The 125,141-nt window shown below is 43.5% G+C and overlaps 1 protein-coding gene and 1 long non-coding RNA gene across 2 annotated transcripts; one reads left to right on the plus strand and one right to left on the minus strand.

The window, feature by feature from the left end:
- Window positions 1-2,701: 2,701 nt before the first annotated feature.
- Window positions 2,702-5,975, minus strand: LOC115252648 (uncharacterized). The gene is made up of 3 exons (XR_003890975.1): window positions 5,822-5,975; window positions 5,444-5,634; window positions 2,702-4,591 (listed from the first exon to the last, which is right to left on the minus strand). It is a non-coding gene; the product is annotated as an uncharacterized lncRNA (long non-coding RNA).
- A 26,986-nt stretch (window positions 5,976-32,961) lies between these two features.
- pcdh1a (protocadherin 1a) lies at window positions 32,962-102,792 on the plus strand. The gene is made up of 5 exons (XM_029848653.1): window positions 32,962-33,819; window positions 39,333-40,153; window positions 40,823-43,006; window positions 84,089-84,308; window positions 98,992-102,792. Exons 2-5 carry the CDS (start codon window positions 39,353-39,355, stop codon window positions 99,360-99,362), a joined length of 3,576 nt encoding a protein of 1,191 aa, XP_029704513.1. The 5' UTR covers window positions 32,962-33,819; window positions 39,333-39,352; the 3' UTR covers window positions 99,363-102,792.
- The last annotated feature ends 22,349 nt before the right edge of the window (window positions 102,793-125,141 follow it).

The raw sequence follows: 125,141 nt of genomic DNA on the forward strand, positions 1-125,141 counted from the left end.
TTGAGCTAATTTAGATGAATGAGCAGTCCAGGAGCATCAAGAGTGTGCATACATTTGCAAACTTTTAACACATTTAGCCTTGGCACACTCGAATTAGCACAGGAAAAAACAACACAACGGCGTGAAGGCGAGATACATTCTAGATACATGCTGATGTTGATTCTCACTTTTTAATTGTTGAGAAGGATAACCGGGTTGTAGCACCAGGCATTGCTGATAAGTTATTCTTTTTGTAGAAAGCTGCGCTTCTATTTTGGCTGGCTAGACAACGCGCGAGATTAGACCAAATGTTATCATTTAATATTTCATGCATTCATACATCCTCTGACAGAGCTGGGGCCGGAGTTTTGGCTGACTATTACAAACATTATTAAAACATAATGAAAGAACGTGTTTATATATTCAAGATGTTTAAAACTAAAACCTGAGTCAGGAAAGTGACTTTTTGTTTCACTCAGGAGACATTTACGACAGACAGATCGCTCTTTAAAAATGATTATATCTTAGCCGTCCATTTATAGTTCATTAATTATGAATACAAACTCCTGATTGAAGCAGAAGCCGTCATAAACACTGAAACTCCTGATCTGGCTCCTGACTGATTGATTAATTGACCCAGGCAATTGATAATTTGAAGCAGTTCCACACGCTGCTGCACGCACTGACAGGTAGATTACCAAATCAAGCTTACCGAATTGTTAATCATCTCTATAATTAGAATGTGAAGATATTTGTTGTTTGTTCACCTTGCTCAGTAGGCTGCCGGATAAGTATGTTTCTATTAAATCTATGGCAACCATCCTCGCCACATACAGGAAGGGCTGAAAGTTCTGTTCATCTCAGCGCTTTGTGACCAGCTTCTGCTGCATGAGTCCGCTGAGCTCTACACAGGTGGGACTACCAAGATGTGCGAACAGAACATGTTTGCCTCATTAAACTGTAAATGTTTCTGTCCCAAGCACCATGGGAGTCGATCTCTCTGACTGGAATCACCTGACGGACAATAAAGGGGAAGAAATCCATCAGGTCATTCATGTGTAAATGATGTCATCAGGATGCATCACATGCTGTGGGACCACTGCATTGTCTAAGACGGGGTTTTGAAACTTTCTTGCCCAGACTAAACAGCTTTGGCTGAGGCGTGCTCTCCTTTACGTGTTGCTAGTTTCTGCTAATTCGCACATCTGTAGTGTTTCAGATAATGATGAAGTCTCCCATCACAAACTTAAGGCATAATTGACATTTGCAACCTTTACCATGCTCCGCCAGGCTTTATGTGAATGAGTCAGCACCTGGATTGTGTCCTTTGGCATTTAGACCAATTTCAGTGGCCATTAAAGCATCTGTACCAGCTATAAAACCTTCCTATTTTTTTCTTATTTAAAGCAAACGTTCATTTATCAGGTAAAGCCCTCATAGTGATGGTAAACTGTAGATATAACATAATTTCTGGTTTAGAAAACGCCAGGTAAATTTGTTCCACTCTTGTTTAATAAAACCCACAGCTTTAGAAAACTGATTCTGATCGTCAAGCGTGACCCGTCGGGACAATTTGCCAAATAGCTGCTCGTTGGTGTAATGATCTGATGAGTGGTTTGGCTGCCTGCTGCATAGACCGCTCACTCTAAAATCAATTGCAGAAAACACACCAAATGTAACAGGCACCACATTATGTAGCTCCCATGCTCAGTTATGCCTCTACAAAGTTTTACCAAAACAAAAACACACACTTCTCTCGCAGACCTTTATTTATTAGGGGGGACGATATTTCAGTGTGTGCTGACATGCATTTGATGGGACTATATAATCAATTTCACCAGTGCATGCCATAGAAATAATAACATCATCAAGTGCATGGTAATTATAGCTGCAAGCTCTTTATTGATCTGCGGGCAAATAGGGTGATCCCCTTTCGGCTGGAGAATAATAGCTAAACCTTTAACATGCTCTGGGATCGATAGCCTACACCTGCAGGATTTCCTCCCTCATTGTGAATGAGCACCTCCATCAGGACCCCCATTAGGCATAATGCTCACGGAATTCGGTTTTTGTTTGTTTTCCCTTCCTGAAAGCAGATTAGACTGTTTGATTTGTGACGGTTTGACATTTAATACATTCATAGAAAAATGAATGAATTAATAATTCAAGTCTGTTTTTGAATCAGCCTCGCGAAGTCGGCGTTCGTTAAATAATGTATGACTGCGTGTCTTTGATAATATAGGCTTTGCATTAGAAGGGACATGTTTCCCTTATTCCGCGAGGCCAGGGAGGCTTATCATGCAAGAATCGATTATCCTAAAAAGTGCTCGCCAAAAGGTGTTTGTCAGCGCCGTCACGGTGTCGAGGTTGTGCGGAGAGGCCCTCGTGTGTGGTTTACAACCGAATCACATGGGCAGCCTTGGTGAATCCGATTATTCCCATAATCAGGAGAAATTGCTGAGCACACGGATCGATAGCCTTTTAAATATACTGGTGTACGCAACGGGGGGAAATCTGTATTCTGAAATGATATCAGGACCTCATTCTCTGAGGTCCTGAGCATCCAGATGAGATTTTATCTCTTTTAAAAAAAAAATAATTTAAGCATAAAACATTTTTTTCTACAATTAATATTTAAGATATCACCCTCTGCTTGTTGGGGTGTAACAGCAAAGCAGAAATGAATATTTGCTGTAATAACTATTCAAACAATGCTGCGGATTCATTTAATATGCCTGCTTCAGATTCTCAGAGGGAATCTCACCTGGTTGCTGTGAATATAGAAACAAGCCCACTAATCACCGTGGAAACGACATGATTTGCAGATTTTAAAAGATCGATTTCAGAATTTTCCTCACGCGAGCGCGTTCTGTCCCTCATTTCCAAAGTCGCTCATATCGTGGAGTCTGAAACTCCGGGAGAATAGTTTGGTTTCAACCTGACATTTGTCGGCTTGGCGGTATTTTTAGCTCCACTGATGCAAACAACAACATGTCAAAGCATTGATCATTGTATTTGTCAGCCACACAGAGGAGTTGGGAGGAGAAAGTGACAGAAACAGATCCCTGTCAAAACTCCGTTTCCTCATATGTCACGCTCAAATTCACAATTACAAATGCACCAACATAAAACCGCTTCGATTTGCCCATTTATTATTTCAAACCCAAGATTAATCACATCGGAGGCAAATAATGACTAACTCTAATCACAGACTTCAGCTTCTTTCTCTGTAATAATTAGAGTCAGACTGACTGACTGGCTCCACTGTGTGATTAAGAACAGAACATGATGGATATTAATGGATTTTGTAATTGTTGGATGTGTTTATGAAGATTGCTGACTCATGGGAAGATGTCAGGTGAAGTTAGAGAAACTGGCTCGCCAGCAACTGCACAAAGAGTATTTCAGTCCTGCTTATGGAGCTAAATACCCATTATTAAAGCACAATTTGATATTTTACTATGGTCTGTGTCGGGGGGAATCAAGAAATGTTCTAAAATATACCAAAAACCATCATTTGTACTGATTTGTCTTGACTGTGTTGTGGTCACTATGCTTTTGTAATAGCAGGAGGTCTGTTGTGAGACTCAGGGAGGCAAGATAATGCTCAGCATCTAGACACAGATGGCCGCAAACATTGACTAAATAGAAACGGCTCTTGCATTGGCAACCGCTCTGTGTACGTGGTGATTGCAGCTCCAAAGATAGCTGCAATCTTTGACACACCTGTGTTCTGACTACCTACAGAGACAAAATAAAGCCAGAAAGGTTGCCAGGTGCTGTAGCGGTGACATACTGATTGTTTCCTGTCATTAGATCTGTTCAGTTACATCATGGGCGTCCTGACCCAGTCTTCGAGGGCCACAAACCATCCGGGTTTTCTGTCCCACCAGGTTGAAAAACACTTCCAATAAGGAAAATGGGATCCTGGTGGGACAGAAATCCCAGTTTTCAACCCAAAGAGACAGAAATGATTGAAGTCCAGCGACAGACCAGCTAATGTACAACAAAAAAATTCAAAACCCTTCAGTGGGCATGCTCCGCTGTAAAAAGTGGTCTGTTACATTATGTCTGTTTTTAAATCATTATCTCTAAAGTAGGATCTGCTGACTGCGGCGCTCCGCTTTGCTGTACTTTTAAACACACAAACACAGCCATGGCTCCAACATCATTGGGAGAGAGTGAGAGAGTGACAGATAGCTAATGAGTCGGAGTGGGCAAGTGGATTTCTGTGAGAGAGGTTTTTTATGTGTGTGACAGGCAGTCAAGATAGACTGAGATAGAAGTCGAGACAAACTGACCAGAAACAGATACAAGAGCAAAGTTGGCGGGCTGAAAAGCAGTCAGACTCTTCCTACGGGCAAAACAGATCTGGCAGAAGTGTCAGAGGTCCAGAGTTTAAAGCCCATGAACCACCACTCGGAGATAGAACACCTGTATGATGATAGCTGCACTTCTGAGTGGAGACCTGGACTTCCCTGAAGCCGCTATAGTAGAAACTGGGTCCAGCAGCAGATGATTACATCTGGTGAAATTTGCAATGACAAGTGGCTGTAGCATCGTGAGCCTTAAAATTCTTTAGAGGACTGGTGTGTTGGTTCATGGTTCCAACCTGTCAGGCAAAAAAGAAAAAAAAGGATTTTTAACATATAAAACCTCTTCTATACAACCAGTGCAATTTTGTTCACATCCTGAGCACAAGATGTTAATAATTTATAAGTGCAATTTGACATATAATTAAAATCGATCAATTATGTGGTATTCCACATCATGGGAGTCCACACACTCCTTTAATCAACTTTTTTTTGTTGAAATATAGCTGTGAAAAATGTAGATCAACAATTACACGGCCCTGAACCATCAAACAAGCCCAACGTCTGTTAATAACATTACAATAACACGTCTGAATGCATTCAGCCTAAATAATAGTGAATTTTCAGAAAGCGTTGTCCAATTCGAAGGAAAACACATGAAAATGAGCTTTTTTTCCTTCTTAAAATAAATACTTAATGCTTGTTTTACTTTGCGCTGGCCTGGAAAGCATCTTAAAATTTAATGTCAAATTTTTTTTAGTAGAAGTAACTGAGGGTGATTAAAATTACAAGAGCAAATGTTTGCTGCTTTGATTCATTTAACCTCCCCCTGACAGTTAAACGTTCAAACCCGAAGGAAGTCGAATGCAGATAGTTTAGGAGACACGGCTTATTAATATTTGTGAGACAGAACATTGCAGTTGTATTTTTAATTTACTTGCAGGATCAACTTGCCATGCAGGAATAGAGCAGCGATACATACTGCAAGGTATAACTGCTCCAACCCAAAGGCAATTATGTAGCGTTCAAGAAGTGACTGAATGGATAATAATGGAAACCTAATTATTGTTTCAAGTTGGAGAGGGGGAAAAGGAGCGTGATTAGTAGCTGTCATGTTTCTGTCAGTGCCAGGTGGAGCTAAATCTGTATACCTGCGACAACTTTCCTGTCACTTGAGCCTGGATTGAACGTCTGTTGAACCTTTTCTCGACGACAAGAGAGGCTAACTTTTAGCACCTGCTGTGTGACTGTGAAAGGCTTTGTGCCTCCCTCTGATTGATTAATGTTAGCACAACCGCTGTACAGTATATGTACTGATTAGGGTTCAGTCCTACATTGAGATCTGCAATATAAAAACACAAAGATGTGAACCAAAGAAAAAAAAGGTAGACAGATTGTGCATTTTCTCCTAAGTGCATGTTAATTTCCATTAAAACCAGAAACATTATAACTCAAGTGTCACATGAACCTACATATTAGCTATAGCAACACTAGCACACTTTCAAATTCCATTGAAACAAATAACATACAAAATACGGGCAACAACCCTCATTGGCTCCATTAGGGACACACGAATGGTACTGGCTTCCATTGCATCATTCACTGACTTTAAAAAAGAGTTTTACAATTTAATTATTTGACTAACGATCGCTTTTTTAACAGCTATGTCCGTGAATATAATGGGTCCCCCTGGAAACCCTAATAATATACAGTAAACATGTAGTTCCGCCTCAGTTCTTATATTTTTAGCGGGTAGGAACCAAAAAACAAAGGTGTTTACACAAAAAACATGCACTGCCCACGTAGGCAGTTACAGGTTTTATAGATTTTCTAGACATAGATACGTTGACAAGCATTTTCAGGAGTTGTTGGCTTTAAGACAGTTTACCCGTTTTTGTGGTTATCGTCTCCTCCAGCAGCAGCGAACATGGGCGGTGATATTTGCATTGTCAGGACAACAACTTGTCTATAGGTGGAGGTGGCGTGATCCTTATCACAATGACATGTTTGGTCACATGTGTGTAAATGTGAAAACACCGGATTATGTAGTGCGTTTGTTCCACCCACATCTGGCAGAATCCACAACACATGATGCACATCTGGTTCCACATTTTCATCGTGTCATGTGTGTTAGTCAATTCAAAGCAATTTTACACATCAACAATCAGTGCCGTGCCCAACAGCCTGTCACCTAGTGATCGGCCCAAACTCAATCATGTTAAATGATTCCCTCAGTAACCATGGGGACAGCTTCCAAATGGTAGGAGCACAATGATTAATCAAATTTGGCCCAAAATTGAGTGTAACAAAGTGTGAAAAACACATATTTTCTACAACCCAAAAGTTATTTTGGATGTTCTTACCTTGTTTGTCTTTCTCTTTCTACAATAGTTCGTGGTTCTTTGAGTATTTGCTCAGAAACCTCTCAGCGGTGGAGCTTACAAAATCCAATATATTAGTAGTTTAATGATTTATGATTTTCAGCATCATTATAAGCACCGTCATGCATAATATGTTTGTCATTGTTTTTGAATGATGTCCTCTTATGGCTACGCTGCGGGTCACGAGGTGGAATTCCAATGTTCCCAACTGTTCGTGAAGTATCAGTGACTTTTTAAAAAGGACGGGAGAAGAAGCAAGGAATGGCTTTTGCATTTCAAGTTGGAATTTCTTCCTTTTGTTTGCAGCCGACAAGCAGATTTTCAAAGCTATTATGTTATGTTTGTATGCTGCAAACTTGTCTGGAGTGGAGTAATAGGTTATATAAAATAATGGAGCAGCAGCCAACCCCAACATTACTATGAGAGTTTGTTTGTTTGTTTGTTTGTTTGTTTGTTTGTTTGTTTGTTTGTTTGACTTCAGTCTGGATCTGCTTTGAGTGGAAAAATAAAGGCAGCCTCAACAATATTCGTAGGTCACTGACCAGACTCCACGTTGTCTGGATTTCTCTGCTATATTTGTATTTTCGGTGCTTTTTTCATTCTCCCTGGGTCGTCATTAGGCTGCTTTCCACCGAAGGAGCTGCTCCACATTAGCTAAACTATGCACACCATTTCTGCGAGGCGTTTATAACTCAGTTGTAGTGTTTAACAAACTTGGAAATGGAGAGTAATATCACACTTTTAGGAGTTATGTCAACAAGTTAAATATGCGTATGTTTTCACAGAGGTGAGCAGTTTATTTCCTGTTTACTAATTGGTACTAATTATATCACTATTCTCTATTATGATAGAGTACTATATGCAAAATACCAAACTAAAAATTGGTGAGATATTCTCAATAAAATCTTTGCTGTAGAAAAAAAATGAATAGATAGAGTTTTGATATTCCCCTGACCTACTTCCAAAAGTAGCCAACAGGACTGAGTTCTGATCTCCGGGTGCGCTCTGGCAGTGTTCCCGAGCAAAACACAAATTCGTTCTGAGTCCTTCGACGTTTGCTAAAAACTTCAAGCAGGTTGAGTCGAGCCGGATCGCTAATATCCAGCATCGTCTTTAAACATTCATTTCTAAAAATGCAGCTCGTTCTCTGCAGCGTAGCAACTGTACAATAGAACATTTGAAGAAAAACACAGAATTCATAGAACACACACTCCCCCCCGGCAATAAGGAAGTGCACAGAACCATGATAGGACCTGTGTGATGCTGCAGACTCATATTTCTCTGTTACGTCAGACATCAGGGAGTTATTGCTGCCCCCCAAAACTGACCTTCCCAATCTGCAGCTAAACACAGTTAATTGAAGTATTATTGATTGGATGCAGTATTGCACTCTCATTTCCCCTCCACGCTCCCTTCTTATTGTGTTGTTTCCTCCAGTGATGGGAAGGGGAGGCCCAGCCAGTCATGCCAGACCAGGGCTGTTTCCGTGGTAATGAGCTGTCAAGGATATAAAGAAGGCTGTTCGTTTTTCTTTTTTTTTTGCCTTTGAATATCTCTTCCTTCCAAATAGGAAGTGCAGACGAGAGCGCTCTGGCAGCAGCATCTGTGGCGAGGGCGCCATGGGGATTCTGGTGTCACAGATGCAGTTGGAGAAGCATGTGAATGGAGTGGCTCTCCCCGACTGTAGGCCCGGGGACTGGCCCGATTAGACCTTTAGATGTTCTCTGGTAAATGAGAGCAGGGTTCTGAGGAATTCAGAAGGACCGGTCTTGAGCAGTGATTTAATTTCACCAGCTTCTAATGAGAATAAATACATTCTCCAATCAGTCTCTGCTGTTTTGGGCTCGCTGATGTGTTTCCCCTTGATTATGTCAGCGCTAATTGTCTCTTTTATCATGCATTACAGCTTGCCTCAAAGCAGCACTCTTGTTCACCAGTAATGTGCAGAGCAAAATGGCGAAGATGGAATTTAATTATTGTGGCCATCATTCTTGCTGTCAGTCTTTACTGGTGTCACACAGACGCACTAATTACTATGATTTCATCAGGGCCATTTTTAAGACGCAAACTCAATGTCTAATTTTTTTGGTGAACAAAGATGGGTGAAAAAAAACAAAAATAAAATGCCTTTTTCACACATGCTTTAAAACTGGCAACAGATGCCCCTGCAGGTCCTCAGATAAAACACAGCATTGGGTGAATTGTTATGTTTTTTCCACATTTAATTCATATTACCCCTGGTGTGTTTTGCAACTACAGCGTTAAGTATCACCTTTATTTTGGCGGATCTTTTGAGCCTTCTCATAATACCCTGAGTTCAAGGCCAATCAGTCTGAGGAAGGACAGAGTGCGGTTCAAGAAGCCGACCAGAGAGTAAAATCAAGGATCCCTGTTGTCTCCACAGGAACACGCAAGAGGCTCCTCCAAGACCGTCTGTCCTCCAGTGCACTCTCCTGGAGTCACGAGGGTCCGCCGTTTTGTGGCACTGCAGCCGTGGAGACCAAGACAAGCCGCAGGAAGAGGGAGGAAACAAATAAACCCGAATAAGATTTATTTGCAGCCGCAGGAGCGGTGTAGAGGTTATCGGCCTGGTTTGGGGCTGTGCGTTGTTGTTTTGCCTTAACAAATGTTGACTTCACAGCGAGCTTTGTGAGCACCTAACGCACACCCGTGCACGCAGAGAAGCTTTATTTTTCATTTTTCTCATCAGGTCTTTGCAGAAGCACAGAAGATGGTTTTTGTATGCCTGGTGCCTCCTACTGTATTTACAAAGACACACAAAATCTATGAGCATTGGCACTGTAATGATTAACATTAGCAGAAGATGCAGAAGCCCCCCTGCTGCTCATCTTACAGTGTCAGGCTGCAATGGGAATCTAATTAATTTTCCACCAGGGACTGCTGGATTGTTACATGGACGGGGATGATGTATTGCACTTGATATTCATTTTTCATCATCTTTGGCAATCTTTGCACTTTTTGGCGGGCTAATAGAGGTCCGTTAAGAGCAGGGACGTCATCCATTTCAAATTCAAGATAACCACTTGTGGTTCATAATGACTGTGTCACTGCCGGACCACTTCTTCTCCAGCATCGCAGCGGTTGCCAGGCGCATGATTTATAATGTGTATAAACACTAACGGTACTGTGCTTTATTAAGGAATTCAGCAGCAGAAAAATCTGCATGTATTTGGACTAGGGGAGGTAGCCGGAGCACCTGGAGAGCATCCATGCCGCGAGGCAGCCGAGCCAACCGCTGTAACCCCGTGCTGCCCTGCAGAAGAAGAAGGTTTTATTCCTATTCCTAGATGAGAAATTACTGTGTTTTAATAGACACTGTAGAACACGCAAAGACATGGAATCATTGAGGGAGGGCTGTCAGAGTGAACACGCTGCCCTGGACAGGCGCTCGGAGCATTTGGGGGCTCGGCACCTTGCTCAAGGGCACCTCGGCAGTGCTTTCAAAGTGTCAGCTCTCCTGCTGCCAGCTGCTTCCCAATTGTTTGGTGCACAACCAGGACATGAACCAGAAACTGTCCAGTCCCCTACAGACTGAGCCGCTGTGGTAGATACAGTCCAAGAAAACCACCTTGACCGTGTATTTCTGCACCCTCCTCACGTGTTGGATTCTGCCAGCCTGATTGTTGAGCTGATAGTTGAATAAGGAGATTATCAGTTATCTTTTGAGAGAACAATAAAGCAGGAACATGTTCCAAATGCCATATCCTACCTCCTCCCCCCCCTTTTTTTCTGATGATACGAGCCTTTGATGTGTTGCTAAGAGTCGATGTCTGGACAAAATGAACAGATGGTCTCCTCCGTGAAATAACCCAGAGAGACTCAGGCGACAGGCATATCTGCAGCAGTTGGAGCACACAGCCCTCCACTATGTAAATACACAGAACGGATGGCCTGATATGATATGATACTCCCACTGGGAGGACGTGTACAGCCATGGAACAAACCAGTGAGGCTCGACTGTCAAATCTACCTCAGTCATTACCACTCATTCCTACACTTTGTTCTGTAATCCAAGTGTTAGTGGTTAATTGTGTTCCTTTCAACATGAGTAGGGATGCTATTTCGATTTGAAATCTTTTGTGGTAAATTCGGTCGGGCAACCTGGCAGTTGAGCTGCACAAAAGCTTTGGTGAATGGAAGCCTACAAACCAGGATGAAACCATTGAATTCCATTATGCATTAATGTTGACTTGCAACTAATACTTGAGTGAAAGTTAAGAAGTCGTCACTCCCAAACTGGCTGGCCTCTGGGTCATTGTGGGATAGAATTTCATTTTCTTGCCTGCTAATATGAACCTGCATCCTTTTGTCTCCCTTTCCTTAAAGGAAGGTCCAGAAGTAAGCCAGAGAATTAAGTTGAACTTCGCTCTTGCCACCCTTGATCTGAGTCGTTTTTTATTCAGAGGGGCAGTGTCCTTAAAATAACTGGCAAATAAGTTCATCAGTTTGGTCTGCCCGTTTTTCCATGACCCAAGTCGGCATTGATTCCAAAGCCTTGGTTTTAAGCTGGTAAAGAGTCTGTAGAAATAAATGTATGAGACGACAGAAAATGATGTGCTCAAAGTTACAGTTTAGCAGGAAAAACATTTTGAAGGAATATATCTGATTCATCACATTCACAGCCAACTAAAAATGGAGTTAAAATGTGTCTGATTGCTGGGGAATCATGTTTTAATTAAATTAAAAAGCCCTATCTGAAGAAAAGTGACTATGGAGATGAACATTTTAGGTTAGTCAGACAGGACATTAAGCGGTATTTGGAGCTCCAATGTTGTATCTCCATGTTTAATTGACTTCTTCTTTTGACATTTAGATATTTTCATTTTCATTTCGCCACATTAAATAAATGTATGTTCTTTCTTGCTGAAAGTGAAACAGGAGAGCACCAGGTGACATACTGGCAATAATAAGATTTTAACTTAACTGATTAGTGACTGGAGTACCACGCAACACTGCTGCAGTTCTTCTAGGTCCGGTAGGGGGCAGCATAGATGGACGTAATTATACATGTCAGTATATGTCGGAAGAAGATTACGCGTGTTGGGTATTCATATCTGCTGTAATTGTACATTAAGGCTACCAAATTGTGCAGAACTTTTCTTTTCGCAGGCAGCAATTTTGTGTATATATATATATAAAACCCAAACAGAAAAAAACAAGCAGACAATCAAATATCAGAGCTGCCACCAGACCACTGCAATAACTGAAAACTGACCTTTATAGAAATGAGGAAGAAAAACTGCGGGGGTTTGATGGACCAAGCTGGCGGTGTGTCTGTGCCGAGTTTGCTTTGTGGCCTAAAAGCACGCAGACGACAAACAAATTCTGCTTATCTTATCTGATAGTTTGCCGCCGTGTGTATGGATTGGTCCACGGGGCTGCCATCAATTACTTACAGGCTTGTTAGCTGGTGCTGCAGCCGTAATGTTCACCTTCCCTCCAGACACACAAGGATCCTCAGGAACGTTGGCTATTATCTGCAGTTATGTTGTCAGACACCCGCCCGTGTGCTCGGGTGGCTGAACAGCCTGAAGTGATGCTTTTAGCCGAATTGTTGGGTTAATTTTGAAGTGGTAAGTAAAGAACCGCGTTGTTTTCCGTCTGGATGTGTTTTTCGTGTTTGGCTGCTGGTGTTTTCTGTCCGGGATTTTATTCCCTTGAGTGATTGCTATCAGTTCTAACCGCAAGTAAATCAAGATTGTCTAATCTTATATTTTTATTCAGTTGAATGAGTGTTTTTGATGCAAGGTTCTGATATTATAAAGCCTGTATGACATTATATTAAAACATTTTGTTTCCTGGTATAAATGCATTAGCCAAACACGTGACATATTGATTATAAGTGACACTCAGTGTGCCAACTTACCCAAAATAGTTTTTGCACTTGTTTATGTGCCAGGATAAAGCTCAATGGGCTCATCTTTAAGCTTTTGGCCACTTTCTAATCTATTGTTCAGCCCACGCACTGCCCGCCTCCACTCAACAGCTCTCTCTGAGTCGTCCTGTCTGTAGAACGCTCATCTTGGTTGAATCCAAATTTAATTTAATTGTGTCGACTCCAAACTATGTCGCGCGTCCATAAACAAAACTCTTCTGACCATATGAGAATTTCCCGGGCAGCTTCTTCCCTCATGGCTTCGTAGACTCTTTCATTGGCCTCACGAATCGGAACGTTTGGAAAAAGTCGGATTTTCACAAATAAGCCCACTTAAGTAAATGAAGAAAACGCCGCTTTTCCTCCTCCTCCCTGCATTTGGTGCTTTAGCTGTAAAGGAACATATGTTCTTGCCCTTGATCAGAGCAGAAGGGACACAGTTTATGTCAGCTGGTTTTATCACTTGTTGAGTCTCTTTTCCAGCTTGTCAAATCGCCGACATTTTACACGGGCGGCCCGACACACTGTGCTGTTTAATTAATATGCATCTGAGTCCTGCAATAAAGGCTGATCAATTGAGCGTTCCTTCTAAATCCACCTCTAGTTGACGCCACATACATTCATGTGCTCCAAAACTAATAAATTTAAAGGGATTAAACTCTAATTAGTTTAGCTGCCAGTCAAGAGCTTGCACGGAGATTGACTGTATGTTAGTGGCTTTAATAAATATGTGTGCATGTGGTGTTGCAAAACTTCCCTCTCAGGGATTCAGTTCCCTTGCAGAGTTTAGTATATTGGAGCTAAAATATGCAGTGGGTTGCTGACAGTACTATGACGTGCTAATCATGTAGCGTCGGAGCAGCTGGGCAGCAAAGACGTGGATGAAATAGGCCTGTGTTTCTTAGATCACTGAAAATCTTCACCACCGCCTGTAAACCGCCAGTGTGAGTCGACTGCTTCAAATGCTCCGCTCCTGTGTTTCCCCTGCACTGTTTTAAGGATAAAATGTTATAAAGTTGGAAACGGGGGAAAGGTGGGAGGAGATGGACTGAGAGGACGGCGAAGGAAAGGCCGGATTAGGGAACGTCGTAATGAACACAAAGAGAGCTGAGGGACAGGATGGAAAATGAGAGGAACAAGACTAAGAGGCACAAAAGGAGGGACAGCATGGAGAATTACAAGAGGAACCTCTAATGAGGAAAGATAGGAGGTGATGAACAAAAGAGGCAGAAACAAAAGAAAGGAGGGGGGTAAGTGTGTGGAAGGAGAGGAAGAGAACGTTACAATAATGGAAGAGGAGAGAGCCGGGGACGACATACGTGGGAATACGAAGAGGTGAAAATTAGAGGGGAAGGAGGCGATCCGGATTTAAGCAGTTAAGGGTTTCAGAGAATTTGTAAGGCAGGGATTCAACTAAAACTTTCCGAAACTTTCCATTTTGGTGTCAAAATCTCATCCGGTTGTGCCTTTACATCGATAAGTTAGCACAAAAAGCCCAAAATGAGTTTAAAGTCCGAATTCTCCCACTATTTTCATCGAATCTCTGATTTTTTCATTTTAATCGGCTCAATGCGTTAAAACGCGGTGGCATACGTGATCATGCCGTTCCACACCACGTGTAAATGGCTAGCCTCCATCCTCCTCTCTGTACGACTGCTTTTCTTTTTGTTGAGTCTCGGGAAGCAAACATCCTCTGAAAACATGTTTGTGCACCTCGCGTTGCACCAGGAAGTCTTTGGAGCGCGCTCAGATCATTCAGACCACGGACGGCCTCTCGCCTCTGCTCCTTTTTTGGCCGTCGCATCTGTGGATGTTTCATCCTCAGTGTGCATTCGTATATTCATTCATCAGACTTGGATGTTTCCTCCCATTAAAGCTTGCTTTGGCCCAAGTATTCCAGATTTTATCCGTGGGTGTAACTCGCAGTTAGCGCCGCCACTCTAATGCATCTGTCCTGGCTGGAAGTTCTTAATTACTGGCTTCAGAGATCACCGGCAGGCAAAAAAAAGGGACTCTCTCTCTTCTATCTTCTCTAAAGCTGGCGGCCACGTCTGCTGGTCAAATTAATGATTTGGCTCACGCATGAAAACGAATCAGGCTTACCCGAAGGGTTTACTGACCTGTCAGCTGGAATAATGAGGGGAGCATCGCACATCGCTAATGAGAACAGTAAACAGTCAATTGTTCTATGGAATTGCCAGGAGATAAAAGTGCTGCAGCCTGGATGGAGCGTAATACAGCCCTAACAAGATAGAGGAGGCCAGGTTAAGGCTGCTGCCCAAAAGCAAATTACATCGCGTGGGGGGGGGGTACATCCAGAACAGTCCGCCGAATCATTGATGCCATTAGTGGTGGTTTAAGGCTGATGGGGTTGAAGAACCTCACCAACCATCCAGCTAAGGTTTGATACAAACAGATGTCTCGGTTTTCTAAACTCGCAGGATATCAAACAGCTTTTTGGAAACAAATGTGAATGAAATATAGAATAAACAAGAAGTTAGCCACCGGGAAATGAAGCCCGTTCCTGGCATGGGTGGGTGGGTGGGTGGAGATTAACGGGACGTGACCGCTATAGCATCCAGGTCGTTTCAGAAAACTCCCTCAAATATCCGGCAGTTTAGCGCGATTAACTTCAGAAGTCACCGTGGAGTCCTGGTTGTTTGATCTTAGATGATTTAAACATGTCCCCCTGCCTCTTCGCTGGTGTCAGCCGCTGCTGCAGGAATTCTAATTTCTCTCCTCTCCCCATATGTGAGCACATTATGCCTTGAATGAGTGATTTCATATTTGGCAAAAGGGTTCTTGGTGATTTGTTGTTCTTATTTTGTGTTTTTTAAGCTAACTGGAAGATTTAAGATGAAGACAGAAGCCTAGCCGACACCCTTCCTTCATTTTCGACTCCAGCTGTGAACAAGAGCTCGGTTCCGTCTCAACAACATGATCCCTCACTGCCTGAATGGGCCTAAACTGAGACAGACTGCTCTAGTTGGGACTGACTGGAATCATTTGGATTTGACACATGACTCCACAGACTCCCAGTGCAATGATGAGTTCAGGGTTTTCGGTCAGGCCCACCACCTAGCTTGATAACATTTGCTAAATTCCAAATTGAATGAGCGAACGAGCCTTGAATACGATCAGACGATGTCACAATCGCTACCGTTAGCTTTCAAGTCGTGTCCGTGACCCAGATGGAGAAACCGTCATGACGCATATCTTAAAGTCATGTCACTAATTTTACAGCGCTGGATCCTCCGCAGGCTACAGCTACAGTACGATGTTTGCATGACTAATCAATGCGGAGAGATTCTACTAAAAATACTGCGTTAATGCAAAGTCGGGTTTAGACGTCAGGATAATTGGTCCAAGATTTGATGTTTGTCATCTCATGGCTGCTCAGGATGGTTTATCCACCCAGATTATCTTCGTCAGTGGTATCAAGATCTCAACATCCCCAGTCTGTTACATAAAACCACGCGTCCACTCTGATTTGTCTCAACGTTCCGACATGCTTGATTTCTAGGATCTCAAATCTTAATGATTACATCATCAACGCAGGAAATGGTATTCTTTTAATGCCTAATTCATTACCTTTTAGCTTGATGTAGCTTCCGAGAATATAAAATCTCATAAACAGATGCCAGCTTTACTTAGCCTTTGTCATAGGAGCCATTGTTGCTGACTGTGAGTATTATTCCAGTGTGCAACACTATTAAACCTTCACAGTCGACCAACTTGTGCTTCGCCGGGAGATGCAACATTTGTTAATTAGACGGTAATTAGCGCGGTATCCTCGGCCCGCCAATTTAAGTTTGTCTCAAGGTTTCCGTTTCGGATGAGCTGGGTTAGCTTGGTAGAGTTGTGTTGGAAAAACAGCGAAGCACACTGTAAAAAAAATAGCGCAATGTCATAAATGCTGTACTCTTTTTACAGTGAGATCCTTTCCAATTATTTTGTACGGTTGGATCTAAAAAAGGGAGTATCCTCCATGGTGCTGCCATATTTGTTGAACCTTCCTCATCTGTTTATAAATCGTCTTTACTGGTTCGGGAAAAAAAAAAAAAACAGAAAGATGCTGAAAGTGTTTTTTCAGCAGCGTGACAATGCAATTTTGCCGCGTCATGTTCGATATTTACCGCCGTTTCTGAGATAGCGCGGTAATAACCGCACAGATCAGGTGCACCTGTCATTTTCGCAGAGCAGCTACAACCAAAGCAAACAATCGGCATCAACACATCTGTAGATGTTTTCCGGCAAACGGGAGGCAGCTAATTAGCTTTCTGTGAAGTAGCACTGAATGCTGTGGAGGAAAATTGAGAGCAATCAAATAAAACGATCTGAGGGAAAAAAAAGGGAGGGGTTAAAGTACAAAGCCTTGTCAGATGGAGAAGCATCTTAATTGTGAATACTTAACGTGGTATATTTACAACGCAGGAGAAACACCTGGATTAAACATTTATGTTCCATTAGATGGAAACTGTTGCTAGTTCAAAGGTTTACAAGGAGGAATAAATAGCCTTTTAAACTATTGAACAGTCTAAATGTTGGGAATTCAGCCAGGAACAGGTATGCAGAGGGGAATTGTAGGTGACCACTACATGCAAACCGTGTTCCTTTTTTGGGAGGGGGGCTGTTTTTGTGTCATTTGCATTTGCAAAGCAGCCAAATTTGTTTCCCAATGACTTCCACAAGGCAGAGATGTGGTTGCTGTGATGCTATGTGGTGATTAAACGGCCCTGTTTCGGAGCTGCCTAATTCTGCCTGTGGTGGGTGTATTTCTTGGTGCAGAAATGATGAGAATGTTGGAGTTGAATTTCAACACCGTGACAACCAATACTGAAGCAGCATTTCTAAATATTCCTTCAATAATACTAATTCCAGCACCAGATCAAACCATTGAACCGTTAAGGGGCCTAAAACAAACAAACATCCCCCGTCAGGAACATCTTACGTCCCTTTCCTGCTGGATGGAGGATAAAGCTTTCCTGATTGCGTTGCAGTACTTGCACTTTCACGCCAGGAGTTGCTGGTTTGGCTGGAGAAATGATGACTGCATCCGTGCGGCCAGGATGCATTTCTGATTGCTTTTGGGCTGCGTGGATGCTGGCGCACTGCTGCCTTCTACGGCCATTTCTTTAAAATGCTGAGAGAGAGCGAGAGAAGAGATCGCATTACAATTCCTCGTGGCAGTATCATTACCCTCGGTGGGTTCATTCTCTCACTTAATGCCCCTCCACCCTCCCTGTTTGTATCAGATGCACCAGTGAAAATATATATTGTGAAACGCTTTTCTCGTTTTTGGTACATGACCTTATTTTGGAAACTTGACTTGAGAAGAAATGTCCAATTTTTGCTGACAATTATCACATATGTGCTGCAAATCCTTCATAAATATACTGATGAGTCAAAGGGCAGTAAAAATGTGCTCTGAGGGACTAAATTGTAATTGTTTGTGTTGTGATATAGCCAGGCGACAATATAGATTTTGATCCACGGAAAAACTTGCAAGCGTGGCTGCGTTGAGGAAGCATATGATGTGAGATGCTGTGAGATGCTGAAAGAAAGCTCCTCATTTTGTCTTTCCTTAAGAGACCCGTCCTGTTAGGCAAACCTTGCTGCTCTTTCATGCCTCGCTCATATCACCATGGCAACACACCAGCCCCTGCAAGCGTCTGCCAAATTGACAGTGTAAAACAGAGCGCACACATCCACCCATTCATCCAAGCCCGTCTCTTTCTTCAGCACAGAGACGCGGCTATGTAGTTAATTAGCTTATATGTACGGTTCATACTGATCATTCATCTGCCATAAATTGGTGTCTGTTCGGGTCCAATGCGCCACGATTTAACACGAGTAAATTGCAATAGGTGTGTTGGACTGAAAGCCTCCAAGGTTCTGAGTCAGGCGTAGGAGCAGGATCACATGTGTAGGAGGACTTAACAGACCCCAACCTGCGGGGCATACAGACGTTTTCAACGATGAGAGAAGGCTGTTAGGAAGCTGGAGATGACACATACTGTGGCAGCCAAGCAGCGCCTCTATCCGATATTGGTAAAAGCATCAGTACACATTTACAAGGAAAATAAGGGAAAAAACGCGGCAGCTTTTAAGGCAAAACGTCTACTTTTGGAAGTTTTCGCATCGACGGGAAGGTAATCAGAAGGTTAATTTGGATAATTGACATGTTAACAAGGAAAATGAAGGGGGGGGGGAGGCAGCAAACGTGCATGTCTGATGAGGCAGAATTAGATGGAATTCATCAAGGATCAAATAAGGAGCAAGATCTAAAAAAAAGAGGAAGTGACAGCCTGCAGCCCGTAAGGTCTTCTGAATATCGCGTCCCAAAGGACCGGAGAACGCCTGAGTGCTCTGAAGCTGCCCATGATGCATTTGTCAGCCTCAACGCGTTTATCGTCGCAGGAAATCTCATTGTCATCGCAGCAAAAATACATCACAGCACAGGCCCGAGTCAAGCGGAAAAGGGAAAATAATGACAGTTTGTCAGCTCGAGTATTAAACATCGCATACAATAAGAGCAGCAACACACAAAGGCATCAGGAAGGATAACCCGAACCCTCCACCCTGTTCGCTGCCTCGCTCTTTACCAGGTCGTTCGGATCCTCCCGACTTATTAGCATTTAACAGGTTCTGATGGGCATTACTGGATGCAAACATAAATGTTTAGTCAGCTACATGTTCACGTTTTGTTGGGAACGTAAAACATCACAGCAGCATTTGGAAACATCCCGTGTTGCAGGAGCAAACAGCTGCACGCGTGTGGACGTGGCCGTAAATGTTGGGTGGGGGCCCTGCTGTGCCAAAGATTGGAATGATCTTTGCTCATTAATGGTCCCTGGTGCATGCTAATTAGCATGTAATAGGACACCAAATCCTGCACAGGAGGCTTGTTATTTAAGGATAAAGCTCATCTCTCATTTGAATGCATTTTTCATAAGCAGCTCTAATTAACTTTCATTAGCATTATTAATTAAACATGAAAAGCTTCTCATTTCCTCTGTATCTTGGCATCTACTTCAAAACAGAGTGACAGTCCTGGTGATAATGGCGTCTCCATCATGATATCTGAGTTCTGTAGGAAACAGCAGCGTTCTGTCCTACTGACCTAAATGAGCTCGGACCTGCGTCCGCTGTGACCCTGGAGAGTGGACCGGAGCGTTAAAAGAACCCATTGGAATGTACCAAACCAGACGTTTAGGACTCCGCTGCTCGATTACCGTCTGCTGCTCTCGGAAATGTTAATCCCTGAAGCTCCCCTTGAATAGCCCTGAAATGGTCCATCTCTCACAGGCCACCCACAGAACCTTTTCAACGAGAGCCACTTGAAACCTGCCTTCTGTAATTCACTTTCTCTATCTTGGACTCATCTGTGCGGCGCGGTGAAAGCACAGGTCACTAAGGTTCATATTATATTGAAGCATTATCCAAATCCAACTTTGCCAGAGGCGGCGGGGGCGGGGGTGGGGTTGCTGTGCCGCCACGTCTCCACCCCCCCCCATGCTCCTGGCGTCGGCTGCGTCCCTTCACTAATTCATGGGCGGAGGGGGTTTTTTGGGATGAATATGCACGTGCAACATGCATCTTTGAGAAGAAGTGGAGCTGCGGTGCGAACACAAGTGGAGCGACGGCAGAATTTCCAGGGGTGAAATAGCAAACCTGCAACGGCAGATGTTCAGAAAGCCCGTTTAATGGTGGATCCACAGGGCTGAAATCTATACCAGGAAGGGTTCAGGAAAAATTCTGAACTTGATTTCAGCAAAAATCAAATAAAAGTACAAAGAGAGGCACCTTCAGATACTTCTGTGTTCTGTCTGTGTCGCCATGGCAAATGTACAGGTGACTCCTGGCATTTGTTACAGTATGGGGGCATCTTTTTCATCCTGTCGGGGTGTTTGAGGCACTAAATACATTCTCTCACTGGACCTGCACATTTCTGTGTGCACGTAGAACCTAATGTTCAGTTGGCTTACTTGGAAATGGTTTAAATACAGGTTTTCTGAATTCCATATAAGAAAAAAACAGCATTTGGTCCATCAGACAGAGACAAAAGTCTTATTCTGACAGCTGCCAACTATTATAATTCACTGATTTATGACTATAATCATCCATCCATCCCTTTTCTGAGATACTGGCGTTGAGCCCAGCGGTCACCTGTCACATGGGAGCAACACAGCCTGGACACACACACACACACACAAACACTGGTGACTTCCGTCTTTGATCCGGGTAATTTGCATGTTGAAACCAGTGTTCAGAAACAACAATACTCCCATGGAGGACAGGGAGACCATGCAAATGCAGCGAAGCCGGAATGCCAAACAGATCGGGATGATTGGATATCGGAGCCTGTTTATTTATGAAGTTTATTACCCACCATCTTTGTCACCAGTGTCGAACTAGACGTTAAGATCTAATTCAATGTGCTTATTGTAGCAAACACGTTAAGAGGATCGCTCGCATGCTGTTGCTTTTCTCGGTCGTGATCTATTAGAGCAAATCCAGTCCTCGAGGGCCGTATTCAAGCCAGACTTTCTGTCCTACAGGTAAACACTTTCACCCGGGGTTCCATTTACCTTGGTGAAGGCATTTCCTGCCTGGTAGGATGTAAATCCCGGCTTGAATTCAACCCCCGAGGACTGGATGTGACCTCCTCTGATGGGCAAGTCCAATCCATGAAGGCTGGATTCCAGCCAGGTTTTGCATCCTACCAGGGAGAAACCGCTTTCACCAAGGTAAATGGAACCCCAGGTGAACGTGTTTTACCTGTAGGAAAGTCTGGCTTGGATACGGCCCTCGAGGACTGGATTTGCCCACCCCTGTTAGAAGATCCAGCTGTGTTAAACAAAGATTTGCAGCAAATACAATATGATGTGTTTTTCTCTGTCCAGTGAAGTTGGTGTGGACAGTTTTTATTGTTTCAGTCATCAAAAGCCTCCTCTCTTTTTTTTCCCCCCTGATTTGAGGTTTGGGATGCCCGTACAAACAGAGGTTGGTCTGTGATATGCAAATTAATTTGTCAGCGATTTCGCTCGAGTGAGCCATCTGCTTCCTTGTTCTGCCTAATCATTTTCAAAATTGCTCGCAGTGATCGTGGCGCAGACACATCTCCAACACACGGTTGTAGGATTAACCAGTGATTCTGATCTGGATTGTTTCCATTTAAAACTTGAAACATGATATTCTCGGGCTCAGCTGACCCCCGTTGCGACCCTTGGTGGAACCTGGTTGTAAAAAAAACAAGCCCAAAGCAGACAGGGTCCGGAGGAACCGCCGATGGTCGTTGCTTCGTCTCTATTCATCAAGAAGACAAGAACGGGACCAAGTGTTAATCTTAAACCATCCATTATTCAGCACATTCTTACATTTATTACCTCCAGAATTACAAATGGAAACACACAACTCCGAGTCTCATCACGTGTCAGGAATCAATCATGAGAGGCGTTAATGATAAGAATCACATGTCCTATGGAGGATGCTTCAATCACAGCACAGGAGAGTTGGTGATGATCAATAATAAGGCAACCAATGATGATCACAATTGTCGAGCTGCTGCTTCCTCCCATCCAGTGGAGCCGACCACAGCGAACAAATGTCTGCAAAAAGCCTTTCACAAACCTCTGTGTACTCACATATGTTTGTTTGGAACGCCATCCTATATTATTTTAATGCCTATTTCCCCCCATTAATCTCTACTCATGTTTCATTGAACGAGTCAGTTGGTGGTCAGAGTTGTGTGTGTACACTTTCCTTTGAATGCTTCTCTGCTCTATTTCCACAGCTCTCTTCCAGTGGGCTGCTGATCCCTGCACCCCCCCACCCTTCCTTGGCCTTTTACTGCCCGTGTTTTGAGTCGGACGTGTGATAAACCACAGTGGTTTACGTTTGCATTCAATGCAAAGTGGAAATGAGCTGGACAGAGCGGCGACCTCATCCCTTTTAATGTGACGTGCTGCAGTTGTTCGGGCTGAAATTTTTGTTTTCATTTTCTAATTACCTTTTCTTTTTTTCCCCCAACATAATCCGATAATGACTTTCTTTTTAAATGAAATTGAAGGACATCCTGCTGTAATTCAGGTTTAGAAAGACTTTCTGCAATAAAGTTTAAAGGCTTAAATAACAGAAAAGAGAAATTCATTTCCCTTCTTTTATGTCTGACCTTAAGTATCCAAGCGAAAGCTTGTCATCCTTTAGCAGTGATCAGCAGCATTATAGCTCCATATTCAGGCTTAAACACTGCCTTTATACGTTAAATGCATGGCCTACTTGACCTCCTGCAAGGGTAAGGTTGGCTGGTTTCTGCAATACAATGATGATGGAGAAAATGCCCGAAGAAGGCTTGGAGAGAGATTAGTCCTTCAAACAAACCTGGTTAAAGCATGAGGCGGCAGTTTCCATCCTGCGTGATCTCAAGTGACTCCGTGCTATTTCTCATAGATAACAGAATGCCTCAGCCGACATTAGTGGAACTTGTAATTTGAATATAGAAACTGTCGAGTCAAAGAGGGAAATAAAAGTTATTTGTAGAGTGGCTTCCCAGTCCTTCGTATGAAGCCAGCTTACATCTTAAAATTCCCCCGAATCACTGAATAGAAGCTCATTCACTTGAAATGACTACTTTATGCATTTTTAATTTTTGTATTTCACACCATGCTGTCAAGTATTCCTGTTTTTAAAAAAAAAGAAAAAAAAAAAAGAAATACTCTAGCATATAAAATGCAAGAATTCCCAGCGGTGTGTCTAATTAAAATTTGGAGGCCAGCTGTTTTGCCTTCCCTTTCCCCACAGTGTGCTGTTGGCAGCCTCCAGCCTCTGTATTTTTCACGAAGCTATTTGGATGCAGAAAAAAAAGCGAAAACAGAAAGAAAGAGAGCGAGCGAGAGAGAAAGAGACAGAATTCTTTCATTCCCAGCCAGCGGATATTCTTGTATGCATGTGATCCCCCGAATGTTGTTGTTTTTGTTTTTTTAATTCTTTTAAAATGGCCTAAATTCTCTGGTTTTATTTCTTTCTGTGGTCAGCTGGTTTCATGCCCACGCCCATCCATCTCAGCTCCCGCGGGACACCCGATAATAATTGTGGTAAATATTATAGTCATAAGTGACAGGAGAGTACAACAAAGCTTCTGTTCACTGAGCTCTGTGATTAAGGAACTGACGGAGCTTTAACACAACATCTCTTGAGCTTTTGCGAAACGTACGGGAGTGCCACACTAATTGCAGTGGCGTTATCAGCCTCATAGTCCTTCATAATCTTCACAGAGCTGCTGAACTGCACATTTGTTTTTTTTTAATATAGGTTATTCAATTAAATTAGTGTGCTCAAGTAAAATCTGTCACATAAATGACATCCTTCTAAATAGTCTGCTTAATGTGTCTAAAATGATGTGTGCAGCAGCCCTGTAAGCGTTGAGTTGCTTCATGAAGCTAATTTGAGCTTAAACCCATGTTCGATGGAATCAAATGTTGGCTTGCTTTGTCTCCCACCATTTTATTTTATTGCATTTGATCTGGTGGTGCACGTGATTGGGATTTAAAGAGTCCGATCCTCCACCTCCTCATCATTAAGGAATAATGTAAGTAATCATTGTTAAAAAAAGGTTGCTGGAAATTAAACTACTTGCTCTGTGAAAGAAATTCAGCCCTGGCTGACTGAGCATGAATATATCGACCTTTGCTGGAGATGTGTTTTCAATTCATACCAAGCAAAGATTTAAAAAAAAAACTGCAGACATCAATGTCCTGGACTTTATCTTCAGAACAAAATGCAATAAGTTCTTAAGTTCTCTTTAAGTGAGCTCAGTCAAGACACGAATCAAAGCAAAAACTCCTGAGAGAAAAACATCCCAAAGTATCTTCACTTTTTGGTTTTTTAACAACATTCTAAAAAAATAATGTTGACAAAATCACCATCATACATGTTCTGATCAGCGCATCGCTACAGTAGCGTGGTGCTAATGCTAACCAAGTGTTTCTTCGGTTTGGGTCTCACCAAAAGCCGAGCTGGGTCCGAAATTTCACACTCGCTCACTATTCTGCTCTCACTATATAGGGAGCAGGTTGGAGCGCTGCCTGGTTCAAAACCTGCTTTCTTATTTAGGCCTTCACATTGAGCGCTCCAAGAAGGGTACGGTGATCCTCACATTCTGACACCTCTACAAACTAGTGTACGCCCTAGTTAGTGCACTATAAAGGGAATAGGGGGTTAGTTCATACACAGGTTCTTTTAAAACAAGAATTGATGGTGATGCTGATTTGTTGACCTGACCCCCTCTTATGTCGTATGTAGCTCCTGAAAAAGTTGTTCCTTTGACTGGAAATCTTAAAACCCAACATTAAAGCACGAGGAAAAGGCAAAGGGGGGAAATCTGATTCAAGGACTTAACACCACTAAGACCTGAAACACGTCTTCAATAAATGAGTTATGAACTTGCCTTTTCAACCAGGTCACAGCAAATTCTTCAAAACCTGACCAAGACCGGCCGGCGGAGGGAAGAGAGAATGTGGGATAAATAATCCCACTGAAGATGTGAGCAGGAAGGAGAGCAGCTGAGCCAGTTAGAGACAGGAGGGAGCAGACGGGTTAACGCCGGAGCATTAATCAAGACTGGCGCCTTGGAAAACATCGGCTACCAAAGCTAAGCGTGTTTCATGAGTGCAACTTAACACACAAAGCAATCCGATGCTGCAGAAGCGGTTCAAGGGCAGACGGGAGCTTTTAAAAACCGGTCTTTGCCTGTAAAGTCTTTGAATGAAGCTGCGTGGGCGGGCGGGCGGCCCTCATCAGGTCGCTTCTGTTCCCTCAGTGTCCACAATGAGAGAACGCTCAGATGTGACACTCTAACACACCTCTGAGGTTCTGCAGGGTGAGTGTGGCACAAAAAGACTCTTGTCTCATATTTATAAACACCCAGTCCCTCAACTGTAATCATTTGAAAATGATAAAAAGAAAAAGAAAAAGAGGGAAAAAGTGATTTCCGGCTGAAGGCTTTGCCTAAATTCTCTCTGGGGCAGAATCTGATCCTGAACATTAATAAACTCCTGGAAATGAGAAGCCGTTTTTTTGCTTCCAGCATTTGATAATGAAATTACATTCTGGTCATGTTATCCCTCTTCTATTCACTTTCACTTTGTGACCCCCGTCATTTTAATTATGAGTCTGGCTGCGTGGACCTTCTGCCCATCAAATATTTCTCCAATATTTCGGATTTATGGACTAATACGGCTGAAAATATGAGAGAATGCAACATTCGCTCACCTGCCTCCAACAAAAAGGAACGTTGGAGGCTTTTAAGGAAACAAAGGTCAGTCTCCATCAGTGGTGTCTCCTTGGTTTGAGGTAGCCAATCAGAATCAAGGCAGGTGGACGAAAGCGTGTCCAAAGCTGACGAGGACCCTGTCATTGATCACAATTACATTAACCAGATGGCAGAAATCGAATTTGAACCCTTCCCGCTGCTATTAAGGGGCCTCTGTAATCAGCAGAATGGTTTGGCTCAAAGCGCCACAATTGGAATAAATATATGAATAAAACTTTGGAAAATAAGACAACACAGCATCCACAATGTAATTAGGCAGCCAGCTCTCGGCTCTAACCGTAGAATTTAGATGAACGTCTGCCATTTGCTAATCCAATTAATTCTATAGGATTCATTGAGGACTTTGTTCATGATTTAATCTTTTTAAAATGGCAGAATGTTGGGTAGCTTCATTTATCTGTTCGGTTGGAGGCTGAAGGCTTGCACGCGCGGCTACGTGGCTGCCGTATACTTCCTGTATCGCTGCTCCCAGAGGCGGCAAACAGAAATAATTTGAAAAAAGCGAGAAACACAAACTAATTTAGCTTCCGGCGTGGCTGCCCCGCTACCCTCCCTAACCCCAAATGGTGGGGAACCTCCCAGTGCTGTGTATTATGAGCACAAACACACCGAGTATTAGCCGCTGAGACGTGTTTACATGACAGTAACAGGATTACTCACCCCGACAGTGGGAGACACTCATCGCACTGGCTAACGTGTTCCAACGATAATCCGGCGCGTTCACCGACGGCACAGGACTCCCTGATGATAAAACACCTTGTTTTCACAAATTCGGGTCGTCTCTGCAACTTGGAGGAGTCCTGCACATCCCGGCATCTCTGCGCTGCTCGCCGTGCCACGCGAGCCGGCTCTGTTAATTAACCAAACCACATGAGGCCAAACACAAGCCCGAATGCTTCCTCTTGTTTTGATTTAAAGCCGTTGTATAATTGCGCAACGAAGAACGTGGGCTGAAAGCAGATGTGATGAACCTGTAACTGGGAATAAAGGAAGAGACGTCACACCGGGCAGGAAGTGTGCTGCTCCGTTCCCCACCTTATTATCCGCCATTTCTCAGCATTCAGTTCCTGTTTTACCATAAACCTATGAAGCCGGAGCACGAGCGGAAGCCATAACCAGATTGGCAGCTGCTGGTTGAATTATTAATAGGTAAATCGTCCGGCCTTTGTAAGTGCCAGGCGGAAACACACGTGCGCGCGCCATGTCAGGGAGTGAGAGTGAGCTCTTCATACGCCGCTGACAGCTTTATAAATACACCGCTTTGAAAGCTGCTCAGTTCTTCCTGAAAGCGCAAGTGTCAGAGAATGAGCTTTTAATCTTTTTTGTGACCTAATGATACCATACAGTATAAATAAAACATCTGTCTATATGCATGCATTATGCACCAACAAGGGGGGGGAATAAAGGGACTAAAGAGGAATCTCTCCATGCAGGCGCTCCTCAGTCGCTCTCCTGATCAAACCCGCTACTATCAAGTCCAGGACCGGGTTGCGTTTTGACTTGTCACAGCAGGAAAACAGGGGGCGAGGGCTCAGTTCTATTAAGTGTTCCAGTAATGTGGAGCCAGTAAACAGCGCAGCCGCTCTTCCTCTAAATGGAATGCAGCAGCCATCAATACACCTGCAGCTTTCCCGCCACGATATGTCAGCGCGGCTGCTGCGCAAGCCGGCCTATTAACGCCAAGATGATGAAGAGACGTCCATCCTCCAGATTCAACTGGTGCTCCACTGCCAGGGCGTCACGATCTCCTAGATGGGCGCAGCAGCGTCGGACCGGGTCACGTTGGAGCGCATCTCAAAACACTGGATCAGCTGAATTATTCAACGCAAGAAAAGTCTTTTTTGTTTCCAATGAAATGCTAAATTAGCATCTGCAGTTTGGCAGAAGCCAGATGGACTTTAATCAACAGCACATAAATTTTAGCTAATTATTGTCAAGTGGCTGTTTTAATTATTTATACCTTTTTTTCTTCTTTCTTTAAGAAAACAAAAGATAATTATTATAAACTGCCGGCCCAGTTCTCTTTAATAAACATCCGACTCCAAAACTATTTAATGCCCTCTCTTGCACTAGTCTTACACATTTATTTGTTTTACCTGTACTGTGTTACAGAATAAGCCATTTTGTCTCAAATAATGTGACATATATAAGAAAATGCTGACTTCCTGTTATTAACTGTAATGTGTTCCATTACCCATCCCAGTAAAGGCTGTTTCTGGGTGAGTTACTGCTGCCGTCGTGACCACATTCTGAGCTCTGTAAACTCTTTTATACCCACTAATGAAGACGCGCGGCTAACGCTCATCACCGGCCCCCTTCATGTAAACATCAGTCGGCTGAGGAATCTAATAAATACTTTAAATGGTCATTTTAAACTGCATCAAGAGTTGGCTGTATTAGATGGAAAGATGCATCTGTTGAACAGATACTTTAGTTGAGTCTAGCCTAGTTTTGGATGTTTTTGACTACGTTCAAGGGAAAAAAACTCACTCATCTTCGTAACATTTAACATTGATTCCAGCAGCTAATTTGATCACGTTGCTACAGAACTGAAGGATTGAAACTGTTTTTGCTAGTGTTTTCTCCTCCCCCTCTCCTTCTGTTCCTTGTCTGTGTTTCCAGGCTGGGCGGGGCTGCTTCCTGGTTCACTCCCATTCCGGGGATCTACACACCTGGAACTCGTCTCCAGTTTATCATCCACACCTGCCTGCTGCTTTAAAAGGACTGCTCCCAATCCCATCTTTGCCAGTTCGTTGCTTGACCCTCTGTGGCTGTTTGTTCAGGTGTCTGTTTGTGCCGTCCAGCCTGCTCCGATGAAACGTTTTGCCAACTTTGGAATTCTACGGCCACGTCTCCGTAAGGTCAGGCCTGGTCAAATCTGCTCAGTCCTGTGTGTGTCTGCTTTTTGGGGTTCAGTTCGTGTCTGCTGCTCTTAACAGAAAGATTCTATATCCTTCTACCAATTTTCTTACCTCATCTAAGGCTGAATCTAGTAACTTGAACCATCCAAATGTTCTATTTTTATTTACATTAATATGCAAAACTGTGATGCCCTCTATATTTTTTCCACATGATGAAGCTCCAATTCATCTATTCAAGTGTTCATTATATATTTATCTTTTAAGAATTCCACTCTTGTAACCAAGCATGTATAGAAATTCTACAGCTGAGGCATGCCTGAGGCTTTTTCTGTACTGTTGTAGTAATATTAATGAAAGAATATGGAAGCAGCAAGGGGCACGGCCTAATCTCCCAATCCAGCTTGATGTAACTGGGTCCTCCATTCATCCATCCATCCATCGCTCCATCCATCCATCCAAAACTCCATCTAGCAATCCAACCATACATCCATCCATCCCACCAACCATCCATGCTTCCATCCATCTATCATCCAACACCCATCCATCCATCATTTGTCATCCATCCATCCATCATCCATCCATCCCACCAACCAACCATCCATCTATCATCCAACATCCATGCATCATTTGTCATCCAACCATCCATCCATCCTACCAACCATCCATCCATCCCACCAACCATTCATCCATCCATCCATCCCACAAACCATCCAACCACCCATCCAACCACCCATCCATCCATCCCACCGACCAACAATCTATCATCCAACATCCATCCATCCCACCAACCAACCATCCATCTATCATCCAACATCCATCCATCATTTGTCATCCATCCATCCCACCATCCATCCATCCCACCATCCTACCATCTATCCATCCATCCATCCATCCATCCCACCAACCATCCATCCATCCATCCCACCATCAATCCATCCATCCCATCATCCATCCATCACTTATTTCTAATCTTTGCTACAGCTGGAGCTGCATTTCCATGCATTCACTGGGTGAAAGGTCATCAGTTCATCAAAGGACACACACACACACACCTAGAACTCACAAACACAAGAGTCTCTTTTGTGGCAGGAAGCTGGAGAACATTGGCAGGAACACGGAGAACATGCGAAGGACACAGGATCAGACACGGAAGCGTCTTGCTTTGAGGAGGCGGCAGCGACGCTGTGCTGCTGCCGTTGTTTCCAGGCATGTAAAAAGAGCTTCCGTTAAGCGTGTAGCTGTATAATCTCCACGGTAACATTTTTCTTTCAACAATCATTCCGTCTTGATGTGGATCTTTGAACACCCGGGAATGCCATTCAAATAACTCCGACTCCACATGTAAGAGCAAACAGAAAGGAGAAATTGTCAAGCAGACACAAAGACACAAAAAGATAAAAAAGGGAAAAAAAAAACTGCAAATACACAAGGATCAATGTATACAACATAACAAGATGGCGCCAATGTGTTCTAAAATGACTCTTGTTTGATCGTGCATGAGTTCACATCATCTGCTGTCTAAATCTCCATCATTGATCTCTGCTGCCACTGTGGGACCCCCCCCACAATGCACCTGGTGGTCAATGTGTGACATGCAACCCCTCCTGACCAGTTCTTTCAGTTCCTCTCATGCGTCAGCCACACCTGTGCGCTGCTGTCTGTATGAAATACGAGCAGATATGAAAGGCTTCATAATAAATTGAGCCTTATCTGCGTTTCAGATGCTATTATGCCGGTTTTGTTTTTTTTTGGCTGCTACATCCTCTGCTTCTCTTTCATTAGCCACCTCTGAATCAGTATTCTAAAGGAAGGCAGCGCCGAGGCAACTCGGGATCCAAGGCACTGCCTCTTCGCATCAATGCTCCTTAAACAATTTCTGCTTCAAAAGTGCAACAAATTTCCACATAATGGCGTTCAGGCGAGCGTCCGCGCGGGGAGATTTAGCAAAAATATAAGGGACGTTAAGGGATGTTCTTCCTTTTGTTGTTGCCATGCCACTTAAAGCCTATGGGAAATTACACGTGACATGAAGACACTTCCTGAACTGACGCCTGTAAAGAATGGCAGTTGTACACATGAACCTTATGTTTTTACGAGCTCAACAAAAGCAAAATACCTACAGTGATGCTACAGACAGCATCCTTTCATCCCGGTGCCCCCCCGAGGGAACAGCATTGTTCCCGTGTTCTCTTTGTTTCCATTATGTTTTAATCCCTGTAGATGCATCTCAAGGCCTATATATGAATGCATACTATGGCTATACGGGTGCAAAAGTATGCTGCGTGGTAAGACTGATTGTAAACGAACTCAGTTTTGGCGTTGGCTTCGACTCAGAATGTTCTGTCTGTCTGTGGAGGATGCAGCCCGGCTTCAAGGTTTTCCACTTCAATAGACGTACTGTAAATAGCAATAACTTTTCTAAAAAAAACCTGTTTAGAAAGAGGGGGTAAAACAACTCTCCAAACTTGCATTTGATGTCTTTCGCATGTGTTTCTAGTGTAAGATTTGGGGGGACAGAAAGGAAAATCATTATCTGATGAGATTTAATATTGAGATACATAAGAAATGCTTTTGAAGGGAATTAGGGAGGGTTTTGGGGACATTTTCTGCCTTGTATTTATTATCACTCAACTGACTTATTAAAACTGTGATCCCAAGGAAAAAAGGTGAGTGGGAATTAAAACAGAGCTGTGCCTTCTTGGCTAATTAAAAGAAAGACATCAAATGGCGCCCACACTGAAATGTTTTTTACCGTTTGCCCTTGGTCACCCTCTGATGTAGACAATACACTGAGTCTGGCTAATGATCTTAAACTGCTAATATTAGAACTTTACTGGAGTCCTCCTTAAACAGAAATGTTTAAATAAACGGCAAAAGATCAAAAATAATGTGTGTGAACTGACAAGAGCCATTGATTTAAATGCGCCGCCATTCTAAATGAGCCTTTACTTACAGAAATTAAACGAAAATTGCTTTTCGTCGGCATGTTTTACCACTTCAGTTTGATAATTCAGCGGTTCGCTGGTTTGTCGTGTTTTTTTTTTCCTGGGTCTCTTGTGAGTTGAGACTACCATTAATTTCCTCCCTTGCTGCTTCTCTTTCCTCAAGACAACACAGGCCACCTGTGACTGTACTTAAACGTTATTAGCATGGCTGTGTGTGGGTGGGAGCTCTAATCTGATTGGCTTAGAGACACCACGAGTGGCAGCCTTTAATGGAAGCCCTGGAGAGCTAACCCAACAGATGTGCGTTTGTGGCGAACGTCTTTGCCTCGGAATGGATGGGCCAGACAGGAAGTCGGGGGTTTCCTTTGGAAGACGGCGCTCAAGGCTGTCCTCCATGGCAGCAACCATGTTTTGACTCGTGGTCTCTTATTTATTTATTCTGCTGAAGCAGATCTGATCACTAGCATCACATCAGACAGGGGTGAGGCTTGCTGTGACCGCTCGCTGAGACATGCTAATTCATAACCCGGAGCAAGGAAAAACATTTGCATTTGGGGAAAAAAAGAGAGCAAGAGTGTAATGTCAGACATTATAGACAATATATGATGTATAAAATGAATAAAACTCACTCTACATACATACATACATGTAGAGCGAGTATGTGTGTGTATGTACATATGGACATATAAATGCATAGGTGTATGTTTGTATGTATGTAGAAAGGTAAATAACTACTTGCACATATGTCAATCTTAAGGCTGCTTATGGTGTTGGACATCTATCTATCTATCTATCTATCTATCTATCTATCTATCTATCTATCTATCTATCTATCTATCTATCTATCTATCTATCTATCTATCTATCAAAGCTACAGAACCAGATTTTGCCTTTAAACATGTGACACTGCAGCTATTCTCTGTGAGGGTTGTTATGTATGATCTAAAGTAATTGAGCCCATTAAGTGGGCTACCTGCAGGACTTTTCCTCGTTTTTTAAACTGATATTTTCACGCTACCTCGCATTTAGGATCCTACATTTCCTCCTCTTTCGTGTGCGACTCTTCCTCAGTCCAGCCGCCTGAGGGTGGCGCCAAATGAATAAATTGTGGTCCGTGGGATTCTATTTAGGGCAGTTCATTTCGCTCCATGGGACGCATATCAACAAGTAAACGGCTCATGCAGACTACCTGTTACATGAAATTCAGAGCCCTTTCCCTCCTTTTGAAGAGTGACTTGATGTAACCCTGACAGATGCTGTCGGGAGTGAGGAAAGAGCGCAGAGCAGGCGCATTAAGACGCTTATAAAGAGTGACCCAGTTTGATGAGATCTCCTTAAACTGTAGGAATCACACAATTTCCTGGTCGGCAGCGCGAGCATAATTTGATGTGGAGTGTGAAGTTGCTGTGCGCTGCTGCGGTGGATGGGAGCCCCACCTCCTCCCACGCTCGGATGAGAGGAAGAGAGAAAGGGAGAGAGGGGAGCAACTAGCCTACCCACGGCATCTCACCACTTGCTCTCTGGAAAAGGCTTCAGATGGGCTTCTTGTTTATCATCCCTCCGACGCGCAGTTTGCTCAGCTTGTCCTGAAAAAGAAATGACATTTCGGTCGCTGCTGCTCAGCTATCCGGTGCGTCCTGGCCGTGCGCTCTAGGCTACGTTCGGGAAAGCGCTCGGGAAAACTTGGAGCGGAGGGATGCGCCGGAGAGTGCATATCACGACAGGGATCTGTTTTCAGAGGACTGGACATGGAACACTGTAGGCTCTCCTCCCGGAAGGAAACCCCACGTTTCGCCGCGCTATCCTAAGACACCGCAACGTTCAGCCAACTTAGGGCAATTTTCTGGGGCAGCGATCTGTCATCTGTTTGAAGGAAAAAAAAAAAAAAAAGAGTGACGGGCGGGCGATGGACGCCATGTCCTGAATTTTGATGCAGAAAGTTCTCGACTCGGAGGAAATTCTCGGCTGTTGAAGTTTAATTTTTTTATTTTGGTTTGACATCAAGGCTCCGGCGGAGGTTTGAGGGTGAGACACCTGCCTCTGGGATCAGCGGCGGACGCATCTGCGGGGCTTGATAACGCGCCACCCAAGCCAAACTCTCTCTGGCACAGGTACTGTGATGATTGCAGAATTCCACGGGGAAGTTGCTGTTGTGTGTCTGTGTGTGTGTTTGGGGTTGGGACTTTAAGCAGACTTTGCTTGAAGTGAGGCTCAATAACGCAGGCCACGGTCCGATTGTGCTGTCTGCACAAGTTATCCGGCGCAAATTAGGAACAGCGGCGGCTTCGGTGTTACAGGTTGATGGGACACAGCAGTCCAGATCTGCCCCCCCTTCCCCCACAAGTGCGCTTTAAAAGAAATAACGCAACTAACGATCACCCTAACGCGTCCGTCCAACGGCATTAACCCTCACCCTCAGCTTCATTGCACTTAACAATATGAGTTCATTGCGTTTCGTGGTCTAATTGCAGCTTTACGATTCTGCGAGGTAGCAAATGTGATCCGTTTATATCACAGCCCCCTCGCCTCCATTTGGCCCCGGCAGCGAGCATCGCACTAATTGTTGCCTCTGTTTGGGGCTGTTCAGCCACGAGAGACGTGTCCGTCCGGTCATTCGTCTGTTTGATTTATTTCCCCTCATAATTCCTGGCTGTCACGCAACCGACTGTCCGACAGTTTTTGAAGAAATCCGTGCGTAAAATAGGTGGGGGGTGGCATAAGTCTTTGATCAGTGCAGCTGAAAGGGTAATCTCCTCTGCACCCTCCACTGGGAGTCAGGGGTGCTGTTTCCTCTAAGTCGACCACAAGACGCATTTTAAGGCTGCTTATGGTCTATCTATCTATCTATCTATCTATCTATCTATCTATCTATCTATCTATCTATCTATCTATCTATCTATCTATCTATCTATCTATCTATCTATCTATCTATCTATCTATCTATCTATCTATCTATCTATCTATCTATCTATCTATCTATCTATCCTGAAGTCGTTCTGACCGATGAATATCAAGTAGTGGATACAGCCTCTTAATGTCTAAAGGTCTTTTCAGTAGGAGTGAACCTACTAAGTGTGTGTGTGTGTGTGTGTGTGTGTGTGTGTGCACGTGCGCATGTGTGCAAGGCCTCCCACACAAATAGTTAAATCAAACGTCCATGCCCCGAGCAAGTGTTTCTGAGCAAAGGCCGGCGCTTTCTCATTACCGACGGCAAAGTTTTACAGTGTCTAGCAGTGTGCAGGGAGACCTAAACTGTGATACCAGCCATCATAAATCACGTTGGTGGGAGGATAATGGATTTTACCTGTTATACTTGCTAAAGGCGCAGAGTCAGCCAATATATCAAATCACATCAGTTGAGAAAATCATTAAATCATCCTTTATCTTTCCAGACTGGAGCAAAGCGGGGATGCGCTTCTTACATTATAGGAATTAATGAGCTTGATCTGTACCCAAGTGAAAATTAAAGCTGCTGCATGGACTGCTGGGGTGGCCGAGTCATTATGAGCTCTGCGGGATTTTGCAAAAGTCTGTAAAAATAATGATTTCATCATATGACTCCAGTGACCACCCCCCCACCCCACTGACACACCCTGACCCTCTGATATACAATATCAATGACCAACAATCCCCCCTCTGTTGATATGCTGGAGCCCTTCCTGCCGAATCTGTCGAGTGGCCGACTTAAAGAGTAAATGTCACCCAGTCAGCCACTGAGTTGACTCAGCCACAAGATAGTCTGTCACTATGGTAACCAGGAGGGGCTTGCATGCTCCGCAACACAATTATATTGTTCGTTGTGGGTCCCCCCCCCCCCCATACCTGTCTGTTAAATGCAACGTGACAGCGCACATACTGCGCGGTCACATGTTTGAAATGTGAAATCTCGTAATTGGAAAGGAAGCGTAGGCTGAGGTCCTCGTAGTGGAAAGGTTCTTGAAGACATTTTAACGGCCGCTCGGAGGAGTAAAAGGTTTTTGCCAAAAAGCTTGTGGAGCCTTTTTAGACAGTTTCTTCTCTGAATAATTGGAAAGGATATCTCATGCATGTAAACCTGGCTGTGGGGAAGCACCAGCGGCGCCACAAAAGATATTGTTGTATCTGGAGTCAGCTGCGCCCGGGCTTCATTATGGCACAAAACTCTGTCCCTCTCGAGAACTGGACCCGACTGCGCGCCGTTTGTCATAGGTGGTGTCATTGATTGCAGGCATGTACGGTAGCTGCTGTTCTTTTGAGCAGTGTGTGCAGCGGGGGTGATAAACGGCGCAAGGGCTCTGTGTGGGTTTCAATATTGCTTTGCAGTTAGTCTGATGTTTAGCCGCTAGTGAGGTCTCTTTTCCCTCGCGCTCTGTGAGGAGTCGTACAGCGGCACCGGCACTCATCACCGAGCCTTTAAGAAGGGGGGGGGGGGGGGGGGGAGTGTGGGCGTTAGCTAGAAGGAATATGCCATCGTTCAAAATGGCTTTGGAATAGTGAAATGGAAGGCTAAAAGAGACTAGTACGCATGTGGCGGCGGGATTTCCACATAAGCGACAACATCAACACGCTCCCAGGTGGCAGACTGGGGCGGGGGAGCTCCTGCTCTAATCTTTACATCTGGGGAGGTTGCTGACAGGTGAAAGGGGACCTGTATGTCAGGACCACCTGCAGCACCAGAGTGTGGAGTGATAATTGTCTCGCCGTTTTATACCACCAGGCGCTCATCTTCTGGTCGGGTTTTGTATTCTGCTTGATGTTGTTAAAAAGCTGGATTTAGGCCAGGCAGGGGCGACCTCCGCCTGTGATGTTCCTGGTGGGGGTTTAAGCTCAGCTGATAAGCAGTTTTGCCCTGTCGTCCCCATCTCAAAAGTTAAACAGCTATGCAGGAGACAGAGTAAATAGCAAACCCATCAGGCAGTTTGAGGCAGCCTTTGAGGTCTTCCTCCATCCCGCACCACAGCCTGCCTTCACTACGCGGAACCATCTGGACCATTGCGTGATCACAGCATGAGGTGTTTTTGCAGAACGCGGCTTCAGTGGCGGAGTTAGGTTTCTTTCCTTCATCAGTGATTGTGTTTGGAAAGATTTTTTTTTTCCTCCTCTGAAGCACCTCCGTAAGACTTTGGTTCGCTTATTTGCAGAGAGAAGTGCTTTAGGGAATTAAAGCATAAGCCGTCTAGGTTTCGTGGAGCCATAACAGCTTTATGTGGAGGAAGTGCAGCGTACTCACACAACTAGTCGCACCACAAGGTTACCCGAGTCTGAGCCGTTTCTCGGTAAAGCAACCGCAAAGTACGTCTGGGATTTAGTACCGATAACAGACATATTATTGCGTGATTGGAGAAAAATCCCAACACAAACATCTCTGCTGGCACAGCTGTTCAAAGCTGACATTTCCAGGCAGAGGGAACATCACGTTTCCAGCCGTGCGCCTCTGACGCAGGGCCCTCTTCAAGCACCTGGAACTCAAACCTCCAATCACGCCTAAAAGGTGGTGCCGTTGCAGACGTTTTTCTAGCTCTTTGAACCAAAAGACGTATCTCGATTGTCCCTGTGATTAGATATGCTGACTTGCGTATCAGGATCTGCCTGAATCAGCCTGTGGTCTTCCAAGTCTAACACACCATCTGGGTTTGACAGACAACAACCAGGTTTTCTTTTCTCTTTTTTTGGAACAAAAGTGCTGAAAAATGTGAAAAGTCACCCCTGCAGTTATGTTTGGCAGTTCTAATTAATCCATTTAGCACCTCAGCATTGCTCTTTTGTGAGACTGCGGACCAGATCTGGGAAAGAAAGAATGAAAACAAATTCTCAACACCTTATTATAAGATGATGATAAAATATTTGCAAGATAGCTGAGATATGTAAGGCTAAAAAGGGGCGCAGCGGCATCTAACTGGTGAGCGATTTCTACCGAACGCTGTCAAAGCTCCTGTTCCACAAACAACATGAATTTTAATGTAAATACACAGAATGAAAAAAGCAACAGCGAATCGCTGTGGCCGCCAGGCATGGTGCCATCTGGAAAACAGGCACGAGGCCAACTGGAAGACATTAAGTCATGAGTGTCATCAACCATAACAATCATGTCACTATAAAAGTATGCCTGTTCATTCTATAAGTGGCTACAAAGCTGGAGCAGTTACACCGGAACAAAAGGCTATGTATTATTATTTACTCGTAAAAAAACAAACATTCAAAACCAGGAAAAAGTGCTGATGACCTACATTTACACTGTAGATGCACGTAAACAACACCATCATTGTTTAAAATGAGGGTTAATTAGAACCAGCTGCATGACAACTGATGCTTTGATGCTATTTTTGTGGTTATATTATGAATTGTTTTTACTTTGGCTTTTTTAAAATGTTATTTTATGACAAACAACACCCCATTCTGGCCACTTAGACAGGTTCGTAAAAAGGGACTAATCAATAACTGCGCTATTAGCATGTAATTTAGCAGCATTCTTGTTTTTAGCATATTCAAAAGAAATCTTTTTTTTGATACATGTTTTCAGATACAATTCTTCCCTGCACAGCTTTTAGGAAAACGAGATGCACCCAACAGATAGTTAAACTTAATTCTTCTGCATTTTTCACACTGAATAAAGTGACACAATGCCTCTGCTAAATGTCAGTTTTCTGTAAATGACCAGCAAACTGCAAACCGATCCAAAATATCCACTGATGAGCAAATTGCAATAACAATGGGCCCTTTATACCGTATCTGCTCCCATTTCAATTACTAATGGGACACACACACACCATTTTGCACACAAGAAACAATTAAAGTCTCAAATCGTGCCATGGAAAAGATGAAATTCTCTGGCTTGAGGGACCGCAGATCAAAGAGGACACTAAAATAATGGGTCGTAATTACAGAGTTGAAAGGTTCAAAATCAAACATGATGATTACGTTGTTTGAGCTTGCCCGTAGCAACGGAGAGAAGATAGAAAGTTCTCCATTGTGCATTGTTGCAAGCTGCATGCGGAGATAATAGCCATGTCCTTTAATCTGAATGGGACGATGTCACCATGTCCTCCAAGCATTGGTTATTAAAGGCCTGCCTGGCTAGACTGAAGAGTTTAACATAGTTTTTAGGGTATGTCTGACAGTGTTAGATTCAGGCTACACTGCTACACTACTCCTCAGTGTCTGTTAGCATAATACTGAAATAATGAGTCTCTTAGGCTGTGCAGAATTGGATTTTCTATTTCATTTTTATTTGATTATACAGATGAAACAATCTGTGCTGGCCCTCAAGATTATTTTGTGCATAAGATTACAATTTCTTCTTCCCAGACTCTTTTCTGTGTGGTATTTGTAAAGAGGAACTGTACGCCAAAGCACCGATACAGGAAAAGTAACCACGTGGGCATACGGTGATTAGGTTTTCAAAGAAAAGCATCTTTTCCTTTTGTTGTTCTGCTTGGAGGCATGGTCTTTATAGCTTCCATTCATTTCAAAGCTGCAGCGTTGTTCAGAAGTACAAACCTGCTAACTAAAATGTACTGTATTAATATAGGTTCTCAAATTTTCCTTTATAATTGGACATTATCACCGTTTGGTCCAGCTGGTAAACATTGAAGCTAAACCTTTATATTTGTGTCCATTAATTTTCTTTTTTATTCTTTGTTTGCAGGCAGATCTTCTGTTGAACTAATGGACCGGACTTCGAACGCAGTGCTGCTTTGGGTGCTGCTGCTGCTGCCGCTCGGTGGTTCTGTCGATGGCAGCATCCTGTACCGGGTCCAGGAGGAGCAGCCTCCGAACACTCTTATTGGTAGCCTAGCGGCAGATCAGGGCTTGCCTGACTCGGGTCACCTTTATAAGCTGGAAGTAGGTTCCCCTTATCTCCGAGTTGATGGAAAGACAGGAGACATTTTCACCACCGAGATTCCCATAGACAGAGAGACTCTCAGAGACTGTCGGTCACTTGTTAAAGGTAAACCCTGCTATCTGGAATTCGAGGTGTCAGTGACAGATTTGATCCAAAACCAGAGCCCGCGACTTATTGAAGGACGTATTGAGGTGCAAGACATCAACGACAACACGCCACAGTTCCCCTCTTCCGTCCTCACCATCTCTGTCCCCGAGAACACAATCATGGGGGCGCTATTCTCCATCCCTTTGGCTATGGACAGAGACTCCGACAGGAATGGCGTGGCAGACTACGCGCTGACTGCAGGGCCAGATGCAGCAACCCTTTTTGGCTTACAAGTGGCTGATGACAGAGGAGGGAAGCTGCCGCAGCTCATTGTCCTCGGCAACCTGGACCGTGAGTTGAAGGACTCCTATGACCTGACCATCAAAGCAGTGGACGGAGGGAACCCTCAGCGCTACAGCAGCGCCTTGCTAAGAGTTGTTGTGACCGACGCCAATGACAACGCTCCTAGATTTGAAAAGTCCATGTATGAAGCTGAAGTGTCAGAAAATAGTCCCATTGGACACTCCGTGTTGCAGGTAAGACCTCAGAACAAATCTCGTCCCTTTAAAGAACATGAGGTGGATATTCAAGAGCACACAGAGGATGTAAATTAAAAACAAAATGAACTTGTAAAGCTTTGTGCAATATTTTCACTTCATAGCCACAAAGAATAAGGCAGTTTTCATTTTGCTACGTTAATTTATCAAGACATATTTGACAAAATGGATGGATGCATTATAGTTGTACAACATAGCTGTTGGGTGTTATCGAAAAGACAATGGACACACACATAAAACTTACAGAAAAGGAGCAAGAGCTTCACATTATGAGAGTGTAGGAGTGTGTTTTGTTTTCTGTCTTTCCCTGTGAAATTGCAGCAGATGTCATGAAAGAAATGGCACTATTGATATTTTGACGTGTTTTCTCGGGATGTTCTCTTGCCAAAGCGCAGGGATAAAAGAAGGGGGTTCAAAGAGGGGGAAAAAAGCTTCTCACGTAATCATCACAAGCAAAAAGAAATGTTTAAAAAAAATGTTCAAATGATTTTACCTATGGTGCTTTGAAATGGTGGGTTACTCACTGAGCGCATTCCTTTTAACTTAAACAACAAATTCTTCTGTGGCTGCGTCTGTCTCTATGTATGTATCTCCATAAGAATATATATAGAGAGCATGACTTTAACCATGAAAATGTCTTCTTTCCAGGTCAAAGCAAATGACTCGGACATGGGCCCGAATGGAGAAATTGAGTACACCCTTCACCAAGCAGTGGACCCAGTCCCAAAACTATTAAGAATAGATCGTTCAACTGGCACTATCTATGTCAAAGGACCACTGGACAGGGAGGACATTAGTAGCTTGTCATTTTATGTGGTAGCCAGGGATAAGGGTCCTCAACCTAAAAGCTCCAAAACATTTGTAACCATTGAGGTGACAGACCAGAATGACAATGCTCCGGCCGTTGAGATCCGTGGGATTGGCCTCGTGACACACAGTGAAGGCGTGGCTAATATTTCTGAGGACATGCCGGTGGGAACGGCTGTTGCTTTGGTCCAAGTGTCTGATAAGGATGAGGGAGAGAATGCCGTTGTCACCTGTGTAGTTGCGGGGGACGTTCCCTTCCAGCTCCGCTCAGCCAGCGACTCATCCAGCGACAACAAGAGGAAGTATTTCCTCCAGACCACCACTCCCCTCGACTATGAAAGAGTTAGGGATTACAGAGTCGAGATTGTGGCAGTGGATTCTGGGAATCCAGCACTCTCTAGCACAAACTCCCTGAAGGTCCAAGTCACTGATGTCAACGATAACTCCCCAATATTTTCTCCAACCTTGTTCGAAGTAGATTTTGCTGAAGAAAACCAACCAGGGGAGAGGGTTCTGGACGTTACGGCTTCAGATGCTGACACCGGCACTAACGCGGAGCTGCTCTATAATATTTTGGGAGACTCGGCCATCAAGGGCCTGTTTGAAATTGACCCAAATACAGGCGAAGTGAGAGCAAGAAGCCCACTTGATCGAGAGCATAAAGAACATTATGAGTTTCGGGTCACTGCAGCAGACAAAGGATCACCTGTTCATAAAGGAACTGCAACTGTTGTGATAAAAGTGCTGGATCGCAATGATAATGATCCAAAGTTCATGCTCAGTGGGTACAGCTTTTCAGTTTTGGAAAACATGCCCCCCCTCAGTCCAGTTGGCATGGTGACAGTGTTAGATATGGACAAAGGTGAGAATGCTCGAGTTCACCTCGCTGTTGAGTCTGACGGAGGGAAGTTTGTTATTCAAAATGGAACCGGCACTATTCTATCAAGTATTTCCTTCGACAGAGAGAAGGAAAGCAGCTACACATTCCGTCTGAAAGCGGTGGATGGTGGGGAGCCACCCAGATCTTCATATGTGGGCGTTACCATCAATGTACTGGACGAAAATGACAATGACCCCGTCGTCACTAAGCCATCCAATTCTTCCTTCAGACATCTGTCACCTTCTGCTGCCCCAGACAGCCATGTTGAGGTAGTGGAAGCTGAAGACTTGGATAGCGGGCCTAATGCAGAGCTTGTCTTTAGTATTGCTGGTGGAAACCCTTACCAGTTATTCCATATATCCCCTTCCAGTGGACAGATTACACTGGCAAAAGAAATGACTCGTAAACATGGTGGACTGCATCGGCTTGTGGTGCGAGTGAGTGACAGAGGGAAGCCTGCACGCCACGCCACTGCCCTGGTCCACATCTATGTCAATGAAACCATTTCAAATGTCAGCTTAGTGGAGGCTCTCGTTGGACACAGTCTTTACACTCCACTGGACAGAGACATCGCCGGTGATCCTGACAACGGTTTCGCTGTGCACCGCAGCAATATATTGTTCGGAAGCCTAGCCGGTGTGGCAGGAGTCGTTCTATTGATCTTGGTGGTGGTATTTATTCGCCATCGCATCCAAAGAGAGACAAAGAGCGGCTACCAGGCTGGCAAAAAGGAAACAAAGGACTTATACGCACCAAAACAGACACCAAAGAATACCAAAGGCAAACGAGGAAGGAAAGGTAAACCCCAGAAACCCCCGAAAGCTCTAGGAGAAGATGAAGAGGTCAGTCTTCAAAAGAGCCTCAAGTTCAACCTCGATGGTGTCAGCGATAGTCCTCGAATACACCTGCCTCTAACCTATTCGCCCGGAAGCCCTGACATAGGCCGACACTACCGCTCCAATTCTCCCTTACCCTCCATCCAACTCCAGGCACAGTCCCCCTCAGCCTCCCAAAAGCATCAAGTGGTCCAGGACCTTCCTGCCACCAACACCTTTGTAGGAACAGGCGGGGATGACAACTCCACCGGCTCAGACCAGTACTCAGATTACAGCTACAAAACCAGCCAGCCGAAGTACAACAAACAGGTACGTTTCTGCTGTAAGATAAAACATCTTTGTATACAGGCCTGGAAAACCTATTATTTTTCTTCTTTGCAATTTTTGCTATTAGCACTTAAATACGGATTGCAGTCCATTATCGTCATTATCACATAGATTTCAGATGGAGTGATTACATTTTTAATTGATTTTGACGCCAGTTAGTTTATTTGTTTATTGCGGCTTTGTAGATGTTGCTTTGCAGTAAAAACCATCACCACCTGTCACATGATCCAGATTTCCACTACTGGAAAAACTTGGGTGTCAGTTTATGTTTTTGACTTTTCTTTTTCATTCACTGGCGTTGGGCAGGGCTGGTCCATTTTCCAGCGGCTCACTCCTCTCTGCTGCCTAACCCCTCATGCTCTGATCTTTGCAGGTCACTTGCTCTTATCTGGTGGCTCCTTATGCTCTTATCTCCTCTTATCTCTACAACATTTGGCAAAGCTTTAATCGCCATGGAAACAGAAATATTAATGGCCTCAGAGGGGATTACAAATGGAGAATTTGTGGGTCGTAGGGATAGAAAGCTGGTGTTTCTCGAGGATTTCGTGTCATCTGTGAGTTTGAGAATGCTTCTTGGAATAAACAAGTGCAGATGTGTGTTTCTGTTCATGTGTGTGTCTGCGTGTGTGTGTGTGTGAGAGAGAAACAGATGTTTAAATCATCCAGATTTCAGAATTTGTGGTTTAGGAAGAGAACTGCCTGGAAAAAATATGGATTATCTTGACAGGAACGTGTTTCGATAGACCTTTTTCACACTTTTTAGACATGAGATACACAGATGGAATTAAAGTGAAGTTACTTCCGCTCCCCATGTCAGTGAATGTTCCCAGTTGTCTTAGCGGCTTCGGGTGTTGAGAATGTTCTCTCTACTGTGCTAACTTGAATATGGTAAAAGTGAGCAATGAGACTTTTGCTACCGGAGTGTTCTTCAACACATCCTCATCTGTCTTTTAATTATTTTCCAGTTGACAGCGATGGTAGAAGAAAATAAATCCAGTGGCATCTGATGGGAAGAGAGGGTGCATTTGGTTATAAAGAAGGGCAGCACATACGTCTGCAGCAGGCATTTCATATCAGAGGATTATATTTTGGGCTGCAGTAAAAGCTGCTTGAACCCTGGGGGTTGTTCCCAGTCTCAGAAATGGAAGTCTGTTTACGAGCAATCGAACAAATGGCGATCTTTGCTGTCTTTGGTGAGCCAGCACTCCCTGATCAAACCCCTAGCTTCTGATGCTCCCAAATTCTTCATGGATTAGAAGCATCAAGCTCTCACAATCACCTGTCTATTACATTTTATGCTACCAAACGTAAGATCTGAAAAAATACCATGTAGGATAATCAGGTTATTATAGACAGTAAAGCAATGCTCTAACCAAGGAAAACTACTGAAAAACATCAAAATGTCAATTTCTCCCCCCAAGCCAGCCAATAAGCCTGACTTTGGCTTTATGTATACAAAAACTTTGACATTCTTCAAGTATTTGCAGATAACACTTGCCACATTAAATGGATGAAATATGCTGAGACAGATCATGCACAGGTGACACATTTCCTGCAAAGATATGGTTGGAGCTGCTATCACAGCGGGCTGGTTGGTACTTTTCACCAGATGCTTGCTGACAGTTTATGTGATCACAAGCCTTTGTGGGTGGAGTCTGATACGGAGAACAGTCGCCACTGTCTCAGTGATGGACACCAAAAGGGACCGGAATGACTGGAAGCCACAGGGCATGGCTGGTTATTTGTGTGCGCTGCCAGTCTGTCTTTGTGTGTTGATTTGTGGCTTCCGAGTATTAATTGTAGCGATGGCACAGATGTAAGCGCTCAGTGGTTGACAGCGTTGCTGCTTTCCCGATACGAGAACATAACCAGGGATGAGGCGCGACTCAAGTGATTGGCAGACTGTGCAAAAACATGGACAGATGCGGAAGCTCATATGACATACCCCCAGCAGATGTTGTCTCATGTACAGCCTCCCCTTTCACATCAGGAAGAACAGATTGACCAAAATATATAATTAAAGTAACTGCCAACTGATGTGACAGATGTAGAGTGATACCCTTGCTTTAATTAGCTGAGCGACAATTGCTTGTCACTGCAATCTCCTTCACATTATATCCGAGGTTACAAGGTCTCGTTTTAGGAACATGATCGCTTGAATGGTTTATTTATTTGTTGTGGCGAACAATTCATTAGGTAGTTTAAAGGTGTCTTTGCTTTAACTTCCTGTATCAACGTCCTTGTTTGAGAGGTTTGACTCAAAAATGCTCGACTTATAAAAGCAACATCAGTAGTTAACAGAAAATAATTAAGAGTTGTGTGTTTGCTTTCTTTTTCTTGGTGGAGTTTTAAGCTATTTCCTTTCTAGATTTCTAATCATTTCTAAATAAGAAATGAGAAAATAGCTTTTAATAATAAATCCAGTCAGATCCTTTTATGTCAGATCCTTTTATGTCAGATCCTTTTATGTTCCTGAAGGAATCAGTAAGTTATAATAGCCTCCGAGGCTACTGGTAGATCCCAAATATTCACATATTGCTAATAAATAAAACCTTGATATAGTCTAATCTGTTCTATGATCACAGGTAGGAATGTTTTGGTGAAAGAGCAAGGAAAACCTACCTTCAGAATTTAAAAATTCAGAAATTCAGGGCTTTTCAGACATTGGAGGCTAAACAAATGTGTGTAAAACATGGACAAGGATGTCCTCCATGACAAATATTTACACATTCATGAAAGCACTTCATTAAGGACCTACCTTTTTGATATTTTATTAAACTCCAGATGCGCAATGACACGTCGCTGATTATAATGTCTTCCTTAAACTACAATCAATTCATACAGCAGCATTTCTTTTTATTTTAGCTGAAACTAAAAACTGTTTCTGACACTGTTTCTGTGTTGGGTTGTATGTAATCATTTTCTATACCCCACTTATTTTCTTCCGACACCGATTTTACATCCTGCTATATTTATCCACACCATCCATTCACAGATGATTGCCAATGATGTATAGCAAAACAAATCTACAGAAACATTTTCTGGTGGTAAATTTCTACCATCTTAAGATTCTGAGTACCTCTGGTGGGTCTGAGGTCCTTCTGTGACACATTTTAGAATACACAATGAAACATGTAGCACTCCTGCCGTTTCCACATGGATTTCTGGTGGATTCCGCGGCGGGAGATGGCCAGATGTCCTGGTTTGACGAACGCATTTGCCGCGCTTATGCTAGCTCACAAAATTCTCAGAAGCATTGTGATGTTTTCCTCAATTCATTGTTGGCAGCTTATTTCACATCTAATTGCTTTAAATTAACCCACTTTGGAACAAAATTCGAGAAATACTGTTTGTAAGCCACAATGTATTACATCAGACATATTGCCTCTAAACACTTTTAAATGGAGTGAGGACCCTATTTTATTAATTCCTTTGTTAGCCCTCTTTTACATTATTTCTAAAAACTGTTTTATCCTGTAATAAACACTGATCGAATATTTCAAAAGCTAACAAAAAGAAAAAAAAAAGGCTTGCATGCCTTTTCGAATATTTGTCTGGCAAATTCATTTGGCAGGAAAGGAAAAAAAAAGCATTCACAAAAAGTTCAAATCCAATAACCGCGTTCCAACAGTGCTCTTAAACAAACAGGATCAGCTGTCTGTAGCATCCTAGCTGAAGTGCTCAGGGGCTCTTTTAACTGCTTCCATACTGCCTGCATCTGTTCGGTAATTAACGTGTAAACTGGGAAGTTTCCGAAGAATCTTGGCGGGTGCGATCCGTTTGGAATGGACTTTATGAGCCAAAAAATATGATGTAACTCAAAAATTTGAAAGGTCAGTTGTAGGAGAAATTCTTGAACATTAAAATCAGCCAGTATATAATATAATTGTTAAAAAAGTGGAATATGTTTCCAAGTTTAAGAAGTAGAAAAAGGAGACACCGAAAAATGCACCAGGCCATTTTAAGTCATTTGTTTACTCTTTGGTCAATCTTTGTTTGTCACTAACCTACATTTTGTCATGCTAGTCATAGTAGCATGACAATCCTAATCAACCCAGCTCAGAGTTTTTGGGATGTGCTGGCAAAATGAAACACACACCAAATTAGATATAAGGCATTAGTTATAGATCGTAATCAAAAATATCTCATATTGGATGTTAACATTGTGATGAGTATAGTTTTACTTGGCTGATGCTATTGCTAGCACTGAGGGGCTGTGTAAGATCTATCGATCCTTTTATTCACTATCATTCCCAAACGTGTTATGATTAAAAAATGGAGCCATATGATATATTTTTATGACATTCACATTTTATGAACAAAGTCCTAAAGATAATGGAACAGAACAGAATGGCTATTTTAGAAAAATTGTCTTTGACCCAGGTTGAGTCATTTATAGTACAAGTGCCACCTTAATTTTTCCACCTCAGAAGTTGCCACTCTTGAATGTGTGATATTGCGTGATGGTTTCTGCAGAAACCAGCGAGTCATAAGAAGCATTAGAACTGATAATTAGCCCTTTTGGGTCCAACTGCTAGCACCTTTTTTCACACTTCTGATAATGAGTGTGCCACCTTTGAATGAACCACAGTACGTGTGATATCAAACACAGGATATGTTGCACAGCAGTCCAAGCTCCTAGAGGGGCTGCAAATATATCCTGAACATACAGCCGTGCAGTTAAAAGTGAGTTATTTATCAAAAAAGCATTTTCCTCTGAGTTAGTCATTCATCTCTGATTCTTTCTGCGAAAATCTCTCCTGTGGATTGTAGTGCGGGAGGAGAAGCACGTTGACTCAGTGTGAGTCTTAATTAACCTGCTTTTTTGTTAAGCAGGGCCCACAGTTTGTGAACTTTAGGCATTCCTTTGAGCTGGGATTAGCCCAATTTAGACCGATACTGCCGTTTGAACTCAGCAGAGGTGTATTACTGACAAGGCCGGAGGGAAAATGTGCACTTGTTCCACGAGACTGTGACACACTCCGCTCTCTTCCCTGCGCCCATGACTGGTGAAACCTAGAAACCATCAAGAAAACACACCATCTGAATTTCAGCCACCTTATAACTGCTATCCTTTCCTATCTCGGTTTCCAATCTGCCTTCCAGTCTTTTCAAACAGGCACAGCCTCACACACATACACACAAAGACACACACACACACACACACACACACTTGGATCTATGTGCAGTGAATATTTGCCCTGGCTGATTACCCAGAAAAGTAAGGCTACGGGGAAAAGGAGCTATAAAGCAAGCTGGATGCAGAAATAATAAAGCCTCTGTGTTCTCCACATTATCCTTCCTGTTTTCTGCAGTATTTCACACTAAAGATACATCTGTTCAAATATTCGCTCCTGATTTCTCGTAAATTTGCATTATTTGGTTGGCAGCACCTAAATTGAGATGAGTGACCTCAGGTCGTAATTTGTTATGTGCAGCACTCGACAGACTTTTCTAATTGGAGCATAATAACCTCTGAGAATAGTCGTGAGTACAGTTACATAACTGAACTTACTAGCATACACCTACAACACTTCCCATTTTTTGCTATACACACACCCACACCACATCCGCTAGATTAACCGGTGACCCTCAATCTTACCATTTTATTTCCTTTACGATTGTGTATTACTGTCTGCTTTTCAAGAAACAGAAAATCTGTTGTTGCTCCCGAATCATTTAGAGACAAATTCAACTAAGACATCAAACTGCGTTTTTTGCAAACACTAAATCCCAATATTACACATTACTAATGGCAAAATGCACATACAATTCTGTAGTATAAGACATAATCCTCATCCTGGCCAATTATATTTAGGTTCGCCTCCATTAAGAAAGGAACTAAAATCTATTAAACTGTTTACAAGCGAGTTTACCGGACATTTAATGATTGTAATTTTTGGAGTGAAGAGAAAAACAACAAAAACCCTGAGTATTAGTTTGGGCTTTGATAAGGTGGTCTTCTTGGCACGAGAGCAGATGGGTTCGAACGGCAGAAGCCATTAACTTTGATCCACACTCGATGGAGCCGAGGCGCCGGATCAAACAGCCATGAAGATGACAAGAGCAGATCAGGAGGAAGATTTCTTAGGCTTCAGTACATCCTCCATGGAAATCTTGCACCATTAGAGACAGCCGAGAACACAGGGGTGCAGAACAATGTGCGGCGAAGCCGCTCGCTACAGCGCCTCCTTTGTAAATAATGGGTTTAGTCGCTGCTAAAGTTTTGCCACATCGGGCTGAGACGTAAACTCAAATGGGAGAGTAAAGGCTTCCTGCTCGATCCACGCCGCCATCGTCTGAAGAAACGCCTCATATGTTTTGTGAAGAAGAAGAATCGAATCAAATGAGTGCGTGAAGTCGAGGGAAACTCAGGAGCAACAAGTGCCACGTTGTAGTGTCGGTGGTTTGCACATGTATGTCTGCCGGCCCCCGCGTTTGCCCCGTCCAAAAGGAATTTTCAGTACCTTCACCTAATGAAGCTAAAATCTCCAGTGCCGTTTTTAGCATTTTCTGTTGAAGCCGTGCCTTTAAATACTGCGAGCTCCTAACTCGATTTTCTTTAGGATGGCTCGATAGGAAGCCTGAATCGGCGCCTCCCCCTGGGAATAATTGAGTAATAAAATATTCCTTGCACATTCTAGAACGATTTGAGCTATTCATCACATAGGAACATTATCAAAAAAAAATCCCTAATTCACATTTCTTCGGGGGAAGTTAACATTTTGGAGACAATTACCTTGATCCCAGAGAGTTTGTTTTATTCCTAAATTGACACCCACATAAACAAAACTCAACTTTTAATGGGTGCAACTGGCCAAGTGAGGTTACTGTTGCCCGAACACCCGTTCAAAGAGCTTCTCTTGAACCCTTCAGGTATGTCAATAAGTCCCTCAGGTGGTTTAAGCAACAGGTTTCTGTCTTTTCCTGAATGAACACAGTAATATATATGCATCCAAACTCGCATCACTCCTGACGTTTTCATGCGTTTGAAGATCTTAAAACCTTAATTAACACTAGCATCAGGTCCTTACAGCTTGTCAGTATGTTGGGTGATATAAATAATTAATGGAATGGCTTCGCTGTGCATTATCTGACTGTCTCTCTTAACATATTCTCGCCTTTATACCAAAACAGACTACAAATCTATTTTTACCTGGTTGTCATGTCTGCACCATTCTTCTCGCTGCGGAGCGTAAAATGTGCTCTCATTTGGTTCTGCTTGTCGACACCAGACAAGCAGGTCTGAAGAAAGCGGAACTCAATATTATTTCCGACAATCAGCTCAGACTTCTTTCCCGAGTCATTTTGCTGTGAGGTGGAGCCTTAAACTCTGTGTCGCCTGATTAAAAGTTGTGCCTCTGGAGGCCGAGGACCGAAATACTCACATATCATTTTCAGATGTGCTTTGAAGGCTCTTGCAGTGGTGGTGGGGGCGGGGTGGGGGGAGTGCACCTTAGCTTGACTCAGTCAACTGTGATGGATGTCAGCCATGTGATCTGGTTCTTGCGTGGTTTAGGAGACGCTCCCGCTCAATAATCGAGGCTTACGCGGGAACATCTTCAGCATTTAAACGTCCTCCACGTCTTTTGTCTCCGTGTTGACATATAAAGACTTACTCAGAGGGCCATCGACGAATGGGGCGATTTCAATTGCTACAACGTGTCGCGCCGAAATCCTGTCTGACGTCGGACACACATTAGTTGCAGACTGGGCGCCTGCAGACCGGTGGAAGAGCCGGACGATGGTGGGCTGCAGGTAGTTGAGAAGATTAAAAATTCACCTCACTCAAAGTGAGAGTCCGTGGGTTTGCATATTCAGCGGCTGAAGTGTGCTTCTGGGAGGAGACTTCCCATCACGGGGGCTTAAATTAAAGTGGAAATCGGGCCTGGACCATGAAACAAAATTGCTACAGGATCGAAAAATTAGCGACATATTATGCCGCACATTAGCAATCTTGAAGTTAGTTTCCAAAACTCTGCATGTGTAATGTAGAGTGACTCCATTTGTTGCTACTTTATCCACATAAATGTCAAATTCCAATCCATGCCCTCGATTTACTGGAACTGTTTGCCACAGATTATTAATTTTTTTTTAATGTATTTGCAACATTCAGTCGGTGACAGAAGAGGTTTTGCTTCACATACCTTCCATTGGCTACAAAGACATGGTGAGGGTAGGAGAGACAGCAGAGGTAAACGACTTCAATTAGCAGGCCCGCGCTAATGAAAGGAGCCTTCTTTGAACCGAGGCGTCAGGATTGATTTCATTTAAATCACGCTGAATAATTGTGTCCGCTGAGATCAGCAAGCCCAGCCTCGCCCACGCTACGTTTTTAACAGCGCTTTCGGGTCAAACATTTTAGCGTTCTAGTCAAGAAGAACAATAAAATAAAAATAATCTCAGTCGACTTTATCCCCCCTTCATTCATTTCACTTTTAAACCAGCCAGAGAGACTCAGTATGTTCGGTTCTCAGATAGTTGCCTTGGTGCTGTGGTTTCATTATGAACCAGGACCAGTAAGACTTGACAGGATGATTGGAGATATAGAGCTTATCTGTTTCAAGAGCATTTTTTTATTAAAGTTCAATATGCATCTGCTGAGGCTTTTATATTTCCTCTTTCATCAGCAAAAGTGTATTAAACTAAAACTCACATTTCACCCATCTTCATTCCGCCCAAAACCAGAACCTGATTTCCAGCAATCACACTCAACCATGGGGATCGCAGCGGCCACTGTAATGGTGTGATTTGTCAGATGTTGCAGTTCAGCCTATACTGCACTAATAGTCGCGCGCGCCCACTTGGAAACAGTCGAGACGCGCTTCGGTTAGAGATCGCACATTAGAGAAGCTGACAAAAGCTTCGGAATTTGTTTGTGCATGATTAGATTGAATTATTCACGGCTGATCCTGACAATGTTTGTGTCATCTTATTCCGCTAAACCAGCAATTATTGTCAACATGCTAGCCGCGTGGAAAGGCGTGGTTTTGCTGGATGTTGTGGGGATTAATCAGTCACCCAACATTTCATTGGGTTCAAACACACAAAGCAACCAAGAGATTATCACAATTGTTGTATTTAAAATTATCGTCGGAATGTGATACTCAAGAATCTGTAACTTGGTGTGACCTTTTCTTCGGCGTTTCCTCACAGAGCCGTAGAACTTTCTTTGATCTAACAGCGTATTGATCCAGTGATAAATGACTCTCGCCAACGATCCTGATGAATAGCGGCTATAACTGAACTTTCTGTGCGGTTGCCCCGGCTGCCAAATGGAGGCCGTCTTCAAGTCGTCTCAAATGCCAACCGAGCGGTGCCGATTCGTTCACGAAAAGCTGTTCTCGGCTTTCTCATCATCATGTGTTTCCCCGGCAAAAGGCACGAGATGTGATAGCGGAATTCATAATAAATAAATAAATGTGGCGCGCAACCAAGCCGGAGGGCTCTTGCAGGTAAAGCATTGTGGAGGCTCAGCTCCCTGATGGCATTGCCTTTAGCTTAGCTATAATATCAGCACATAGCCCAGCCTCCTTACCTTCTGCCAGGCAGATTAGTGCTTTTATCAATAAGCAGCTTAGCACCAAAGTGTCCCTCAATAATATGCCATGATATATATATATATATATATATATATATTTATTTTTTTCCCCCTTGCAGCTTCTTTAACTCCCAGGATTCTCTTCCTTTTACTCTTGCACATTCCCAACAACCCATGTATTCTTCTTTCTTCACACACCCTAAATATTCCCTGGTTTGAGCATTAACCTTTGAGAGAAAGTGTGATACATTATGTAGATACTCGTGTCTTCAGGCCACATTAGGAGCCCAGACAGAGTCCTGGAGGGCCAAAAAAGCAGCATCCCCATCAGACCTACAGTTCCATTATAGAAGCCTACAGCGTACCATAAAAGCCATTAACATCCATTAGGGAAGTGCTGTGGCCCAAAGACACCTTAAAGCACGGCAGCCCCGGAGGCACACAGTTACAGCGGGTGTAAAACTTCTTTCATTTGTCTTTAAAGCCTCCTGTTTTCCACAGGACATCCCCTCAAAAAGCATCCCTTCATTAGTCACTGTGACTGGAACTTAACGACAACAGTCACCTGTGTTTTGAACAGTTGTCCTGATGTTTGCTAGCTGTTTTAACCAGGCAGTAAACCAGGACCAGGTGATAGAGATGATGAATTAGCATAACCATTAAATAACAAATAAATCCGTGTCGAGATTTCGCACGCCTGAACACACTCCTTTAAATGGGACAATCAGCCACTGCCAAGAGGGTCCAGAATGCCGCCTCTCGTGTGGTCAGAGCGCCACTTATTATGTCTGATGAGCCTGACCTAAATCCTCCTGTTAGCAGACACTTTTTTCATTTTCATTGCAACTCTTAAACCCCACAGGAGATCAAGTCTAAGCGGAAACCTCCCATCCACTAGAGATGCTGGGGAAAAAAAAGTCCAATTTGTTGCTTTATTTCTGTAATGAGGCAATTCTTTTAGTGTGTGAGCAGTATTAAAGTGCTAAAAATAATTGTTGTACATGCAGGAAATGCTGGAGCTCTCTTGCTTTGATTTGTATGGTAATAAAGTTACGCTGTGGAAATATTCTCCTTGCGTTACTGGTGCCCATATTGGAAAAGTTTGCCCCTAAAGGGTTTTGCAGCACCCATTCATACTCCCGTAAAGAATTTATGTACTGATAAATGCTTGTATTTATTTGAAAATTATTGTTCCAGGATTAGAAGAAATGAGGGGAACCAGTTGAAAGTCATTGCCTTATGTGCTGCATGCTCTCTTCATCTTTTTCCCTTTTTTCATCCCAACATTCCTTCCCACACTTACAGACACATATTGCAAGTTGGGAGCCTTTAAATTGCCCGAGCATTTCACTTCAAAGAAATTATGTAAATGAAAATCAGTTTGGATCTGCATTGTGGCGCGATGCGACGGGGTCTTCGCTGCAAAATGTTTGCCTGGGTAATTGAAATAAAATGGAGGAAGGGCACTTTTTTTTTTCCTCACACATTTGACTTCATAATAACATTTAATTTAAAAATAATAAGTACTCAATGATGTAAATGAGATTCAGAGTTGGGCTGCATGGAAATAAATACCAATTGAAGGAGGTTAAGGCTAAAAAAAACCCCAAAAGTGGCCATGGTGTTTACTAATTAGAGCGCTGACTGCTCTTATGTCTTTCAAGTGAAGGAAGAAGGGGGGGGGGGGCAGTAAAAGACTGTCAGGAGAAAATAATCTCATTCATTTCAATGTGTTCAACATGTTCAATGTGAATGAAAAGATGAAAAGAGTCCAGGGAAAAAAATAACTTATTAGCTTGTTTACTCCTTTACAATTGTGTCTCTTTTACACAATAATGGTAGTATCAGGTAAATAGAGAGGACTGATCAAGCATTTAGTTTCGGTCCATTCCACACACCTGTAAGTAGGACGGATCAACACAGTGAGTTAGCAGCATTGGCTTGTGTTCTCTAAAACAATGCAGATATTTCGCCCAGCCAAGACTCTTCACTCATATATCTATTATACACCGATAATAATTGTTTGTTTGTAAAATTTCTTGTTGAATTGTTGCAGATAATTGCTGTCATTTGTTCTTTTCAGTAATGCTAAAGTAGATAAGAGCGGTAAAAATAAGGTAAAGACGGTCGAACAATTTCAGGTCCCACATCAAGGGGATTTGTGAAAAGACAGCAAAGTAATAAATAGCGACATTTGTCGGATGCCGAATGCGGCATCAGCAGTGCGGCTTTTAAAATCCCAGCATTCAATCAGAAACCATTGAAAACGCCAAAATTACACTTCACATCACTCGAAGGCTGAATGGCTTGTTAGGCAGATGCCTATGCAGTGGACAGCATTCCATACTTCATGGACAATTCCGGTTAATTATCCCAGAGGAGGATACGTAAATACAGTGTCCACCGAGGAATCAACCCCTGCACTGTGATTTCCCAATTTCTTTTTTACAAGACTTTTTTTTTCTCTAATGGACGAAGCCCCAGCACACTTCTCAATAAAGGGCTCCTCGGGTCGGGGCAGACGTTCACCAGTAAAACTTGGCGGAATTATGTGTGTGAAGCTCACAGGAGTGCGTTATCAGCATTTTGCCTCCCGATTCATCGCAGGGGGCAGAAAAGAAAGAGCATTTTCTGCACTTTTGTTCTCGACGTTCTCCTGAGCTTTGGAAAAGAAAAATAGCTCGCGTGGAAATGTTGCCCCTCAGTTTATCCGCTGATTTGACGAGCTGATCATTTAAAACATGGCTTAAGATCTGACTCCAGGCTATAGGTCGCTTGTTTTACTGGGACAGGCGTTGGGTAAGGAAAGCCAGTGAGCACGGCCACGCAGGCAGACATAATAGCATGTGTACAGAGTGAAGCGTAGCATGGGCTGCATCCTCATCTCCAGAGATCAGAGCAAGGGCAGGTGTTGGCAGAGGTCGGTGGATAGATGGTGATGGGTGGTCGGCTTGACGCAGGGGAATGGGGGGGGGTGGTGGTTTGGGGATCTCGTCCTCTTTGTTACGGAGGAGAAACAAACTGATCTGACGGTGACAAATGAACCGTCTCTTCTTCCTCCGCTGACTGTTTCATCCCTTTTGAAACTCCTTTACGCGCCTTCCGTCTCGCGCCGTGTTCTCAGAACCGTCCGCACGCCTCTTCCCTTCGCTCCCACCATGATTCCGCACCTGTCCAAATGCACCTTCTTTTCAACTTTGCCTTGTAACTTCTTGGCCTCCCAATTATCCGACTCGCGGTCCATTTGAAACAGTATCTGGTCACGTGGTAATTACCTTCTGCGGCCTGTCAAAAACCTCGACATTTCCTTGCATGCCAGAGTCTCTCTCCTCTACCCTTTGAGTGGAATCGTCATAGCTGGGCGCCATTAAAGCAGGAAACACTGAAGTAGCACAAAGGATGAAGGCATAGCTCAGCAGTGATTATTGTTGAGGTTTAATGACTGTCTTGCTCCTGTAATAGACCTTCTGGGGTGCTGAAATGAGATGCCAAGCAGAGACAATTAATTGCTTGGCTTCCCTTTGTCCCCACCCCCATCCCCAGTGTATTCGACACAACCTGATAAGAGGAAGGCTTAAAGGCACCCTAATACCTTAAGAGACTTGCATGATGAACATGCATGTGTAGTGGGCGCTTAGTGTGAACGGAGCTGCATGGTGGGTAATTTTACCTCGGGCTAATCACTGCAGGGGCACTTGATTAAAAAAAATAAAGAAGTTTTGAATCAGAGAAAGTCAGCTCATTGCAGCTGAATCAACATTCAGATATAATATTTGCCGTGGTAACATTAACCAAGGACGGACTCAACACACACATCGGGAATAAATCATGCATGACCATTCTCCTTCTGTCTCAAGGACTCTTTGCTGGCTTCACAGGTTTTTAAGGCCAACTACCTACCACCTATATCTAAATAATAACCTTTCAATCTAAAATAACTCTTCTCGTGGCACGGTAATGACTGACATATCTTTTCTCCCCAAGATATTCAGACACAGTTGTTGTTGTTTCCTAGCCAGCATCCTCTGGGAATGCATTTACATGCCCAGCAACACTCTCTCGTATTAGCAGCCTACTCCAAATAAAACGCTGCTATGTAAACACTGTTTTCTGATTATCTTCCTCCAAATAAAGACTTAATCAGAGTCAGCCATAATTGCATTACGACACTAGGATTATGCTCTGGGAAGCATCATGTCAGTGCCTCGTCACAACAGCATTTCACAGTTTCTGCCCTGTCATTATTGAGCAGGTGAATGTGTTTAAATATGAACATTCCAGTGACTGCAAACACCCCAGTAGATGCCTTACCTTAAACAGTGACCTTAATTGTAATACACGATGCATGTAAACATTGTTAATGTTCGAGTGGCAAAATGACTCACGTCCGTTTGCGTGCGTATGGGGGTGTTTGTTTTGCTGTCATTTTCTCTCTAATAAAGCTGGTATAACATCACCCCTGCATACTAATTGCATGTTCATGTACATAAGTCAGCAATAGTTCAGGTTTGATAGTGGAATCGTCATTGACTACCATGTCAGAGTCATCGTTATCTTCTTTTCTTTTTTAAACATGCTTGTTAAAATTAGCCGAGTTTATAGCAGATGTATGGCTCCTGCTGAGAAAGCAGTGAATCTTTGGACTGCTGGTCTGAAATCTGTTGTCTTGAAGGTGTATTATTAAGATGGCAGCCACCTGTCCAGCACATGGTTCTAACAAGCTGTGAATGAAGCACGTGCTGCAAAAGATTCGACATTTGCAACTGAAACCCGACTGCATCGACCTCGTGCATCAACAGTGATTTAAGTTAAAATAAATCATTCTTTAACGCAATTCGCCTAAGGGAGACACATATCTGACTGGTTTATTGCTTATTATGCCCAGAACATACCCAAGAGCAACCACGAAGAAGCAAAACAACCTGATGTTGGCCAACAATGCAAAAAGCAACAACGCATTTAAACACAACACAACTGTGATAGATGGTGCCCAAAATGCTGGGAGAAGTAATTAAAAATCCTCTCAAGCTAATCAGCATAATTTAAAAAATGGTGGCACAGATCCTTTATCTGGATCTGATGTCTCCAAAATGATGATGAAAAAGCCCAGGACCAATTAAAGGCAAGCTTACAGCCTTTTGTTTAATGGCACACAGATACCGTGCTTGAAGTTCAGCATTCCTTTAAATGTCACACGCACACGTACAATTACATGGTGGAGTAAACATATTCCGTGTGTGTGTGTGTGTGTGTTTGTTGGGGGGACACTCCTGCTTATGAGCATTAAAAATGCATTGGTCTTCTAAATCATTATAATGCAAATTCGGAGCGTGTTAAGCAGCGGTACGCACACATTCGCTGAGTGCAAATCCATCAGGCTGAGCTAAAAAATACTGTGGACTAAATGTAACTGGAATAACAAACAGGGGGCTGTATTATTCAGCATATGGTCAATAACACAGATTGGAGAATGGGTGGAGTTAAAAAAAAGAAAACGCGCATGTTTGCCACACTGGGCCGACACAACGGACCCTAACAGGAACAATCCTGCTGTCTGTGGATCACACTCATTAAAAACTGTGAATAATACAATCCTAAACTAAACGCTGTCAGTCACTCCACCTCTAAAGTTTAATTGCTAACAAGGCAGCGACTGCACAATTCCACTTCTATTGTGTCGCCGTATTAATGCAATATTTGCCTTTTCCTCAAGGCAGCCCTGTAAACAACATTGATTCGAAAATCCGATGGCTGTCTCCTCTTTTCTGTTAATTGTCAGCACAAACAAAGCTCTCTGAGTGAGGACTTAAGCGTCGCAGTGTGGAATCGCAGCTCTCGACATAATGAATCTCCGGGGCTGCTGCGGTGGCTCACGTGGGAAGGGATTGTTTCTGGTTTTGCAGTCATGTGAAATGTCATCTGGAATTTGACAAGATATGAAGACGCAATCCCCTTTGAAAGCTCCACTGAGCAGCACATTTTCTTATATTGTTCTCTTGTTATAATCGAGCCCTTTTGGGTGACCCATATCATTGTGTGATAAAAACTAATTATTTTCCACAAGAATTATTGTCGGCACTGCTGTCTGGAGGTCAGAATAACTGGCAGCCTCCTTATACTATTAAACTGATTATACCCCAGCACTGGCCAAGAATGATGATACCACTTTGTCATTACCAGTTTTGATTTGTCAACAGTTTTTTTTTTAAAGAAACACACAGGATCAGCATTTTTCCCCTAATGTGATGCATGTTTGTTATAGCTATAGCTTAATCTAGACATTGTAATACTGAAAAGTTGCTTTTCTGCCTCCTTTGAAGTCTTGATTTCAAATCCATTGGAGGCATCAAAAAAGAGAATTTTTCCTCATTTCTGTGATGGAACCACCGGGCTCTTGACCGGGTACCTGCCGTTTTCAGAGCTGATTTCTTTACTTTTTAAATTGCCATCAATAATTCATATATTCGCAAACTATCCTGGCTCTATCTAAGGGATCCCTCCCCCAGCACCAGGTAAGGAAAAGAGGCCAGCCAAGGTTTGAGCGAAGCGGCCCAGCTGTTTGAAGGTCCAATGCCACAGCTGGATTGGGTTTGCATCAAAGGCTCACTTTGCACAGCGCGTCGATACAGCCACGGCTGCACAGTTTGAGCTTGAGGGCATCCGAGGACTTTGGTCCAGGCCCCACTTCCAGTTGAACAATGTTCTTCTCCCTGCAGCTGCACCCACTCTTGCATACGTAAACACACAAGTTTCATTCTTTCAGTTGTCATAGAAATGGTGGCTCTTCAACCCAGATTCCCTCAGAAATCAAGGCCATTGTGCGTCAGTCTGACCGTCATTTGGATCGTAATCACCATAACTCACAAAAAACCCTTTAAACCAACTCACAAAATCACTTTTATTAATTAAGATTTTTTAATGAAATGGAGCTGCTTCATCCTAAAGTTCTCCTCCAAGGAGATATTTATCAATTTTTCTTCTCCTATACCCATAAGTGAAGTCCTTGTTTCACTGATATCTTTTGTATGAAAAAGAGCTAATTAGTGTTAATATATAAGTCCAGTATATAAGTCCAGATATTTAACCTTGGCAGATGAAAACACTGTATTTACTGGTATACGTTCCAAACTGGCTGAACGATGGTTCGCAGGAAACATTTTGCAGCACTTGGCGAGGCCGCACTGGGGCGTGACCAAGTTGCAGTGTAATTATCTCTTCCATTAATCAAAAGAAAAAGACAGAGACATTAAACTTAAAATGCTATTCCTTAGGTCTGTGGGGGCTGCATCAGCGGGCAGAGGCTAATGTGGTGGGAATTAGCCAGAAAAATGTAGACTGGAGATGGGTAGCATACTGTATGTTTCTGTAAGCTGTTTTTAATAATTAAAAATTCAACTTGTAATACAGACCTTCAAAGGTTAGGTGTTGTAGTTGCAAATAGCAAGACGACTAATTGTATCTTCTTTTGGTGGCTTGGAGCCTGCGACACTTCTGTGCTCGTGTAAGTGGGGCTGGATTAGTTTGAATCCATTTTAATACATAATAACTGTGTTTGTACAGGTTTGTTAAGGTCTATAACAAGTGTGGTCAATCACATTGGCTCCTTTATCCCCTATAATGCAGAGCTCCCCACCATGACAGTCTGGTACTGGAGTGGAGAGGAAGTGAAGTACCTTCACCTAATATAGAACATCCAGCGTTACATTTGTAGCTCTTTAGAATCCGCGACCTGTCAGGGCTATATGACATTTTAAAAGTTCTCCAGGCCCACTTTTCTCAAGAGTAATAGCTCTGCTCTATGCACGGTTAAAGCCGATCAGGTGGCAGAAAAGTGAACTGTTGTAGAAACCCTTCCTGTATTGGGTGCCTCGTGGATAAGAGGCAACCCAATGCTGAGCAAGGCAGAGAGCCCTTGTGTCACCTCTGCACTGACAGATGGAGCAAATTCAGGTATAAATGAATAAAATCCCATTCTCAAAGGGATGTTAGTGGAGGATTGACCAAGTTACAGGTGGAAGCTGCGGACTGTGATTGGAGCCAAGAAGCACAGTTACAATTAAGGCTTGGAGGCATCTCAGTTCTTGGGGTATTAGGTTACAGCACCCCATTAGGGGTAGTTTCAGATGATTACAAAAGTTATTGAAAGATTCCTCTACCACTAGGAGAGCCAGCACAGAGGTATTGCTGCTATTCCCATGCGGCATGTTGAAGCTAGAACTGCTTACGACGGAAGAAATGTCAGTAATTTGTTTTTGAACTTGCGGTGAGTCCCGGGGAAACAGATCTATGACTACTTGATTTGCACAGGTGATATAACCTGCCACAGCACGCCAGCTTGTAATGGTATATGTTATCTGACAGAAGCTCCTTATATCATCGCTCAAATGTGCGCCTCCTTTGACTACTTCAACCTTGTTAACTGGCAGCAGACGGTCTGCGGAGATGGATAAGCTCAAATATAATATATCACAAACCCCCAACAATCCCGGGCCCATTTGAGAAAGCCCCAAACCCGAGACTGTTCAGTCTGTGCATTAAGCTGTGTTTCTGCACGTGTTCGATAAGCATACGTCTTAAATCAATGTGCTGCAAGTGTGTGATAAGCCTCACATTTGACTAGCGTCTGCTATAAAGCCCCTGCCTTTTGTGGTGCTTGTGCATTTAGCAGTAGCTTTTTGATCCTCGCTCTGTATATTTTCCTTTTTCCCCCTTTACGTTATACAGTTTTTGTACTGTCTCATATGCTGCCTTTTCTGTAGCAAGCAGGGGCCTAATTGCATTTTGGGAGACCTTGTAAGAGAACTTTTCCTCCCCGCGGCATATAGGTGTATCTGCCCAGCGATGAGCCGCGTGAATCATGTTTTTAAAGCGGGATACCACCTGCGAGGCCTCAGCGGCGAGCCTTTTTAATTGAAGGCAGCATAATCCTTATGTTTAATTCCCTCAGAGGAAAAGGGCTGTGACAGTAGCGTCTCTTTTATTCTTCATTTTTATGGCTTCTTAACCCAAAATGTCATCTTTCAAAACGTGTCCGCCACGTCTGCTGGCAACAATGGAGCCGGGATTAAGGTTCCAACGCTGTCGGTTTGATTCCAGCTCTCAGTGCAATTATGGTGGATGTGTAAATTTGTGCACGTATCTCTCCAGCTGAGGGTTTGTTTGTGTGATTTTTGGGTTTTTTTGCCGTTTGTCTGCCTTACTGCCGGCGCTGAATTAGAAACAATTACGCTCGTGTCTTGAATAGAATTCAATTAATTTCCTTCATTTCACGAGTAATAATGCATAACTGAGTTGGCCCCTTTTTAATCCTATGGAAACTATAAGTTTTCACAAGAGAATACCACCGCCTCTAGCTTCACAGATTATTCTTCCAGAGGTTGAAGTCGGTCTAATCCAGTCATTTGAGAGGATTTATGAGTCTGTGGTAAAAGCTCGCGGTGTTTATCAACTTGACGGAGAAGAGGGCGACAAACCCGGCGCGCCCTGAATCTTTGCACGTTGTTGTCGTCTTTCAGGCGTCTGCGGCTCACGGTGTTTTCCTCCTGCCACTCTCACTAGTGAAGATTGAATATGCTGGGAAAGAGAATGCAGCGTACGCATTGGGCTTGCATTTGACTGGTGTTTTAACAATGCACCACAACTTTACTGCAGACAACTTGACGGCTCTAATCTGCAGCCGGGTGGTATTCGCTGTCAGGCGTCAAGATGCGGAATGGAAGGAGTCCATTGCGTCAAATGTTAAAAAGGAGGGGGGGAAATAATGTTACTCATATCAAAGTGGTTCTTTAATAACGTTTTCAACAGGATAATATCAGAGGTTAGGTGGCATCACCTGCAGATCTCACAGTTTTGTTTTAATGAAGCTCATCCTCGCTGTCTTAATTGTTTTGCCACGAGTGTCTCAGGGCTTCCTTGGACTTCCTTGGCCCTTTCTGTGATAATGAAGGCTGGCTGTAAATGTTTTTATCAGTAATGTCAAATCTTACCATACTTGGGAATTCAGCAGATGAAAGAAATTCACCGATTTAATGAAAAAAATAAATCCAAAAGGTGATTTTTATTCCCCTTTTATATCCTCTTCACCTAAAGGACAACAGACCACTGTGGCAACTTAAACAAGTCTGACATTTTGGAGCAAGTGCGACCCAGTTGGCCCACACGAGAATATGACAGCCAATTTATACCAGCAGGAACATTTAATGTCGTTAAAAGCCGGCAGGAGCAGAAGCAAAAGTTATACTGGCTTTTCAGTGATATTTTACCAAGAACGATTTTTTAACTGAAGTCCTCCAAATGCTGCTTTGCATGCATTCCAGGAGTAGATATAGCCTGCTAAAGTCAATATTGACTCAATAGTTGGCCATCTAACATCATGAGCTGGCAGCAGTGACATGGCGTGTGTGTGTTTTTTGAGTCATTACGGCTAATGAGCAAATGACTCAAATCATCTGTTTTCCATCTGTCGGACTCTGGAGCTGCAAAGGTAGCCTGCATTTCCTGAATGTCTCCGCTCACTCCTGTTCACACGCAGGGAAGGATCTAATCCACTCAGACTGGCTCATTTGGTATTAGCCTTATTGATCCAATTTGAAAAGTACTTTTTGGATGGAAATCTTTGTCTCTGGCCATTGTATAATTAACATTTCCATAATTAAACCCACTGATTGAATGACTCGTTTTACATGTATCTGACATTACAGAGATTAGAGTTTATAATATATGTATGTAATTGCCTGTCAAATCAGTATGATATTGATATGTATTTGTTGATTTGCCATTGGATTTAATTCAGTATAATTTAAAGTGTTAACCGGTTATTTAGCAATGCTAATGAACAAATTAGCAAGATTGATTTATTCAACATTAAGAGTGACAATCTTTCTTCCATTTAAAGGCATATAATTTAGGCAAAAAACAAAATAAAAAAGGGTTACTGACATCTTTTCATTTTCTCCTTAAATAGTATTGGTTAAATGAAGCTGTACATCTAATATACCGGTATAATCTTCTGAAATTGAAGGCATTTTAACCAAATACTCAAATGTTGTAGTAACACAGGTTACTTTATTCATATTCACTTGTACCGTTATTATACCTGCTTTTTTTTTTTCTTCAATTTCAAGTCAAAATGGCTATTCGGTTTGAGCCTGGATTCAAAGCAAAAATTTGGTAATTCTTATTCATTAGCCTAATCTATTGCCCATTTAGATTGCTTTTTGAGAGCTGGGATTCAATCAAGAGATTGAGTTTGACTCAGCAGTCACTGAAAGTTTTGAGGTGAAAAAAATCCCCAAAAATCAGCTTTTCAGAGGTTCTTTATAGCTTTGCCAATGCCCTGAGTGCTTTTTTCTTTTTGATATTAGTTCTTTTTGTCGTTTTGACTCCCAAATTGTGTCCCATCAATGGGCAGTTTCTGAATCAATTTTTTAGGATTCCTTCAGTCTGAGGGAATGAAACAGGTTGCGCGAGGGGCTGCGTGACGTGCAGGAGCTTGGAACTCACGGGGACTGGTGTTTATCACGTTGGGATTGTGTTCATGGTGAAACGGAGGGGAGAAAAGACCCAAATATCTGTAGTTGATGAGATGTTCACCTTATGAACGGGTCAGGTGAGTAGAGCTATCAGTGTGGCTTTTGAATGGAGGTTTCAGTTGCTAGGATACCAGAATGAATGCAAATTGTTGACATTAATGGGTATGAAAAGGGTTTTTGCTTCCCACTTATGTATATTGTTCACATTAAATAACTAAAAGAACGGAAGGTTTTGGTCTTTTTACAGGAGGAGAGTCACAGAAGTGAAGTGGGTGTCGGAAGGAGAAATCACGACACAAAACCTTATCAGCACAGAGTATGCATTATTCAAAGGGGGATGTTCAGTAATTGGCAAGGTTTAAATATCATGAGCATTGGTAATTGAATAGTCTTCCCACTAATGGAAATGTGTCAGACATGCTCCAATGTCTACCAGACCTCAGACAGTGAGTGACGGAGCGCCAGGGCAAGAGCCTAACGGGAAGGGGGAGAGAAAGGGGAAAAATTTGTTCTTATTATTTGCTCGTCTGCAGAGGAGTCGTGATAAGAGCCACTGACCGGATGGCGTTGTTCTGCTGTCATCCAGCAACTTGGAAATATTCCAGTTTCTCCTAATATTTATCTTATGATAAAACCCCTGTTAACCAGAGGGCTATCTGAGTGCTGTCGGTTGTCTTTCCCTGTAACCCTCCTGGCTATTTACGGGTTACCGCTTTACCAGAGGCAGTTATTGTTCCTGGAGAGGGAAATTTGTTTTAAAAGATAGTTGCATTCCAGTCCATATCTGGTGTTTGAACTATTACAGAAAGCATTTTTTATACCACCATATTTATTCATTTCTTAACTTTAGCCGATTTACGTGTGTATGCATTTATTAAGCATTAATACATAGTGCATACTTGTCAACATATATGAAATATCATGTATTTTTCCTTTTGATACTAACATGTTTGATCTCATTTGTGTGAGGGATTTGTAAAAAAGCTTCTGATCATTTTTTCCCCTGTAGCCATAATGCTTACTTTCACAGAGATGTTGCCTTGTATTGCACAGATTTTATATAATATACTAGACTGTCCGCCGCCCTTGTACTCTTCTGTTGAACATACCGTAAATTCTGGACTACAAAGCGCACCTGATTAAAAGCTGCATAATCAATTTTAGAAAGAAAATCAATTTTGTACTTATACAAGCTGCACCGGATTTTAAGCCGCAGGTATCCCACGTAGTAATATGAAAAATTAGATCGAAAACATTCAGTACCGGTAGATATTTTTATTACCGTAAGAGACGAGTCACTGATGAGTGACAGACAGGTAAGAAACAACAGCCACTCTTTTCACTTGTATGTTTATACAGAGACTTAAATCTAATTGTTATCACATCAGGATTCTTTAGCTTTTCTTTTAATTTATTCCGCTTAGCAACATAAACAAATATATTGTACCGGTAAATGTTTTTTTTTTTTTTTTCTAACGGTGTCTGTAATGCAGCTACCTTGAAATATACGTTTGTATCAGCTACACACAAATTACGTTGTTTATGCTTTTTTACTCAAACATTGAACAATCTAAAACTCCCCAATGGCACACCTCTAAAATCTTCTAAAATCTTTTAACTTAAAAGTCGCATCATATGCTTTTCTTCTAGTATTTTCTATGTTGATGAGGGTTAGTAAAAATTACTGATTCACGATAGTTGTGACAGTGCGCCACGAAAAAAAAAAAACATAAATAAGCCGCACTGTAGAATAAGCCGCAGTGTTTAAAGTGTAGAAAAAAGTAGCGGCTTCTAGTCGTGAAAATACGGTAATCTAGATCCATTTTTTAGTGCGATGACATGAAAACAGCCGTAAAAATCTGTTGTTTTGGGTCATGTTGCTGCAGTTTATCTTAGATCGATCAATAGGTAGGTAGGTAGGTCGGTCGGTAGGTCGGTCAGTCGGTCGGTCCACCTATTGTAGTTCTTAAAACTTTCCTCTTCGATTTTGTTGTCGATTTTTAGCCTTAACTTACCTTCTTAGGCCCCATGCTGCTTTGTTGACTCATCAAATTAAAAAATAAAAAGACCGGCCGCCCTCCTCTCAGCCAGTGGTTGTCGGCCCCGGTTATCTTGCCAGTGGACTGAGAGTTCTGCCACTTGTTTGTGAAACAGTTTTTTTGGAAATGAGGGCCGTTCGATAGCCGATGTGTGCCTGCGCACAGCACAGTGTGAGTACATGCCATCTGTATATATGTACGTCAATATTACAATGTAATGTTGATCCTTTGCATGCTGTCAGATATTGTGTGCAAAGAGAGGGAAAACTTCTTTTGCTGTGACTAGATCTGAGAAGATTTGACAGTGAGAACAGACTGTGTTCCCAAATGTGAAGGACCTACTCAGCCCTGCATCTGTTGCCTCGCACGTTTACAGTATAGAAACAAATTGGGTTTCTCTGGATATGAGAGTCCCTGAAGTCACTTTATAGAGCCCTTAATAATTGTTAGGATCGATACTTCTTGTTCATTCTAAATCAGATGAACATATTGATCAGCCAGGAAGCCGTTATACCAACAACAAGGAGTGTGTCTGAACCAAATATTGTCATCGGTCCTTGAAAGTCTGCAGCACTTGTTATGGTTAAAGACCCACTCCGATGAGTACCTCAGCTCTGGCCTTGTTTTGCCACTTTTATTCCATTTATTGACAATTTCATGCGTGATAATATCTATCTTATACCTCTGAGGATAGGTGACACTGAAATCGGAGCAGTTTGAACACCCCCTGGTGGCAGGTTGCAGTAAATAAATGTGATTTTTTTTTTTTTTTTTTTTTTTTTTTTTTTTTTTTTTAACCTGCTCTCACCTTGACAACTACTTGGCACAAAAACAAGACAGGACAGGACAAATCTGTCCCTGAAATAAACTCCTCATTTTCTTTTGCTAACAGTCATTCAGCAAAGGTCTGGGGTCATTAATGGAAACCTAAAGGTAAATTGAGGAAAATGGATCAGCGACAGTTTGATCACGCAGGCCGTGCATCTCCAAATCCACAGAAGCTGTTTTTAGCCATTGCAAACAGAAACATTTGGCCAGGAGCCTGCACCAGCATTTTTCTAAATTATTTAGTTCAAGGATAAGATGTGCCAAAACTCAACGGACTATGCAGCATGCTGAGCAGACACACAACACTGATTATTACAAGCTATTAAACGTGACATTAGTAAAAAGGTTGAAGCAAAGATAGACGATAAACAATTTGTCGCTGAGGCGAAACCCAAAATGTCACCAATCTCCCGTGTCAGACAACAGGAGCTGCTCCAGAGTTGTGAAGACGCCTCAGACTATTTCTGTTGTGATTGACTGACATGTCAGCAGCTGAGCAACCATCAACAGCTGCAGCGAGGGAGAAAAAAAAAAGAAACCTCTCATGTGGGGATCTGGCTTGTTTGTTTTATGGGCTGATTTTTGTGGGTCACGATGCAGAAGGAACGCTACAGAGAAAGGAATTTTTAACAATCTGCCAAGGCGGACTGTCTGGAGACACATGCTATTGAAACGGGGACATATTCAACTCTTTCAAAGATTCCTCTGGACACCTACTGTGTCACTGAAAATGGAGTCTCGCGCTACTGTTCGAGTTAACTGTCTGGCTGATCCAAGTATGACAGGTTGTGGTCTGGTTTGCAAAGGGGTGTTTGATTTAATCACCTGGACAGGGCAGTTAAGTTAGTGAAGAACAAAATGCACAGATTCTACCCACCATTATGTCTGACACTTTAAAGCTAATTGTGGCACTGCAGGATGAGGCCCGCTTTTATTTTAGCCATGCTCTTGCTTTGCCACTAATGAAACCCTCCGCATTCAAAGAATGAGTTGGAATTTCAGTGGTGGCGGCGTAAATCACCGCCTCCACCCACAGCATTACGCGCACTCCAGAGGTTTGCTCCATCGTAATATTCCAGCCATTTGTCAGCCGGTGGACAAATAATTGTGCTTCACACTATTAAACTAAGAAATGGGAAAGTCGTTGCAGATACGGAGCTGGAGAAAGATGGATTTGATCGGGCTGGGAATAACAGTGTGACATGAAAGAAATTAATCCTCAATATCCAGTGCTCCCACTGCACCTCTACAATTGCAGGCTCACGCTGTCTAGTCCATTCATGAATCACCGGGCCTGGGAGACACACAGGAGCCAACCACCAGATCTTATAAATAAAGCAGGAACCTACTACTGTAGAGCCAGTGAATCATCAAGGAGTGTTCTTCAGTTTTGGAAGCATGACAAACCACCTTTAAACACCCCGTATTTACTCTCAAAATGAACCTCCGCTGCCTCCGCCGAGCAAACAGCGGTGTCAGCCGCTGGCACAGCGTGAGAGATCGCATTTTAGTTATGAGCGACAGAGATAAAGAGAGGGATGTCTTGAAGATTAGGTGAAGAACACACATCTAATTTCCTTTTATCGATTCAGGCTGGTCGCCGGGATTTTAGGCCTCTGCAATCGAGATAGATGATACAAGGTGGCTATCAGACGCGCACAATTTTTTTTATTTGAACTTATATATGAGATTTCTCCCCCTTACCTCACCCGAGACGCTTCACATAAAAATGTCACTAAAATGCCACCAGGGAAATAGAGCTACCCCCCTCCCCTCCCAATCTGCCTCTAATGTCTGAAGGAAGAAAACAGAGCTGAAATCCAGAAGTGGTTGTTCATTACCTCCATCAAACAAGAACTCGGATGATCAACGCGCCGCAGTGGCGCTAAGTGGGTTTAGATTTAAATAAGCAAAGAGTAGCCGCATCCTTCTGAGCTCCATACCACCGCGACAAGCTCTTCAGTTGTGGTAGACCTCATGCGACAATCCGAAAGGGACAGGCAGCGTGAAAAAAAGGGAAAACAGTAATCTAAAAAATGGTGGGTGCTCCAAGTGCTGCCTCAGGATCAAAGGTAGATATTATAGCTGTTGAGGTCCGTGGACGAGCAGTTATCACAGCGCAGGGGCGCTAATAGCGCCTCACCCACACCGACACCGATCAAGTCCTGTTGACAACAGTCGCTGCGCCAACTACAACCGCACCGAGCTGAACGTGGAACACTTTCAGGAGTGACACAGACCAAAGAGAAGCAGCGAGGGAGCACCGGGCCAGCGATGGAGGCCGCAGCTCCGAGAAGCCCAGCGAAAAAAAGAGAAGTGAAAATGCCACAGCGATATTCTCTGCCCCCCCGACACGTCAGACATCGATAAAAGAAGCGTATTAAAAAGTTGCCGCGCACGACTTTGATGGATTGTTATTTATATTAGGATGTGTTGCCAGGTTGCTGCTTCACGCGTTTCACTTCGCCTCCCCGTGATTCCTTAAAGCCGATTCGGATTCCACGTACGAACACCCTGACACAACTCACGCTGTTAAAAGGAGCGTGAGGGCAAATGTAAATTGAATTCCGGGGGGGGGGCTTACATGGCGGGAAACTCTTAGATGTGGCTACTCGATGACACATTTGTTTCATAATGTATCTCGTTTTTTTGGCGTAGCAGCAACACCGTAATCATAATGCTGACTATGTCTCATCTTACAGTTTTTGTTTGTTTGTTTGTTTTGTGTTGTCTCAGCTCGCTTGGAACCAAATTTAGGGAGGCGGAAAGTGCCTCTAAAAGCTTTCAATCCGGGGTTAAAAAAACAGGAAGGGTTGATACAACATGTGTCACCTTTGGATCGTTGCGTGAGGAAAGACAAAACTTTTTTTTTTTATTTGCATCATGTTTTTTGGAACACATATTCTTCCTTGTCACAATAAAGTGGAGGTTGTTCCATACTAATCATACAGTTGTCATCATATCTGTGTTAATATAGTAAATCCCCATTGTTCCCTCATGAAGGTCATGGGCTTATCTCTAGCTTCCCAATAAGATGTAGGTGGCTATAGGTTATTGGTTTATGCGCTAACAACACCGCAGTCGTGTCCCGGCTGCCGCTGGATTCATGTAATCTAGCACAGTTAATTCATTTCAGGTAGCGCCGAAAATGTCTAGCAGATGGTGATCAGGATTGACATTTAAGGTTGTTGTTGTCGAAGGAACAAATATGGCATCTGGGAAGCCCATCGATCTCCCCTACCGCTGGGTTTGCAACAAGCTCGGCCTTCTGTCTGTCTGGAAAGGCGAAGGCAAGGGTTCATATGAAGGCTGAACCGCTTCATTTAAAAGATGAAATGAAAGGTAAACACCTGAACGTTAATGCTGCCAAAGGTCAGAGTTTGCTAACGTATCAGTACCCGACAGAGGCTGGCGGGAGGCCGGAGAGCATGAGCCCATGTGCCTGAGCGGCAGGGTCTTACACTATGATCTGTATTTATCTGCAGGACATTGCTGCTGTGCTTTAAATGATTGTAAAGCCTCTCTATCTTCTTTACGGGGATTTGCAGTATGGCAGACCACATGTGAATCTCTGCACTTAAGCTACACTATCAGCAGCATCAGCAGGCTCTCTAAAACACACGTAACCTCCTTTTATAAACCTCATCAGACGCTGTTCCAAATCATGGTGTCCTCATAGAGCTATTTTCTTCTAATCCATCTGCATTTCTGTGGAAACTGTCGTTGATTAAGAACTCCAAAGGAGGGAAAGAAATCAGATTTTATTATAGAGGAAGAACACTTCAGAAAACAGCACAGAGGTGTTTACTTTTTTAAATATTTGGGTTTAAATAGGCTTTTTTTGGTCTGTTTTTGTGTTGACACTGTGGGGGAACCAGATGGAGACTGCAGAGAGCCGCATGTTTATTCATTTCACGTTGGAAAAGGCATCACAAAAACTGACAGGTTTTTCCAGCCACACTGCGACTAAAGCAGCCATTCTCGTCGAGGTTTGGTTTGACTAATTAGCTAGAAAGACAATTGCTCAGATCCTCAGAACTAGGCCGAATGTAATATACAATGGGAGGTAGCATAAAAATCAAATGCAGATCATATGCACGGTTGTATTATGTAAGATAAGAGCTGCCTGTGGTAATTACAGGGCAATTTATGTTAAGAATATACAAATGCATGTCCATTTTATTAACAGTAGGCCACCTGCTTGCTTTATTCGGTGAATCATTGATTTTATACTCCAAATCTCCCGTGAAAAGAGGGCATATTTGAATTGTAAAGGTAGGATTTGAATACATTTGATGGCCTTGTGGATTTTATGCTGATCTGGGATGTGAACCGATGGTACGAAAGCCCCTCGCCGACTTCTGTGGTTAAAAATACCCGCTACTGTCGACAAACGTCGGGAAACACAGCTTGTTGATCAGGACTCGCGGATGTTATTGCTCCATCTCCAGCGAACCTCTAAAGCTCCACAGCAGCGTCGTCTCATTGTAGCAATGACTTCCCAACATGACATTATACAAGCTTACAAAAAGCAAAAGGTAATATGTGAGGGAATCTATTTTGGCAGTGTGTTCTGTAACCGCCCAGGCAGACTTCATCGGGAATAAAGAAAAGTGGGGAAGCTGGTGGGTGGGGGGGTGGGGGGGGGCGCATCCAGAGAGGAATCATAGCTGTCAGAACCGTGTCTGTCTAAGCTTCAGGAATCCAGGAAGCTAATGCGTTTTGATGTATTAACCATGATGGAGGGTGGGGGGCAGCGTCTCTGTGCTTGTGCGCAGCCCTGTATGGATTTGGGTACATTGTGCCTGGGTACGTGCGTGGGAGGGCCTACGCGGTGTAAGTTCATGCGTGAGCGCGCGCACATAGACGAGTGGAGCAGGAAGGAGAATTGATGTTGTTTGATGTATTAATCATGCATGTGCGGGCCTGAGAGGCTCGGCGAGGGGCTGCCGAGTCTATCTGCAATCAGGGGCTCATTTGAGTCCCTTTGTGTAAATGCTAAATATTGTTTAGCGGAAAATCGGCCTGCTTGGAAGGCGCCAATATTTGTTTGTGTAGGTTTGCGGGGACACAGATGAGGAGAGTTTTTATTGAGGAGATGTTGCGTGCCATCTGTGCATCAAAGGCATTATGAGAGCGGCTGGCCATGAACTTCCTCCTGACATGGTATTTGTCAGGCGGCCTTTATAGGCTGGATTCCGGCAGGAAATGTGTTTTCTAACAGCAGCTCTGACTATGAGCTAATCAATAATTCAGAGGGAAAAGGTATGACACTGATCTATATGCTATCATGATTTGTCAGCTCCGCGTCCACCCATGTGATATTTCAGAGATTCCAGCTGCAGGCAGATGAATTACTGCCTCCATTAAGACAGCCCGTTTTAAAGCGACACAGCTAATTAGCCGTGTTTACGTTGTATTCACTCGGGCATCCATATTCAGATGCAAATCACTTTTTAAAGTTATAGAGGTGCATTAAATAGTTTTTTTGTCTTCTGCAAAGCACTTTTCCCAATACAAGTTATTGAGATTTTGTCCGAGAGGCACTCCCTCCGCCTGAAACCTAATCCATGTTGCCTTTGGATTACAAATATATTTCATCTGACACTTAAATGTACTGCAGAGCCGAGGTTCTGTTGCCAAGCAACTTAGCAAAGGTACAAGCAAAGGATCATTATAGATTTCTTGAAAGCATCTTGGAGTTCTCTTAAAGACACTGTGCCACTCTGTCGGCAGACGAGGACGGCGTGTTTGCATATGCCTCCGCTATCTCTGGCCCTCATGAATTTCATTCAACATAAAACTGACAATTTTCCATTTAAATAAACAAGCAAAAAAAAGAACCCTCCAAGATGGAGCTTTTTCTGCAAGAGGAGCTAAGTTAAGTGCCTCCTCTTATGCATCTATCAGACGTATGTTACTAAGTGGAGACGACAGCATGGCCCAAAGTATTTAAATGGTTCGTGGTGCTTCGGCTGTGATGGCTACGATATGACATGATGAGCCATAAATATGTCAGATATGACTCAAGTGATCTCTGAGAGGGCATGGCAGTAGAGCTTTGCGACCAGATCGCCTACCTCGGGGGGCTCTGCCTAAAACCCATTGTGGAGCGCTCCACCGCAATTCCATCAGTGGATTAATCAAATCTGTCATTGATATCGCACCAAATCTTTATCAGTTGTGTGTTGAATTCCCCCTCCGTCTGACCACAGCTGCAGAGAGAGGCTGCTCCTTTGTTTTCTAGTAATTTAATGAGACAGAGTTGCTCCAGTTGAGGCCATTTGTTTACCACATAAAAAGATGGGGGTTTTTTTGGTTTTTATGTGTGCGGTTTCGCAAAAATTTTAAGTATGCAACGGATACAAGAATGCCTTCATGTTGAAATGATGCCCCGGGAAATGGAAGATCGCCCTGTCCCGATTTCCTCGGCAGAACATTCATTTATTTATTTGTTCATTTATTTACTTTCCTCGGGTGGATGTTGGACGTTGTGAAGCCTGCAGGAAGAGCAACGCTCAGCGATTATCAGCTGAGAGTGGACGCGGGGCGGAGGAGCAATCAGGGGTGGGATCTGGGAGCGGGACGTTTGCGTGGATTACCCATGCGTTTGGGAAGTGGGCGATCAAGCCGAGGGCAGAGGAAAATGCTGGCATTTGTTTGCAAAAAGGAGGATGATTATAGAGCTCCCAAACATGCTAACGCTTAGCAGCCTGGCTTAAACCGAGTCATCTCTTCATCTGATGATTTCGGACGTGCTGTTTTTCTGATTTATTACAACACGTCAAGCTCCTCTCAAACCCCGAGTCTGCAGGAAGATCAATGTCCACAACGCATCCTGTTTCTGCAATGACTTGGCGCCGCGAAAAAGGTCACTATGAATCTAATTAAGGAAGACTTTTCAGTTCTCTCGTTAAGGCGGACGAGCGCAAAGACTCGCCATCAAGTTGCACTGAAAGGATTACTTTGAGCACAAAGAATGAGATGCAGATGCACTTCCAAACGCATCCCAGCTCTGGGAATACTGTGCCAATCGGCACATCTTGGATGCACAGTAACAAATCAAGACAAGCAAGACCACCAGAGATGCTATTTATAGCACCGCACATTTGCGTGCACATTGGCACATATCACGGAAAGGCCAGATCGCACACCCTCATGCACGTAGCCAGGAAAAAGCAAGAAAAAAACTTTTAAGTATGGTTGAAGGCATTTTCACGCCTCTTCCCAATCCAATTATGTTCCAGTTCAGACAAATGGAACTATATGCACGCTTCTCAGCCAGATGCTGCAGCAATAAAGATATTAACTCTCTAGATGGGAAGTTTGAGAGGCAATAAGGTGCCCAGCAGGGAGGGATACTGGGATTAATTTCTCTCAAGTCTACCTTTTTTGTATTCATCTACCCATTCTCTGACTATTTTATCTTCATGGAGATGGAAACTAAGAGTGCTTTTTGCTTTTTATTTTTTATTTTTTTGCTCACCAAGGAACAGAGGGACGAGATAAATAAAACAGGCTAATTGACCATCAGCACTAAAGTGGGTTCTTGATGTAAATCTAATTTGACTGAGCTCATCGTTCCTTGCAGGAAGTCAGAGAAAGTGTATGCAAGGTGCGTCGAGTGCGCAACAACACCGCAGCGCTGAAAAGGCTAATTATCGACACTGATGTGAGACTAAACAAATCAAATAAGTTGGTCAGCCACAAGAGTCCACGTCCGCGAGGCTGATATATGGTCCTCACAACGGGGCTCTCATTAGAGCACAGTGGGAAGATGGTCATCTGACTTTGCTCCACTTTTTGTTCATGTGACTCGCTTTTTATTCAGTTTTTTTAGGATCTCAGCTGCTGGAGATTGAATTGGAAATGTGCCCCAGGGACATTATGTAGATGGAAAAAAAAGCATTTTGCACTTTAGCCACAGGCTAAAGAGACACAGATATCTCCATTTGCCAAGCTGCCAAAGCATCCGCTTAGTGACATGACAGATCGTGGCCAGATGTGGTCTGACAAATTCCAGATATTTACACATGCGGAATTTGGACCTTTTTTTTTTCTTAACGGCCAACACATTTCTATTCCAGCACTTACGTGATGAAGGTTAAGATGAATCATGTCATGATTGTAAGAGCTTCTAACGCGTGATGCTAAAAGCTCTGAAATCTCCGCAGCGCCATTTTTCCCGAAGCTCCAGTCGGTGCAGAGCCTGATAGATACCACTGAAAATATCCCGATGAGGTCACGCAGTGTCGGGATTTAAAGTGGCGAAAGTTCTCAAGGCATTAGAATCACTGTCACGTCGGGATTCCTGTGCACTGTCTTTGCAAGTGATGATGGGAAATATGGGAGGGATCAGACATTTCCTCCACAGCACTGGCGCTTCGTTAAGGCTGGTAAATCATTTATTATTGTGAGGCCGGTGTTATTTATACTTCACGCTCTTGTATGGTCATAGTTTGAAAAGCAACTCATGTTGGTTGGTCATGTTGCCATGGTTACCACATGGGTCATACATAGCATCAATAAGTACTTCATTAGGATGAATGCGCGCAGTGCAATTAAGTCATTGCCGTCTTTGGAAGAGCTGTGAAAATGTCAACCTCCTTTAGGTAAAGTGTCCAGAAGGAAGCAAATGAATCAAAACATCTGGTGTTCACTCAGCGCCATGTGTGTTATTCAAAGGCAGCAAAGAGTTAAACAACATAGATAAATGCAGCAGAAGTTAACAGCCAGCCGGTGCTGAAATGATAAAGCATGTACGCATTAAAGAGGCTCAGCTACATTCAGGGGTCAGGAGGTCTTCCACTTAACAATGAAAAACATCATTTCTCAGATGTAGCAGACTGGTCAGAGGAGCCAACTATAAAGCTTCTCCTCTGTCATCCTAATCACATTTTGCCGGTTGGATTTCACCCTCCTGCTGTTATTTATCTGGGCTTATTCAAAACATCACTCTTCTTTGATCAAATCTGGCTCCAACTTCACATTTTTCCTGCCTCGCAGCTGTGACACGCTATCCTTTGTTTTCCGCTCGTTTGTCCTTTACGTGTTGCGCAGGAATGGCTGAGGCTCCTGCGTTCCTCCCTATTGTGACTCTTCCATGTGTGCCGTTGTTTATTAACCCCCAGTTTTGCCTGCGCTCACCTTTCGTTCCTGGGTACGGTAAAAGATTCTCCTTTGAGAGTCTCCCATTGTCTCATTTTCGCGCTACACGTGGCTCCGCGTTAGCATATTTAGACCCTGCAGTGTCAGATAATGAGAGTGTCAGTGGAAAACTAACCATCTAAACCCAAAAACCAATCAAAAATTTTAATCCTGCGCCCATCCCAATTAGGTTTTTCTACTGATCCTTCCTCAACATTCGGAAAAGCTTATCCCAACCCCCCTCCGGAATCTGTGGAGAGACCAAAGGCTGCTCCATTCCTTTTTCCTGTGCCACCAGCGATTTCATTCTGGCAAGAATTACCAACTCTCACATGTTACTAATCAGTTCTGAGTCACCGTGTTCATTTTAAAAGCTGTTGCGTACCAGAAATACATATCTGACAATGAATTGGTCAAAATAAGTAAAAATTAATATGATGCTGGCCAATGGGATGAATAATTGAACTTAAATATCATTTGACAATCTTTAGTAATAAAAGTGTATCATAACTTTGACTTTGATCAAAAGTGTAAAGATCTTTTGGTAAAATACCTCCGTAGGTGCCGAGAGTGGCTGATATATACTAATGTGTGGTTTTTTTGGGTTTTTTTTTTTTTTCAAGAAAAGTTGTTCTACCAGAAAAAAGGGATGCTTTATTTTGACACTTTGTTATGGGTGCATTCTTCTTTTTATTTTTTATTTTACTTTTTGAGTATCATTTAGCTGAAAGCAGGTCAGTGAAGGTGGGCGGTACATGTGTGGTAGCTGCAGCAGTGGGACGCGATCATTGTTGGACGATGCCCTGCAGCTGACAGCACCGGAGCGACCAGAATCAGTTTCATACCCTGACTTGAAATGTGTTCTGCAGTGAGAGGTCTTCATATAATGGCGGGCAGGAGCGTGTGTGCGTGTGTGTGTGTGTGTGTGTGGGGGGGGGGGGGGCAGCCATAGCTCATCGTAGGACAGAATGGCTGACGGAGAGCTTTTTGTCAACAGCTGATGCGTTCACACCAGCGTTCCCACATCCTGTTGTATGGAACGGCGCGAACAGTCAGATTTGTCATCAGATGTGGCAGCTATATTCACACATGGTGGAGTCTCGCCGCGGCGGGGCTCGGCTTTACTGTGACAACATTATGGTATTTCAAGGCCGGTGCTCCCATTAAAATGAAAGAAGGAGGAAATAATAGTCCAGGAGAGGGGGCAACGCAGACAGAGAAGGATGCGAAGTCATTCTTGCCTATCAAGACCACTGAAGTCTGTGTGATTGGTTCACTTTTTTTGCCCTCCCTCCATTTACCGCACATGAACATGGGGAGTCCTGCTCTTTATCCACCCCTCACCCCTGCCCCTCCTCTGTCTGATCACTTCATACTCCACCCAAATCCAGGCTGACTCTCCAGCACTCCCCGCCACCCCCCCTCCATCTCCCGCTTATGTTCCTCCCTTCCTTCCTCCCTCCCCCCGTCTCTCCAGCGTGTCCCCTAGTTTTCTGGTAGCTGTGTCTCTTTGATAATCCAAGACTCTTTGAAGACTCCAATTCCACGCTGCTTGCCTTGGAGCTATTGCACCTACAAAAACAACTGTGTGTGGGGGTGTGTGTGAGCGTGCGCGCGTGTGCAGAACAACACAGAAGAGAGCAGGAGATGGGATGAGAATGGAGGACATAATGGCAGGATGGGAACTAAAAAACAGTTCCCTATGCATTTCCTGCACAAGCGCTCCGCTCTTTATGGTTTCATGCTGGCCACGTACACCGAGAGGTGCACTTCTTCATTGTCATATTTGTTGGTGCGGCTCATTTTTCCCCCCCCGCGTGCATTCAGAGGCAGCAGCCTCATTGATTCCCACACGCCGGGGCCAGGATGCGCTCCCAAACACAACGACTAAACAGAAATTATCGTTGAATTCTCAGGGTGCAATCAAAAGGGCTTTTCACGCACGCTCTGATGACGTTCCTCTCAGAGTAACAGAGAGCAAACGCATTCTGGACTTATTATACAGGCCTGAGCGGTAAAACGAGCCGGAGCAAACGCTTGGAGACAGTGAATTTCTCTGCAGATGCTGTGTCAGATGCCGCAAAGAGGCAATTAGAGAAAATGAGTTGGCTTTCCTTAAAATATCGGAGCGATCGGAATTAATCATCACAAAACCTTTTTTAAAAAAAAAAAAAAAAAGCCCGTCCACTTTCACTCCACTCTAAAGCGCCGCTCCCACCTTTGACGGTACCTTCCAGGGAGCCAGCCGTGCGGTCTCCATTCCTCCATTGTTTCCCACTCAATCTTCAGGCCTTCTTCCTCCATCACTGTCTGGAGCCCTCCCCTCTTTGTCTCTGTCATTTCTGCCTCCGCTTGGCAGAGGCACTCGCCATTGGGATTTAGAAGAAATTGAATTGAATTATGAAGGAATTTCTCTGCAGTACGATTGGCATCATTTCCTGCACACAACAGAACATCATTCTCATATCTCCCGGTGTGGGGGAATGAAAATAGGCCATGCACCATTCTTTCTCTCATCCTTTTAAATTGAATTTTTCATATCACAGGGGCACTGAGACATCAGCCGTCTCCTTTAACATGGGCAGAAAACCCATTTCGTAATATCTGAAACACATAACTGTGATTCGGTTGGCAAAGTCTGACTCCCAGCTCCAGTTCACATGGAAAATACCTCAGCTCAGATTGATAAACAGGGCCACATGGGTTCCCAACCAGTTACAGGGAGTCTCGTTGAGCAGCTGGATGCCATCGTAGCATTGAAAGGCACTTTACAGTAAGTTCAGTATAGTGCATGGAGGTCCATTTCTGTCACGCGGCACTTAGTGAAACTGGCATTCTTTCACAATTGCAACTTCTTTTCTTCCTCCAGCCAGGTTGCTTTCATCGTCACCCGAACCAGATGTTCTGCGCTACAGCGCCGCGGCTTGATTGGCTGTTTCCAGATGAACGTCAGATGCGTCAGATTCCGCCTCCGTATCAAATTCTGAATAGTCAGCGTGACTCATTGGCCACGCCGCTACTTCTGCGTCGTGAAAATTTGCCCACAAAACAAAGCGAGCCGCGTCAACAGTCACCGAAAGTCTATTTTTCTGTTTGGCGCCGTCACTGATTATTTCGTCACATGCAAGGCAACGCGGCGTTGTATTTTTCAGAGGGAGGAGAGAATCTAATTATTTTGCTACAAATAGAGCATGGTGCATTTCCTGTCTACGCTACTTCAATCCAGTAGATGTCACTTGTCATTAAAAGTAAACAGATTAACGGATTAGACTTGTTTTGATTAATTCATCCAGATATGATGCACCTCCCTGCTTTGATAGAGTTATGTTTTATCAATTACATATCAGATGCTTTAAATCTCGGGACAAACATTAAAGGGCTGTTATAAAAATCCAACCCCCCCCCATCTCTGCAAGTAACCGCATCCCTCCGCACTAACAATCTGCGAGGCCCGGCTGGATGACAGCACACCTGACGGCAGAGTGGTGTCAGCTGGCTCCGGGGCTTTGACGACAGACCGGGAAGAGCCGCCATCCCGTCAGGGGATCAGCGGTGCAAATCAGCAATGGTAATAGAGATGCTGCACCCCGAACGCTGTCACCAAAAGCCCACAGTGTGATGCCTCAGCACAGCTCTCGGCCATTGTTCTCCCCCTGTGCTCTTTGATTCGAGCTGCAGCCGAACGCGCCTGCTCGACATCACATCCCGCCGCGGACCACCGAGGCTCCTCTTGCTCAGGCTCAGCCACCATCGGACGCTGCGGTCAGTCCGACGGCGTGATCTTCCCCACGCAGTTAGGCTGCAAGTTAGCTTCGGAGATGGTTGTAGATGTTTCCGTCATAATTCAATCATTGTTGCAGTCTTTATTTTATGTAGATGTATACACGCATGCATGTGTTACCCAACAGATGCTTCTAAATTCTGATAAATTAATCCCATAATATTCACCCGAGAATGCAGTTTGACTAGTTTGCAAATAGTTGGCATCCACAAGAGCCTAAAGAACATGTCCCTCCATGTTGAATTGCGAGCTTTCTTTTTATCGCGCAAACTTTGTCAGGAATTGTGTAGTTTTCTTTCTCCGGAGACGGAGCCTCTGTCAAAATAATGTTTGTTTTTTTCAAAATAAGACCTCAATCAATGTGATTATTTTCCTTTTTAATCTGACTAATTTGGAGTGTTTGTGAAGTCGGGGATAGGACATAAACGAAAGCCGGCCATTTCATTTAAATCTCAGTCTTTGTTTTTTTTAAACTGCCGCAGCACAAATGGCCTTTCTTTCCACATCTGCTCCAAAGTGCTATTTTATCTGAGCTACGGTCCAATAGCACAGCAGCAGCCTTGTAAGGAATGTGCCAGGGCAGCAATTGTGGTGTCCGTTGAGGAGAACTTTGATCTCAAACCATTTCAAACTGCAGGCCGTCGCAGCTTTACCCTCCCACACCACATAAAATCATCTTGTTTTCATTTTTGTGTCTCTTTTCAATCAACTATAACTGCTCCTAAATTAAAATACAAGAGGGCTCGTGATTGTGCGGCGCCAATGCCAAGCCGTGCGTGACGCCAACATCGATGCACAATTGCTCAGCCCGTGGAAATTATTTATTTAACACAGTATCCTTGACATGAGCGAGTTCCTCGACATCAGCATTCTTATTCCAGGCGCTGATATCAGTGTATCAGGTGAGTGTTCACTGTTCACTCTTGCATTTAATTAACGAATAGCAAATAGATTCAAGAGCTACATTATCCACATTTCCCAACAGCCTGCAGGAGGTGAGCTGCCTTGTGCATGCAGAGCACCACCATGGATGAGAGCGACTGGTCTAATTGGCTGCGACTAAACTTTGCTGCGCGGCACCTTCTAATTGTCTATTCCTCAAACTTTATCCACGCCAGGTTATGCCAGGGGTGCACCCGTGTGTTCAGCACAACGCAGCAGAGCACTGTTGTTCCTACTGATGCTCTACTCACGTAGACCGCCGTAAAAATAGATCCAGAGAGTGAAGACAGCCTTAGGTGTCATTCTCCAGAGATGTGTTGGGGTGCAGGTTTTTTTTTATCATCTGCACTATCTCTTGCTTTCTTTTTTATCACTGAAAGCGTACGACCGTGACTCTTTATGTCCTGTCTGTGGTGGCGTGGGGCATGGGGTGCTCTTCTCCCATAATGCATTGGAAGACAGTCGAGGGACTAAACTATACAACACACAGGAGGAAATGACCACGCATCGGATAACCACAGGCCTCTCTCCGGCTTCCGAAACATTCACCTGAAACCATGTGACGCTTGGGATCATTCAGACTTCGCAGTCGATGTAATGTTTCTGCCAGAATGAGAAGAGGAGGTCTCCAAAGGGCTGAGGGAGGTCTGTGTAGGCAGCGGATGATGGCTGTTTATTATTACATTAAAATGTGGCTCGGTCCCCTTGTAAAGGCAGAATCCTGTGGTTTCTTTCCATCTGCGTTGGGTCTGTAACATTAGGGCTCTAAATGAGACCATTTTTGCCCAGTCTAACCGGGGTTATGGATTCATATGTCATCGCAAATGTCCCCTCTTTCGTACTCAACCCCACAGCTTCTTACTCCTACAACAATGCCCAGACAATCACGCTCTCCCGCCTCCAGTCTCCCGGAATCTAATCCTTCTGTTTGTCCCCTCAAGCACCGTCCGTGTCTGCCTGACCAACTCCGCGCTCCCGCTCATCCTCCCCGCCCCTCCGTACCACATCCCGGCACCCACCCCCCCAAGGCCTGGCAAAGGATTTGTGCTCTGACAAAAAGGAGAATCTCTTTCCCATCTCTGTAGCCTCAGCTAGTTATCATGCCCAGGAAACATGCTGACTCTCTGGAGTGACGCCTCGAGGTGAAGTCTAAGTAAGAATCCATATTTTAACTGCTAAATGCCCCCTCACTTTTAAATACAGGCAATGCCTCCAGGAACTCCCATCATATTTTAAGAATACACTCTTTAACTCTATCGTTGCTCTCATCCAGCAGAGAAACAATTGCAGATTAATCCGGGAGGTTTGGAGCAGCTCTCCAGTCAGACTTCCAGACAGCTTTTTTTTATTGTCCAGGCTCTTTTATTATTCTTAAGAAAACTGGGATCTGCTGATTGAAGCTCAGGATTCAGCTCAGGATTCACCTTTTCAGACATTTTCACAGCCTCCTTTGCTTTTGATTGACAGACTCCTTCAAAACACGCATTAAACGAGGATATGATGTTTGCACAATGATATAATAGCACTGGCAGGGGGAAATACGTTAATGCATACGCTGTACATCTAAGGGAAATAACCAAGAGCGAGAAAAGTTCTCAATCTAGAGAGAAAAAAATATGGCAAGTTGGGAAATGGGGAGATTAGCAGGTTTAGAATGCCCAATAACAATATTAAGGAAGCAGCGTTGATATCACTTACCTGAGCTCTAAAAGCTTTTCTCACTATCAGATGCGCACGCAGTGAAAAAGGCCGATGCCAGGAACGATTCGGCTCTCTGCTTTGTTTGCTGGAGAGAGTAAAAAAAAAAAAAAAAAAGAGAGCGGCGGAACGGTGGAAAAGCAGCAGCCCCGCGGTATCGATCCGGGCGGACTGGTGCAGCGCAGGCCGGGCCTGTTCTGCTGTATCAGTGCTTTGCCGACTTTTACGAGGGGCGCTCGCGAGAGCCGGGGTGGCGGGGCGAGGGGGTGGAGGAGAAGCGTGGCCACACGCCTGCTTCAAGGAGTCATCTTTCTGTTGTATAGGTGAGAAGCCATTAGTAAACTGATCTTTTTCAGCAGGAAATTTAATGGTCTCCTAACTGTATTTACAAGCTATTCAATTTGATCAAGGCTGTGATCTTAAATCATTTATTATACACCGCTGGGCTTTCCGTCACATATAAGGTTTCATCCGCATTTTCATTCATTAATTTCCTTTCTGCTTCTTATATAATCCCATCAGTGTATAATAGGGGAAGGGGTGGTCTAATCATATATTTTAATGCGGGGAACGCATTGACCCGGCCTGGGTTCAGCCCTTCTGTGTGTCCCTTTAGCAAAAATATTGTCTCGTCTTTCCAGTCGGTTAAACATCAAAAGCCAGGGAAAGGGGAAATGTTAAAATATGGAGATAGGAAGCATCTCACTGGGGCTATACTGATTAGTGTACCAATCATTGTCATCAGAATTAATTTGCCGGTGGCAGATTGAGAAAATGAAACTTTTGTCTGACTAATGGCGATGCTCTTGCACACTCCCGTTCTCCGAGACCCCCCCTGACTCTTGTTATTAGCCTTTCCCTCCACTTGCACGGGCAATGTGGGGAATCTCTTTGTGTGTCTCTGCACACCGCCAAGCCAGGTTGTGAGCTTAATTGAGGAAATGACAATGACAGTAATGCACATGCCGTTGACATTCTTGTCTTATATTCATTAGTCATTTTTTTTCTTCCATCTGGAAGTCGTGATAAGGTTGACCGCCGGTGTCATAAAATCCATAGATTGAGCCCTGGATCACGGCTTTCTGACTTTAGCCGAGTTACACAGAATCATTGTTTCTATCCACATGTGTACAGAGTATCATACAGCATCTTTAAACACATGTCCCAGTTGTTACGACCCAGTCTTGTTGCTTCGCTGGGGACGTTCTTACATCCTGTGTAATTCAGTCCCTTCTGCTGTGTTGCTATTATCGCTGAAGTCCACAACCTCCCTCTGTTTATGTATCTTATATAATCTTCGGAATAATGATTCTGCAAAAGGCTGTTAAATATTTAGGCGTGTTTAATATTTAATAGTATTTTCTGACTTTGGGGAGTGAACTTTATAAGGTCAGAAAAACCTCCCTCACTCGCCGTAAATGATGGAGTCTGGAGATGTAACAGTTGCCGATGGTCCCGCTGAGCACCTACAGAGCGCTGTCATGCCACAGGAAAGTAAAAGAGATGAAAAACTTGCTCCGTATCAAAGGTGTTCATTTGTTGTCTCTCTGTTTGCAGCACCCCCATCGGCGCGTGACCTTCTCCACCGCCAACCCCGTGCAGGACCTGCAGGATGCTTCTCAGCACAGCTATTATGACAGCGGCTTGGAGGAGTCAGAAACTCCGAGCAGCAAGTCGTCGTCTGGTCCTCGCATCGGGCCTCTGACCCTGCCCGAGGACCACTATGAGAGAACAACTCCAGACGGCAGCATTGGCGAGACCGAGCACCCCGAAAACGGTACGGTGTCGATGTCGTAAGGGGCGAACGCTGGCTCCAGGCTGGCGTTGTCAGGTTTCGAAGTTGTATTTTTCAGTGGGCGGCATCAGAGCTGGTTTTTGCAACGTCTCCTTGCTCCTCATCAGCGGGGCCCCTGTCAGACACCGTTAATGACCCTCGCTCACAAGTGTGCTAATTAAAAAGCCCAACTAATGGAGCGTTTGCCCTCTAAATAAATCTGAACCGTGGCATCTGCCCCGGCATCGCTTTGTTTACTTAAAGCCTTTCCTCGCCATTAGCTGGACCCATGTTGCACTGCAGCTTAGGCATGCAGCAGCCATAATTTGTGGTGCAGAAATCAATCCGCAGTATTGACCTGTGAGGCATAATAGTCATTTATCTGTCGCATGGTACAAACAGAACCTATTACCAGTTTCAAAAGGCAATATGATGGCTGATCCACGCGGTGCATTTTTCAGTCAATACAGCTGCACCTCAGTGAGGATCCGTTAGGACGCCCAGTTGATTTATATGGATGTATTTGCTTGTTTTTGGTTTTCACTGCATGAAATGGAATTAATCTCTGCATTTCTTTAGATACAGTTTAGTTCTTTCAAAATAAGGCACCTGTGGATCTGTAACCTTGCTATAATTAGCAAAAAATACTGAAACTAGAACTTTTAATCCTAAGTGAAGCTAACAACAAGCAAAAACAATTAGCTCATAGTTTATCCCATCTCAAAAGTGATGGGCTGCATTTTCTCCATATAACCATGTTAAAACAAGGCATATTCAGCCTATATACATCGTTACTTCACTGAGGAGGGACTTTTACAATTTTATTCTTGTCTTTTATTCTTGTCTTCAGCCATAAAAACTTCTTCTTTTACATTAATTAACATTAAGTGCTTGCACCATAAAGCAAGCACTGGAGGCGTTTAGAGGTGTGCAAAAGAAAATCACCATTTTGTCTGTTGCTACTCCATTTTGTCAAAAGCGTTATTGTACTTCATATAAAAGTGAGTCTCTTTCCAAGTCATTAATTCTTTTATATATGTTTGAATAAGGCTGAGAATATGAGGGCTGAAAAAAAACTACAATTTAAAAGAGAATATTTTGTTCATAAACCAGGAAAGAGGAAAATCTTCAAATAAACATGATCCTCCTTGACGCAACCAGTTGACTGTAACGGTGTAACGAGTTTGGCTCTCGTTATCTTAACAAAACCAGTCCATCCACCCCCTCTCCCAGCATAGACCAGTTACCCTCTGCCCCTGTCTCATTCCAGTCTTTCTGACGTGCTTTAACATTTACACTCTCTTCCAGTAGTACTGGTGGAGCTAAACCAGCTCAGGTTTAAACACAATGAGATTACATTGTGGTTTTTTTCATCACATTAAACATATGCATATATTTTGCCATCATCGTTAAATCTTGTAGTTCCATTATCATTTGGTTTTCCAGCAGCAAAAAGTGGCTTCCTGCTCTTTGTTGTCAACAGCAGGAGCGCAAGATTGTGAGGGAAGCCGCAGTTAAAGAATGAAAGGACGGCACAACATGGGGGAGATGTTAGCAGTGATGATAGTGGGGACTCCGAGTGTCTGACAAGGACGCCAAGCCCACGAGCGCACGTGCGCTAGGAGATGCACAGATGAACCACTAACCAAGGATAGACCTCATTAAAACGCGATTCTCCCTGCAGAGAGATAACAAAGAGCCCACGTAAACTGAAGGATTAGACGGAGAAATCAAAGGAGATGGAGGAATTCCTCCCTGGTTCCACCTGAATAGAGATGAAAAGTCTTTTTCTTTTCTTATTTTCCTGTAAGCATTTGAGTGGCAGAGTGACAGGTCGCACTGATGGGAGGCTTTATTCATGACAGGCGAGATGACTGACAGGCAAAAAAATTGGAAGGTGAGCACGACGTGTCCCTCCATTTGAGATGGATAAAACACAATATACGAGGGCCTCGCTGTCAGCCCGTGCATCACTGGGCCCCGGAAATATCGACACAGACGTGATTTGTTCTACAATTTGAACTCCGACTTTGCTAAATGTACATTTACATACGGCGCGTCAGTGGCCAGCAAAGGAGACTTCGACACCCCCTCCCCAGCTGCCCATTGGAATTAAAGTCACTCCAACTGCATTGGTCTTGTCTGACATGAGGCGAACACATGAAGCTTCTGCTCTGATCTCGCGCAACTCGATTCAAGCCAAGCTAATGTTAATTAGCGCCAGAGCGATCGGTGGCGTCTGATAGCTTTACTTGAAGTGTCCAGAATCTCACAGACGTCATGTGATCTGGTTTTATTGGATCGGACGGTGGAGAGGCTCGCTGGTTCACTAAAGCAGACATCAGCATATTCCCCACGGTGCTTGTCTTTGGAATTCAGAGGAGACTCGGTCCAGAGCGGCAACATTTCTGATATATGTCATGTATGCTGCCTGATCTGCAGCAATTAATTTCTGCAGATCTTCTTTCCGTACGCCTGAGCAGCTGCTCCCCCACTTCTAATTCCTGTCTTTAGGCTGTGTTAAAGCACACTCCATTTCAGTTCCCCCCCGTGTGTGTTTTACACTTCTGTTCGTCTGTGCTGGGTGCAGATTGCCCAGCTCTCAGCTAATCCCAGCAAATTTATTTATCACACGCGCTGCTGCGTAAGTTATTGGAATTCCATACGTTTAAATTCAAAACGCCAATCCTCAATACATTTTAAGCGGTTTTAATAGACTAGTGATAATCACTTAGCTTCCTGGCAACGACGCCAATCGACTGTTACTGTAGTTTTGTGACATCATTCATTTAACGTTTAGTCTGCATTTTAACAAAATCCTCCTGCTGGACATTATATGAATATAGGAAGGTGATTTAGGTGCACGTGACTCCTCCCTCTCATCCTCCCCCCTCCTTTCTAGTCTTTTATAATAAACACAATTTTCAGTACCTGATGGTAGGCATCGTGTTCCAGACCACCTTGAGCGGCAGCCTTGAACGCCTCCTGCACGCTTGTTTTGACAGTGCTGAGCTCATCAATAAGCCACACTAATGATGTAAAACCTGTGTTTGTATCAGGGCCCAGATGCCCACTGTGAAATCTTTAGCACTTGAAGCTTTAAATGACCCAATCATGGCCACTTGCAGCTATCTGAGACATCCGTTTCAGGTAGGCGTTGCTGTTGTGCAGCCCAATAAGCAAGTTCAGAATAAATTCCCCACATAATATATACACAGTGGTTTCCAGGCAATTTAAAGGCAATGTGTGTTTTATGAAATAAATGGTTTAATCAATGTCTGAAGCAGCACTAAAAGCCAAAAATAGACCACAGGGATCGTTTTCATTTGATATAACACTCGCATGCTTTGTTGTGGGTTGTTTATAGGCTCTATAGGGAAAGCTTTCTCCATTCTATATGACACACAACTAGAAGAATGGGTATCATTCCAGTATTTGTATTTCTTGAATACCGGTTTGATACGAGAGGAAAGCTGTAAATGTGATCTGAAGGGATGGGGGGGGTCCCGCCATAGACCTGGAGCAACAACATAAAGCCTGTAGATGGAGCAGACATTTTACCAATGCTGGCTGCAATCACGCACGCTTTCAGTGCTTCTCCATCAGGGCTACGCTATGAAAGCAGGCATTAACAGAGTGCACCGTATGCACAGATACCAGTATCTGCACGCGCACACGCATACACACACACTCATGTTACACACTCCTCAATTGACCACAGATGGAGGAATTTTGCTGTGGCCGGTTGCCCAGTGTCAGGTGTCTTCCCTCCTGCAGACTCACAGCCATATGGCCTATTAAGGAGGGTGAGGTGAAATTGAATAAATGGCAACTCGATGGTAATGGAATTCTTTAATAGTCCTGTCTGATCCGGCAGTTTTGGAGACTTCTGCAGAAGAGTGGCGTTAGAAACGATCGGCCAGGCCACATTATTGAATATAGGAGGAGTGTGCATATTAATATGCTCATAATCTCGGGTACATTGCTCAGGCCATGCTCACAGGGCTGCTGTGTGTTGCCCTCCACTCCACCGCTTCTATTGATTTCATTTTTTGTTGTTGTTGTTTTCAGATAAATAGGTCACTATAAGAGCCTAACTGGAGCAGAATTAAAGGTGTCAACCCTGGATTAGGCTTTGACACCACCGACAATGCAGCAACCGTGCCCCTTTCAGTAATAACTTTATGGAACGCTGCAGCTGAATCCAAAACGGGACTGATGATGTGTCAGCGTCTCACGGTTAGCAATGCGTCTGGGTTTCCCTTCGCCTAATTTGAGCGTGGCCGATAACAATGGCAGTGGCGATCATCCGTCCCCAAATTTGGCCTGCACACACTGTAGCGTAGACGAGATGCGTATCATTACTCAGACCAGTAGCTGTAAAGAAGTGCCTTATTTTCTCGCAGAGTAAACTGGCACACCGTGATTTCTACGCATTTGCAGCTACATTTAATTTAGAAGGAACCTGAATAGTGCTCCATTATCCCACATATAAATCCACCTCTTTCATTCACTTTCATACTACCCGTCTTTTCAACATAAAAGAGATTTCTCTGTAGTTTCATCATTGTGTCCAACTGACTCCCAGGCTTCGGTAACACTGGTAAAAACACTGTGCTTTTATCATAGCCTGAGACCTATTCGGTGTAGTAGTCTAACTGGGGGTCATTTAGCATGTCAGGATGAAGAAAAAAGGGGAAAATGCCTAAAAGAAACGTGCTATTTTACACTATTTTACATCTGTTGAATAGCAGAGAAATAGTCATATCAAGTCATATGAGTTATGTCCTAACTGATTTAGTGGTAGATTTGTGGAACGTTTTTTCCAAACACTGTATATCTAAGTCCGATCTATGCTAGCTCTCCAGGTCTTAGCCACCATAAATATAACATGGACAAAAACCCAGATGAGTGTTTTTGAATTATGCCTCAAGTGACACATTTAAGCCCACATTAGAGACCATAAATAGTGCTTTTAACACCACCATGCCACAAAAACTGTCTGGTTTTAGCTCTAAGCTTGTAAAATGAATGAGTGAGCAGTATGCCTATATGCTTTAGATGTTTCACTTTAACAAATGTAGATGACTCTGTACTTGGGATGCAAAGAAAAAGGTTTTCTAGCAGCCTGCTCTCACCGCACCACGTGAGTCTGGCCGACATCACTCTGAAGCAGCAGGTCCGAAGGTGGTAATGTACATGTAGACGATGGTATAGCAGGAATTAGAAAAGCCAAGTTCCAATGAATGCTTTGTCCATGTAGCTGGTGGTTGGGTTGGATTATGAGTGTGGAAGACAAATAAGGAAAGGAGATTGTTCCTCTAAGTGGCTCTTACCCAGGCACCCCCGGCTCTGACTCACAGAGCAGGTGAAGAACCCAGCTTTGGGGAGGGCTGCCAAACTTCCCTCTAACTAGTGTTGCGCCCCAATGATGGGTGGCACTTGAGGGACTGGAATTGTACCAAGCAATGCTGATGAATTCCTGACTTCCAGGGAGTCAGAGGAGTGGCTCCACTCAGTCCGGCATATTTCCGAGTTCCCTCTTAATGAAGATGGCTACACTCCGTAGCAGCTCTCGCTGCACCATGTTATTTATTTATATATAGTGGAATTGTCCTCCTGGCATATGGATCAATGCTTAATTTGCAGTTTTGTGTTAACATGGTATATCACACAGTCGATATTTCACATGCCTTCAGCTAAGTGGAAATGACTTGAATTATTCTTGCTCAACCCCACGGCCCAGCATATTACAGTGTCATGCATAAAATGTGACTTAACAAACATTTTACTGCTCTATTGGCCACAAAAGCGTGGCTGCCGGAGCCTCGGATGCATCTCCCACGCTGGTCCCAGGAATTTGGGTGCACTTTAAAACCTCATCTTTGGCTCAGAGTACGTTTGTTCTCACACCTAAAATGGTGTAATTTAGAAAGACTTTGACGTTTGGGCACTCTGTAGCTAGCACGTGTACATGTCATATGTGCTTTTTGTTGTCTGCCTTTTGCTCAAATTAAAGAGCAAACTTGTTTGAGTCCATATGTTTGTGGGCCACTTCCCAGTTTTCCCCCTTTTGTGTATTTACCTCTCGCATGGTTTTCTCCCGAGGCCACAAACACTTGTCACTCATCTTGACAAGCTGTCTCGCCTAAAGATGAGCTTCCGTCAAACTCAGCCACCGCCAGAGCTGGAAAATAGATGGCAAAAGCAGCCACAGGTGCTTTTATTATTCCATACAGCCATATGTATTTGTGTTTGTTTTCCCATATTATGCAATTTCCGTGGTTCTTGAGACAAAACCATGATGAATATGTTCAGTATTGAACAATATTGTGCTGCATTCAGGGTCACAAACAGATCCGTTTAAACGTGCATGACCCAATTCGCCCATTAGTGCATTCATTTTTAATGCGTCTCTCACACTGCAGTGGATGTCCTGTCCATTTATGTTACACTGATATGCTAAAACATTTATGTTATTCTCTTTTAATGTAGACAAAAGATGGTGTATTTTAAAAACACGGTCCTCTTCCAATGACCCAGAACCTTCCCATAATGAAGCGTTAATCCCTCATCCGCCTTCTCATTCACACATTAGGTCAACTGTATTTTTAGGCTGGATTTAGCTGGTTCGGGTGTGAATGGAAACAGCAATTTATTTGTCGTATTTTTACAGGCTGGAGCTCAAACTCTGTCAAACAGTAGGAAATGATCTGATGATCACCCGAGGAAGGCGAATTGTGGCTGGAACCACTGCGCTGACCTCAAAGCCCGGGACGACGGACCCCTTTCCATCGTGTTTTGCATTTCTGTCTACATGCAGAGACCAGGAGTTGGTTTTTCTCTAATATTCTATAGGTTCAGTATAGATGAATATGCCCCGTTTCTTTAATGAAAACCTCTTCAGGAAAGCAATCATCTGGTTCGGGATATGGAGGGCTACAGCAATCTTGTAAATTCACTGCCGTGGCCTCTCTGTTGCTCAAAAAGGCAATTTTCATATTTCATCACATCATAAATTTGAATTGTCCTGCTCCAAATGCAGCGCTTTTCTGTTTCGGGCATTGTGGGAACAGAGCTTTCCGTCTGGCCGCATTAGTATGCTGACTTTCCCGGAGAATTGTCAGTCATGCAGCAAGTCTCCATCTATCGAAAATGGTCAAATAAAGCTTTGCCTCTCCGGAGCCGTTATTTAGCTGCCGCATGGACTGCTTACATGATTCCAAAAGATCAGATTTGGAGAGATTATGCGGCCGGTTTAACCATATTCTAAACACGACGCACCTGCTGCGGCTGCATTATTTAAATCTGGGCGTATTAAAGTTTATCTCTTTATCACTTGTGCTGATGTTTTGCCTGGAAAGAATCCAAGCGGCGCGTTGCTCCAGTAGCAACCACGGCCGCCTCGTTTCCCTTTTTGGGTTGGATGTGATTTACGATCACATGAGCGGCGGCGGCAGCCAAAGGCCGACCTAAGTCGCCCCAGATGGCTCAGGAAATTGTTGAGAATACGTCACCATGGCGATAGCTCTTAACGCATTCATTTTTTCCCGCTTTTCCACGTACATTCGGGCTTATTCGGACCGTCTGTGGTCCCGCAGGCCGCGAAAATCAAAGGAATTAACAAAACAAAAAGAGAGGGGCGCTTTTGAACTTTATCCATTTAGTATGTCAGTGAGATCAATGAGTGAAAGATAGCGGGCATAAAAGGGTGCACAGGACTTAACATCAGGGGAAATCATCCGAGAAGAAAAATCACATCCTTTTTAAATAATTAGAGCTGTAGATCACATATAAATGAAAGACTTTGATTTTCACATTGATGAAAATTACCCATGCCTACGTTATTTGCCATGGCCGTTCCTGCCCTCCACTCCTTTAAATCAAGACTGTGAAATCAGTAATGGATTAAATTGAGGCTCTCCCATGCAGGTTAGGACGTGGGCAGCAGGGAAAAATATCAAAAATAGAGAAAAGATGAGAGCAAATCAGCAACGCAGCACAGCCTGAACACAACATGTCCATTACTTTAAGTGTTTCCTCCTTAATGCGCGCGGGGGACAGGGAAGTTAGAGCCACATTAAAAAGTCAGTCTGAATGTTTTCTGCAAAATGAATCATCTTCTTTCGGCTAATATGAAGCCGTGGAACGCCGCCACTGCGAGGGGAGCGGGAGGAAGGCCTCAAAGGCAGGGACCAGGAAATGGTTCTTTTCATGTGGAGAAGAAAGAAAAGTTGAGCGTCAGACAGAAATAGACGACTCCTCACCTTGGTGTCAAACACGGCGAAGGGTCCCGTGATCAAACCGTCCGTCTAATTACGATGACATCATTGACTAATTACCAGATTTCAGCCCGGACCTAAAAAAAAGGGTGTTTTTCCTTCTGATTTTTCTTTCCCCACCATTTCTACCCTGAGCGGCACCACTAATTATTACTTTTTCATGGCTCAAAACGTGGCAGAAACAGACCTCTGGAGCTCATCCCAGATGTTCAAAAGCTTTGGTGTCTGTGAAGTTACCTTCCTCACTCTTGACCTACGTCGTTATACTTTAATAGAGTTATACTTTCTGGCAAAGGGGGTGGGTGGGTGTGTGTGTGGGGGGGGGGAATTAAAGGAGAGATAAAATGAGAAAAAAAACCAGTCGGTCTATTGGGTGTCCAGTCACAGCCTCTTGCTGCAGGGATTTAGTCTACATGGCTTTGAGCTTTTCTAATTAAATTACACAGAAAACTGAATGGGAAATGTGCGATTTCTCATTTCAGGAGAGCGAGAAAAGGAAACAAGGAAAAGGAGGATGAGAGAGAAATTGAGTTTGATAATGCCAGCAGATTACTACATTTCTGCTTTGGATACATGAGCAATGTGCTGCTGTACTCCAAAAAGAAATTAGTTTTTGCTAATTTAGCTAAGGAAAATATATAGAAACTGCAGATCACTTATATAACTACTAATCAACATGTTAAAAAAGCAGTCATTAATTGGGAAACGAGCAGCAGGGAGCCAACCTGCTGTGAAAAACTGTCAAAGAAAGCAGTCCTAAAAAAACAATTTAGCTTTATGAATCAGTTATCACCTGCAAAAGACACTAAGCCTAAGCATGCTAACTTTGGTGAGTGCTTTAAAACATTAAAAATGTTATTGGAAGTAATGGGGCAACATTCTGTGCACTTTATTGTCGTTAGCTTTTAGTCTTATTACATTAAATCATCATCATGTTTTAGCAATGTCAAGCAATTAGCTTTGTTCTTACTTCTGAGTGAGGAGCAGCATTCAAATCGAGATCAGTGCATCTGTGCTTGCAGCATGATGCATCAGCTCCAGATCAGCCACATTAAAGATAAAAAAGAGAAGCGTGTTAATAAAAGACCTGCCTGGGTTAAAGAACAAATGCAAATTTCTAAATTTGGCACTGATGTCACCGTTGCTTTTCAAACTCAAGATCCTCATTTTATTCTGCCTCCCCGAAGGGTTCCCCGCATGAATATAAGATGGAATTCAGCATATAGAGTGATGCTGTTTATCATCCAGGCTGACTGCTCTAATAAAAGATTTAGACACAAGCATGGAGGCATCTTTTCTTCTGGAGTTAACCCGGTGGGTTGGCAGTCGACTGCAATCTGTTAAGTCGCAGATTAATCAAAACATTTTGGGAAATACAACAAAACACAAAATTCCAGTACAAAATAATATTCAAGTTCCCCCTTGGGCTTCTGTATAGAGGAAAGCTGATGACGTTAGAGCCTCAGCAATATGTGCATCCATTTAAAAGCCTGGATATAAACTAGGCTTTGGTTCTGAGGGTCATTACTGTAAAACAACATCAACAGGCAGGAACTGGTCCAGGTGACCCTGCAGGTGTAGCTATAGCATCATTATTTGGACTGGTCAATACTGTTGGTGGGCAGATTGGTTTTCTATTGTTTTTTAATATGGATGCGATTTTCAGCCAGTATTTGACTAACATCGCGTGCATTCTTCAAGCATGCTAAGAACGCCGTCAGGGGTTTATTGCATCGTCATTGAGAAATGTTGATGTCCTCCACTGGTGTTCGGAATCCGTTTTATCATATCGCGTCCTGACAAAACCCCACTAGCGGCTGACATTTCACATCGCATATCAACTTCTCAGCTGAAGGAGCTGGTGCATAGCGTGATCTGTCAGCAGGTGCTTAAGCTTTGTCAAACCCAGCGACACAAAAGGCAGCCTTCACATAAACAAACCCAAAGGCAAAAGCGGAGCGGATGGGAAGGGGAACCGTCACCCACTGGACCGTCCATGGGGGCCTCGCCCGGCCTCCTGCTGGAGGACGCGGCCGCTCATTGGCCTTCGATGACCCGGTCCGCTCCGTAAGCTGTGACTCAACAATGAATCGGTGAAGGAGACTGACATCTTCGGTGTCGACAGCAGGTTCTGTGCAGCGTGACGGAGAATTGATCGCATCACTTCCACCAAGCGATGAACTCCTGCTGCTTGAGGACCAGCGGCGATAGAATTATCTCTGCGGCTGTGATTGAGTTGATCGGTTAAAGAACCAAACACAAGAATGATGAATATGTGTTATAGATTATATATGGTGAGCTGCAGATGTATCTCCAGTGTCACTCGCTGTACAGCAAAGGTAGCGAAGCCTCCAGGCCTCCACAATCGAATTTTGGCCAAGAAATTTGAAAGAGCCCGCCCGGGGTTAAAAACCCCCCCGACCCTCTACCACCCTTCTTTTGTTTTCCTTTTCAATGAGCAAGGAATGTGAGCATGTCAACACTGTTTCTGTGCTTGTAGCAAGTTTTCTTCCCCCCTAAAAAAAAAAATGCAACCCTCTGGAGGGAAAACAAGACCTGTTTTTGGTAACTTGTGCTTACAGCGAGAAACTGTACCGAGCACCTGAATAACAAGGCTCGGGATGTCGCTGCTAAAGAAATACAAAACCATTCTTTCGTTTTTTTTGTCCCCTTTTTTCGAGAAGGATGGCTGCATTCGTAGCTATGTGCCATCACATCCATGCAGATCTGACATCTTTCTTCTCCTTCCCATTTGTTTCTTGGATCCATGCAGTCATTTCCCTCATAAAGTGGTTGTAGAGACCACAAATGTACCATTAAAATCCCTCCTTCCATCCCTCTGCGAGCACCGGGTCTCTCATATTTGTTCGCCATCGATCATAGCGGTGTGGCGCACATGCTTGAAAGCTGCCGACGGGGAGAGGCACCATTTGCAATCAAACAGTGAGGAGCAGTGTGAAATCTCAGGAAGAGGCAGCCCCCCCCCCAATGCCCGTGGGCTGGGGATCAGATGATGAGGAAGCCTGCTTTAGACACTCAACACCTCCCACTGGCGCCCTGATGCAAGCAGCATGCAAACCCAGCCCTCACATATATCTGTCAGCCGGGGGTTAAGCTCTGTGTGCCCCCACTCCGTAACTGTGAAGCACATGTTATGCCACTGCAGTGGAGGTGTGTTTGGAAGGCACGCTATGATTCACTTTAAGGCGCCGGTGTGGTACCGAAGGTGGAGAAAGGTGGAAATAACTGCTTTTCTCCTTACCCCCTCCCCCTTTTTTGTGGTATTGCTTTAAGCAAGCAGATGGGACTGACTCAATATACAGAAAGACAGCGACAGGTGCAATCCATCTCAAAGTGTAGAGGAAGAAAAAGTCTGCGCCGAGTAAGAAATGTCATTGCTCCTCAAAACCAAATCACAAGCTCTCTAAATCCAGCCAGTCTGTTCCAGTCACTGGCATAATAGAGCTCTGCTTTGCCCATCTGTTCTCCATTGTCCACCTTAGCTCTCCATCCATGACATACAAGACTATAAACTCTAAAAGGTTTGTTCCAGAGTGTGAGCAGATTTATTTCAGGTATAGGTGCTGGAGAAAACAGGCTTGAGTGGGTGAGAAAATACCAATTTTCTCGCTGAGTCCTCTGGTCGGCTCTTTAGCTGTGACTCATTTGCCTCATTCATCGCGTCCACCAAAAATCCAAAGAGTGAGGGTTTCGGTCGTGTGGGAGGATGTTTTGGGTGGTGCAAAAGTACAAATACAAGTATTCATTGAAGGATATTACAGCGACCCGGTGAGCAAACATTCTCTGTTCATAGGGCACTGTCATACCAATGGATTATTAGTAGTAGTAATAATACTAAGCCTACCCCAACCTGCGGTGCCAAATTGACTTTAAAAATAAAGGCATATAAAATCTAAATGTGAACTTAATAGACGGGGTAATGGGCTACTAAAATATTTGGCATTAGAGCAGCCATGTTCTCCTATGACGACGTGTGTCATGAGCTCTGGCGTTGTCAGAAGAAAAGGACACAGTCTGCCAAGCTCCGCGATGCTTTTAGTTGTCAGCGCCGATTTTATGGTCCTTGACAGTGACGAGCCCGGCGCGGCGTTAATTCCGGCTGCCAGTGCATGGTTTAATTTTACACAAGATGTTTTGTTTTAGCCGCAAAAGGTTCAAATTATGTATTTGCGAAAAATACACTTGCCATAAATCCATTACTGACCTTTGGGTCAGCATTGATGTGCTGTTGAATGGTTCTGAGGGGAAGCAATGCGCTTACCAGGGAAATGTGAGGTGTGTCGACTCTGCATGACACTGAGTCATTAGGAGCGAACATGTAATGGCGGGTTTAGACTCCCATAGAAACAAACATGACCCCCCCCCACCCCACCCCACCCCCTACACTTGCATTGATTTTCATACGTGCGGCAGCACTGTGAAGTTTGCATGAAGCTGCTTGGTGTAGCATATAACCCTCCTGGAAGCTGTGCTGAGGCTTTAATCAAGTGTGAAATCCTTTTGGAGGAGATGCCTACACATCTGCGCTTGTGCTCGGGAGCAAACTCCTCATCCCAACTCTCTTCCCAGCAGAGATCTTTTGTAGCTTGAGCCCATTTCTCACCGCGCATCACACTCCTGACGCACACACACACACGTGCGCACACACCTTGTACCAGTCGCCTCTCAGAGCTGTGAACTCCTCCTTTTAATCAGGCATACGTAATAATGTGAAGTTTATTAATTTGAGAAGACAGCGAAGTGTAAGAATTGAGTCATAAACAGAGGGAACAATTTGCTTGAATCACAATGATGTAATTACTCATGAATAAGGCAGGACATTGTTCATTTCTAAGGTAAACGTGTCAAATACCCTAAACATGCAGAAATATGGGATTATTGGAACAATGAGATTAACAATCACAATAGGACAATAGATCAAGCTGTGCCTTTTCCGCTTCTTGAGTGGGCTAATTATCTTTGGATTACTCCTGAGAAATAAATATTTTAGGCCCCAGAAAGAAAAATAAGGACAAAGACCTTTCGTTTATTCAATAGTTACTTTGGCTCTCAATTGACTGAAGCCTTGTTGCAGTTTTTCCATGCTCAGCATTCTGATGCATTGTGGGATAATTACCTCACCACTGGTCACGAGCACACGGCACCTTTCCCAAGCTCAGCGACAACCCTGCCCCTCCCCCCCCATCCCCCCCATCAGCGCCGAACCCTCGTCACAGCCTTTGAAAACAGCATCTCCTGCGGTTGCGTCACTCAGACCAAGCGGGGGTCTGAATCGCGGGCGCATGCTCCAAATCCTCCGCTTGCTTGTTGAATGCGTTCACAGCTCCCCATGCGTTGTCCTGCAGCCCACAGAACAAGACGGAGCGGCACTGACGGACGCGCTCATTAATGCCCCAGACGGCTTCGAGGTGTTGCCGCGGTGAATTTATCACAGCAATCAAAACATTGCATGTGGGTGACGCCACAGACAGCGCTTCGTCTGTCAGCTCCTCACATCAGGGACATTGATTCGCTCGCCCTCTCTGGGCGGATAACTAAGATAAATCGAGTGGTATTTCCATGAAATGTTGGATGCATGGATTTCAACAGGTGGGTCGGCCGACTTCTCTTTGAGATGCCAGCTGTGCAGTTCTCCGAAAAAATAAATAAATTTGCGGGGCCATCGGACGGCAGCTTCACATTCAGCTCTTGTGCCGATAAGTGAAGCCAACTTATTTTGAGACACTCACAGCTTGCATGTTAAAATGAGGTCACTGGGTCATGGATCCATTATTTAATTAGGAACTGTTAAAAAGAAAATGGATGATAATCAAGGGCAGGGAACTCATTTCGGCACTGTCAATCAATAGCTCATTCGATGCCGCTTTTGCCCAAAGGGGACCAGCCATTTACCAACCCTTGCCTACATTATGTGTCTGTAGGCTTTTATCCATTTTGCGGGGTGGGAGGGAATGAACATTTATGAGACATTTATTCAACATAAAAGAGACCATTCATACAACAATGGTCAGAAATACTGCGTGTGACACGTCCAGATCCAAACAGTTCAGTTTGGAGCTTCAACAATACAGAGATCCATCTTAAAGGTACCAGAACTGCTTTTGGACACTTCTAAATGACACAGATGCCGCATGCCATCTCCTGAATGCAACACATCAGTTTGTGGACGGCACACATGGTTGTTCTCATTACACACTGCATAGCAACTGCTACATAGCAACTGCTGTCGACTGCTTAGTGCTTAGCAACAGCTGCAAAGACATCGGGGGGGCGGGGGCGCTTGAGATGACACAATTTCTGTTCAGAAATGCCTCATTTTTTCCTAATGTTCAGATCAATGTAAACCTTTCTGATGGAACAGTTTGTTTCTCTCTCGCCCACAGATATCCGTTCCATCCCTGACGTGGCAATGACAGGAAATTGCACAAACGAGTGCAGCGAGCTGGGCCACTCGGACGCCTGCTGGATGCCTGGCCATCCCTCCCCGGTACGCAAAACCAGGAACCCCCCGAAACTCTCCACCTTCGTGCCTTACCAGGAGAGGGGGAGCCTGGGACGCCTGGCGAACGGGAGCGCCAGGCTGGGTGGCGAGGAGCACCGGTCGCGCCTCCCGCCGTCGCGCAGTGCCTATTCCAACAGCGGTCTCGATGCCAGTCAGGACTGCCCTTTGGAGGAGATGCCCCTCAGCGTCGCCTCTGAGTTTCCGCCCACCTCCCCCACCGTCCACACCCCGAAACGAGAAATATACCTGTGAGGGAAAGATCATTGTCTTGTTGGTGCACAAATGAGGAAAAGATACACACACTGGGAAAGAGAAACAGGCCGTCCACACACTAATGCCAACACCCGTTTTGTAGGTAACAGGCTGTGACTCGGGACACTGGCATGAACACTTGCTCTTCGTTATCGTTTCCTTAAATGATTAATTTATTAACCTATTTATGAAGAGTTTCACAAAAGTTAATTGGTGCACTCAATCATGTATTCATGTGATTCAAACCGATCTAAAGGAAATGCAGATGGCAATTGCTACTTAAGTAGTGAGTAATTATCGATGTAGTTAGCCAAGTCCCATTCTGTGAAGTGATCTCTTGAATTTGAAAGTTGTGATCAGTGCTGTGGTGCCATTATTAGCTATCATTAAATAGGGAGCCATCCAGCGCCTATCAGAAGGCAGAACTCTTTGAACCAACAATCAAATGAATTGGTTTATCTTAATGTACAGAGCTGTAAATACATGAATGGCGTGTTCAACATATATTTTTTGTCTGGCAAAGGCTGGAAAAGAAACGGTCTCAGAGTTTGAGAATATTTGAGCTTTTTTTTGTTTTCTTTAGCTGCTGCTGTCTATGACTTGATTGAGACCATTTTCAATTCGAGCTTGATTTGGAGGTAGGCATTTATCTGCTCCATTCAATCACCGACCCACACCCACACACACCTTTGACCCCTAATCATAGCAGAATGGCCTTTAGCCCCACTCCCCGCAGAGCTGCACCACCAGCAGAGAAAGCTGTGTGGCAACATTTAAACTGACATTATGTTTCACTGACTCTCAGCACTGTGACCTATTGCTTCTCATGAAAGCGGTTGACTTGGCCACAGAAACCCCAGAGCCATAATGACCAAACGCAGACGACTCACTTGACACATTCTGATTGGCCTCCTTTGAAAGAAGTGGTTCATCGCGATGATGGAATCCCACCAGTGCATCACTTTAAACTCTATCATGGCGATCTGGCGTGCTCTATAAACCTTTTCCCTTAAAGCCCATCATTCTTTCTCCCTCACAATCTCTGACAAGATATTTACATGAAAGGGCGCTTGAGTGTGAAGAGCCTCCGCCGATATTATGGAAATTCCGTCCCTGCGATGTAAACTGCATCGGAGACTTTTTTTTCCCTTTCAATTCTCACAAAGTGGTCGGATGTGTCTGTTTGCTGAAGAAACATTGTTCTGGAAAACACATGGGACTTCAGAATAAATATTTAGATTGAGAGCATTAGCACCGCAACGCAGACAGGAAAAAAGGTTGAACTTTAGATTGTAGAAGTCAGTTTGTTTTACTCCTGCTATGATTCTGATCTTGGTTGTTTGGAGGGCAGCACGCTTCATAAATTATTAGGCATTTTCCCTCCTCTGGCTATTGAAAAGAAGAGGGGTGGGGGTGGGGGGGTAAATAGGACATGCCCATGGGCTTCATTTATCTTTACAAAGATTTTTCAAGTGAATCTGAAGGATATGTCTGAAGGACACTGTACTAGACAGTAATTGGATGGTAATGATGACAACACTAGCCTGCCTTACACTGTTGGTGAGCTTAGCAGGTGTCTTTGATTTAAACATTGATTTGATTAGATTTGTAGATACCTTTGGCCTCTGCAGCTTGGTTCCATAGTGAGATTCAGTCTGTGAGTGAGGGTGAGAGAACCCATAATGGACGTTTCCTAATTATGGTGAGTAATGAGTCCTGAGCCAGGGGCATGTGTGAACACACCCCCAGGACAAGGCACCCACCAGATAATGCAAATCCACCCGCAAAGCTACAATCAGTTTAAGGAGGTATTTTTATCTGCACTCGCCTGATCGTGGCGTCGTAGAAAGCCACGTTCAGAATAATTAAAGTGGAAGCATATGGAAATTGCTGGACATGGCCATGATTAAATAAGATGGGTGATTATCCTGCCTTGAAGGGGAGAAAGCACATTATGCCATTTTCAAAGCCATTTAGCAACTGGAATAAAATTTAAACAACAGCCATGATACACTGTGATTAAACCCCTCCCCCTAACAGCTTCCCTATTTGCACCATTCCCAGAGCCGTGGACAGCCGTTCATGAATATGAAGTGCAGATAGGATCACTGACCTGGAATTAACAAAGTGAAAAGTCGGGAATGAGCGCTAAAACCAGTGTCACGCGGCTCCAATCAAAATGTTATCTTTTCAAACGCTTTGACTCGATTACAATTCACGTCTGCTTTGCATCAAGATTCATCTGTGGGGGTTAAACCTTAGTGAATCTAGAATGTATCCTTCCTTCTCTGAGCTTACGGGGTGACTCGGAAGGAACTGCAGGAGTTTGATCTGTCTGGGCTGCTTTTAGCCCTCTCCTAACGGGTGGGACTCCAGTCAATAACGGCCTCCTGCTCGGCAGCCCCGGAACAATATACCACCGGGTTTGACCCTCTGTTTGAACTCACACTGAATGAACTGTGTTTCCTACTCCGTCAAACACAGACCGGTTCCCCCTTGATCAAAGAGGACAACACGAAGCACCTAACGGCACCCAAAAGTCTGTTGGATAATGTTTGATTTGTACTTAACCTTGATTTTAATGTTGACTTCACTTGAGTATCTTTTGCCTCTCTGTGGTGTGTATTGTATGGTGATCATTTCCGTGGACAGATGGACAAATTATTGTAAAGAATTTGGCGAGCAAATTCCCTTTTTTTTCCTGTGCTGATCAAAACTGGTTGTGTCGGAGGGGAAAAAAAATATAGAAATCTTTCAGTGGTGTAGTGTACATAGATCACAACCCCAGAGTCCGTTGAGAAGGTGAATATATGAGCATGGATTCCAAAGATGATCGGTAGAAGGTGTTTACTGGCTTTTTCTTTTTTAAAACATTCTCAAGCGTCAGCGCTGGCTCATGATCAAAATGCCCTCTTCAAAATGAACTGAAAGTTAACTGAGCTTTTCTTTCTCCACAGTTCATCTAGAACAAGATAATTGCCTTGAAAATGTCTTTGCAAGAGAGAATCTAGTTATCTTAATTGTTGGTATATTTATATAGGATAAAATGCTTGTGATGCCATGTTTTTGTACAGTTTTATGTACATACAAGTGAAGCTTTCTAAAAGTTCTGAGAAAAGCCGATGGCATATAAAAATTGTAACATGTTTTCTTGAGATGTGCACATCTTGCCTTGGTTGGATTGACCTTTGCTGAGTCAGTGTGAATGTGGCCGTTCTATGCCTGCACCGTAGTCATTCACCGGCTCCCACCTCCTGAGGACTTAATCAGTTTTTATGTTTATCGTGAACAGTGGATTGTCTTATCTTACCAGTTTGTTAAACTCCTGTGTTCTGCTTCTTTCTGTTTTCGCATGTAGACAAATTCTCTTGTAATACTGTAAGTCCTCATGAAATTTGTAATAAAATCACTGCAGGGAAAAAAAAAAAAAGAATGATGTCAGTGTTTTCTGTGTTTATAATTATTATGCATCACTTTTGGTGTTGAACAAGGCTTCGGTTGTTGCATTTTCATAACTTGTTTTGCAGCCTTGGAGCTATATTGTGTAAAATTCGTCTCACTCTAGAACCCAGGCTCATTAAGGAGAACTAGTATTCTTGTCATGTGGGGAACAGCACCTCATTTCTGAGTCAGGGAGACCCAGAATGTTGAGAGAAAAGCATTCTTAGTGCTTGAAGTAGGAGAGTCCCAGGACCTTGGTTCACCACTTTAACCAGAAAAACAATACACCAGGGGTAAACACACTTACCACCATGCACTCGTCTTAATCTAGAACCTTCTTTAAAGCATTTTGAAACATTGATGAGCTGCCAGTTCCGATGTATTTAACGGGAAGAGTATAAAGATGCTGTGTTCTGATGCTGAATCTCTTTTAATGGACAATGAGCATTCGGTAAAACAAGACCTCTTTCTCATGTACCCACTCTGTCACAGGAACCATATTAGACACTTATAAGAACTATGATGCAGCAGGAGACAACTTCCAGCCTTCTTCACAAAGTTTCAAAGCCAGGGCCACTCAGCTGCAGCCTGGCCGACATTTATGAGCACACATTGCTTTTATACCTGCAGTCTTCTAATTTCAGACCATGCGCGTTTCAAAACTTCCAGCTGAACCACAGAGAATAACATCATCCTTGATAATCACTTTGAAATGTATTGCCTTATATTTCCCTTCAAAACAGCATGAAAACGAAAAAAGGTCAAGATGGAAAATCACAGTAAATATTCAGTCACTGGAATAAAAATGAAAAATCACTCAAAGCGCATAGCTCAAATCACAGCCCTCAGATATTTGGACTTTACTTTTTAATGGAATTCTTATTTAAAAGGAGGAAAAATTGGACTTGTGAATATAAAAGACAAATAAAACAAATCGTATGTATCCCTATTTATCAGGTCCATATTATGGACTTTAACAAAGGCTTTGAACTTCATTTTCCATACAAATAAATAATTTAACAGTCTTAACTTGTTCAAATAGTCAAAAATGGCCCAGTCAAGAAAAAGCTGAGGACAGTACATCTAGACCTGCACTTTATGAAAGCCTTGTGATGCTTCAGAAATGTCTCTTTAAACTGCAAATGTGAAGAATAAATTGCTCAAACACTTTATACTAATTAGACAGAAGGACAGAGTTGGAGCCTGACAAAGGAGGCAATGCTCCAGATGCATGAATGGGCAGAGAGGAACTCACAGCATTATAGAATTAGTCTCATTCTAATTAATTTCAGAGATACATAATCAATTTTAGAAGCTGTTTTAGAAGGTTTAATGAATGTCTGGGATTGGACATTAATAAAACAATGCTTTAGAACGCATAATTGCCAAAAGTGCACTAGTTTGCAGAGCTGAGCTGCAGGTATGAGCTCTTCTGGAAATAAATAAAAGCAGCACTGTGTCTGCATGAGCCTGTTAATCTGTGCTCATTAGACACTAGTCATTAGTCAGAGCTGCTATTGAGCCTCATGGCTCAGACTTAAGTCAATGCAGGGCTTTGTTGGAAAGATTTATGTGCTGTCAATAACTGTATGTTTTCTCTGCCAAAAAATGATGTTGAGTACCGCACATACTTTATATGGTGCATCAGACCTAAGTGGTTCTTGTCAGTGAAAATGCAGTCTGTTTTTGTATTACATTATGAATCTTCAGAAATATGAGGCCAGATTCCAATAGAAGCAGAGGAGAGAGGGGCAGTTAATACAGGAGAAGAGACATATAGCCTCTATAAGCAAAGGCCATCAGATCTCTTGGGATGTCTTCTTAAGATAAGGGTATTTTATATTACAGCCTTTTTGCCTGTGCTAGGCCCACGCTAAGGCGGACAAGCTGCTGAAAACAATGCACTCTCGGAAATGGAGCAAAATACTAATAGAGAACAAGCCAGGTCTTATGGATTACCCAGGTCAAAGTTCAAAATAAACCATTCTTTAACAAAAACCAGAAGCTGTAGGGTTCTAACTCCAATCTCCTCCACACAGACTTGTCACAATCCATTTCCCAGCCAATTTACAAGCGCTTCTGACAGCAGCAGAGACCGAGCGCTGCGGTGTGCAGTGTGGTGCACCAGTTCATTGTGCATAACAAGCTATGGCATGCACCCAGTGTGAACCATTCTGGAAAATTCACCGCTTTTGGGTGTCAAAGATGAAATCCTCTGCTGCGAGGTGCAACTTCAGTGCAGCAGGTTGAGCCCGTGACTTGAGAGAGCAAAGGTCTGTCGCTCTCTTAACTGATGTTAAAGCAAGCAGAATAAGCTGTGTCTTAATAAACGGCACCTTGAGTGGAATTCAATTGATGGGTTCGAAAGACTTCCCTCCCAAATGAGTGTCTGGAGACCGAATGCACAGCACTATACATCATATGTTTTTGTTTGTTTGTTTGTTTTTTGACACCAAACACAGGATTTGTGCATATGATGTTTAAAAATGGAAGCAATTAAAACATGAGCTTTGCTATTAGGTCATGGATTATGAAAATGGAATTAATAAACCATTTAAATCAATAGGATCTGAGCGTAAATGCGCAATAGAACTGCATCGCTTGAGAGATGTAAACTCATTTAGAAACACTTGCGCCAAAGTGCAGCTCATTAGATGCATCTTTAGAAAGCTTACGCAGCTATTTAAAGACCCAACACCCCGAGGTGAGATCCATTATGGCAGCACCTTATCACTGACTGGGAACAAAAGTTCAACAGGGCAGCTCTCCTTATTGGGCAGGTTAAATCAGTCGTGTTTCCTCGAGGTCACTGTCGTAGTTCGTGTCTGAAGGATAAATTGCCAATTTGCAACCGATCAAAGATTTAATACAAGAGCAAATGTTTCTTGAAGCAGATTAACACAAACTCAATGGTTAGTATTATATAAATGGGGAACTGAGAAATGAAATGTGCACTTTGATAAGTAGACAAATCCTACTCCTTGTCAATAATAGAAAACGGTAATTGAGTCTTCTACATCTTTTGTCTCTCGACCACATACAGTAAGAAACACACACAAAAAATAACCCTACAGTAGCCTTTTATCACTCTACCCTCAACACTTCAGAATGCCAACAAGAACACAACACAAACCTTTGCTCTGAGAGCCTTCCTGTCTTCTTGACCATCGCGGAGACATCATAACAACTTACATTATAACTGGAGTCCACCTGAGGTATATGTGGACATGAAGGACACAAACCCATCTATATCAGGTGGCACAATTATGAAGATTAGTGTTGTGAATGTAATGATTCCGAAGAGGATTCCATATATGGGCAGGTGTATGTGTTGTTATTATGGGACTATTATGAAATGTAAGATGTAAACTCTGAATTCCAACCATGATTATTCTGCACACCATCATGACGGGTGGCTTTTCGACACCCACCACTAACGAAGTTTTCCCTGTTTGCACACCCGTCCACTCTAATGTGCCGTGCACGTTTCCTGAATCATCTTCTGCCTCCTTGTAGACTGGCATCACTCTGGGCTTCTCTAGCATTTAGTTCCTTGATTGATTAATGGGGTTGAACTCCAGGCAACTATTGATGGTTATTTTAATTGTTACCTTGCTTTAATTACGGCAGATTTGGTGGCTCGGACTGGACGATTTCCCCCGGTTCTGAACCCTTCATGTAATTGGACTGTCAGGTCAACTGCTGAACTGAACCTGTGGCACACAGAATACCTGAGACAGACAAAGAGTTAAGCAGCCAGCGTGTCCATTTATAGTTCAGATGGGTAATAAGAGAGATGGAACATCTGGAAGAATTTCTCTCAAAGTGGAAAAAGAATTATGGTGAGAAACGACACCACAGAGGTGGTGTTCTCATCAAATGGGGTGAGTGAAGGCAGAGGAGGGGTCGACTGAAGGCTCCTCGCAGGGTAGAGTCTGGGTTTAGGGTTGAGCTTTTGGGAGGAATTAAACAGTTCTTTATCCTTATTTCTAGTTTATTATTCAGTAGAGTTTTTTTAAAAAAAGCTGCGTGAATAACATTGATAATAATAAAAACTATGAAACAACTTGTCCTACGAAAGCTTGTACCAACTGTGGAAATGCTGAAGTCAGAATGGAATTCGATGGAGAAACAGATATAACTGGCGTGTTTTTGTTTTTTTCTTCCCCCAGAGACAACAGGGGCTCCAGTTTTTAACTTATATGGTCTATTAGACCATATTTCACTTGCTGTTGCAGTAAAAGTTCACAGAACTGACACCCCGAAGACGTTTGCTGAGGCAGAATTCTCCTGTGGCAGATGCTGGATTCACAAAAATTGCAATAAAATGTTTGCTTCCCATTACTAATGTTCTACTGGTGACCATCCTACTTCTGCTGTCTCAGTATTAAGTGTAGTATCTTTTCCCCCCAGGAGATTTACCTGAAAATGGGGCCTAAAGACCTATTTCGGTAATTACCCTATGGTTAACTAAAAAAAAAAGTTTGATTGTGCAAATGTGACAATAAAGGTCTACTAGATATTATTATACAAGGGCTAAAATCTGCAAAAAAGCAACAAATTTCATGAGATTTAACCATCAAACCACTTACCCGTCTGATATATATCATCTGAAGTGTCTGCTGTTAATGAACTATCCATGTAGACGGGACAGTGAGGTTCCTGGACTTCGTTAGTTACAAGTGGTTTCAAGTACACATTCAGGTTTCCTTCTGCAAATTGAAAATGAAAGACACATACAGCTCACCATGGTCAAATTACCATCCTTTCTCAACATTTTGAAGAACTGGCTCATTTCATCATCAACTCGCATCTCTAATAATGTGTTATTTTTCTGTAGCATCATACATGTGAATGAATATAGATTCTAATAATACGGCTAAACATATACCACAGATGCTGTGCATGTTAAATATTGGTGGTTTTCTGGACATTGTTGGATGAAAAGTCCAGAAAACCACCAATATTTAACGAACAACTCCACAGCTTTATTGCTTTTTTGTTCTTGTTTTTACTCTTTACTGACCAATGTGCCCGACTATTGCCCGCATTGTGTTTCTCCTTCTTTCTTTCCTTCTCCTGCTGGGCATAGTGTGTCCTACTTGGAATACATGACACACATGGCTGCAGACCATTGGCAAAAAGGAAGGGGAGAGCAATTCCTTTACGAATGATATTTGAAAATAACCAAGTTTGAACAGGACCTGAGGCAGGAGTGCAACCAAGAGAGATGTGTGTGTGTGTGTGTGTGTGTGTGTGGGAGGGGGGATTCACTGTTGGAACATTTGGACTCGGGTCACTTACAGAACTGTACTGCAGGGGCAATGATGATCCATGTTGGACACCTCTGGTTGAAGAGCTGCAAATGCTAAAGCTTTTATATTAATATCGAGCTGTGAGATAAGAAAAAAGAAGAGACTTTGTTCAGATCTTAAACAGAAATCTTTCAACTTCCCTCGCAGTAGCTGCTGAGGCACTTTTAGAAGCTGCGCCGCTGCAGCGACATGCACATGATCCCAGCCTTTGGAGCAGAATTGCTCCTCTGGTGGATTGTAGAATCCTCCACTGGCTTGTGTACATTATTATTATCTTTTTTATTCCCTCAACAATTTCAACAAACATATCTTATGACTGTATAGATATTCACTGTGCAGCCGCCGGAAGCACTGCAGGGAAACTGGGCTCTCCTGTAGCCTTTTCCTCAAGATGAAAACACTTCTCGACTGCCGCTGCTGTTGCCTTGGAAACCTGGTCACTCTCACTCTTTAATCCACAGTCTTCACTACTTGCTTCATTAAGTGTGTTGCTGCCGGCAATTAGAGTAAAACCAGCGGCGGGGCTGGCTGTCTAGAAATGCAGTCTCCAATTAAATACTTTCAAATGGCGATGTTTCTCCAGGCTACATCTGCTCTCTATATCATAAAGCTTGCACCTGGGAGCTGGGATTCTGAAAGCAGGCACCATGGTGACCGGATGACTTCAAAATGCGCGTCCTTTATCAGCACAAATACAAATTTAGCGCAGATCTGACGCAGCCCTGTTACCGTAATGCGTCCCGGAGCTGCTACGCGCTCAAATGAGCACGACCAATGTTTCAAGCATCGTCACTGTGATCCACGGGGGGGGGGGGGTGTTTTTCTACAGACTGGACAGCAGAGCGGATGAAGCACACCGAGATGCTGACTTGGAAATGGAAATAATGAGGGTTAATCTGGATAAGGACGGGTCGGTTTATGCAGATTTATCAAGTCACATGTGCTCCCTCTTGGTGGTCAGACTGTGAACAAGCACACAGTTAGTCTTGGATCAAATATCTATTATCTGCTGGTCATTCAGAAATCCTCACACAGCTGATGAGTGTCAAGATGGGGCATCGGATGCGACGACTGGAGGGATAAAATCTGGCTGTGAAACGTTGTGTTTGTCTTTGGAAATGCTGTACTGGCACTCCGCATTTGTCCATCTGTGCCAGTTTGGGAACGCTCACACAGATGACTCGAAGGCGAAGTAACGCCAGGCGGAGTCGAGTCCGGCGTCGAGCGGAGGGTCGTGCACATGGCTCAGACGGGGTGACTCGATGGGAGGGGGTAAAGAGTGCCAAAATATAATGAAAGCGCAGCTCGGTGCAACAACGACTCTGGGCTTCTGTGCCCATTATTTTCCTGCTAATTAGCTGAGAATGCTATGACTGCATTCAAATTAACGAGGTGAACTTCAGTCCATCATCATTACAACTGATTTGCGGTGCACTTTTGAGGAAAAGCCCTCATGTTGTTTTGTGTTCATCGCCGCCAATGTGTTGTTTAATGAGAACATGATCCTGGTGTCTCGGTCGCCTTCAAGGCAGTCGCTGCAACCTCCATCTGCACTGAGGTGGGTGTGTGGAGTCCTGCACCACTCATTTTACACTCTATTATGGCCCACCTGAGCACACTCAGTCATTACTGAATTACCTACACGCCATCCATTTGTGATGACAGACCTGCAGAAATTGTGCTCCATTTCTCAGACAGCCATCGCTAATTTCAGAACAACCGGAGGAGCCACCAAAGGAAAAAAGGAGAGAATTGGCCCATTACACTACCTTTATTTGACCACTTTTCATCAATAATTTTGACTGTTTGCTCACAAAGGCAGCAGGAATTACTGGCAACACATCATTAGCAGGAAATCAGATTCACTTCCGAAGTTTCAAACTCCAAACAGTCCTGGGAGACAATTACATTTAAGTCTCACACTGTGTTCATCCACAATATCAGAAAACAAATTTCAAAGGTAATATCTCCCGTAAATCTCTGTCCAAATAGAGCGGTTGAGTGTGTTTCAAAATTAATTCAAAGGATTGCCGTGCGCCACTGCAGAGATCAAGGACTTGTTATGATGCGAGAGCACCAGTGAGATTAAATTTGAGCTTGTTGTAATGAACTGGTTTGTTTTTACAAAGGCAACGGATGGTAATTGTGAGGTTTGAAGGACAGATGGTTTAATCAAAAGCGCATCTCTTAAGTACAATGTGGCAGCAGAATGCCTTGTATTTTAATTATGGGAACAGTAACTGGTCAGAGTGGTCGGATCAGACATCTTCTCACACTTACTGTGAACCAGAACGTCTATATTCTCCCTAAACGTGATGCTTTTCAAAGGGCGCCGTTGGGAATTGCTCCTTGACATTAGCTCAGCGCCTCGCTAGGTGGTGTGAAATAATATTAATAAAAATGTGGGTGTGGGTGTTTTCCTCCGATTTAAAATAGCCCTACTACCAGCCAGCTCTGTGAAACAGACAGATAACCACACGTATTCCCAATATTTGAAATGATCCATGAGCGTTTCTCTTCATTTTATCCAGTAGAAGGTCGACCTCGTCGACAAGAGCGGAGTTGCACGTTAAGAGCAGGTGAATTCCACCAAAATAATATATGCATCAGAGAGGTATTGTTTTTGAAGCTGCAAATCCTGATAGCGTGAATGTTTTATGGTTTTAATGAAAAATTCAATAGTTTTAAGATATGCATATCCATTATTGTTAAAAGCTGTAATGGGCTTCCCGCTGTTTTCAGATCAGTCATTCAGACTCCATTACTCAGTCCTGAATCTCACTGAATGCTACATAAAGGGAGAAAATTAGCAGCAAAGCAAATTAATAATACAATTCCATCCCTTTGACATGAACCAGGCTTTGTTCAAAGGCCCCGAAGAGACCCTGAACCCCTCTCCGGTGCTGAACCGCTCTTACGGTCGGCCTGAGGCGGTAATGCGGCTCAGGTGTTGTAAACATAGATTGCTACCAGCAGGTTGTGGTGATGGTTGGCAAGGACGAGCGGAGTTGGCCGTCGGGGTCGGCTTCCTTTCACAACAAGCTGTTGGTCCTTGGAGAGACCCTCGTGGCTCCAGTGGTGAAGAAAAGGAGTGAGTGCGAGGGCTTTATCGAATGTTATTCTGGATATGAAAACACTCCAAAGTGAAAACCAACTAACCTCATTAGCATCATCTCATCCAACGTTTGAAGTGTGTGTGTGTGTGTGGGGGGGTGTTGTAGGGGGGCAGCCAAAATATAAAACAGGATTTTTATTGTTCAAATACTTTCTGGGCACCAAATATTCACTTAGTGTTATGTAAACCACCCTTGCACACAAAGCCATTAAGGCCAGCAGAGATTGGATTTCCAGATTAAATTAGCCACAAATTTCACTAAAACTCCACACAAGCACGCCGCCAGCAGGGGAGAGCTTTCCCACTATGGCTTGGTAGCCTTGTATTTAATGATTTCCATTTACGTCTCTAAAACCGATAAATATGACATTTAAGCGGTAATCTAATAAGCCGCCTCTACAGGTCCAAGTGGAATTAACGCGGTTTGCATCTTCTGAAGATGTATTCAGAACGGACGTCTCAGCTACTTTAGCACTTTTCCCCTTCACTCACGGGCTCATTTCCATTTTCCGTATAAGCTGCATTTCTAATATAATATGGAGCCAGTTTGTGCAATAACTAATAACAGCTTCAAAGGTTGCGGTGTGAGCTTCACTAGAGTTTCAGTTAGATATATATTGTTAGAACTCCGGCCAAATATGGGCTTTTGAAATTTATGGCATTTCATTAAGGCCTGAAGTGAAAACTATCCAAAAACAATAAAAAGCATATCAATAATGCGCCTTATACAACTGGGATAGTCCAGAGTCTACATGCACGCAAACACAAATTTTCTTTTAAGTGTGATTTAGCTGTTGCCTGAGGGACTCTGAATGAGTGAGCAAAAGGCACAAAGCCAGCAGAGCCCTAGAGGGAGAAAAGTTTAAATTCGGTGTTTATATGAGGGGCTTTTTATACCCAGAATTCCCTGCAGTTGTAAGGAAATTTGATCATTGCATTGGCACACTGGTCGGAACTGGTGCGAGCCAGAAAGTACAGTGGCACTGGAAGGAAAGTCAATAGAATTTTACTTGGGCCAGTGGGCTGATTGTCAGATGCAATTATAGGGAAATACACATTTTAGAAAACGGACGCTGCACCACTGAACATAGGTGGCGATAAGAATGGAAAAGCGAACTTAATTGATTGGAAGGGTGATACGGGTGAGGTAAGTGTAGCACTTAATGCCGTGAGTAATAAGATCTGCAGGAAGAAAACCACAAAGACTAAGGCTAGACTGGGCTGGTCCCCACAGCGGGGGTAAAGTAAAGAACGCAACATGAAATATGCATGCTAGTACTGAGTGTAAAGGCTCTACAAACACACATCAGCCTGAATCGGGCAGGAATGTGATAGACATGACTCCTTGTGTGGTAATAGTTTTGTATTATGATAATATCAGAGGAGTTTCCCCATTTAAAATTCAAGGTTTACAAATTGAAGCGTGACAACATGACACGTGCAAAGTCGCGAGGAAGAGCCGAGGAAATCTCGCAGCAAATGAAATGTTAAATGAGAGTGTTGTGTCGAACAGTGTAAAGCCCTCCGGCATTACAGTCTGTTGTTGGGAAGTAGTCTTGCCCTATTATATCTTACAGGCTGTGATTTGTAATTAAATATTAAGTCTGATTAGCAGAATGTTTCTACGCGAGCGATCCGGCACTTCAGAGCTGTCATCGGGTAGCCGGGATGCTAGATTTGGAGTCATCACAATGGAAACCCAGTGAGAAATCTAGCGTTATTTCGCTTATATTGTGTGTGCCACCGCTGCCGCAGCGTGCAAGGCATTTAAAGTGCTGTTTCTACATTTGACTTGGTTTCAGTGGGTTTGACTTAAAGAGCAAGGAAGCTTGTTAGGGAGCGTTTTGGAGCAATATTAACTTTCCGTCCGTCATAGCTCCCATAGTTCCTGGAGTTCACAGCCCTATCATCTGACTCTTGAAACTAATCACCTGCGTCATACATACTGTCAGCTTTTAGATGCCTGTAGGTGATAGAATAATTGGTTACGGTTCACTTTCTTCCAGCAGCGCGATGCTGCAATGCATTTCTTTAAAAGGCGCCATCCTCCATGTTATGGAGGTGGCAGTGGATCCTGGTGGAAGACAGAAGCACCAGAGACGTTTTGCTCAACGGTGGAAGCCAACTGTCGCTTGACAGCTTCCAAATATTGATCGGCCTTTTATCCTGACATCACATTATCGCTGCGTGAGACACAATTTGGTTGCATTTTCTTTTCATCACTGGAGGAATTTGCTGCCACGTTCAGCTCGGTTTACCAATTTCAGAAACAAACGCCGTGGTGTGTTCTGTCCCCCTTTTTAAATACCGCTTTATTTGAACATGGTTGAAAGGAGCAAATTTTCTGGGTTTTACAGGTTTTTTTCAGCATTGTACCAACAACAACTACAAATATTGACTAATGCTATCTGGGCTGAGATGCACTTTCACTGAGGATCGATACTGCGCAGCAGCAAAGTGTACATTATCAATGTCCTACAACCTTTTAGATGCTATTTTCTTACTTATTGCAGTACACTTTACCTTAAAGAGCAGGCGGTGTACAAACATATTGATGTTAGTTCAATACTGCGGGGTTGTGGGGGTGGTGGTGAATTATATTGTTACCTGTGGTGTCCCAACCTTTTATAAGTCCGTCGCTGTACCACAGTGTGATGGCTGGCTGAGTGCTGTGTTCCCAAACAGCTACCCCTGAAGTGACAGGGTGTAACCTTTATATGGGGCCAGTCCGTCTCCTCGGGGACAGAAGGTGAAGACAGCAAATTCACATGACCGCGTCTCTTAAGCAGCCGGGGTGTTGGTTGTGGGGCACTCGCTCAGCTCGCAGATGTCAAAGCCTTGGAGCTTTGCCTGTTCACCGCTTGATAATTGGTCATCCATCTACTCTTCTGTGATCACCAGTGAGGCTGTGGGCTCTTTGGGCCAGACATTTATTTCACATCCTATTGGTGCTTGTTTGTTTCCAGCGGGGTAGTTAGCCATTCGCTTCTGGTTCGCGGATGCATTCGAGGTCGCAGCAGTGAGTTTGCGGCCATTTTCTGCCTGATTTTATTATTTGGTTATTTATTCTAAGCAGGGGGTAGGCAGAGGAGGGTATAATTGCTGACGTTGACTGCTGACACAGAGCTAAACCGCATTGCTTAAGAAGCTATAATGTAAACTGTATTGGTTCATGTATAGCTGGGAGCTGCATGGGACTGCTTGATTAATGGGTTGGAGCTAAACGGCAATGCTTACTTTGTCTGAAGGAGCAGCTGTGTGTACAGAGCGGAGGTAGAAGGACAGGGATGAAGGAAGCACGCTATAGTGTTTGGCAAGTAAGTGAGAATCTGATTTGAAATATCTCTGCGACTCCTGAATGCGGCTGTAAACCAAACTGAGATTAATATAAAACGCACTTCCCAAACTCTCTCCCCACAAGAGTAATGCCCCTTGCCAAAGTTTTTTGGAAGTCTCCTTCATCACATTGTAGTAAGAAATGTGGTCAAAAATCAGGGAAATAAAGTTCCGTTGCTCAGCGTTCTGTTCTTAACAATTCCTAACAATTGAACAGATGCGGATTGGCCCAATTTGCAGCTCACGGCACAAAAGGTGTAAAGGTGGCGGCTCCCCAGAGTAATTGCCATTGTTAGAAAAACTTGCTTCATCTCCATTCAGGTCTTAACCTCGCAGGACACTTCAGCTTTGGCACTAGCTAAAAGTTCAGCGTTGCTACTCTTCAACACTCCTTGTTTTAAAAGGGTTTACATTAACAAATAGATGCATTCTTTCTAGAAATGCTTACATATGCATGAAAAGCACAAAAAAAAAAAAACTCTCAGTACATGAGCTCTCCTGGTTCCTGAGCTCGGACTGAGAACCATGCGTCCAAACGCAGGACGCAGAGGGTTTGAGAAGCTGTTGAAGTTAATGCCTGAGTTGGCCTCTGGCTACATGCCATGACTGCCTTTTTCCACTTTTTTCAGTTCCTTAGTCCATTATTTTGAATCATTTTTGTTTCCTTACTCACAAGTGCAAAATGAGCAAGAATTCCCAGCATGCCTCAGCTCCTAATTAGCTAACAAACTACTGCGAAACTTCTCCTGATGAAAATCTAAGCAAAAACTCTTATCTGGCATTTTTTTAATGTGGCGTTTCAGACAAGAAAAACCTTTCTTGTTTTGTATTTGCACTCATGGAGGCCACAAAAACAGGGAGAAATAAAAATAAACTAAGGATATCTTTAACAGACTTATAAAGCAACGATTCAGCGTCTCCATACAAAAATCATCTAGTTTAAATAAGACCCACAACAGAGTAGCTCTTTATTTTTTAGTTTTCCATCTCTTTTTTTTTTAGAAAAACTATGTATACTTATTTCAATGGTTTGTGGACATGTTACTGTACTTAGCAACAACTTTTTGTCAAAAAGTGACTGGAAATAAGAGAGGAAAGAAGGTTTTTCAACCACGTAAGTTGTTACTTGTCAGCAAAAGGTCAAGACGCACTCATTTGAAAGAGCATAATATTCAAAATGCCCAATTTGTATTGACATTTCTCCTGAGTGCACTCTCCCTCCCATTTTGGCACCATTCCGTGCCATGGAGAGCCATTAAATTACTAAATGGGTGCAAGCATCAGGAAAATACCTGCTCCTGCTTGACACGACTGTCACTTTACAAGGTCACCGAGCTTGATCTACCCCTGTGCAGAGCCGGGGGCCCCCCTCGCAGTATCACGGAAACTAAATTGACAGGAAATTCATCCGCTAATGAAAAGACAAAAGAACTAACCACGTCTTATTTAAAATGTCGCCCAGACTGATTTTTAAAGCATACCATCCATCTCTCCTTTTCTTTCCGCTATAATGAAGTCTCTCGCTCAGTTGAGTGAACGTTCCTTCCTTCAAACATGCCTAATTGGACTTCACTACCTCTCACTGTGGATTGTGTCTAATTAAAGGTCTTTCATTCTTCCACTCACCTCTTGTGTCACTTCCTCTCCCACATCCACATAAAGTCTGGGACTCTTTTTCAACACCCCCCACCCCCAACCGGCAGATTTTTATTTGTTGGCGCTGTTTTGGGTTTGCGCCTGCTCCTGTAGATGTTCAGCATCTCAACATTTCGCCTGTATCTCTGCTCAGGGCGCCATTTGTCTTACTTTTGTTTGCGTAGACATATGGGCTGGAAAGCTGTTCAACATGGAGGCTGAGGCACCACCTTATCTCCTCCAGTGTTCTTTCTCCTGTGGCGCGAAGACAAAACATATTTATTCGGATATTATGGGGTGTGAAATGCCACATTATGCCCACTGTAGGCATGGATTTGGGATGGTGCTAGAGTGCCTCATTAAGCAAACTTCACCTTAAAATGGGCTTTTCAGGCTCATGACAACAGAAAAACCAACACGGATTAATAAAAAAGAAAGATTTCTTACCAAACCTCTGCATTTATAATCTGAGGACATAAACACATGTGCTATGCTTGTGTATCAAATATTAATATGCACAAATTGCCATTATATGTTAGCCGAACACTCAATGGAGTGCTGCTGCTACTGTAAGCAAGTTTTAATGGCGCAATATTGTTCCACAAATCACCCGAATGTTTGAATATAGCCAGAAGTAACGATTCACAGGAGACGTGATACTGGGTTCAGACTGCACCCCAGATACAAGATACAGAGCAGCATGTTTAAGACTAGCCGGACTACCGGGCCTACGTTGAAACTACGCACATTCGGAAGTCGTGGTAGGACTCTTAATGAGCCTCAGAAATGGCACAAAGCGGGATCACTTAGGTGGCGAACCTTATCAGCTGCTGCTGCATCAGCTCCTCTGTAATTCAGGGCTCCTTTGGCCTGACTGCTGATCTGGAGCATTGAAAATGAAATGGAACCGTCTGCAAGAGTAACATGGAGGCAACAGGAGCAGATTGCTGGAATGAATTGAGAAAATTTGCTGACGTCACTCCTGTAATGGAGGCCGATTATTAACGATTGTGCATTCCGTGCATGGCTGATTGAAAAACCAGACTCAGATAACTTTGTGTTAACAGATTCGAAGAGTAGACCAGCTCTATTGTTGAACTGGATGAACAGTTGTAGAAAATTATCTATTTGATGCATAGAATTTTTTAATCAGCCAATTCCAATCTTATTTTTTGACATAACGCTCTATAATTACTGCAATCTGACTGGCCTGCATTGGTTTTTCAAGCTGGGCTCGTGTGCAGTAAATCAATAGTGGTTCAGATAGAAAATGTGACTTCGGTGTCTATAAACATGCCGGGAAAACATTTTTAGGACTACTAGGAATGTTCACGTTTGCAACTGTGGCTCTCCACCGCTGGTAGAGGTGGGAGTATTGTTCTATTTCTGGGCTGACAGAGGAGGTGATAACTGGTTCAACAAAAAGGACTGAGCCTGGTGAGGCAGCGGAATGAAACAGGGTTGTGATGTTATGTTAATGCACCGCATTCAAGCCACACTGGCAAGAGCAAAGAAGCAGCTAGCAGCAGGAGCAGAGAGGGAACACAAGCACCGACGGAGGTCACAGCAGAACACGTCTGTCAAAGCCTGCTGCTGGACAATGTAACAGGCAAAAGATGTTATTACCATGTTATTATCAGTTCCAGCCAGTGCTGCTGAGTGTCTACATAGGCGTGCACAGTTGGACCCACACATTGACAGGATTACTGATCTGTTTTGACTCGATTTGTGCTGATTCGATTCAGGCTCACCTCTCAACAAGCCTCACCAATTTGTTTGAACCTAGACATTAAGTTGTAGTTGTTTATTTGACAGAGGGAAGGAATCTCTGGAAGTTTGGACGCCATGCTGTGGAGGCGTGGGGAGCACAGCAGGAGAGAATCTGAAAGTCGGGATAAAAGGCTGAAGCAGCTGCTCGTGTCCTCTAGCCTTAAAGTTTATCTCCCACCAAGCAGCCACTGTCTCAGGAAAGAGATGTAGTCTCTCCATGTGGCAGGCAGAGTTGAACTTCCCATTCCCATTAAAGATTTATTCTACAAAGCCCGGCTGGCTTTTTTTTTTCTTGTAATACCTTGTGTGAATTTCAGCTAATTTGAGCTATAGCTCAGAAACTAGAACAGTTGGGGATGCTGCTTGCCAAGTGCGGAATGGCAGCATTTATGAGTGGGAGTGAGCATCCTCGATAACAAGTATCTACAATAATGCGCACCAGAATCTGGAAGTTGCGTTTGCCAACTTTGGTGTTGACAACGCATCACAAAGCTCAGAAGAGAGACTGAAACAGTCACATCGGTTTAGTTAAGAGATGCTAGTGAAATGTCGTTTGCTGGGGCTGCAGCCTGATAGTTTGGTCTTGATTAAAATCATCAGTAATTCATTTTATTTTAAATTTGGAATAAAAGAAACAATGAAAAGGTTTATGTTAAGTCCATGTGCTGACTTTAAAATCAGATTTAAACCCTTCGGGTAGCAACAACCGAAACATCGTGTGCTGTTGCTATCGGTCACCTGTCAAATCAGCGTTGACACTAATTCCACATCTTCGTTAACGTTAACTGTTAATGTGACACCGAGTAATTAATTTGTTGGGTGAGAAGATGATTTGCAGCGCGGACAATGAAAGACTAAAATACTGATGCTTCCTGTCAGACCTAATGTCAATACTTGTTGCTGACATTCAAGAGAAAAAAAAAAAGCTTTATTTTCAAATACAACAAATTTGCAATTGAAAGAAAACTTAATTTCCCAAACTGTCTCAGACTGCAGATGGGCTGACATATTTCACTTTCATAACAAGACATCCTTTCACGCATGACTTCACTTGTGTTCGCCGCCCCTCTTTCCAGATGGGGGCCATCTTTTTGTTCTCTTTTGGCCATCATAGTAGCGGTGAAGATGATTTGACAAGCCTGCCAGGTTTCTCCCGCTCATCCCGGGGAAATGGCGGACAAAGAGGGAGCAACCTGTGAGGCCAATTACTCAAGTTTTCCTGTTTTCTTTCACTCCACTCCAAATAGAAAGGCTTCGATGAAAACTTTAGCGGTGGCTGCGCTAACGTGACCAATGTTCATGCATTCGCTCATATTCACATCTTCATTTTCTTCATTTCTGCACGCACAAATCTGTAAAAAATAGTTCAGAGTAACTGTTTTTCTGTGACTGCGGCACGCCACCGAGGACTGTGACGTAGAGCTACTTCGCAGCTTTTAGATAAGATTTCGATGCTAGCGACAAATCAAATGCAGTGCCGTGGGACTGTGAGAAGGCGGCGGTGCAGCCAATCATGCAGAGCCGTGCTGCCAAAAATGAGATTCTTATCGGTAGTCAATAGCTGTTTTCATAAAATGCGGCGCCGGGCAGCATAAAATATCCTTTTAAACATCGGGGGAACGGGATGTCTTCACACCAAAATATCTGCAGTTACTTTGAAAAAGAACAATTGTCTGGAGAAACAATACTTTTTCCATAAACCGTGTATTTTTGGGAGGTTTGGGACGTATATGCGAAAGACCTTTGACTCTGTCAGAGGGCTAAAGTGGAGATGGCCCTTCTCTCTTCATCTCTGTGTTGGCCTGCTCTTGGCCAGAGGGGATGCAGTCAAAGAGGGGAGGAGGTGGAGGAGCTTGCTTGGTATCGAGCTGGGCCTGAGCAGTTTCTCAATGTTCTGACTAACTAAGCACAGCAAAAAAGAAAACAACAACAACCAAATAACCGCGTTTTACCAAGTTACCGACATAAGAACGAGAGCAAATTTGCACTCTGGGAGGAGAATTATTCTGCAAACGTGGCAGCTGACAGAACACGTGTAAATTATACTGGCGCTAAATCCCAAAATGGGGCTGAAGCTTGGATCGAAGACGATGGCGTTGCTGCACACGTTTTCACTGGCTAACGGGGCTTTTGCCCTCAACTTCAAAACTGCGTATATCTGTAAATAGAAAGTGGTAACAGGTCGCTGTGGGGCTGACCTCAAGGCAACAGAAAAAGAAGCAACGTGCAGAAAAAGAAAGAGAAGAAAATTCACACATCAAGCATGTTGCAATCTTTGCAGCAGCCACTTAATGGCATCAGGCTTCTCTCGTGGAGGGTTATTTGTCGGTATTCTCCAGAATTTGAATGATCATTGTCCTATTTTGAGTTTATTACATGGAAACCCATCCTGGTATTTGTCTGTTTTGAAAATTGTCTACATCATCTTTTGGGCGTTCCCTCCAGGGTTCTCTAAAGAACATCCTCGATCAAAGGCGCTAACCCTCAGAGATTGCCCTGGGGAGCATATACTGGAGCGAGGTTTGTCTGGGCCAATCACAATTTTGCTTCTCTCCTTCCCGCCGGTGCTTAGAAAACTGAATTGCTCATTCATAGAGGAGCAATCATTCTTTCAGGCAACTAAGGGACCTGATCTGTTGTATGGGAGGTAAATAACTAGAAATAAGGGACTGTCCACAAAGTAAAAAGATGGCTTTCATGTGTGCATGGACTTACGGGACAGGTTTTTCTATTGCATGGCCACATTTGTCCACTTAGAGGTCACTCAATCCGGGGAAATGTTGGGTTTCTGGCTGCACCCGTCACGTTAGGTGCACCCTCTGCTAAGTTAAAGAACCCGCGTAAGCTGACAGCGTGTTTCGTACGTGCAAACAACGGCAAGATGCAAAATCACTCGTCGCTCCGTCACAACGACGCCGCCGACGATATATAAATGTAACCAGTTCAGGCTTCGCTGGTGTAATTGATTCTGTGTAGACAAAAAGACGGTCGAAAAAAAAAGAAAATCCACATTCATTTATTCAGCAAATTGTATTGATCATCAAGATGTCAGCCTTCACTCAGATTGATGGATGGCTAGAACTAATAAAGTTAAACTGTGTTTTCTCTTTAATCAGCCTGTCACTCAGCTTGTCAGTGTTTCCCCCCCGCTGGCCCGTCAGATCTATGATTCTGAAGCGAACATCAGCCAGCATCATAAAAATGAGGTGGAATATCAAATTAAAAATAAAATTGATTCCTTGAGGGGAGACAAAAGTTATTGTCCCATCAAACAGAACTCTTCTTTAAGGGGGGTGGGTCAGAAACTTTTTTACAAACAAGACAAGAAAAAATGTTCTCTTCAAGTGTCCAAAACCCCAAACACAAAACAACACACTCTAAGTTGTACTCCAGAGAAACAAAATACCATTTAATATATTTGAATTATTCAGGTTAAACTAGGGGGGTGTTCTGTAACGGGCGATTTTTACATATTTGGAGTAGACCATTCCACACTCCAGTCCAGAGGGTGGCAGTAATGCACCTGAAGGAGCACATGTGTTTGAGAGATGACACGAGCAGAGAAATGTGTGTGCTTTGTTCATTTAGACGACACAGTTCTTGGCGGTCAACAATGACTGATTGAGCACAGTGATTATGTGCAACCTCTGGAGTTGGCTTTGAATACAGAAGTTGTCCAACAGAGTTGCAAACTTCTTTTTCTCGGTGAGTACATGCTAACATCGGCTTCTATGCTAATTTCCTTGTGTGTTTTATTTTTTTATTTTTGTGTTTAAAATTAGCAATCTGTTATTTAATAGTTGTCATTTTATTGCCAGCATCAGTTGCTCGGGATTAATTATTAAAAAGGCTGAGTTGTATGTGCATACATATACATTTACATATGGTTAATGCTGTGCATGTTACACAGGGTAGGTTTTTGCGATACCTCTATATCTGAACACTGGAGTCTCTCCATGATGACGGGGTGGTGAACCACCATTTATAAGAAACAGGTATTTTCTCTCAACATCCCATCTGTCCACTATTAGCATGGTATGACCCTTAACCCTAACCATCCCCACCCAATCATAACCTAAGAGGAAGTCTTTTCCTTTTCATTAAAAGTGAATTAATTTCATTTAGTTCCAACCCAAATTCATGAAGGACATCGAAAGACAATTTAAAATTCTCAAGCTGTTCTTTTCTGGAAGTGTTCAATAGATTTTTAGTATTTATGCTCACTTTTCAACTAATTTTGGTCCAATGAGCACTTGCCTTTCAGGTGGGTTACAGGACTTTATGATATCCACCAAATAGGAAAAAGTAAGACATTCTTGGCACATGTTTCCAACATTTGCTTCCGTTTGAAATTGGAATCTCTCTTAAAGACAGCACCTGGGCTTCACAACACCACCAAAGCGAAACCATGCTGTGCAGCCTTGGTTCTGGACAATGTGACACTGCCTTAAATATTAAAAAGAGTAAAACTACTAGCTAGCAGCATTATTCCTGCTAAGTAGGCGCACCAGGAGCTCTTAGAGCTAATGCTCCCAAACTCTATTGAATCCAGGAGGAATGCGATAGGTGAAGTTGATTTTATTAGAATTGGTCAGAATATTTTCACGAATTAATTTGTTTCCTCAACTGTTGTTTTTTTCAAATTGGTTACATCTCTTCAGCTTGTCGGATATGTTTGATAGAGTTGAGATTCAACGTAATCTCAGTATTACTGCCATCTGCTGTGGTGACTGGCATGACGGGAGTTCTGCACCTGTGAAGCTTCTATAGGATCCAAGAATTCTTCCAACATTGTGTCAATTAAAGGCAACACAAGTATGTCTCAAGTGGAATTAGTCAACTAAGTCTAGAACGAAAGCTTCTGGTAGAACTCTAGTGCAACTAAAAGCTACAAAGCATCCACAAGATCATAGAATACCACGATGTAATTTTAGCAACACTGTCCACACCCTTTCGTGTCACTCTTGATCCGTGAGCTGTGCACTCTTATTTCAGCAGCTTTTTACCCCGTATTTTGAATTCTAAATTTAACGCGAGGCTCCTTTCATGACACAGTCGTGTGAATCGTCCTGATACAAAAAAGACATAAAGTGTATTCGCTCTGTCGTGCGCCGCTTCGGTCCTTCAAAGCACGCCGTCATGACCAAAGGACTAAGTTTACCCTGGACTTAATCAAAACTTCTCATTTCCTTTCTCACCCGGTTGTGACATTTAGGAGCGGTCAATTACTCCTTTTGTTGGAAACCTCCACTAACTCTTCTGACACAGTCGCTAACCTTTAGCGGAACGCAGACGACACCCAATTCATGTTGCTGACCTTTTTCCCATTCCACACACCGCTGACAGTCGGTCTCCCGCTCCCAATATCAGCTTTAATTTGATAGTTTGCATCTTTCTTTGCAGATTGAGCTACGCGGATTTTTCTTATCCCATCTGTGTTCAATAAATGATTAAAAACTTGGGAGTCGCTGTGTTTCTGTGTCAGCTGTGCTTTTAGTCCAACTCTGATCATTCATTTAAAAAACCAAAGCAGCAACAATGTTACATTACAGACGAACGATGTGAAAAATTAAAAAAAAAAAATAATTTAAATAAAAAATTCCAGCATTTGTCTGTCAGGCAGACCTGTGAGACGACTGCAAGGGGAACATTTGTTTACCCAAATCAGTGCTTCAGAACATATTTGGGTGCACAGGCACCCGCAAGGCGGAGTTGTGCCATTGTGTGCGAGATGAAAGGGGCAGACGCTTTTGCCTCCGGAGACGGAAACTCGGCCCTCGGTGGGCTGTTTCGCTCTAATTAATTCAGCTTCATGTGTCGCTAAGTTCTGAAACTCCGCATCAGCCTGGAAACAGCATTGTAAAACTTTTAGAATTCAATTTGCGTGCCCGCCGCAATACGTGCAGCAGAACTGAATGTGCAGCAGGCATATTGATGAAAGCGGCCTCACATCCAGGCGTCTTCAGCAGACGGGGCCAAGGCCGCTTCCTTTCGCTGTCTGCGAGCTTGTTGGCTGTTTAGCAACTGGATGTAAACAAATGGACAGATTTGCCTGCAACTGACGTATTATGACCTATTATGGTTGAAAGTGGTCAGGAAGACTTGAGGACAGTGCAGAAGGGAGCAGAATAGTGCTGAGTCGGCGTATTTCAGGGAGAAAGGTGGTCAGGATCATCGTTGTATCAGACATTTGAATGTTGAACTTTACTAATGGTAGATGAAGCAACCTCAGGAGTTGAACTCGGGGCTTTGTCTGCTAGTGAAAGCAGGAGAGTTTCCGCATGTTTGACTCAAAGATGACTCACAAAAGTGGCACTAAAAAGCTCGGAGGCTTTTAAAGACAACTGTTATTTTAGAGACTGATCAGAAAAAAAGGCTCCGGTTCTGTGTGTGAGTTCAGCCTTGCCCCCTTCCAGGGTGATGGCTGAATCAGAGGCAGATAAAACAATGCAACAATCAAGTCTGTCACGCAAGCCTGCAGAGGCACCGTGATGATCTGGCGCCGCTTCATTTGTCTCGGATCAAATCCGTGATGTGCCCAAAATGAGAAGTGAGTCGACCACTAGAATCAACCGAATGAGCAGACTTCTTTCCTGATGAGCTTCCAAAGACGACAAGGCCAGGATTTGTTTTGTATCATTCCAGGCACCTTATCCAGATCTGGGTCACAGGGAGAGCTCGGCCACCCCATCACCAAAGCCCTGTTATTGGGCTGAGCCAGGCCGGACCCCGTGGGCAAAGGCCCGGTCATCGGGGTCCCACCAACAGACATGGAGCCTGGATCTTGTTCCCCCGTGGACAGTGCCAGGATTATCTGGCAGCAATAATCCACAAATGGCTCCAAGCACACGAGGCATGATTTTAGGATCAGCTGTAAAAGCAAATTTTATTTTCTGGAAAGTAAATCATAAATCAGAATCGAGCTTATGCAACCTCAGTCTTTGCGTCCTCCCAGATGCAAGAAACTCTGTTTGGGGCACCTTTGATTTACTTGTTAAACAAATGAAATGAACATGCAAAGCCTGTTTCCCATTTTAGAAAAAAATTAGAGACTTAATTTGTGTTCATGCTGATGGGCTTTTTAAGGTACAGGAGGGTTTTGAACAAAATTGTATTTGTTCTCAACTAAACTGAGCTCATCACCCTTGTGTAAATTGTTTTAAAATG

This window comes from Takifugu rubripes, chromosome 15 (assembly GCF_901000725.2).
Source record: "Takifugu rubripes chromosome 15, fTakRub1.2, whole genome shotgun sequence".
NCBI lineage: Eukaryota > Metazoa > Chordata > Actinopteri > Tetraodontiformes > Tetraodontidae > Takifugu > Takifugu rubripes.

Excerpts from the sequence above, each read along its gene's own strand:
- pcdh1a (XM_029848653.1), top strand. The coding sequence starts at position 39,353 with ATGGACCGGACTTCGAACGCAGTGCTGCTTTGGGTGCTGCTGCTGCTG. Across the intron at positions 40,154-40,822 it reads TTGGACACTCCGTGTTGCAG|GTCAAAGCAAATGACTCGGA; the intron begins GTAAGACCTCAG and ends TCTTCTTTCCAG. Across the intron at positions 84,309-98,991 it reads GACCGAGCACCCCGAAAACG|ATATCCGTTCCATCCCTGAC; the intron begins GTACGGTGTCGA and ends TCTCGCCCACAG.